General features: G+C 43.0%; 4 protein-coding genes across 5 annotated transcripts; 3 read left to right on the forward strand and 1 right to left on the reverse strand.

Annotated features, from left to right (window-relative positions):
- Positions 1–10,331: 10,331 nt before the first annotated feature.
- On the forward strand, positions 10,332–66,554 carry znf385a (zinc finger protein 385A). Its single transcript, XM_069659956.1, has 8 exons — positions 10,332–10,454; positions 38,868–39,019; positions 45,167–45,277; positions 50,709–50,883; positions 57,871–58,230; positions 62,575–62,759; positions 62,862–62,954; positions 63,270–66,554. Exons 1-8 carry the CDS (start codon positions 10,445–10,447, stop codon positions 63,516–63,518), a joined length of 1,335 nt encoding a protein of 444 aa, XP_069516057.1. The 5' UTR covers positions 10,332–10,444; the 3' UTR covers positions 63,519–66,554.
- Positions 66,555–88,851: 22,297 nt separating this feature from the next.
- Positions 88,852–90,773, forward strand: tac3a (tachykinin precursor 3a). The gene is made up of 7 exons (XM_069659998.1): positions 88,852–88,938; positions 89,302–89,417; positions 89,504–89,609; positions 89,806–89,835; positions 89,930–89,983; positions 90,121–90,187; positions 90,449–90,773. Exons 2-7 carry the CDS (start codon positions 89,316–89,318, stop codon positions 90,465–90,467), a joined length of 378 nt encoding a protein of 125 aa, XP_069516099.1. The 5' UTR covers positions 88,852–88,938; positions 89,302–89,315; the 3' UTR covers positions 90,468–90,773.
- Positions 90,536–96,242, reverse strand: c1galt1la (core 1 synthase, glycoprotein-N-acetylgalactosamine 3-beta-galactosyltransferase 1, like a). The gene is made up of 4 exons (XM_069659997.1): positions 96,078–96,242; positions 94,767–95,021; positions 93,627–94,291; positions 90,536–91,931 (listed from the first exon to the last, which is right to left on the reverse strand). Exons 2-4 carry the CDS (start codon positions 94,975–94,977, stop codon positions 91,590–91,592), a joined length of 1,218 nt encoding a protein of 405 aa, XP_069516098.1. The 5' UTR covers positions 94,978–95,021; positions 96,078–96,242; the 3' UTR covers positions 90,536–91,589.
- Positions 96,243–101,713: 5,471 nt separating this feature from the next.
- b4galnt1a (beta-1,4-N-acetyl-galactosaminyl transferase 1a) lies at positions 101,714–116,004 on the forward strand. Of its 2 annotated transcripts, none has more exons than XM_069660792.1 (11): positions 101,714–101,973; positions 106,061–106,275; positions 106,367–106,549; positions 108,108–108,214; positions 108,368–108,405; positions 108,526–108,706; positions 111,299–111,391; positions 111,489–111,676; positions 111,766–111,906; positions 113,748–113,985; positions 114,134–116,004. In XM_069660792.1, the coding sequence occupies exons 2-11, from the start codon at positions 106,061–106,063 to the stop codon at positions 114,343–114,345; spliced, it is 1,596 nt and encodes a 531-aa protein (XP_069516893.1). In that variant the 5' UTR covers positions 101,714–101,973; the 3' UTR covers positions 114,346–116,004. The 2 variants fall into 2 exon arrangements, with proteins under 2 accessions (XP_069516893.1, XP_069516894.1); XM_069660793.1 differs by lacking the exon at positions 101,714–101,973 and adding an exon at positions 104,851–104,949.
- The last annotated feature ends 2,555 nt before the right edge of the window (positions 116,005–118,559 follow it).

A 118,559-nucleotide genomic window follows, 5' to 3' on the forward strand; every position in this document is an offset into this window, starting at 1 on the left:
TAACTGCAGGAAAGAAGACGTCATTTTTCCAAGTCTAAGACTGGGACGTACAGGACTCGGTGCAACTCTATATATCATTAAAAAGACAGAAAAGTGTGAGACTTGTACTTGTGAGGACAATGTAGAAAATACTGTTAGACTGCAGAAGGTCAGAGGAGAAAGAGACCAATTTAAGGGAAGGGTGATAGAAGTGGGCAGGGAGTGGAGCATTAAAGGACTGCAAAAGATAGTGGACAACAAAGATCAGATACAAAGGGCTTTATTTAAATACTTAAACCAAACTGGTTTAATAAAGAGAATATAATTATTTTCTAAAGACATGATGTTGCACGCTCTGATACATTAGGTGGCGGCATGCACCATAAACATTGGTTTGTAGTCTGCAAATAACACCTAAGCAGAAGAAGTTACTTGATGTTAAATTACTTTATTTGAAGTCTTTGTCCTCTTGTCTTCAGAATGTGTGTGTCCTTGTTCTATTGTATAGTTTTATTACATCAATGACATAAGAAGACTTATGTCGTCCTCATCCTCTACCAAGAGAAAAAGTAGATCCCATCCCACCAGATTAATAAACAATTGAACACTTAAATCTCTGAATATTTATCCCAAATGGCTTCTTTATGATACTTATTTCCACTCTTATTGTAATGTATCATATCATACATTTAGCAAAACTACAAGCATGTGACAAATAAAGACTAATTTCTAAATAAAACCCAAAAAACCAAGATTCACAAAGAGGAAATTGTACTCAAAAGAGTCCATAAAACCACTTATATAAAAATAACCACATGATTTGTGTAACTCAGTCATCTGAAGGCGCATATTAGTTTCAGATGAACTTTGGAATAACGTTTGCACAGAGAGAGGACTGTGGATTCTGGAAATAGGAATTAGGCCCAATCTCGATGTCCACACTCAGGGACTCACGGACTTTGAATCGCGTTCCCGGTAAGTGTGTGAGTGTGCTGTCCCTCTGTCAAATCACCAAGTGTGTAAGGGCTCTAATGCGGACTTTCCAACGCCAATTTAGTGATTTAGGGATTTTCCGTTGAGTCCGCATATCTACTGACTAGCCTGTGGGATTTACCCACAGTCCATAGCTAACTTGGTGACGTATACAAACATGATTGCCCAGTCCCAATTAAATGTAAACAAATGATCGTACATTGAAGTAGTGTTCAATAAAGTTTGAAAAAAAAAAAAGTAAACAATGCGAGCATGGACGGGGACGGGAACCGCAAATACGTTTATCTGTGAGTGACAACAATTAAATACTCGCAAATGATTAACAATAATGCCTTACTGACTTCTGATAGTTTGTGACAATATGTAAACACTGATAAACACACAAATACACGCTGGAGGTCGGCTTTTTTCTTACTAGATTTAATGGCCTATCTGGTTTCCAGGCAACGTATGATGCCATGATAGCGTGTCCCATTCTTCATTTTTATGCAGTTCTCAAACCCTCGTGGACTCACGCACGTGCAGTGTGCGGACTTCCATGGCATCAGGCTGAGTCCGTTCAGTGTTTAGGCTTTTGGTTGGAGATTGGGATTAGGCCTTCGTCCCATCCATTGTCATTTTTCGTCCTCATATAAACCTGGCTCAGTAGAGGAACCTGGCTCCCTCTGTTGGACATTTCAGGATGCTGTTTGTTGTGGTGATGAGTTGCTAGTCCATTATTCCTCTTCTTCTGTCTTATTATGCTATGGAGGTCACAACAGAAAATTACACTTGGCCATGTGACTTCTTCACTTTTTTAATCTGCTTTGGGATAGACAACAACTTCTATTAAGATCTGTGATCACATTTTCAACCAAATAACCGACGTGTATGTGAATACATGACTTCAAACCTACAAAAATAATCAGATGTTCTGATTGAAACCGCTTTTCACTCTTGATTTAACGTTTGCAGCTTAGTAAACAGAGACATAACAGCCATAAAATCGACAGTTTGGTTTAATGGTTTGTGGTGTAATCCTAAGCGGCCTGTTTATGACTGTGAGAGACAGGGACAGTCCTGGTGTGCAGTGTGTCCCTGTAACTCTACCCCTCAGGGCCCCTGGGTGCTGAAATGTGCTTACAACTGTAAACTGCTGTCCTTCTCCCCTTCTAACCTTATCTTCCAGCAGAGCGCCTGGGGGGGCGCTGAGACGCTGCGTGCCTGCTTATAAGGCTGGCAGTGTGTGTGTGATTTTAATACGGTTTGTATCACACTGTAAGAGTCGGCCGTCCTTTAAGGGGTGATGCTGTTTAAAGGCTTATAGAGCCATTTATACCCAGAGTGAATTGGACATCCACTATATATTGGATGTTGCTGCAGCTCCCACTGGCCTGTACAGTGGGTGGCTGCTTGCTGCAGACAGTGCAGAATAACATGGACCTCTGAATTTACGCATGCATGTGTTACTTTTCCATACGTTGAAAGTTTTCGCTGTTTTTCTCGACTTTTCATGCAGCATGAGTGTAAGGTTTGCCTTCCTTCATTCCCACTTTTTTTACTAAAGGTTGTCATCTAGTATGTTGCATTATTAAAATGTAAAAGGCTAATAACAGAGTCTTCCTTTCCTCTACTAGGGTGGTCCGAGATGTGTAGCAATGTGTGAGACCACAAATCCACAGATTGGTATTCATCCTCCCTCAGTGTGCCGTATCTGCTGCTCACGCCTTCACTGACATTTGATTCTTCCTGCCCTCTTACCCTCCTTGCCTCCAACTCTCTGCTGTCTCCTTCTTATGATACAACTGCCCTTCGCTTATTGAGGTCTGCCACGATTAGCTGCAGGAATCTCCTGCTCCGGCTTTGTTTTCACACAGAGCTGAGAGTGACAGAGAGGGGAGGGAGGAGAGAGGATGTAGGGGAGGTGACAGAGGCAATGTTTGTGGTCTCTATTTCTACATGTCCTTTACATTGCCATTGTGGGCGTAAGAGCCAGTTTGTTTTTCTTGGAATCTTTTCAAATTAATGTGAAAAGTTCAGGATCTTTCCGCCGATCTGTCTTCCACCTGAGGGGCCCTGACTGGTTTCATGCTGGGGAGGATTTCACAGAGGAGATAGTTATTTCTCAGCGCGCCTGTAAGAGGTCTCAGATCCACTCAGAAAGAGCAGCAGGAGGACCAGAGGTGCAATCAATGTGGAGCACAGGTAAGAAAGTGGTCTATTACCATCTACTGCTGCTGCATCTGTCTGCTTCCATTTAAAATGAAGCAGCACTGACTCCTTAGGGAGCAGAAAATACAACTTTTTCATAGACATCTAGTGCGTATAAAAGCTGATGGATTCTGGTGCTCGAAATATGCTTTGATGCATTTGTTTCATGTTAATTATGTCAAGTGTGTGTGAGCTATTGATCTTCACACTGAGTCTTGATTCTCAGCTTAAATATAAACATGTCCTCTTGGAGCTAAAATGTCCTGACAGCCCCACCTGTCTCCTGCTGCCCTCACACCCAGATCGTACACCGCACATTTGATCTTATAATGTGTGTGTGTGAGCGCGTGTGCAGGCTTGCATGCAGAATATGTGTGTTTGTAAGAAGGGCTAAGGAATCGCCACTTGTGTGAGATTTGTTTATGATAGTGTGTGCACCATTTGTGCATTGAAAGAGATAAAGATTAGATGTTAAGTCTGATGAGTGTGTGAAGGAGATTGTATTCTGTAGCAGCGATGAAAATGACCTTTGACCTCCAGGGAGATCATCTGCCACATCACTCTCAGCTGAGGAATGTCTGAGCTTCAGAAATAGACTATGATCTGCCAGGAGATAATTACTTCAAAGTGCGTCTTCTAAAGAGCACGTGTAGCATTGCGTAATAACGTCTTGGAATGTGTCGGGCCTTCAGTATTTTGTCTGGACAGAACAACAGAAATGATAGTAAAGTATAGTGAAGTTGCAAAGCATGAGCTGCAACTAGTTGTGGCACAAATGCGTGGTGTGGCTGTGGCTGGAAAGAAAGACGCCCTGTCCTCTGGTGCTGGTGTAAAAATGACATGTGTGTGTGAGAGTGTTACAGTCAACATCAACATTCTCCATCTCTGTAGGCAGGACCGGCACACCCACCTGTGTACACACACACATCCATGAATCTTTTTTTGCCTCTTTGTAAAGCTTTATCGACACAGCAAAGGCAGACATAGACAAAAAAATAAAGCAGATCATACATATTAAATAGACTGTACTTATATAGCAGTCACATTCACCCTTTCACACACACATGACAAAGGCCTAAGAGCCAATTTCCAATCAGGATCTATAGGCATTCATACACCAAAGGCTATGCCTTAGGGAGCAATTTGGGGTTCAGTGTCTTCCCCAAGGACTCTTCAACATGTGACTGTAGCAGTCAGGGATTGCACCCCCAACCTCCCGGTTGAGAGGCGACCGACTCTACCACTGAGCCGAAGCCACAGCCGCCCCATATTATGTAGTGTTGCAACCAAACTATTATTTTCATAATAGATTAAATTGTGAATAATTGTAGTGGTTGGTGGAGTGATGTTTTTGTGAACAAAATATCTATATATTTATGTATGTGTATATACATAATCACTACTACATAAATAGTGATGCATATTTTGTAAGGAAAGAACGAGTATCTGACAAGTAAAGAAATACTGGAGGGAATTTTTTGTTGTAACGAGAAAAGAAAGGAAAGAGAAGTCGTGTCTTTATTTATGACAAGCAGTTATATAATCACCTGCATATTTGGGGCAAGTGTTATTTTTTTCCCTGAAAAAAGTTTTCCTCTCTGTTTCACTCTTTCCACAGCGTTGTTTTTTAAAACAACTGTTTTCCATGCTGACCTGTTTTAAATAGCTAGTTAGTTAGAATTTAGCTGACCTGAAAGTGTCCCTGAATTAAAACCTCTCTTTCAGAAGCACACACGTCAGTAAGAGGTTCACAACAGCTTCAGGCTTATCATTTTATTTGGAAAAGTAAAAACACTTGCATCCTGATTGATTACAGTCGTTCCTGTGAAGAAAAGAATGTACAGTACCGTTCAGCTGGCCACGTTTCCTGCACATATCCACACCTGATCAATAGTCTAAATTTAGTGAGATGATGATCCCTCACAGTTGCAAACTGATATGCTTCACTGTCAGACTTGCAGGCTCGGGCCAGTTCAAGGGGAATGCAGAGGTCCTTTCATTCATGCTCAGCTAGCTCATGCATTATGTGCTATGCATGCTCTTAATGAAGCTAGCACAAAGACAGTGTGTCATGATGGACTCTGTTTTTAGGTATACAGAGAAACTGCTTCCCTTCAGTTACCTAAGACTTAAGGGTCTAACAAGATGTGATTTATTGCCTGCAAGCTTTAGTAAATTCTTTGCCACATTATGCTTGCCTAGACCCCTCACCTTTGACCTTCATAGGCAGCCTCTAAATTCACCACCACCCTGCCAGGAGACACCCGAAAGATGATATACGACCAAGGTGTGAACTCTGTATCAACACAAATCCTTTTCATGACACAAAAAAGCAAACTCCAGAAAAAGAAGGGCAAACTAACATCTCTGGAAAGTCACACAGTGCCTGCAGGCTCAGGCTCATGAAATATGACGAGAATTTATGATCAACAGAAGTCGCATTTTGACACTGCGTTTGAGCTGTTGTGGGGAAGTTAGTAACAGTCCTTTGGACAGATTTCAGGGAGTGTAGATTTACTGGGTTTTTCCACTGCAGGAAAGCAGACAGATCATAGTGTTGTATGAATGGAGGAGTTTGATGTATCTGTTACATTTGACCTTCTGACCTTTGCCTGATTCACCATTCTGCAGATAAAAACAGATCCTCTAAGGACACTTACCTCAGCTGCTTTGTGTAGTGTGTTTTAAAGGTAGTTCTCTGCTTGAGTGAAATACTTCGGATTCAGTTTTACATGCCATGAATTCTGTCCCAGCTGTGCCTCATGTCTGTTTGTTCCCCTTATTTACCTCTGCGTGTGTTGACATGACTCTGGGAACATGTGAGCCTCTCAGTTTACATGGGATCGGTTTCATTGTGGAACTTTTCCACACTGCTGTCTAGTACCAGGGTCACTAACGCAGGAATACTGTGACAGATTCCCAGGCTCTGTTTACAGGGAATTAAGCCTGCGGTGACACGCTCTCACCAGTAGAGGGCAGCATAGGTTAACCACTTATCCCCATCTGGGCTCAGCAATAGTGTCTTGGATATTGAGTCCTCTCTTTTACTCTGTTTTTGTTGTGTGTGTGTGCGTGTGTGTGTGTGTGTGTGTGTGTGTGTGTGTGTGTGTACTTTTATTAATGACATTGTGGGACCACACCTTCAAACATAACAGGTCCCCACAAGGTTAACTATTTATTGCGGGTACGTTTTATGCTTATTAAGGTTATATTTATGTTTGTTGACATGCGGTATATATTTGTCTTTTTATTTTCTATGTACCATATTTATTGTTGCATGTATGCACTAATATACCAATACAAATTCCTTGCCTGTAAAAATCTACTCAACAATAAACTTAGACTCAGTTTAAAGTTAGGGTACAGGTTGGGCATACGGTCTTTGGGCATATGGGTATGAGTCAGTACAACGTTCTCTTAAGCAACAAAAACAAGTAAGTGTGTGTGTGGGTGTGGGTGAAAAGGTTGCTTATAGATATTATCAGTCACACTGAGATGTTAGTTTATTGTGGCTGAATCAACTGATCTCCCTTAACCTCACAATAGTGTGGTACGGTGGCCCCTGAAGTGCAAAAACAACTATTTTAAACATACCACAAAACTAAAACACGACACAACAACATTACAAAAATTACATCAACAAGAAAAGTGCTTTTAATTTTACCCACTGACAATTTTGGCATGAATTTTGTTATTGTGGTTTCTCCAGTGTTTTGTTTTTCACCTCGGGGCCGACGTATATTTATCACCATTTAGATGTTAACACAACACACAGACATTCTTATAGACACACACACCCTCGCTAGAGCTATTTCAACTCTCTCTCTTTCTACTATGACTCACTTTGCCTATTTTCCACAGCAAACTAGAATCATTCCTTTTATTTATTAGATTATTCAGCATCAAGTGTCTGTTGATGCAAAGAAAAAGCTGCGTATTAGCAAGGGTAACCAGAGAAACCTAAGGTGGATCTGTTTTCACTGATTAGAAGAGCATCCTATTCCTTATAATGAAATATCCCCATATAGCTTAAAGAAAATTGTTCCATGGTATCTGGATAGATCCTGATTTCTGAAAGTTTTTCAGTGGGGAAATAGAAACATAGCTCATTGGGTACACTTACTAATTTAAATAAATTTGAAAAAATACATTTTTTATCCACACAATAGAAGTCAGATGAAAAAAAATGTAAAAATAGCCCCCATCAGTTTAACAGGCTAGAATAATAACAAATAAAGGGTTTGAATGGGGAAGTATTTTCAAACAAATCCTTATTTACTTATAATTACTTTACTAGCACCAAAAGAAGCGGTTCATAGATATTTTCCATAGAAATGCATGGGAAGGTACAGGCCTGTAAAATAAAGCACTAAAATGTATTAAATTCCTCCCATTAGAGTGCGATGAGTACCTCTAACAACTCAAGAGGATGGCCAATTAAATAATTCTACTTCATTATTCATTTAAAATGTTCCCCTTGTGGCCACTTAACACATGTCTCATGATGACCGCCCGTCTAAAGGCGTCAGAGGTCAACACATCATCTTCACTATGATTGATCTGTAGCCAAGGGCAACCTAGTGGACCTAATAGCCCAATTTCCTCTCCCTTAATCCTCCTCCCCCTTCTGCTCACTTACCTGTCCCTTACTGCCATCTGTCCTCCTGCTCAGTGGTCCTCATATCCCCGTCTCTTCCTCTCCTCTGCCCTGTCCCGTCCTCCCTCCCTTTTCTTACCTTTGGATGATACAGGATCTCCGTGCTCCGATTTCACCCTCTCATCATGACATCCATTAATGTGGCGCTGGGCCCTGGGCCCCCGTTGGCCCGACAGCACATTAGCACTCGGCCCATTGAACGCCAACAAGGGCCGGCTCTGAATTATTGATACCAACACAACTAATGAGGAAACCCTATCTCAGCTCTTTTTGCTGACACACAAACACACACACACACACACACACACACACACACACACACACACACACACACACACACACACACACACACACAGATGCTCACGGAAGGCAGAGAAGTATTGATGATAACTATTGTTCCAGCTGCTGGTGTCCCATTTTCAAAAGCTAATATTCTCAGTGCTCGGGCCATTTCCTGCAGACACACTGTGTTCCTGCAGACACAATGTGTGTTTGTGTGTGTGATCCAGGCACCCACAGGCTGGAAGTCCTTCTCTAAGATGCCTGTTTGTCCTTTTGCACTATAAAGCTTTAGTGCCACATCTTACGGGGCACTATTTTCTGTGTTTCAATGCTTAGTTTTACTGCTGCTGCAGGTGTTAGATCTTGGAGGCAGTTGCAGAGTGGGATTCTTGTGCACCTTTGCGAAAGCTACCATATGTTTCGTAACACCAGCAGCCTTCAGCCGGTGGATTTTACCCAAACTTACAATCTGTTTGTGTGGGCGTTTGTGGCCCCTCATTCTGCCACTGTTTACATACAACAGCTTAAATGTGTGCGGTGGAGCTGCTGTGCAAAGAGGTATTGGAGGTGTCAGCCACCCTCCTTAGTATTCACTCCAACACCCTGTGACTCACAGCCTTAGCCTGAGAGCGTGAGAAGGGTGGGGTGGGGGGGAGGGGGGGGTGGAGATAGAAAAGAAAAAGAGACAGAAAGAGAAGGAGGACAAGACGAGGCACTATGAACATCAGGCAGCGTTTCCTGTAGCCCCAGGCTCACGTGTTTGTATCTGTGTGTTTGCAAGCATGCCCGCCCAAGGGGATTAATTTTTTGACAGCTTTGTTAAGCCGTCTCTTAAGCACTGAGCTTCTCAATAACACTGTGGCTGTGTGATTTTCAAAAGTCTCTCTCTAGCTATCCGGGAAGAAAGAGAGAAAGAGCGAGGGTGGTACTCGGACGTGGCACCAGGCGCTTGTTTGAGTGGCTTCTTGGTGGAAAGGAAGTAGACCGTAAGAAGCGGGCTGTGAAGCTCCTCTTCAATTAGTGACTGCATTGCTGTGGTGCACAGCTCTAATTCTCCGCAGCCCTTCTCCTGTGTCCGACTGTGTCTGTGTCTGTCTCTGTATTCCATCCTCCCGGTCGTCTCTTCTTGTCACTCCACATCTCTTCATCCCTCTGTCAGTTTCTATTTGGTTTAATCTCTGCCCCTCCTTCTCCTGCTTCCTCCGCTCTGTCGCTTTCTATTTCATCTCTCCTTTTTTGCTTGCCAACCCTACGCCCCCTAACTCCCAGTCGAAATTCCAAACACAGAGTTGATAAAAATGCGTAACCTTGCCTTGGCAGGTTAAGAGATAGAGGGGGTTAAAAACGGGAGGAGGACAGAGCCAAACAGATAAAAGGTTAATCCTTTAACAAGTCCACATACACAGGGAGCCAAAGGACAGAGACAGAAAGGGTAGGCGGGGTGAGGACGGTAATAAACAGATCTGACAATCAAGCCTTCGCTTCAGGGGAGACGGGGGAGAAGAATATGGGAAATGAAAGGGAGAAACAGTAGTTTGGGGGGGGGGAGACGGCATTTTCAGTCAAGCTCTGTCTCTCCTTCATGACTTCCACTCTGCATGATGACAGGCGTCTGCCGCCGTTCCCATTGGCTGAGGCTGCCACCAATCAGAGCAGAGGCATGTAAGGTGCCTTTAGGTTATACCCAACCCCAAAAACAAGAAGCAGAGAGAGAGAGGACGAGCGAGAGAGGGAGGGAGTGTGTGTGTGTTTTACAGAGGGAGCAGAGCAGGTACAGACTTTACACTGAAGACCTCTGAAGCTGCCTTTGATGTCACACAGTTGAGAAGAAACTGCTCGTCAGCTGTTTGCTGGAGACCTCTGCAATTCCTGCTGGCTGCTGTGGAGGAGAAGATCTTAGCCGTGTAGCCTCCCCCTGTGATTGGCTGTCACACTTTAGGCTCCCCCTCCTCTCTCTCTCTCTCTCTCTCTCTCTGACTCCCCTCTTCTCTCTCTCTCCTCTGTGGTACAAACCCCCCTCCATACTGTCCTCAAGCTTACCTGAGCCACAACTGCAGAAACGCTGGACCCCCACCTCCTCCTCCACACACATACACACGCTCTGTCTCTCTCTCTCTCACACACACACTCAGCTTTTCACCTGGAGAGGGCAGGCGTAAGGGACGGCATGTGCAGCAGCAGCAGCAGCAGTCTCTCCTCACATCCAGCGCTGCCTCTCTGAGTTGCCTCTTTCTGGAGAGTGGAGAGGAACTCTGAAAAAGACATTTTGGAGCCATTGTCCCTTAGGCGAAAGCAGGAGAGACGGGGGCAGCAACCCAGGGACACCAAAGGCAACCCCTCAGCATGATTTTGGGTGAGTTGTTTTTTTTGATGCGTGGGGTTTCGGAGAGGTCAGTCATGTTGTTGGAGCAGTAATCCCTACTTAAACTTGGCCACCAGCTTTATTAAAAGTGTGATCTGCTTGGTGTCCATTCCACGCAGACATCTGTCCGCGCTAAGGGACGGGATGGACCTTTAAATCATGCTTAGTGCTTGTAATTATGTTAATAGTGGCAGGTGTGAGTGATGACAGGGAAGGTCAAAGTGTTTGGAGCTGGGATGTATCATTAGGGGCTGTTTGGTCACGTGACCCAAGCTCCACCATGCAGGAAGAGGTGAAAGTGACAAAGATGGTTGGTAAATATTTAGTCTAATTATTTATGCTTTTAGTCGTAGAATTAGTTACTTTACCGCCTTATTTCTACCTTACCAGCCCGTATAAGTGTTCTCACACAAGCAGCATTTTTTGAATAAAACCACATAAGATTGACTTTGCAGCACGGTGTAGCTTTTAGTTATTATACAGGCTTTCTCTGTTCTGAGTCAGCCAGCGTTTTCTTCTTTAGTATTCTGCTCTCATAGTGGCCAATGTCTGAGAGAGGGGCTTCTGTGTGGTCTCTGTGCTCTACATCTACATTCACACAGAGGACGGCTGCTTGCTACTGTAAGTCCACTGACACAGGAAGAACTTGTGTGTGCGTGTGTGTGCGTGTCAGCTTGGTGTGAAGTCATCGTGCGTGCATTTGTTTTAAGTTTGTGTATGTGTGTGTGTGTGTGTGTGTGTGTGTGTGTGTGTGTGTGTTGCTATGTTCTCTGCCGGAGAGGCCACTTTGTTTTAACGCATGCCTGGGCTGATTCAGGCGCAGCTCTGCTCCTCTGCTCTCCCGGCAGGCATGTTTTTCAGGCAGACATCTCTAATGATTATAGGGAGTCATGTAGTCTGAGGTGTGCGGGGTTTGAAGTGTATACACTGAAGAGTGTGCATTCCCGCGAGCTTCAGGCTCGGAGCAAGTCGGTGAAGTTCATGTCTATGAGAATAAATGTTATAAGGGGAACTTTCTTACAAGTTTGTTTTACATGATTCTGCTTTTCTGTGTCTGTTTTTGCTCGGGCCACATTTCTCCCACTGGACAAGGGCGAGCATTTACCTGACTCGTGCCTCATTTAACAGTTAGACAAGCACTGTCTTGATCTGGTTGCAGGTGGTAGCAGCTCCCTCCTGTAAATGATATTTGGCTAGCAGCTTTAACCTCAACTGCAGCTGCCTCGCTGCAAGAAAACAGAAGTCATACAGGCCTAACAGAGCGATGGATTTAGCTACGGGTAGTTATTATATTGAGTTTATTTTAAGTGTTTGGCTGTACAGTTGTGGTCGGGGTAATAAAACATGGAATGCAACTTGTGGTATGCAGCACCATGAATTCTGCCTCTGCAGACACGCTGAATGCTGTCTGTATCCCAGCATGCATGGCAGTTTTACAGCAGAACAAAGCTGCGTTGTACATCGCAGCTCAAAGACACCAAATCTGCATGTTTCATCACATGTAATCACTCAGATAGGTATCTTCCATCATTTCTGAGATTCTGCCGCGCCTAACCTTCTGCTCCATTTGCGCGATGATGTGTCCGCTGAGCGATTTGACATTTCTGGCGTTCCTCCTCTGAAAAGGGTAATGTCATTGTAATGACCTTTGCGATTCTGATGCTGGCTGATGTGGACGACAACCAGCAAGATTCCTGATTCAGCTCCCTGATATAAATATCATAATATCTCCGACAAACATATGTCTTTTTTTTATTTGTTAAAGAAATCTATGCATAATGTGATCTGTGTCAGTACGGTGTGTAAACATGCATCCCCAGCTGTGTGTGTATGTCTACTGTAGTCTTCTCCTATCCTTTGTGTGACCTTGAGCAAACAACCTTTCCCAGTTATGCTTTGTCCTCGACGCTGTGTTCACAAGTCCACGATAACTATCGTCGCAGGCAGTCCGGGGCCCTGGCAGAGGTCTTTGGCCGCCGTGATAGCGATGACAGTCCTGATACTGATAATGGCAATGGATGTGTGCTTGTGCTGTATACAAAGCTGCAGGCAGCCAGCTTAGCTCCCTGCCTGTCATGGGCTCTGCACCAAGTTAGGGGTATGCATGGTGCTGCTGCTGCTGATGCTGTGTGTGTTTGTGTTTTTTAACGTGTGTGTGTTATCTTGGCTGAGAACAGAGCGAGGCAGCGAGGGAACAATGGCAAGCTAATGGAGAACATGATCACGGGGACGCTGTTGACGTAGAGCTTCTCGATTGACTGTGGCGTCATTGCTATCAGCCGCCATGTTGTCTTAAAGAATCTCCTTCGCTTACGGCGCGATGACGCCCGCAGGGAGATAATGGTATGGAATCAGCTCTGAGATAAGAGACGCCTATAAAGTCCGCTCAATGTCACACGAAATGCTGCATGATGGCTATCAGACAAGCTTTCCTGCGACATTCTACTTTGAAAGCTTCATCTTCAGTTTTCCTCCGTCAGATCACTTCCTGTTTGGATGTTACGTCTCATCTGTCCTGTCTGTTTGAGTCAGAGCTGACCTCCCGAGCTCAGGGCCATGCGGTCTATCTGTCTCTTTGTCTTTGTGTTTGTGCGCCCACACTGGCCTCATCTGTCTTCATAAAGTCTGTTTCTATGTTGACCTGTCTGCATAGCTATTGCTCATTCCATTCACCCAGCTCTCCCCCTCCGCTCACACTCACCTGGTGCTCGAGGTCAACTCAAAGAGACTCTGGTCGCTGTGTCTTTGAGCTGATCAGCAGTTTTTTTTATTCTCTATTTTCTCCATGACTGCTCTGCTCTCTTTGTTTATGTCAAAGTGACACAGTAATTATAACTCCTTAATGAGCCTGATATTTGGTATGCATGGCGCAGCGTTTTTCCCCTTAGGCTTCTTTGCATACCCAAGATATGACTGGGGACGCTTTGGTGCGGCTTAAACTTGAAACATGCTGAACAAACTTTGCATGGCTACTTTTTTATGCTTTGGCTATACTGAGATTAAAACTTTCATAAGTCATTAGCAAGTGAGATTAAATCTTGATAAATCAAATTGCAAACTCTCGGCTAAATTGTTATTATGCTAATTTAAAGCTGCATACCTGTGGAGTAGCTTAGCATAATTTACAGTTAAAAAAACTATTTTTTTCTCACCCTGGTGCTCTGTGCAGGCCCTCATACAGCCTCTGCCTGAAACAACTCAGTCAGCTCTGTCCCTTTAAGAAGCCCGCTTTCTTCTGATTGGCCAGCTCTCCAGCACCTGCTGAGGCTGCACTTTGTGACATCACAAAGAAGAATCTGGGGATTACTCCAACGTACTTTAACCTACAGATTTGAAACTTCACCCATTTTTGGTTTGGACATCCAACATTATAACATTATATATATGTGTTAAAATGTGAAACAGCATAATACCCCCTCTTTAAAGGTACTGTGAGGATTTTTAAAAACTGGTTATGAAACAGAATGAAATGAATAAAGATGAGTCTTTGTGACCTATAAACGCAAGGAACAAGCTTGATTATTTCTATACAGTTATTTTTAATACTTGTAACCGGAGGTAGTGATGTAAGTCATGCTGGTGAAAGAGCCTTTGTTTACATGTTCGCCTGCAAAGTTTCACAGCGAGTGGTACGTTAGACAGTCATAAGGAGGTAGGATTTTTTTCTTTAGAGAATACAACACATGCATGGACAGGACAAGAGAAAAGGGCCTCCAAAAAAGTTCCTCACAGTAGCTTTAAAAAAAAACACTAAAGAAGAAAATAGGCTACTGGCTTTAAAATTCCCCATGATGCTTTGCAGAATATCCTGTTTCCATCTGTCTTTTGGCTGTGACATAGTGCTTTGTGATGACATTGTTAACTCCACATTTGAGTAGCTTCCTCCACATTGACAGGACTTTTCCCCATAATCCTAATTAGAATCGGCAGTGTATCAAAGGAGTGACCAAGGATGAAACATTAAAGTGATTATCAGTTGAAGTTGTCTCCAATGTAGTAGCATCACTCTCTCCTCCTCTTCCTCTCAGTCTTGCTCACTCCTGGTCTGCGGGGAGATACTCCTCAGTCAAAAAGCCACTATAACAGGTCTCTTCCTCCTTCCCTCGCTTCCTCTTCTCTATAGCTCCATTTGTTTATGCCGGAGTGACTGTGTGTCAGCAGGTTGTCAATACTGTCTGTAAGAGACTCTAATGAATAGGCCTGTTATTGGACTGGTGGGAAGGCAACCTATTGTGTCTGTGAGTGCATCTGTGTGTGTGTGTGGCCCAGGAGTGTGTGTGTAGCACTGCAGAGGGAGCAGAGGGAGGTGGAGGTGTCTCATTGGCCTCACTGCAGTGCCCTCTGTCAGAGAGCATTCACTACAAGAGAAGGCAACAAAGGCACACGAGCACGCCTGATTTCATCCTGTGAATTACAGTGATGAGGGGTTTTCTTACTCAGAACACACTAAAAGTAAACATGATGCAGTTTTCCGCAACTTCACTTTGGATTAAATGTAAAGTTTAAAGCGTCACACACCAGCGCCGGCACCTGCCATCACCCCGCAGCCTGCTGCTGTTGCTCCGTGAAGCACAAAAATGCACCTGTGCGTGATTATGGTGTCACATTAGTGCATTCACCAAGGCAGCCCGGCTGACTACTTACTGGGAATCCTGGGGCTACAAGACACCTGGGAGTCGAAGCCTGGAAAATGTTCTGTATGCTTCAACAGTCACTCTGATCACAGAGTGGAAAGAGGGAACAGATGATTCCTCACACTGCGGCTCTCTGGTGTTTTCAAAGAGGAAATGCTGCCTTTGTCATGTTGAACATCTTCTCCGTCCCTGATGTTTTTGCCAAACGTATACCCTATTTAAAGTTTTCAGTTTATTAGAATAGTATATTGGTGAAAATATAAGCATATCACTGTTTTTATATTAAGATTTACTTACAGTTAAGAAGCAATCAAACAAACAAAAATGTAAGAATATATAAAAATAAGTGATGCACAATATTATCGGCACGTTATCGGTACCTGCAGATAATAGCTTGAAAATTACTTATCGGTATCAGCAGACATGTCATTTTTCTGCCAATATTTTCCGCCAATAAAACAGCGCTTTAATTATACCTTAATGCTCGATGATTCCCTAAAAAAGCTTTACTCTTACTCTTAACTAGCTAACGGTTAGCGAACATTCTCGTCATTTTACCAGACTTAACAACATCAAACACACCGAAAATACACTTGTGGCCAAAGCTAACAAAGAGTAACACAAACATAAGTGCAAAACTAACTTACAAATTCATGGATGCACACACGAGAAAAAAGAGTCCGCCGGCGATCACTGATGTCTCCGTAGTAGGTGCAGTACACAAGTCCGGGCATGTCTCCCTCACTGGGATGCTGCATTCAGGTGTGCTCAGAAACGTGAGTAATCAGACACGTGACCTTTTGTACAACGCCTCTTCTGTAAAGCGTGAAGAGAGTGATGATATCAATTCCACTACAGGGGAGACTTGCTGTTTGCTGCAATTAGGTGGGAAAAAAACATGTGCCTAATATATCGGTATCGAAATCAGCAAAAAGGGTTGGAAAATATTGCCAAGAAATCCAATATCGTGCATCCCTACATGCTGGTTCAGCTCAGTCGGTAGAGCAGGTGCCCCATACACAGAGGTAAAGTCCCCAATGTATCAGCTGCTGGTTCGACTCCAACCTCGGCCTTTTGGTGCATGTCATCCCAACCCTCACCTCCCCACATTTCCTATCTATCTTTAATGCTTATCAATAAAGGCAAAAGAAAAAAAAATCTTGAAAAGAAAAAAAGTACAGCACTAAAACACGAGTAACGCCCCACCCCGACCCGATCCTCGTGTGTGGTTTGGTGCCTGCCACTTTAGGCCAAACACTCCTGTAAAAGTGTGATATAACAGTTTGAACGTGCGTTGGGAATGCTTCATAAAGTTCACTCCAGATGGAAGCAACAATATCAGTTGAGAAAATTATACAATTTAATTACAATTGATGTCATTTCGGGGGGGCTGTGGCTCAGTGGTAGAGTGGGTCGTCTCCCAATCTGAAGGTTGGCGGTTCGATCCCTGACTGCATGTCGAAGTGTCCTTGAGCAAGACACTGAACCCTAAATTGCTCCGTGTATGAACATAAATAGTTCCTGATTGGAGATTTGCATAGCAGCCTTTGCTGTGTGTGAATGTGAGTGTGAAACTGTGAATGTGACATGTAGCGTTAAAGCACTTAGAGTGGTCAGAAGAATAGAAAAGCGCTGTATAAGTACAGTCCACTGTCAGTCACAGATTGTGCCTTACTTTTCATTCTTTGTGGTTTCCTGTGTGTTTGGATCTTTGGAACTACAAATGAGTTTTAACTATATTTCCCATGTGTACTTGCATGATGCAGCGCAGGTGTTGGATTAGCTGTAAAACATTTGCATGGATGAAAGTCTGCAGATCAAAAATTAATTACTTGCATTGTTACTCATTTTATTGTTTCTGTGACTGTAACAGGAACACAGTGATTATACTGAAACACTGACTCAAATATCCAAAGACCGACGAAGCACACTGACCTAATCCAGTTTAGTATTGCACCGGCGCAGGTTCACTGTAAAGATATTACAAAGATATATCACCTTTCTTCAGCACCCTTAAGTGGCTACTTTGAATTTTTTTACAGTTGCATATAACAGATTTTTATTTAATGCAGTAATCTCCTGCTGCAGGGCTTGAAATAGCTGCATGTTATACAACCTTTCAGGTTTATTTAAACACGAGATCAATGTTCACTCAAAGTATAATCCAGCCCTGTGTGTTCTCTCAGTCTCGCTCATCAAATGTAAAAAGTCAAACTGTTTTATTGATCGACGTCTGTTCTACCTCAGTCGCAGCGTCAGAAGGTGCATGAATAATAATTTCCCAAACAGCAGCCAAGTATAAAAAGGTTTGAGCAAAGCTAACGTTTGGCGGCGATGGATATTGCATTAATCATGCCTGCTCTATTTCTGTGAGCTCACAAGAGAAGCGGTTTAAGGGAGGAGGAGGGAGGGGGGGGGGGGGGGGGGGGGAGAAGGAGACAGATAAAATGGAGTGAAAAGTGTCCTCATGAAAGAGAATTAGCTTCATCCAGCTCGAAGGGAGGGAAGAGGAAATTCCTCTGAGTGCTGTTGAGATAGGGTTTCACACAAAGACCAAAAGAGAAATCAATTCTCCTTGAGATGCAGCAAGGTCAATTCATAGGAGCATGGCTGGAGAGGAGGAAGCTAACGGGGAGGAGGAGGAGGAGGAGGAGGAGGAGGAAGTTGATGAGGCAACCGAAGAATGGGGGAGCGAATGGTGTAGGAGGAGAGCGACTTAAGGGAGCAGTGAATGGATAAAGGCAGGGAGGAAATGAGCGAACTGCAAGATGAGCCACAGACTGGATCGAGGGTGCAGTGACAATTTTTGAGTTAAAAGTCGCCTTTAGGGGGAAAACCGATGCTTCCTTCAGCAGGATGCATCGAGCTGGAGTCTCGTGTATCGTCTGACTCATGCGGGGAGGAGACCTGAGCGCTGTATCTGAAACACTGTTGGGAATCTGCATGAACTTTACTTATTGCCACAAGGACGTCTCCTCTCTGTGACCTCATCCATCCAAAGAGCTCTCTCTTTACAAGCAGAGGGTGAGCCAGGGACGCAGACTGAATGAATAGTGCGAGCTTTGGCTTCCAAGAAGCCCTGAGCTAGCTTTTAATCCTTAATGTTACATGAACGGCTCGAAATAGCCTAAATCTCCACCCCTTATGCCTTTCCCCCCGCCAACCAAAGCTGTCCCAATGTGTTTTAATGGTGTGTATAATAGCTGATTGAGTGAAGAGAGGCCGGGTGATAAAAAGGTAGCTAGCTTGAGCTTAGGCTTGCCTCTCATGGCGTCCTGCCCATCGACAGACACTGTAGCCTCAGCTAGCAGAAGCCTTCTTGTAGGAGGTTTTAGTGCAGCGTTGGATGTGAGCCGGGGAAGACTTGCTAGCAGGTAGTTATGGGATCCGCGTGGCGCAGGGCTTAGTGCAAGCGTCTGGTATGCACACCTGTCTCCACACAAGTTCTTCCCTGAACAAGCAGCCCTGCCCCTCAGAGGGAGAGAGGGAGGGAGGAGACGAGGCTCTGCCAGGACCTGCACCACTGCTCCCTGCCCCTGCCTGGGGGGAGGGGGGGAGGGGGGGAGAAAGGGAGGTTAAGGAGGGTGAGGTGCCAGAGGTGTGGATTAGAAGGCTGTAAGGGACAGACGGGTAAAGTGGTATGTGAGGTCATCCCTTTACAGTGTGTTACTGTGTTGATCGCACGGTGTGTTTACGGCTTCACAGGCAGATATTAAACTCATTTAGTGGGAGGGTTTGTGTGTCTGTGGCTTAAGGAGATCAATGCAGATCTTGGCAGGAAGTGTGGAGACGGGAGCCTGCACTGTTTTTGTTGTTGTTGTCATGTTAGGGGTACGGGAACATAGATTTTGTGTGACAGTGACAATAAACTGATGAACGAATGAATCTAGAAGGAAAAATATAACATAGAAAACATCTTTGTGTCATACTCCAGGATCATAGTCACATGGGTGACTGACACCTACTCAGACCTGTCCTCCGCTTCGATGTAATCCCTGTCTCAGGGAGACACCACTTCCTCCTGATTGTCACTTCCTCTACTAAACATACGCTCTCTAAGATGTTGTTTCCACCTCTGCACCAACCCGTTCTTTCAGTTCTGGAGTTATCTTTCAGTGACTTAAGCTGTTCCTAAAATAAAAACAGAAAATGCACACTAGGACTTAGACCATTTATCATCTTCGATCGTCTCTCCAAAGTCCCTCTGCAGAAGCATCTTTACATGATTAGCGTCATTGCAAAGGAAGGCTACGTAATACAACCATCTTATCTGTAAACATTTCCCAGAAATCCCCTTCCTCCTGATGCATGGATGCATGAACTGCTGCGTATATGTTCCACACCGCCCTCAGCTAACAGTGAAACTCAAACAGTGGCTGTTTTTGTGGTTGAAGGGAGCCCTGATGAAATGTAACAAATGGGAGTGGGGGTTGGGGGGGGGGCGAGAGGAAGGATGGAAACAAGCATTTCCATAAAATTAGCATAGTCAGTGCGGGGATAAACACGAGCGACTTCACATCGCATTCTTCACATCTGAATAATGTCGGTTAATGTTTGGGCTTGTAATGGGATTGCTTATTAATGTAACATCAGGGCTTTGACAGCATGTCGGAGCACAGCCCGCGTGCACTGTAACCGCAGCGTGTCTTAAATTCTCTCATTCGAGCCTGTGATGGCTGGCGTAAATGTGAGAGATTGTATTTACAGTAGCACCCTGCATGGTTTTTGTCTTTGTGCTAGGCCAATAATCACCAGCCAGCCAGCGCCACAAATCTTCATTAGAGGATTAGCCGGCAGGGAGACAGCTTGTGTTCTTTTGCTTTTATTGTCGGCCCTGCGTCCAGCGCTCTCAGCCTGCAGCCTCTCCCCGCCTTGTCTCCTCTGCTTAAACCTGCGAACATATCTGCAGCTCACCTGAGAATCACACGCTCGCAAACGCCGTCTTTCCTCTGCTCTTTTGTTTGTCTCGCCTCCTCGTTCTCTCTCTTTCTATCCCGCATATGCTCAAACCCACATAACACGTAACGCTCACACGTCCTGTCAGTTGGTCCCCTTGAGGTGCATCAGCTGCCCACTGGGCGCTCATACTCAAGACACAACAAATTAAGGTCACAGTGGGGAGAGCCGAGCCAGCAAAGGACAACACGTTCTGCCAACTCTGTGTGTGTGTGTGTGCGTATTTCTTTGTCTCCTCCGACCTCTAAACGGTGGCACGACTCCAGAGGGAGCCGCCGTCCGATGGCTCCCGTCCCACTCGGAGGAAAACTGACCCTCATTGCAGCATTTTCGCAGGATAAAAGGCGCTGCTGTGGCGTCCCTTTGAAGGACTCAAAAACAGGGCGATGAATGCTCTTTTGAAGGCTCTTTGATAACACCTGGTGAAGACTAAGAGATTCAGTTCCCTCTTGTGCCTGCTGGGAGTTTTGTGACTCATCTGTGGCTGTTATTGGCCCGTCAATGCTGCTGATACCTGAGGGTTTCTCTTTACACACTTTGGTGGAGAGCAGCCACAGACGCTGAGTCTGAGCACACTGACGACTGTGTCAGATGTGTAGATACAGAAATGAAGTAGATGAATCAGAGTCATTGAATTCAATGACTTTGACATCTCTATATGTCTGATTTTGCTCCTTTCTAATGACTAAAGGAAGCAACTTTATCAAAAAGACTTGTCCTGGTGGGGTCCCCAAGCTCCATAGGGTTCGCCTCTTGCCTGCCCGGGCCTCAGACCTCCCCCTCAAGGGCAATATCGTATTCTGCCTGACTGTGCGCCTGTGTAATCCATCGCTGCAGGGAGGGTGACCTTCACAGCAGGCAGCCTCACAGCAGGCTGCGACACGGGCACTCAGGGAAGAGGACAGGCGGGGCAGAAAGGGTGCTGGGGGCAGGACACGGCAGCTCTTCAATAATTACACTTAACATGAGGTCGCTCTCTTTGATGAAACGGCTACGATGCATTTTAACGTGGAAAAAATATCATCATGCATCCATTTTATGTCTTTAGGTCATTTTTATTTTGACAAGCAAGGATTTTTCTTATATTTTTTCCGTCAAAACTTCCTCTATATCGATCATTTTGTTCGCACCATGACTCCTGAAGGAGAAGAGCTCACTCCTGCACGCAGCTTCCTGCAGCTCGCTCTCTGCCTCAGAGAGGAAAATCTCTTCCCCGTGTAAAATTTGCTTTGCATCCAGTGCACCCTGCCGTCTGCGTAAAGGTGAAGCCAGAGCCAGAAAAAGTTATTGACAGTTATGTGAGGAGATGACGCAGCCAAATAAGTCCCCGCTCATGAATGATGCATGTCCCCACCGGCCCTGATGGAGAAAGCGAGCGAGGCTGGCTGACAGCTGGGGTGCTGTGTGTGCATGGTGCAGAACAAGGTGAGACTCTTTGTAGTACAGCTCAGCTCTCTCTCTCTCTCCCTCTCTTTCTCTCCTTCCTTTTCACCCACTCGCTCACAAAAAAAACCACACATAATCAGGAGTTCTCAGAGGAGCTGTTACTCTCTACAAGTCTCCCCTGAGCCTGCAAAGCCACACGGTGACCTTAGCAATGCTCTTCCCCTCTAATGCTGTCTGCGCCTCTCCTCCGTTCTGTCTGCCACCCTCGGACTCCCTCTCTCCTTCTTCCTGCTCTCATTCAGCGTCTCCCTCTCGCTAAGCCCCTCTATTTTCGTCTGAAACAATCACTGTATTTTCCGACTCACTGCCCCGCGCTGCCGCAGTCTGAGACTCTGATAGCAGGACGGAGGAGAGGAGAGAGAGGGAGAGAGATGGGAGTACAGGGGGGTGGGCGTGGGACGAGTGCAGCGCGCAGGGCAGAAACAGGAAAGGCTACATAATGGTTTGTTGTCGTCGCAACTGTAGCGTCACATCTGTGTGTCCTTTTAGCAGCAGTGGAGCAGCAGCTAGCGCACCAGCACTGTGTGCACTGCTAAGGCTTTCCACCACAGTGTGCGGTGACATACAGGCACGCAAACGGCACATACATCATGTATCATTACTACTGAGTGGAGGTGCTTAGAGATTCTGCCATGATACCCTTGGTTTATTCACTTCCTGTGCCATGCGTACCCACAGTAAAAACACTGAGAATAAACAACACATTTATATTTTATCCAAGCCATGAGCAAACTTTAACCTTGATGCCAAAGCTGTATGAAGCTGAGGTCACATTTTGAATCACCAAAATAAGAGGGCAGGCCGCCACATACGCACAAAATCTCACAACGTTTCGACACCACTTTGGTCTTTGTGTGTGGATGTTTTGAAAAAGGGACACCACACCCATAAACACGGAAATGCAAACAGCCACATTTTCTACATATAGGAATGTGGTGGCAACCCAGTGTGTGCTGCTGCCGGCAGACGTCATTCTACTTGCTAGTTAGCTCAATCAATTTACAGCTGCATTATATCCTCACAGACACGTAACATTGGTAAATACGTTTTCAGCACGTGTTTTCTGGTCTTGAGCTTTGCCAAAAGAATGAGGTCGCGGATACAAGTGGCCGAAAATGATCTTCCTCCATAGGCTGTCTGGGCTCAGCCTTAGAGATAGGCTACAGAGCTGAGACATCTGGAGTAGAGCCGCTGCTCCTTCGAGGTGGCAGTTGAGGTGGTTCGAGCATCTGATGAGGACATGGGCGCCTCCCGTTGGAGGACTCCTAGGCATGTCCAACTGGCAGGAGATTATTTATCCCACCTGGGTTGGGAACGCCTCAGGATCCCCCCTGGAGGAGCTGGAAAATGTGGCTGAGGAGAGGGACATCCGGGTCACCTTGCTGAAGATGAACAACAAAATGCCATCTACAGATCACTCTCAAAGAACCAAAATTACTGTAGTGATCAGTTATAGTGGTTAAAGTAGAAAATATTACACTTCTTAGGACAGCTTGCATTCAAACACGCAGATGTTGTAGGGAGACGCCACCGCATTAATGCCGGCTTGTCAACTTCCTGTGTATAAAGTTAGATCATACCCATAACTCATGTCACATCATAAGAACAGTAATTAGAAATCTGTCGTCATTTGTAAATAAAGTGTTTTCTCTTTATACATTTCCATGTATGAATTCATAGATGAGAGAAGCCCTTGTGATACAACCTGCAGCATTTGTAATTATTTCACACTCTTTGTTCCGGCCTCTAGGTGTGAGATTATGAAGAGTAGAGACATTAAAACTCTCTCCTTGGAGTGGTTAAATCACCTCCTCTTCTCCGAGGCCACTGCTTGATTGGCCTCTGAAATTAGAATCCCTCCAAGAACTATAATAGCTCGCTCTCATATGCGCATGACATTTAAGCAAAGTACGCATTTCAAAATAAAAGCAACTGAGCATAAACAGGGGACTGAAATTCAAATGATGAGAATAATCTGCTCGTTTCCTCTGGCTGTTTTTTTTTTTCATCACCGCAGATACAAACCACTCCACCAGCTGATCATGTGTGTCCTTTCTCTGGACACACTCACAATACACACACTTTTTCATATGTCAGCATCGGCCTCGGGGGTCGCATCAATATTCAGTGAATGTGAAACTCTGACTCGTCCCGTTCACTCGGTCCGAGAGAGGGTACTATACTCGGAGGATAATTGCTGGTGATAAACTACCTCTTCAGACGCGGCTACATTGATTCGGACAGAGCGTTTGTGTAAGGGAAAGTAACAGTGATAGATCTCAACGCTTTACCAGCCGACCCAGCGTGCATTTGAATAAAACATGGTGCATGGGAACAACATCGTTGGGGAAAGCCATTCAGTCTCCGATTATTAGCGAGTGGCTAATGCAGTCAGTCAGTTTGTAAAGCTGCGCGGCCGCGCACCACTCTAACACACACATCAATCTCACTAACAGTGTGTGTCAACATGCGCCATGATTACCATGCTAATCCTAGACCAACACACAGGAGACCACGGGAGATCATTATAATCAGACAAGTCAAATAGATTCAGTTTTTACACACAAACACTATTTCCCTGTTTTACAGGTTGGTTAAATGATGTATTAACAATCAGTACTGAAGCTCCTGCTATCACACACACACACACACACACATTTAAACAATGCATCACCGCAGTCGCTATTCAGGCTCCAGTTTTATAGCACTTCAGCAGTAATGTCATGTAAATGTGTTGTGAGTGTTAGAGATTTCATGGTGTGTTAGAGGAGGAGAGGAGAGGTGCCTGCAGGGGAGAGTGGAGGACTATGCTGCATGTGTGCGTTTGATTTTCAGCAGGACATACTGTGTAGTGCTTTGTTAGATTGTATCGCAGTAGATAATGGTTATAATGAATGCAAAGAAGAGATGTGCTGTGGGGAGGTGGGTCTGTGCTGAAGATGTTTGCATGTATTAAATGGACCTGGTTGAAATCTTATATTGCTACCAGCCGTTCACAACTGCTGTGACAAAGTGTTAAGAGAAAGATCATTTTTCTTTAGAGAGTTTCTCATTCGTCTTGTCTAAGCGAGTGATGGAATGTGATGAGTCATCCAGAGTTTGTTTTTACTCTGCCATAAAATTAACATCACAAGATATCACACTCCTCAGAATACGGCATAAAACAAATGGCTGTGCTCTCCAGGCGGGGACTTGGTGGGCGCTGGTTTGGCTCAGCTGGTAGAGCAGGCGCTCCATATACAGAGGCTGCAGTCACGGGCTCGACTCCCGGGCTGTGACCATTTGGTGCATGTCATCCCACATTCTAGGCTGTGGCACAGTGGTTGTTCGTCTCTCAATCGGTGGAAGGTTGGGGGTTCGATCCCTGACTGCTACAGTCACATGTTGAAGTGGGCAAGACACTCAACCCCAAATTGCTCCCGGTGGCATGGCCATAATTCGGCTTAAGTCTGATTGGCACTTGGTTTGTGAATGACTGTGTGACATGTAGTGTAAATTTTACCATTTACCATTTACTCTCTACCCCCCACATTTCCCATTACTGTCACATAAAACTCAGCTATACTCTATAAACAGCATACAAGACAGCAATTTATTACACATTAAATTAAACACGTGGTATATTTGCTACCATAGTTGTTCTAATCTCTGGCATGATTCAAATTGCATGGTGGTAAAGGGCTGTGACTAAGTAATGACATTCAATACACATTTTCTTCTTGCTTTGACCAACTTCATAAATGTTTCCTTGTCTGTTAGCACCTTTATTTATTTATTTATTTATTTTTACAACCTGAGCACTTGGCCTATTCACGTCTTTAAGCTTCTTTTTTTGAAGCACTCTTTATGGAACCTCAGCCGACAAACATTTCAAGGGACAAGCACATTTTGATTTTGTCATTGTGCATGCCTTTATGTGCTTCAGGTAACCCCAAAACAACAACAACAACAAAAGAGCTGCAAGAATGCTGTTAATTACAAAAAGGCTGTCTTTGTTTACATGAAAGACAATCTGATTCAGATAAATCTGTGACAGCAGCCTGCAGCTGATGGATTAAGCTGCTTTGTGAGACAGTAAGACCTAAAAAGCATTAACCTGGGACATTCATTATTTCATTAGTAAACCTATCCACTTTATTGGAGGCTGACTTTTCACATAATGTGCTTTGTGCATTTAGCATGGATTAACCCCACAGGTTTTATTCTGCTGTACGCAAAAGTTCACGTAGCACCGATCGTGAACTTCCCTTTTTGGGACATGAGTCCTTTTGTGTGCTTGACATCTTTCAGCGCCACCTGCTCTCTCTAGGATTGGAAATGTGCTGGTGCTGCACATCCCTGTTTCGCACACACACACATGCACACTCACCATGGTAGCATTGGACTGTCCTCCAATATTAATACACAAGCTGACGATGCTGCAGGAGAGCATGCATGTCACACTGTCACAGCAAAGCAAGCAAGGGAGAGGGGAGGGAGGCTAATTTTGGATGCACGGCATGTGGAGTTAGGATAACCATCTTTTCTGCAACTCTCCTCCACCACACTGTTTGTTCAATTACCATTTACTGCAGGGAGAGAGAAGGAAAAAGGGGACGAGGGAGAAGGAGAACAGAGGAAGAGGGCGACGGAGGAAGGGGAGGAGGAGGCGGAGGGGATGAGCAAGTAACTGCGAAAGAGTTGGAGAGAAAAGAGTGAAATCCAGAGGAGAGGGAGGGAGGAGAAAAAGCAAAAACATTGTGCACACAGCGGCAGGGAGAGAGAGCAGAGGACACGGGGTGAGATGTGGTGCAGAGCTGACAAGCCGAGCAAACACACTCTGTCACAGAAAGGTGTCAGGTACAGTGTCGTGTCCTCGCGCAACATGACAAGCTCGGCTCAAAAATGCCAGCAGTGCATACAAGATAATCTCATGTGTGCTTTGCTGAGTCTGGAACATTAACAAACATCAAATCAGGGCGACATCATTTCCTTGTAAAACAGCTCTGTACATGCAGGGCTCCTGCTCTAAAACGCCGCCACTGTTCCTGCTTTGATAAGTGTCGTACGCTGCGAGTGGAGCTTTAAAGAACCTTATTCAAACACACTATTCCCAGCTCTCTGCATGCGGTCCCAACCGTACCAAATTGAGATATACAGAGATGCAGCTCAAACCACCAGCTCCTCAAATCTCCCCCTCTTCCCTGCATCCCCTCTTTTTTTTTAAATCCTAATCCTTCCCTCCCTTATTCCCTTCCTCTACAGTCTCTCTCTCTCTCTTCTTTTCCCTCTCTTTCGAGCTGGCTCCAGTATACCGAGCAATTACAGAGATGATATCCACTGTCAGTCAGCGGCTCACAGATGAAGCCGGGCCTCTTTAACATGCTAATGGAACGCCAGATTCAATCAGGCCTTTGTATGGCAGAGGGGAGGGCAGCGCTGCTCATTAAAAAATAAATCATAATAACAATGAGGGCCGAGCTGCAAAGGCAAGCAGCACCTAAGCTACAGCGTTCAAATCTCTCTCTTGGTCCATCTCCCTTTATTTCTTATGTCTTCCCTTTCCCTTCCGATCTTCAGACACACCAATGACCACCCCCCGATAGTGGCCCTGGTGGTGTGTGGGCGGGTGGGCAATACTGAGGAGGAGGTGCGTGAGGGTGCAGACTCCCTGAATCATCTGACAAACAAAAAGAGATGATGTCAAGTCAGCACTCTGTCCTACCTGCCTTTCTCAATCTTTGTCCCTCTGTTCTCACTCTCCAACACACATGTAAACACACACACGCACACTGAGTTCATTATTGCTCTTTCACTTCACTAATAAAAGCACAAGGTCGTCTTAAGGTCAAATCCATGATGCAGTCCTGCATGAGAATTTAAGTAACGTGATGTAATAACAGGAATTAGTTTAACCTCAGAGACACACTTAAACACTGTGTTTACTGCGTCTGTTAACAGCTGATCACAGGGTTAAGTGGTCGCAGGTTGCTCGAGGTTAAAAGACTTGTTTTGGGGGAAATAGGCTTCTTCGCTGTCTGAGAGTTAGATGAGCTAAGTGCTAAGCTAAGCTAACCAGCTGCTAAACGAGGCCTTATACTCAACCAAGTGACAGGTGAGTTTTATCTTTTCATTCATCTTTCTGCTAGAAAGAAAACAATAAAAACCATGTTTCACTGCAGTGTCTTGTTTGAAATAGAACTCCACATTTAGTATTTTATGTCTATGAACTATGGGGACTCCCACAATGCAACTCAACCATCCTTTCATTACACCATAAGGTTCCAGACACAGGACTCAGATGCAGAGATGAGGTTGCATCAGGTTGAGTTAGCGCACAAATCCAGCAGGGTAAATTCTGTGAAAACCATAGAAATTTCCGGAAAGCGATGCACACACTAGAGTTAACAAAGACAATCTACCTACTGAGGAGGACAAACAAAGGAGTATATGAACCGGCTGGCTAACGAGATAATCAGGGGCAGCTGTGTGATGAGCACAGGTGCAGCTAATCACGGGGTCAGGAGACACGTGAGCTGTGTCTCAATGTAGGGGCTGCATCATTCCAAGGATGTAAGCCTACGAAGGATGTAGCCTGTGTAGACCGCGAAGGCCAGTCTGAAACGGGACAGTCTGGTCTATGGAGGACTTCCTGTTTGCGTCACCAACTGTTCCCGCCCTTACCCTTGCACCACAAAGCGCCATACCTGTCGCCTAGCAGCAGGTAGCTAGCTGGCTAACTAGCTGACATAAGTAATGTAGCGTAACTTAACCTATTATTTTAAACAATTGAAAGTGTTCACTTAAATTTCCTAGCCTCGTTCAGGTTATAAGTGAGAATATTCTTCGACCAAAGTATCCTTAAATTTAAACGGAGGAAAGTTTGACTCTTCCCTTCAGCAGTGTTTTGCTTTACAGGGGTGAACCTCTGATGTAACTCAGCTGTCACATTAAACAAGCATATTGCACCGTGTTCAGCGTCTGATATCCTCATTACTCTCATTACCATGCTGCTTTGGATAGCTTTTCAAAAGCCTGGCGCTCCTTTCATCCATGCTACGCTTTGTTTAAGATCTCTCCACGGGGGTTTGATTCATAGATGCTCACTTCCTTTTTTTTTTTATTCATCTTGCATCAACACCGGAGAATGCAAGTCTGTGTGTGTGTAAGCGTGTGCAGGTTTATGTCCACGAGTCTATAGAGCGGAGATTTATTACAGCCAGGATCAACCACAGCTCGCTGAATAATGCATCACCTGCTATCAGGGAAAATGTGCTGAATACGCCTCGGCTCAACTTGAATGTGTGGGAGGCGGTATGTAAAAGCAAAAAGCTTGCTCTCAACTTAGCTTCATGTATAAGACAAGAGGAGGAAAACATGGCTCTCCTCTTTGACAAATGAGCTCCGGTCTGCTTCAAGGAGGTTCCCCTCTTACATATAATGAGCTGTGCCGGGGGAATTAGCATCCCTGGAGGGACTTTTTCACTTACAAAGTCTCAATTACAAAATGTTGGAGCCCTGCGCTTTAATATCAGATGTTTTTTAACCTTTAAAAACATCTGCCCCGATTCTCCTAGCTGCGTGCGATTCTTTACAGGGGGAGGTGATGGAGGCTGATTTAAACAAAAGTGTCATTTGTGGTCACACCAATGACAAGTGACATTACAGAAGAGACCCCCCCAGCACTTAAAGAGATTGGGCCGTGGCTGGTGTGCCCAGGGATGAACAGAGAGCGCCGTGTTAGAGGACATGCTCGTTTGTTGGCCTGCTCCATATTCATAGACAATAGACTGCAGGGCTGGAATGAAAGCGGTGGCCGTCAACCCCATAAAGTCTCCTCCCCCCTCTCTATTAGGCTGATAGCATATTGCCCTCTACCCTCCTTGGGGAGCTGAAGTCAATGAAAAGGACTGGCAAGCCCTCGAACGCTTGTTGTTTTCTTCAAATAGCTCGGTTATATTTAAAATCCTCACATCCCCCTCTCGCCGACCCATCATCCCTCCTTCTTTTCTCCTCCCTAAAAGCTAGGGGTCTAATCTCAGAGAGAATCTGGCGCCTTTTGTTGCCGTCCTCCGAAGTGTATTTGGGCTGATCCACCTGTTTGTGGCTGAGTGATTGAATTCCATACCTGAGGGCACAGGTTTCTGGGAGGTGCATGGGAATAAAGTCGCTGGCTATTGTTCCACCTGGGTGTGTGACCAGGCCTCGAACAAGAATGGGAGGAGATGGGAGAGACACGCGGGTTTGGGTGGGGGCTGGGTGGCGGGGAAGGGAAGAAGTGGGAGTGAATTTGAACAGGCTGCAGGGAGGAAAACAGGCAGAGGACAGGTGGAGAGAGGATACATGTTCCGGTGTGCTGCCTTCTCTGAATAAGAAAGTCACCTTGTCCTTGTCCCCTTTTTCTACATCCCTCTGTTCCTGTTGCAGTGTACTGACACACACACAATTTCCCTTCCCTTTCTACCACTGCCATAAGTCTAATCTCCCTCTGCAGCACTGGATCACTGTCTTTCAACAGACACAACAAAGAAACCCTCTGGTTCCTCATCCATGGGATTCCAGCAGTCCATCCATCACTGGCTCCGACATCGCCTACAGCCAGCCACATTCAGACACATCTCCAATGGACATCTCTGTGATCATCTTACAAACCTGACTGGCCCTCGGCCAAGGGAGGAGCGTTCATTACAAAAGGAAAATACATAAAAAGATAGAAACCTGAGAAAGAAAGGAGAACAGACAGCAGGGAAGGTGGAGGAACATGGAGTCTCCTGTGGAACTACTTTTTCTGTAGCCGCGGGATGAGACAGTTTATTCCCGGTTGATAGTTAACCTTTACTTACATGACATGTCTACATGTCATATAAGTCAACCTCAAACTGTGACACTCAAGAGTATTTGTTTTTGTGCACCATTCTTTTGAGTTTTAAACACTCCTGACACTTCTTTGCAGACGATGGTCGCTTATATTGTCAGCTAACATTCACAGTTACAGTGTAATCCAACAGTGACTCACAGTAAAAACCATACATGTCAATGAAAGCGTCTCATACCTCTTAGCCTTACAGCGAAATTCCCTTTCCTGCCTCCTGCAGCTGTCACTTCCTGCGCAAAAGTTTCAAAATAAGAGTCCCGGTTTATATTTGAGTAAAGTTAAATTAGGCATAGCTAGGTCAGGGTTAGTGTAAAAGGTTAAAGTATGTAAGCCAGCGCCCTTACAACCACTCAGGGGTGTGTGCATTTTTGTGTGTTTGTTTAGTGCTGTCATTGTGACCCTCTCTCTGTGTGAACACTGCAGCGGTGCTGTATTTCTTGTCTCCACATTGCATTGCCCTGTTCTCTCTGTGTTCCCATCATCCCTGGCTGTCCCCTCCCATTAGCCCTGACAGCTATTTGTCTGTCATTACTGACCTCAAAACAGCACTAACACTCTCAGTCACCATACACACACACACACACACACACGCACAGGCTGCACACTAGCTTAGCCGGGCACTGCAAAATCATTTCGTGCTGTAGTTCAGACTTAATTGCATGGTATGCTTTCATCACGCTAGGTGCTATAGAGATAAGTATCACATTGGAATGTAATGAGGCTGAGGGCAATTCAGGCATATTTTCATTAAGTCCATTAATCCTGTCCTGAATGGGCCGGTGCAGGTTGCAACATGCAGCCCAGCATACGGCTACTCTCCCTGAGCGTCATCATTATCAGAGCTGTCATTGATTTAAGGTGGAACTAGACCCCGACAGGATATCGCTCATGCAGGAAGGAATAGAGCTGTATTACTTTACCGGCCCACCTTTACCGCCCTTGGATGAACAGATAATACAGATCCAGTGCAAAAAAAGACAGGGAAAATTACTGAGTGAAGGGATTTGGCTTTGCAAAGCTGATCGCAGAGCTACAACATATCTACAGTATGAATCAGGAAGGTCGCAACCTACTCTGGAGAGAACAGATCAGCCCACTAGATCCGCGTGCATGCATGTGCATGTCAACACGTCTGTGTGTGTGTGTGTGTGAGCGTGTGTTGCACAAGCACACGATCCCTCACCCCACTAGTAACAAAAGCCAACAACCTCCAAAAGTTGAGTTGCGGCTGGACGCGGAGCCAGCAGGAGATTTATCCGAAGGATTAAAGAGAGAGAGGGGTGTGCATCTGTTTCTGCGGCCCGAGCACGTGCACCGGCCTTGCTGTGTGTTTGATCACTGTGTAGTGTGGATTTGAGGGTCAACAGGCGACGCAGGCAAGGGAATGAGAGTCTTCTTATTCATTCAATTCTATTATTTTTTTGCATCATACACCTCCTCCCTTATTAGCTCCTATCTCTCCTTTTTCTCCGTCTCTCTTGGAATCCCCAGTGAGCTCCTCTGTGTCTACCAAAGAGACAGACTGGCAATTAAATCCTCCCAGCCTTGATTCAACTACTTAGGAGAGATCAAGGTAGGATCTTTCGGGGGGGCTTTTTGGGGCCTGCCACTGTCATATTATCTCACTAGGGTGTCATTACCGCCCCATCCACTCTGTCATTATGCACAATACTCCCACTTGGCAGAGACGGGAGGTTTAGCCTGCCTTATCTGTGTGCAGCGTGAGCATTGTGTTTGACAGCCAGTGTTATTTCTTACATGTGAAATGGACTCAAGTCCTCTGATCAGATCGCAAAGGGCCCGGATTGTGTTTCTGCTGTGTGTGTGTGTTTTCTGTAAAGATGGGAAGATGATGATGAATGCACACTCGGCGGTACTTTCACCCAGGAATGTAAACTATGCGTGACACTTTGATCACTCATTGGAAGCTGCTTTAACTTTGTCTGACCTTCGTGTTGTTGCTGCGCAGGCAACAACATTTTTCATAGTCCAACCACAAAGCATAACAGCACGCACGCTCCAGTCTGTACTTTACTCGTAGCCTACAGTACAATGAAATTAGCCAAATTGCTGTTCTCCAAATTGGTAGGTTGGTTAAAATGCGAAAGCCCTACAATTAGAGGGGAAAGTTTGACACCCTGCTCTTGATGCAGAAAAATGTTGCACCGAGACAAACATGTTGCCTTTGCAATTAAGCCTCACAGACGCTAACAAAATATTCACAAACAAAGCCAGTATTCATTTGGAAGCCATTTTTAACACCCATCATACTTCACTCCTGGCACTGCGCTGTGTAGATCTGTTTGCAGTTTGTCTGTGTGCGTTGTCATGGCTCTCACTGCAGTGCTTATATTTGGATTAAGACATGTTCTGACTGATACCGAACACTGTGCTGAAGTCTTGCATCATTACACTGCAACTTAAGCTACCAAAAGCTTTTCACATTACCTGACGCACACACACACACACACTCACACACGACTTACACTGAAGAAAACTGAGAAGCCAACTCGTATTAAAAGCAATGAAACAAGTTTCAGCTTCCTGAGCCCACCCCCACCCACATAATCCTAACCATTAAAGCGTAGCGTAACACCAGCAGTTCCAGGCAGCAAATCAAATAGATCTTTATCTGCATCCTCCTACCTTTCATGCATGTATTAACCTTCATAGGAAGCTAGAAATTAGCATACCGCGATTATAAAAAGATGGGGAAGATAAAGCGTGATGCATTTTTTAAAAATGTTTTATAATCATTCCAGGCACTAAAATAAGAACTTAGTTAAAAGTGAAGCTTTGAAGTTTGCAGACGGGCTCAGGAGCTCCCTCTTGTGGTCACTTTTAGTCATACCTGCAAAGGTTTTAGATGGGGTTGAATGCTAGGAAGCTTAGCACTATGTGAGCCTGGTTGCACTCTTCTCTCCGGTGATTAGCCTCCCTTCACTGTGAGTCAGAGACTTTGAGTGCAGAGGCTGAGGCAGCTATCGTGGAGAAGCCTAATACTGCCACAGCTGTCTGTTAAGGCAGCATCCAGGAAGCTAAGCAGCACAACACAGAGCCTGCAGACAAAGACTCGGGGCTAATGAACTGTACTGTGTCTGTGCTCTGAATCTAAAGGTGACAGGTGAGGCACCAATCCTGTGCTTGAAATGAGGCAGAGTCAGTACGTTGGACGTGTGAGGGCAAACTTAACACAGACTCACCTGCTCTCTGATGGACACAGGACTAAAGGCAGAGAGACGTGTGAGTCAGAGGAATGCTGCCTTTCATTGGCCTGGATGGATAATCCTCTAAATGTGTAAAACTGGGTGCACTGAGGTGTGCGAGAGGGAAAAGTGAATTACATCTTGCAGAGAGCCGTGCGTGCGTGCACATGTTTGTGTCTTTGATGCGTGTGATCATGCATTTGTCTGTCATGCGTGTGTGTGCGTGTATCTGCCAACCTCAGTCGGTTCTTTGTGCGTCTGAGCGGGGCTTTTTGGCCGGGCGTGTGATCCTGTTGATTGCGCTCGGGGCCAGGTGAAAGGGAGGCATGCTGTCCTGCTGGGCCCGAGAGTGGAAGGGAATACTGAGCAGGAGCTGGGCCAAAATTTTCATTCTCTCTCGGCCACTCGTACACCCCGTGTCCCCTACTCTATCACGCTGACACTGCCGCTGAAATGAATTGGCTATTCCAGTAGGCCCGGGCACAGCTGTGTACAGCGCAGAATAGAGATGATCATGTGGGAGAAAGGAGCGAGGAGATTGTAAGAGACACTGAGACAGACAGATGGTCAGCTGTTTGTCGCACGTATGAAACAGAGGACCAGCAGAGACAGAACAGAAGAGTCTAACAGACCACAAACAGTGCAATAACAACAAGACAGTCATGTTAGGTCGTGAGAACTCCTCCTCAGTGCTTGTGAAATAGTCTGGAACCCCAGTTTATATCTTGAATTAGTCAACGTGCAGACAGCCACCATCCTCTGAACTGTCAGACTGAGTCTGAGGAGCTGCTAATGGTGTTTCTGCTGTGCCCGTCTGGCGTGCTGTGTTGTGTGTGCATGAGAGAGAAAAAGAAAGAGGGGGTAAAAAAAAAAAGAGGTTTGATGAGGGAGACTGTGTTTGGGGTTATGTTGAGGAAGCTCCCAGTGCTGCCCCCGGTCTCCTTAAATCATCTCACTGACTCAGAGTTCTCTCAATAATGCATACATAAGCCGAGGGCAGGTTTTCTCAAGATGTAGAGCCAGCAGTTAGTCTGAAATCTCAAAGCCCCGCACACACCAGCTCGATAAAGTAAATTACCAACGCGGCGCAGATAATCGCTAAAGCTGCTGCGTGGCACAAAACTTTAAGATGCCAAAAAATATTTCTCACTTGTCATCTTATTATATTAATCCCAGTCAGCTCTTGTGTAATCATATGGGTTGAATCTCCTCTAAGTTTCTGTCGGAAATACTCCATCCTTAAACATATCAGCGCTGATTATAAGACGACGTGGTCCTTTAACGTCCCTCCTCTCTGGGCCGTGTGGAGGACAGGTGCCTGCTTCAAGGCCCGGCAGGAAGGCAAGCTGGCAGCCGGACTGTCACCTCCTCCTTCTCCCTGCTTCTGCTGCCAACGTCCCTGGCACATCTGTGCCTGTCCGGCGTGCCCGGTGCCAACTACCCTTCTCCCATTGTTCTCTCCTGAATGCACCGAACGCCCATGGGAAAGAAGGCTGAACGCAGTGTGGCACAACCTACACAGCCTGTTAGATAATCGCAAGACATGAAAAGGTTTCTTAGCCTAGATTCCAGAAACAGCTTTTTGTCTCGCAGCACAGACGAGGAAACACCCGTCGGTGAGCAGGAGAGTCGTCCTCTATCTGCTCCCAGAGTTTAAACATTCACTGGAGGGAACAGAATCCTGCATCTGTCAAAATATACAAACAATATATCACTTTATATGTCACTGTCATTGTGTAAACCTCATTTAAACATCAGATTCTCATGTGATTTATTGATGCTGTTGATTGATCATGTGGTTGTCTCTTATTTGGAATATTGTCTTCATCATTATGACATCATAGATATTGCATATAACCATGTGAAAATGCTAAATCCTGCATTTGCACACATGTAAAATAAGAAAGTTAAATGCATGGAGAAATAGGATAGGGGGAAATTGATTTGTGTGTGTGAGTGTACATGTATATATATATATGTGTGTGTGTGTGTGTGTGTGTGTGTGTGTGTGTTTCCCGTGTGGAGGCGGGGATGTGGCCAATAGCAGATTTATCAGGGCCGCGCAGGCTGGCGAATTATTCCAAATAGGAGAATCAGTCGCTCTTGCCTTTGATCTGTCTTCTGCCTGCTCTCTAATTTTAACCCTCCTTCTTTTTTCTCCCCTTACACTCTCTGTACACTCCTTCTATACTGCACCAGTTTCATCTTTAACTCTTTCCCTTCTGCCTCCATCTGCAGAAAAACCTCTTTTGTCCTTTGTCTTGTTACTGTTGTTTGTGTCTGTGTAAGGACGGAGTGAGCATGGATTTTGTGGACGCTTGCAAATGGATACTTCCTGGCCCACGAAGGTGACCATTATAACTACATGCCAAACCTAAAAACCATTATTCCACCCATAATCTAAACCTTAAATCAAAATCCTAACTAAAAATGTCAACTGAAAACAGTCCTCACAAAGATAGAACCATATAACGCCCACACACGCACACATTACGTGCAACCCCTTGGCTGCTAAAGCAAGCCCTGTGGCGGATTCCCGCAGGCCGTTTAAGAGCTCTGATTATGGCCCCTGCGAGCCTGCGAGGATTCCTGGCATGTCAGAGGGTTTAACAACATCCAAATCACTGTCCGACTCCTCTCAGCTCTTCCAGACTGGGCTGTCTGTCACGCTGCCTGTCTGTCTGCCACACTGTCTGTCTGTCACACTGTCTGATTTAACAAAAGACAGAGGGAACACACAGGATTTGTCCTCTCTTACTTCTGAGGATTTCAGTCCATAATTCTTTTTATGCATGCATGTGTAGTGCTAGCGCTGCTACACTGTAGTAGGGACATTAACCGTGCTTTTATCGTGTCAGTTTGTCGCATTCTCTTGTTGCAATAATGATTTTTTTAAGACACATTTACGACTTAGCATCTAATTAGCTCTGGCTCTTATGTAACGTTATGTCATTGTGCGCAGTAGCTCCTGTTGGGACCACATACAAACATTTACTTATGCACACACGCTGTGCAAACACATGTATGCACAAAACCTCTGCAGGTTGCAGAGACACACTCCTGCACCATACAGTTTGATTTACAGCGTGAGATGATCCCCAAAGACATCTTTAAGTTAATGGGGTAATTATAGAGTGGGAAATAAAGCAGCCACACTTTGATTTATGCACACAGACAACACACACACATGCCTCATCGCACAGACACACACACACACACAAGCAGACACACTGTCCCTGATGGGAAAAGCTGTCTTTACTCCAAGGACGGCTGCTCCCCTCTCTGCTTCCTGCTCCTCGGTTCTTTTCACTCCTTTAGACTTCAGCTCCTCCTGCTGCTGCTGCTGCTGCAGAGACACGTTCTGTTCCCCAGGTCAGCCAATCCCTCCGTTTGTCCTGCTGCCAGAGGCGGCCTGACCCACTGCCAGGAACAGTCTTCATGTTCAAGTGCAGACTCACAGGGGAGCTGCAAACATTACTACTGTGCAGGAGCTCAGGCCATGTATCAACATGCGGTGTAGTGTCATGATAAATGCAGTCAAGAGGCAGAGTATTAGTCATGTTGTTAGTGGCGTAGCCCCAGAGGAGGAGCTGCCGTCATCAGTCATGGAGGTAGAGGTGGAGGAGAGGGCAGCTACAGGACCTCCATCCTCAAACATCACACAGGAGGGGCTCAGCATCATGTACGGACTGTTTGAAATGTGTGACTGTGCATACTTAAAAAAGAGCACAAGGATATTATTTTTCAATATTTAAGAGAAGATTTTTAAGAGAAGAGTTTAGGAGTGCCGAGTCAGCCTGCAAGTCAGCACACTTGCTACAGTGTGTGTGCATGGTTTTGTTCATCATTCATTCGTTTTGTTTGCATGTTTATATTTGTGTTTCCTTCAGTGGAGGAAACTTTTACGCCCAACTAGAGGTAATGATGCAGTCCTCCTCTCCCGCTTGAGGCCCACAGATGCGCGGCAGAAGGCAGCTGGCCTTCAGCTGAGACAGCACTTTCCCTCTGTCTGACAGAGTCAATCTCCCTCCCTCTATCTCTTTCACTCCCACTCTCTCTAATCCAAACTTTGTTCACTGCATCTGCTAACACCCTTTTTTTCCACCATTGCGGCAGCCATAATATTTCCTCTGATCACATTCAGTTGACATAAAGCTTGATGAAAACGCAGAGGTGTCAAATAATGCGCACATTACCATGTGAAAGTGTGGAGGCAGGTGAGGAGGAATTGGAAGCCGAGCGAGGGACGGCGGAGTAACGGAGGGAGAGATTGTAGCTTAGAGCAATCCCGAAAAAAAAGGAGAGCGGCAGAGCTTTAAGTCTCGGGGGAATTTGAAAGCCACAGAAATCCAGTTGCGGATATTAAGAGGCTTAATCTAAGAGCTTGCTGAGGCTGAGTTTTGCTGTGTGGGCCCCATCACTATCATCCTTGACAGAGGTTAAAGAGGAGACGTGGGGGGATAAGGAGGAGAGAAGGAGAAGGCAGGAGGGAGCAGCGACCAGAATAGGGAGCCGTGTATCATTATGACAGCCTTGCTTGCTTTTAAAGGAGAATTAAACATTAACATAGCACAGAGGTGTGTGTGTGTGTAGGGTTTACATAAGTGACTGTATTTTTCAACTTCAGTGCAAATCTACTCAGTAGTGAAAGCCAGGGAAGAAAGGGAATCACAATGTGTGATTCATTCCTTCCATAATTAGACAAAGTGATCCAACTCCAGTGCACGAGTCAGGCTGACATAAAGCAACACACGCTGGGATGAAACTCATTATCATGGAGCTGCAGATGTGTCCCACGAGAGGAGACTGGCAGGCAGGTGGATGAGAGGAATCCCCTCTGCCTCCGTGGCCTTCTTCTCTTCTCTTCTCTTCTTCCTGCTTCATTTCATGTGACTGTTTCACTGAATGAAGCGCTTCAGTGATGTGCAGAAACCTGCAGCATCACAGCGTTCGTGCTGCGCTTCAGTCTTGTCAGCTTTGTCAGGAAAAGCAGTCCAAAGCAATCATTGGAGCGGCCTAAACGGCACAAATGCCGCTTATGTTTCCCTCACTGTTTAGACGTTGCCTGATCCGTTGGGTGCCACACAGCTTTGCTCTATCTGCAGAGGAATAATTGCTTTGCAGTGCAATTATGGCTCATTGTGCTTTTTGGAACTCAGTTGCAGATTCTACGAAACAACAGGGTGCGATCTGTAATAAGCTGAGCAAAACTTTTCTGTCTCGATTCGTACTTTTTGTGCCAATAATTATCTTGATTGTCAAAAAAATTAGTCATATTCATCTATTTGTGTGTTCTCTCCGTGCACAGGAGGCATAAACCGGGCCGGGGCGGCCGTGCCCACGTTCCTACGGACCCCCACGATGATCCAGCCCCACCTGGACCTTAAGCCCTTCCTGCAGTTCCCCATGGAGACCCCCCCTCCTCCACACAGTATGAGCCTCTTCCACAACTTCAACACGGTGAGGGCTGATGCGAACACACACAAACACACGCATACCTTTTAACTCACACGGTGTGACGAGAAAAGCACACGAGAGACTGGCTTTAAAGAGCATCTTTACATTGCTGCTATATAATACATGTCATGTTTAACAGGCTTTACTGTAAGGGAATCGGGGTATTTCTTTCTTAATTCAAAGCACAGACTCACCGAGCAGCTCTGCGGCCCTCTTTACAGCCGTGTACTTCAAACACCGCAGTTTGTTTGATGTGGTATTTATTTTAACGGAGGGATCTTCCTGTTCCCCGGGCCCTGACTAACATCTCATCATTACGACTCAACCATAGAGACATTCAGCATTTCACCAGCTCAGCATAATGTGCACCCTGCTCCTCCAGACACCATTAGGGATTGTCAACACATTTCTCGTCAGCAATATGTAAAATGTATGAACTCTGTATGTCGTGTAAATGGGCCGATGCTATTCTTGGATCGCGTCTGTAAAGGAGGTATTCACTGCATGGGGAAGCCTAATCTGCAAAGGGCCCACATACCGTCTCATGTTACTAATTGGAAATATCTCGCACGTGCTTTGACCTCGTATGGCAGCCTGGTAACATGTGTCCAGCCGCTGTTAAACACTTTTTAATGATACAGTCATTTTAATAGCCCTCCGTGGGCAATGACATAAGTGGAGGTATTCTCAGGGATCTTAAAGCCGCAGTGCACCCTGCAGACGTGGATTAATAGAGATGCAAGCGCTCTCACTCTCTCATCCTTTAACATCCAAATGCTCTCCATCCTCACATTCAGAAGTGCATCTGAAGGTCCACAGGGATAGTATGTTAATAGCTGTTGCTGCTGTGAGTGCGAGCTCGCCCTGAGTGGTGTTTTACAGCCGTGTGGCCAGGAGAGGGGGCCATAGGAGAGGCTTGGAGGACACTCTGACCTCATAGCTCATATCTATACTGTCACACATAGATAAATTCCTTTACTGTGTTGTATTAAACTTAGACTCTGACTCAGACTTACCCTCATAGTACAGTTGGTATATGAATGAAAGGGCAAGGTCAGGCCTACTCCAGTAAGATGCACATTTACATTTCCTATGTCACACCTGTAAAGCTGCAAACTTCAACGTGGTACAATGCTTAAAATAAAGACAGTGCTGCTTTTAACGCCTTTTTTCCAACTAAAAAACATGCAAAGATAAAAGGCACAGCTTTGAACATTCATTCTAGATGTTTTCCTGCAGAGGAAGTCGTCGCCCTCAGCTTTCCCCGAAATGTTTTCATGTTTAATTCAGTATTGAGTAAATTTACACAGGAAGACGGCGAGTATTAGAGTAAGTGTTCGCAGCTCTGTTTACATCACTGACTGTATTCTATGACTTGTTGGGCTGTTAGGCAGAAGAACGTCTAAACAATCACTGAATGACTGTCGGGGACTCCCCTCTTTTACATAACTGCATGAATGAAGGATTATTTCAAATTAAAAGTCTTACTCGCCTCCTGGTGTCTGTCTGCACCGACATACTGTGAAGACACAGTGTTATAGCAGCAATAACACAGAGAAATGTCCCCGCACTAAGCTTGTAGCTAGTTATTCCCTCGTTCTCTCTTAATAAGAGATCAGTGCTGAGTGTGTACAGTCTTAATGAGGCTCATATTAAGGGTTATTAGCTTCATAGTGGAGGAATGGCCTCTCCTAAAGCCATATGCAGCTGTAATGGTCCTCTAATGCGATTTGTCCTCTACCTGCCTGTCCTTACCAATGTGAATGTGGACAGTGACGAGGCTGAATTATTTATCTGCAGCAGCTGGGCCTGAAGCAGCCGCACGCTCTCTCAGCCGGCTGTGGACTCGCTCGGGCTGCAGAGTCAGGAATTTTAGATGAAGGTGTCGAATCATGCAAACCCGCGAGAGGACTTGTTGAATCCTGACTGCTGTCCATCCTCTTTCCATTTCTTTTTTACACCCACATCCTAAAAGACCTCTCTCTCAAACAGCACGGGTCCTTCTTCACAGCAATTTATATTTTTTTATGTACTTATTTTCTTATTTTAAGTTTATGATTTATGCTTATTACATAGGACAGTGGATAGAGTTGGAAACATGGGAAGAGAGAGTGGGGATGATCTGAGGGTCAGGGTTAAACCCGGGACCGCTGCATCAAGGACTGCGTGTCTGTCCATGGGGCACGCATTTTAACTGCTGAGCTAAACCAGCGCCCCTATTTTATTTTATTGACAAAAGAGCATTTTACAACCATAGGGTAAACAGAGGCAGCAAATAAAACTCAAACATAGCTGATGTAAGAAAATATAAGTAGTAAAAGTTAAAATTATTACAGAATAGTTAAAAAAAAAATTTAAATGAAGAAGTATCCTTTATCCTGAACCCCAAATTGTGTGAGTAGATCAGTTGCCTTGTATGGCAATAAATTAGGGCCTGTGCCCACATTGGCATTTTTATGCTGGCAGCGCCTATTTTCCATACAAACCAATGCAGTTGAGCCTTTCCAGTGTTCAGCATCCTCGGCGCAAAAACGCCTTCAGCATCAGCTGTTCTTTGTCACTGAAAGTCGTTCGACGCTCGTCAATGCCACTTCTCCCTCACCGACCAATCAAAATCAAGAAGGGGTGGGACTTCAGATATCAACGTTGTCAACAACTATTGTGGAGGAGAAGCTAATCCTTTTGTTTTTACCTGAGTACAATTTCCAGGTGTAGAGCTGCTGCTAACGTCGGGACACGATTCCTTTCCATCGTTTACTATGTAAAATTTCCTTGAATAAAAGCAAATATTAAGCATACAGAGCGATTTAAAACAGACTCGCCAAGGGAAGCAGAAGTGCCGCTAGACAGCTTTCGTAACCTAGCAACAAGGCGTAACCAAGCGCCAGTGAGAGGCGCTCTGAAATTGAGGTCTTGGGCGCTGCCACTGCAAAAAACAGTGGACACAGGCCTTTAATGTGTGAAAGAGTGAATGTGACATGAAGTTTAAAAGCGCCCTATAAGCACAGTCTGTTTACCATTTACAGTGAAATCCAGACAGACATAATCAGTCAGAAGTTTCAGTGTGTTGGTGTTGATGAATCCAAATAATGAGCACATACTGTCCAGTTCCTCACTGAGCTTTATCAGATCATATGTACTGATCTCTGTCTGACAAGCGTCAAACTACTGGAGCAAGACACCACAGAAGAAGAGCATTGTGTGGGCGTGTGTATTCATGTATGGTTTGTTTGGAGGGGGTTGGTGGGTCGGGCGAAAGCTCCAGTGGCTGATGATGACATTTGATAGATGGTGTGAACTTTGGGAAGAGGGGGGAGAGAGGGACACACAATCCTGGCTGCATCTGGACGGATCAAGTATGCATGAAGAAGGGAGAGAGAGAGGGAGAGAGAGAGAGAGGGGAGGAGAAAGCTGAGGGAGAAGCTCTACAGGGAGGCATGAGGCAGAGGGAGAGAGAGCAGCTGAGGGGAGAGGAGAGGGAGGCTGAAGCAAAGGGACAGACACTTGTTAGGTGATGTGTCAGGGCGAAAAAAAGAGGGAGTAAGGAAGAGATCAGTGACTTTTTCTCTCAGAGTATTTGAGAGAAGCAGGGAGTGTGCTAAAAGAGGACAAACACAGAAATATTTGCTGGCAATGCATCTCTAGACACAAGCCCTACTTCTTTTAGTTTGTATTCAACACTGACAACCAACCAGGAGGCTGAATGAGTGAGGAAGCTGCACCACACACTCTCAGTCTCGCACATGCCGAGACCCAAACACACACCCCGGCCAGCAGCAGCAGCAGCAGCAGCAGCAGCACACACACAGGAGGACCAATGCAGCTCCAAGCGTCTGCAGACTCAGAGGAGAGGAAGGTGAGTACCTAAACACGTGGAGATTGTTTTTCACCCAACTGAGTCTTCATCTGGGCACGACTCAAAAGTACTGCAGAGCTTCAAAGGCTGTTTTTTTTTTATCTGGCACGGTGCAGACTTTACCACAACTGCCAGAGTGGTCCCACAGAGAGACACAGAGCGTTCCTCGCTGCTGGAATTCAACGCTTCCAAATATTTTGTTGCAGGGAATTGATCAAACACATAAGAAGAAGAAGAGACAAAGGAAGGATGAAAGAGGGGAATGAAAAGAGTGTGTGTGTGTGTGTGTGGGGGGGAGACCACAGAGAAGGATGTTGTTAAAATAAGGTGCATGCTTGGGAGCTTCCACAAAAACAGATCTGTGTTTACAAAGGGCATTATGGGGGTTTTGGAGCTGTTGACATGCCTGGTGAGTGATGCTAAAGGCAGCCGCCTGTGTGGTTTACATACCCGCCAGAGTTCACACCACAGCGCCAAAGCTCTTCCAGTTGACTTTTATCAACCACGGTGTCAATGAAGTGTTTTATCTACTGGTTTAAAAGATAACCTATTAAAGCAGGGAACACAGCCAGTTTGAGTCAGTCCAGAGTTTTGGAATTTCCCTCCTCAGTTACATCACAATGCTCCGCTCGTCTTTCATGACATGTTTCACGGAGCATTCGGGTAAGAGGCCGTCCAGAAAAAGGCTCGCTGGCAGCTGGACTGTGTTTTTAACAGCTGAATCAACTGGATGGATCATAGCTGACCCACACCCAGTGCTGCACTGACGAGCCGGGGAGAAACCCATGAATCATGACTTACAGTTACTCCAGCAAGTCTTGTTAAACTTTGTACATACAGGTCACAGTGTGGACACCCACATACAGTGTGCTTCCAATGTGGGAGTGTGGGGTAAAATAGAGCAGGAAGTTGATTGTTTCGCTGAATGCAAATGCTGTTGCTCCGATGTCGTTCCTCACAGCATTTCACGGCAACGCTTACATGAGGCTGTTTCTGGGGAGAGGAGCAGAGGGAGTCGTGGAACGTGGAGTTTGGGAAAGAGAGCCAAATGAGATAAGAATGTGCAATGCGAGGATGTCCGGCCTGGGCCCCTCACTCTCCCTCGCTCTTTCTTTCTCTCTGGGCTCATTCCCATTTTCTCCCTCCCTTCCTCTTTCTATCTCTCCCTATCCATCTTCCTCTCCCAATCTCTCGCTCCTTCACTCCTCCAGATGGTGCGTTTCTGGACCGTCCTGTCACCCAGCTAAATGTTTCAGGCCTCCTCCCCGTCTCTCTCTGTCTGTTTACTCCGTATCTCTGCCGTTGCCGGGTAACAAGTACAATGCAGAAACTCACATTGTGTGTGCTTGAGTTATGAGGATATTCAATCTTGCTGCTCTTTTTCTCTCCTTCTCTCTTCAGGCCGCAGTCCTATTGAGCCATTTGTGTGTTTGATGGGGCTCCACTCTGGGTGTGAGATAGCTTGAGGAAAAATGTGATGATTAGCCAAATTGAGTAATTTAAAGTCCGTCGGGCTCTTGCATCAGACTTGGAGGATCCTCTGGAACTTTCTCTCGCTGCCATTCACGCCAGGACTTTTGTCTCTGCTCATTCCTTTTTGTGTAGAGATACAGGGCCACATCATCTTATATATTTCACCTCGACACATCGCCAGACACTCGTCTGTGGTGGAGCCTTTGAGTCCAGAGTAACGCTAAGGTCAATAAGCAAAGATCGCTGGATAAATTCAGCTTCAAACATAGATAAATAATTGGAACGGAGCCCTTTGAGATCAGCGCAGGCCGGGTCTTTTGTGTCTGGGACAGAGTTTAAGTGGTGGGCTCAGCCACGGACACCCTGCTAAAGCTAGTCAGTTAAATTTATACGAGGTGCTTAACACGTGGATGATGGACGTCCCAGCTGAAACGGTTAGCACAGGGACGGTGTGAAGCGACAACCTGGTGCGGATCAGAAGAGTTTGGGTTGGATGCAACCGGTGGTTCAACATCAGCAACGGATAGTAAACACACTTGAAGCAATGTTTGCAGAGGATAAACACAGACATGTAGTAAACAGTGTAAAACCTCTTGTCTGTGTACTTTATCCACTCTAAAGTTTAGAGTCATGGGCATGAAAACTGGGATCTTCTCCATCCGAGGAGATGGCTTAGCACACTCACCCCCCTGACTTCATTATGACGGACTGGCATGCCGGCTTGTAGCACATCTGGAGCGCAGAACTGTAACGTAGTAGTAACCGAGCATGAGTTATAGCTCACAGTTTTCTTCTATTCTCCCTCTCTTTGTCTCCATCAGATGGACCCGGTGCAGAAGGCTGTGATCAACCACACCTTCGGAGTCCCACTGGTGAAGACCAAGCGGCCCATCATCTCCTGTAACGTCTGCCAGATCCGCTTCAACTCAGAGGTACGGGAGAGAAACAACAACACGCACACAGCATCTTTCATGAAATCCCCAAATCCCACGCTGCATTAAATGTGCTGCATCCTGCTGTTTACACGGCTCTCACCTCGTGCGCAGACTTGAGTTGACACGGGGGATGTGGTGCATTTGTTTTTGCTGTGTTTTGGCAGTAGTGACCCCGTTGGAATTTAATTTATTTCATTTATAGAGTAGAGTTCAGTGAAGCAGTATCTGGAGCACAAAGTCTGAAGAGCTGCTGCAGACAGAGAAATAGGAATTTGCCCTTCACATAAACAGTTTCACAGCTTGATTAAATCTTAAACACGAGTAGAGTTAATTTCACTTTAACATGCAATGAAGAAAGAATCTCTTCATAATTAGAGCAAGTTGTTTTTGCACGCTTTCCTATAATTCTGTCAATTCATTTCAGCAGCAGTTTCATCTGTTTGTCCATATGGTGCAGCTTTATTAAAACTCATAATGGGAGTATAATGAAACATTACACCCATGGGCAACTTGCGCACATGACTGATGACAAATTAACACAAGCAAAAATCATATGGAAGTATTTTATGTTCAGCGCTGCCAACCTTTCTCTTTGGAGACAAAAAGGATGGACACATGACAGCGTCAGCGCCACATGTCATGTGTGCAGTGTATAATTTGGCTGTGACTCTCCCTATTCAGTGGTGCAGGGCGTACATCCATCAGCAGTACACAACATTAAGGAGTGGACCGGTGCTATATATACTTCTCAGGTCTACAATCATGGTCTCCGTGTGGTCTGGGAGCTGCAGGGCTGTAATCTGGAGCCGCCACTTTGCAGAGTCGTCGTCTGTAAATCTTCACAGGCACAGGAAACGTTTACACGGATATGTTTACATGATGAGAAACAGCTAGCGATCAAATGGTCTTCTTTAGTGAATACATGTCTTTTTGGATGATGTTAGGATGTATAGTAAATCTGGGAAGAATTTAAAGAATTTAAACATTTAACTTAATGTTTTAAATGTTGTTTCAAGGATGACAGTTTAAAGGAAATGACGTTAAGCAACGTTATATAAGAAGCTGACAATCTTTCAAGAATTTGCTGTATTTTCGCTTCACATTTTGCCTAAAATTTATCCAAATACAAATAGTGTGTGTTGTCATCCAAGGCAGATGATTTCTGACTGTAAGCATGTATGGAGCATAAGCTGTATAAAAAGATGGGGGACATGGCAGCTCCCTAAAAGTGAAGCCAAAACATCTCTATCGCCCCCTGATGACTGGCTGCATTAGCTCATAAAGCCCGCCTCTCCATGTCATCAGGTGGGACATGAGTCAAAATAAAAAAATCTAAATACACGTCAAATAAATGTTTTCTCAAACATGATGCTGTCAAGATTTACGTCCAAGTGTTCATTTTCCTGACAAGTTCAGTTGTAATTATTTGACGCTGTAATAACGATGATTGACAGCTCTGTTGACAAATACGGCTCCTGCAGCCGATCTGTTCCGGATTAGCAGAGTGGAGGACGAGCGGCGAGAGGAGACGTACCTAAAACAATCACTACAGTCATTGAAGTTTCCGTATCTGTGAACATTAGCTTCAGACCAACACAAAGAAGCTGTTCTTTTCGGTGAGTTAAGTGTATGTTTTGGTTAGCGGAAGCTGCTAAGGCGGCTCCACCAGCCAGGCTAAAAAAAACCCGTCACCGGTAGGTTACAAGGTGGTGTGTATACAATTTTGTACAATGAGAGTGAACGGAGACGTTGTCCATCTTTATATGCAACCATTGGTTCAGAGTGAGAGGATCAATAAGAGTGAAAGTAATATTTATTCTCTCTATGAATCCTTCCTGGTTTTGTCATTTTCTCACCTGAATCTAAAAGATTTCTGAACAAATACTCTGCCCCTCCTGGACTATACTTACAGAGCACAATGAAGCATTGTTATTTATATGACAGGCTCGATTTCAGTTTCAGTTTCCTTAATTTACCACATAAAAACAGTCAAACTTTCTAAATAAGGTTAGGGCAGCCTATTTATAACATTTAACAAAAGCAACATAAACAGACTGAGGTATCGGTCACAAACTAACAAACAAGATTACACGCAAAGTAACCCAGTTAATATGCAATGAAAAGTTTAGATGCATTGTAACAGGCATGGTGTGTTTTTCCACAAGTATTTCAGTGTGCTGGAGTAAGAATAATAAATGTCAAAGCAAAGTTGTGATTTAAGGAGAAACTGATTTCATGTTTATTCTGCACATGTTTGAGAAGTAACAGTAGGTGATACCTAGCAGCTCCGGCTTGTGTCCTAGCTCCTTATTCATACATATAAACTCTACTGTCATTTTGACTTTTACTTCCACATGAAAAGTACATGCTGCAGTGTATCATCAATGTCAACCTCGCAGCAGGCTGTGTGTAGTTGGTGTTGTCCTACTGAGCTTGCCTGGAGAAAAAACAGTTTCCCATATCCCCATAGAATGACTCCCCACACGTTGTAGTCTTTTGCATAAAAGTCAGGATGCACATTTCATCGAGGAAAATAATACAGTGAGAATATTTTGCCCTTAACGTTGACATTTCTTTCTCTTTATCCTCCATCTGTCGGCTGATTGGGTCGCTTATAGATCAAAGAAAGCGAATGTGAGCTTAGCATGTACAGTCATGATCAATGTATCTTCAAAGGATCCCGTCCTGCCCCCCTGCTCCCTCCCTCGTGCTCTTCTCATTTCACGCATCATTTTGCCATCATTCATTCGTCTCATTTGATCTTTTCTGTCCGTGCCTCTCTCTCTCTCTCTCTCTCTCTTTCTCCACCTGTCTCTCGCTCTGCAACCTCCACCCGCCCCGCTCTGCCCGTCTCCCTCTCTGATGCTGCATTATTTACAGTGTGGAAATGCCTAAAATTGCCTGCCACTACTTATTATAAGATGCATTCGTCAAGGGCATGGATTAGTGTCTGGCTCTGACAGCCCCGGTGCATCTTGGGAAAGTGGGAGAGAGGGAGGAGACTTGGAGAGGAGTGGAGGAAAGGATAGGGGGAGGGTTTTTGCCCCCACTGTCCCTGCGTTGTGCGGTGGTGTGAGGTGTTAAACGGTTATGCAGAATAACCTTGGTGGCGTGCTGCATTAGTGACATCATAGACTCCGTCGCCCTGCATTGACCAACGTCACAGCTGCTGCAGCAAGACCACGCTCATATGCATCCTTTATCCTCCTCCTCTTCCCAGCTCTCTCCTCCCCCCCCCTCACTCTATTTCCTCCTTTTTTATCATCCAACTCTATTTGTCATTTTCTCCCAGTTTTAACTCCTTCCTCTTTTTCCTCATCTGGATCTGCAGCTGTAGTTGTGCAGTAACATTACAGCTTCCCCCCTCAGAATGTCTTGCTGGAAAGCACTAGTTCAGTTTGCACCCTCTGCATAATGAAACACAGGCGTCACAGGATCATGTGGTGCAGCTTTTTCTCTCTACTTGTCTCTGTCAAATCATTCCAAATGTCAGTCCAGCTTTTTACATCACCTTCCTTGTCCTGTAACTCCCTCGTGTCACTATTTTTCTTTCATCTTCCTTTCATTCTCTTCCCCTTCTCGCCATCCAGGACCTCACACTGATACTCAGCCGCCTGGCAGTCGATCCCCTCGGCTTGTTTAGAGAGGTTAAGAGAGCCTCTGTGCGCCGCCATCTACCTCTCTATCTCCCTTCATTCCTTTTTTCATCTCAGAGATCACTCCTCTCTCGGCAGCCCCCTTACCCACCCACATCTCCCCGTCCGCCTTGATCTGCTGGCTTTGCTGCAGCAGCTCCTTAAGACCCCTCTGACAGGGTCCAGTTACAGAGGGTCTACTTTATCTCGAGCTCAGGTTGTCATCATGATTTAAAAGAAACACGTGATCTTTTTGATCACTACAGCCAGGTTTACGGTGCCAGCTCACGTCCTGGATGCCACATGGTATAGCAAACATACACTTAAAAACTTCACTCGTCACCCCTCGCCTCCTATGCCAAGCCGATCTGTTCCCACCCCTGAGCCTGTGGTCAGTCCGATGTCGTAAGTGTCAGTCGCATGCTCCCAGCCTTTCAGCACCTACGGCAGCTGTCAGCCGCTCTTCAAGACCATGTCTCTCCCCAGCAACTAACAGTAATCCAGCCACTTAATAATCATCTTCATCATTGGCCCCTTGATACAAACAATATTTGGCCAGCACAGCACATGGCGTGAACATCTGCTCCATCTACTTGTAGAAGTAGCAGGGAGCTATCTGACTCAAGTGCACTACTGAACAGCAAAAAGCCTCTTTATATTTTAATATAGAGACACTTAAACCAAGATAGAGGGAAGATAAAGAACCTGCGAACAGCTGGCAAATAGGGTCACATGAGCACCCCCTACCTATGTGTGCTCGCTCGTGATCACACTGTGAAGCTAGACGGCTGGCGACAGCTCAGTATAGCAACCTTGCATCTCATCCGCCATGTTGTCCCCGCCTCACATATCTCTGCGCAGCCACACAAACACACATCAGCTGCAGACAGACTTCCCTGATGTCACAGTAGTCTGCTGAGGAATGACTCACCTCTGTTTACTCTCCGAGCAAACACATTAGCTAGCAGCTAGCTTTTCATCAGGAGATTAGCCGTACAGGCTTCTGTAATAGATCACTGCACTGTTTTTCATTCTGTGCCGGATGATCTTCTGTCCCTGCATCCCCATTTTTAGCTCTTTATGAGATATTACTTTGCTGCCTGGCAGCTTGTATATTTAGATTTTGACCACTACACAGGCCGGCAATTAAGTCTGGGATTGTGCAGAGGCCTGACCCTGCTCAGTGAGCAGCTGAGGGCGATCACATTATTTATGTTGTAGGCTCCCACCTATGCCAGCCTCCCATTGATAATATGTACTGTAATGATGTGTGCATGTTTAGCAGGGAGGGTAGTGTCTTTGTAGGACTTATGGGCCCTCTAGGTCGATGGTGTGGCATCCCACTGACCCCGAGTTCAACCCCTCTCAGCATGTCTGTCAGCGTGGCTGTACTAATGAAAGCTGGAGCCAAGTGCTGTCAGGGCCTGGGTCCAGGTTTAGACTGCAGAGGATGTATGTAAAGTTATGTTCACTGCAGAGAAACAGATGAACTGTATGTTTGGATATATTTAATGATACATTTATTGTTAATTTGAAAACCTGGAACACACAGGTTGTAAAGTATTCATCACAACAACACTGCATTCTTATTCTTGTAATCCATCTATGTGCTGTAAACCTGCCTGCTGTCTCCAGTCCCCTGAGTATATTGAATAACACGCCATTATAATGACATGCATGCAAGCGTATGCAGGAGTAACAGTAAGTCGAATCCAGCCTGCAATGTTTTATTCACCTGTTGGGAGTTTTCTTACGAAATTAACGTGTTTTTTCTGTGTGTTTGTCTTCTACAGAGCCAGGCAGAAGCCCATTACAAAGGAAACCGCCATGCCAGGAGAGTCAAAGGCATCGAGACCTCAAAGAGTCGTCCTCAAGATGGGGACAAGCCTCAAACTGTGCCCCCGACCTCCTCCCCGTCTCCCCCCGGAGCCGCTGGCACCGGCCCAGACAGCGAAGCGAGCAAAGCCGGTGAGAGAGCAGAAATAACAAACAGGAGTGAAAATAGGGGGAAAAAAGTGGTTGAGTTTTTGTGTTAGCAATAATGTTTTCAGTCCGTGCTGGATGTTTGGAGCGTTATCGTTTTTGCTGGAAAATTAGATGGAAAATATGCAAGAATAACAAAAGGCCTGTAATCACAGCGGCTTTGCAGTGTGTTGTTGTTCTTGGGAGCATCTCGGCTTTCTGTGTGGTCTGATGTGGTTCCAGCAGAGCTTATGACCAACAACAAACCCCCAGCTAGACACTACTTGTGGTATTTTTGGACATATTCACATATATGAACACTGAGAAAGTTACTTTGAAAGTGGGACACAGATGAAGCAATAAGTTATTTTCTGCTGCCCGGGACACGTGAAATTGCACTGAGAAATTAGATTGAGCCTTCAAAGGAGTCGTTCCAAGTCAGTCTGAATTTAGCTATGGTTAACTTCTGGCAAACGCTTGATGAAAACAGACGATGATCAGTTGAATGACATGAGGCAGGTTTATAGGAAAACTTTACTAACGCTGAAGACTCTGACCCCATTTTCCAATAAGTTTAAATTGACATCCTGGCGCAAACTGAAAATTCAATATGTATTCATTGCATCTACTTTTAACCGAGTTCATTAAAACCAAACGTTTCTTTTTCCACTGGAAATATGGCCTGCCTGGATAAAACAATTATGAGGATAGTGCATAGTTCAAACAAATAACTCAATTTCATAAAAGCAATTCTTGTTGAATGGCAGAGAGAGCAGAAGACTAAACAAACGTCTGGTGACCTGCTTTGTGACTGACGGGCTGATCAAAGTAGAAGCATCACTATTGAACCACAGACAAGCCTCGGTATAAGCCCGGGCTAATCACACAAATGCTTTGTTTAGCTGAGCGATGTCAAACTGTCAAACTGTGAGCAGGTGAGTTGGCACACAGCACTCATGGCATGGCCTGGTGGCAGGTTCTTGGCATATTTTCCAGGAGCCTACTGTGGTCTGCATATGTTTGTGTGTGTATTTGCACACGCCTAAGAAGTGCCACACCTATAGCCACAACGTCAGATAGACAAAAAAAGAGAGATATAATTATATCAAATTGAAATGCATGTAACTACGCTGTGCTGTACAGAAGCACAATTATGTCTGTATGTTACCATTAAATTCATTCAAAAACTACACTACAACAACTATAAACAATCACAAATTCATAGTCACCACAGAAAGCATTTGAGGATGTACAAATCTTTCAACAGGGAGTAAGAAGACAGTAGCCCTGTCCTGAGTTGAATATTTTATGGTAAAGCAGTTGCATATAAGATCTTTATGGAAACAGCAACTCCTGCTAGCTAGCAGCTGCCTGCCAGCTGTAGCTAATGTTAGCCCAAAGCTAACAGCACAGGACAGAACTAGCTTACTTTCAACTTCACACGCTCACTTACAGTATAAATACAGTTTGTTCAGACAGTACTTTTCTTCACCGTCCTCTTCATGCTCCTCATTATCCTCCACGTTTGGTATCGTAAAGTGTCCATCGTGTTAGCAGTTAGCATCCTCATGGCTGGAATCTCATCGGTAACAAAAGTCACGCCGTCCATAACAGCTGATTAGCAAGAACTTATTTAATTTATCTGACATTTGTAGAAACTGTTAAACTAGAAACTGCTTGAGTAACTTTATGTTTATTTTTTCCAACACATTCAATTGCATTTGCAACCATACGAACCCCCCAATTTAACTGCATGACAAGCAGCAAAGTTCAAGGGTTGTCCTCACTTGACATCAGTAGGTAAATAAAAAATATGATTTAATTATTACAGCTAATTATGTAAATATAAAAATAATATTTAAATAATATGACCTTTTTCAGTGAGGGCTTAAGACCCTTTTAGCCCTCACTCCTGCTATGGTCTGAGCCCAGGCTGGTGCTGAGGATTTACTGAGAAAATTAAAGATGATGCCATTGTGTTAAAGTCTGATTGACCAGAGTCGAAGCCAGCATGTGAGAGGACCGAGACAGCAGCTGATCTTATTCTAATGAAAAATAATTAACTGTTGCTGGATTAATGTATTAGTTGGTGAGGATGCGAGGCATTGTTGAGGCGTCGCAGGCTCTTTCTTTAGCAGTGCCTCTTTGGCCCCGTCTGTGTTGTCTCAGTTGTATTCCTCTCTCCACGTCTTGCTCATCCTCCTATTTCAAGCTTTAATTCACAGGCCGGGCCTCTGCGCCTCTGCCCTTCTCCTGTCCCCGCCCAGCATTTTCCATTCCCTCAGTGTCACCACTCTGTCCTTGGATCGCACATGAGGCAATGAATAGACCGGCCATGTTTTGTTGACATTTACAAAAAATGTTGTAGCTGACTGTTTACCAGACATTTCAAGCTTATTGGCGGGAGGGCGCAGAGCAAACACGATGAATGAAAAGATGAAACTCTAATAAAGGCCACAAGGCAGCAACATAGCAGAGGCCTTAGCAAATCTGTGTCTTTGGCTCTTCTGTGCAATCCATAAAAACAACACTAAAGTTTTTCTTTTTAGCTGATCCCGGAGTAGTAAGAGGGCCAGTCCTTTTCACTCTCCTTCCCTCATTGGAGACGTGAGATCAGCTCCAGGCTGGTCGCCATTAGGGAGCCTTCAATCCAGAGCTCGAGGAGCCTGCCATGATCGAGATCTGAAAGTAGCAACATGTGAAAGAATGCCTTTTTCCATCCAAGGCTCTGTCTCGTGACCCTGGAACCTTGTGTCTTCCTGGCCTGCCTGCATGCTTACGAGTGTGTGTGTGTGTGTGTGTGTGTGTGTGTGTGTGTGTGTGCCCTCAGCGTGATCCTGTCCCTCTGCTCCATGGTGAAGGGGGACAGACCTCTGGGAGCAGGCAGCTGTGCGTGGCCTTAACTGGGAAAGTAGCGTCTTGAGGACGGATGCTGCAGTTTGGCCTGTGGAGAATGACCCGGGTCACTCTGTAGTAGTTACCCTTCAACTGACATAAACACATAAGATATGCACGTAGTTCATGCACACACACACATACATAAACAAATTGGTCAGGTCCACGCACGCACACAGATAAGAGGACAAGGAGAAGATTTCCCACAGTGCACTTCCTCCTCCTATAACACAGAGCAGCATTTGTTGATGAGTGTTTTTTCCCGTCAATGGTCTATTTGTTGATCTGGGATTTTGCGCAATATCACATTCTCTCGAGACGTTTGGATGTGATACAGAAGTTTAGCATTGTTTTTATCCTCTCTTTTATATTGCATCACGTCACATTAACTAACCAAATGCAGTCGACAGTGATGGCCGTAAACAGGACACGTCAGGACCTTGCTGAAGGCTCCAACAACAAAGGGTCAGTGATGTCGTCCCATTTGAATGCTGTTGGTTCCTTAACCTTTCGGCTATCAGAGCAGGTCACATGTTTTATAGTCCTCAAAGGGTTTGCGGTCAGAGTTGCCCTCAAAGAGGAGGCCCTTGGCTTAGAGGGATTTGGCTGGGTGAGCTGAGGGTTTGGCAGGGCCTTTGGGTGATGGAGAGGCAGCTGTTTACTTGGAGAGAAGCTCAGCTCTCTCTCCCCCCCCCCTCTCCCCCTTTTGCTTTATCCCTCTGCTGTCTGACACTCCCACTCTAATGAAGGGCCCGGTTAAAACCACCCTGATATTATAGCACTCTTTTATCCACACAAACACTCACAGGCACACACACACACACACACACACCCAAGGTCAATTAAACAGACGACTTTCATGTGAGTGCTAGAGTTGCACGGCTGTGAGGTGACTGTAGTATCCAGTTACACAGAGCTGATAGTGTTTTCATGCTCAGTCTGTTGTAGTTGTTGGCCTGGGAGTTTAATTTTCATGTCTCCAAAGTGGGCTGTTTGATGAAATATCCCCAGAACAATCAACATAAGTAGGCCTGTCTAATAAAACTAATGTGTGTACAACTTGGAAACTAGTTCTGGGTGTGTGTTCGAGATGCAGGCCAGACTGGGAAAAATGCACCCAACTGCATTATGAATGAGGCTCGGCTACCTAAGCCAGCATTGGGTTTCGTAGCTTGTTAATCATTAAACATGGGTATTTGGTGGGGGCTGTAGTGCACTGGTGTTAGACGAAGAAGTATCCCTGAGTAACCTCTGATCTCTCACACATAGAAACATACCCACCTACACACCACACACACACAGTCAGTAGGCCAGACCTGTGCCAAACAAGTCAGCCTCTGTAATATGTTTCCCTTGGTTTAAACCGAGCATTATTTATCAGTCAATACATAATATTCCACCTACACATAGCCCTCATAACATTGCACACATAAGAACTCCTTAATATACTGTCTTGTATGCTAATTCTACATCAGATATTTTTGTACTGGGTAAGATTTAGGGGGATCTATTGGCAGGAATTGCATATTATATTCATAAGTAAGGGCTGCACAGTGATGCAGTGGTTAGCGCTGTCGCCTCACAGCTAGAAGGTTCCTAGTGGGCCTCCGGGTTCCCTCCGGGTACTCCGGCTTCCTTCCACAGTCCAAAGACATGTTCGTTAGGTTCATTGGTGACACCTGTAAGTGTGAATGTGATTCCCCTTTCCCACCGAAAATTAGCGCGTTGATGCGGGCCACAGCTGCCCCAGAATTCAGTATATCAGAACAGATAAAAGAATCACTGGGCCTTTTGTGTTTTTGCTAGCTTTGCTGGACAGTAGGTTCTCCTACTGGCATGGAGGGGTTGTGGTTGCTTCTGCATCCTCACTGCTTGATGCAACTAAATCCCACAAACTGCTCCTTCAAAGAATCGCGCTGAACTTTGACTTTTGGAGCAAACACCACCAGTTCTCTTGCATGGAATTTGAACGAGTCTGTATCAAATCCCACGGCCTCAGCAACAATACCTCCTCCCATGGACCGCATGCTATCCATAGCTTTAATTTCCTGACGTGGATTAAGGCAATGCAGACGCACCAGTCTATAGTGTCCAGCATCTGGACTGAGTTATCTGCCTCTGCTGACCTCTCCCAGAGAATGCTGCCTTCTTCTGTTTGGCTGTGAGGCCAGCTCTCAGGAGAGACTGTCAGCTAACTGACTTATCAATGTTTAATTAGACTTACAGCATATCCCTGTTTCTGGAGGATCAAGTAACTCTGACAGTGGAATTTCTCAGGGCAAGAAAAACATACCAATTTGTCTCTGCTACCACTCTAAGAGAATAAGTAATCTTTCATGCTTTTCATTTGAGCCTGTAAATATGAAAAAAAAGGAACACTTTGCAGCTCAGAGAAGTCATAGTTTCGGGTGGTGAGGGCCTGAGGGTTTAGCCTCAAGCTGAACTTGTTGTAAGGGGGATGAGTGTATGAGACGTTCACTGTGGTATGAGGTGAAACAGCGACTGGATGTGAAGGTTCGGTATGGCAGACCTCCAGGCCATCATGGATCACGAAATCCCTCATTACTATTTTGGCCAGCCCTCTCTACTCCTCAGCTCTGGATTCTAACTAAAACCACATGTTAAGGACGCTGTGGATTCTTGGGTTTGTTTTCAGCATTGAATTAAAGTCATGTGTATGTGTGTCTGTGTGTGTGTCTGTGTGTGGGCAACACGTCTTCAGCTTCTCTGCCTTCCTGAACCTGCGGGTACAATCTTTGCAATCACCTTAACCAGCGGCGTTAGAAATCTGGCAGTGTAAGCACATTATGAGCGCTTACCCTCACACTGCACCTTAATCCAAGCCTGCTTTAAGGACTCCTCTGTGCCGTAAAGAAAAGAAATAGTCCCTTTTTTTTTAACTTTATAACAAAACATCTGTTTGACAAACGCTCCGAGCAGCCAGCAGCTCTGCAGCTGGAAACTTCCAATACGGAAAGAGAAGGAAATTTTGATCTTGGACAGCCGTGGAATGGAAAGCACTCGCATTGGCATCTTCATTAGAAATGACGCAACGCAAAAGCTGCACTTAAGGTCTACAGTACAAAAATAATCATATACTAACAGAGCGCACGACTTAAGGAAAACATGGATACATATCACGGCCCGGTGGAGAGTGCAATGTGACACGATGACAAAGCACGGAGGAATCCCTCAAAGGAAATTGAGCATTTAAAGTCAATATTTGTTTTCTCCCCACAAATACTCCCTGTTATCCCTGAAATACCATAATCCAGTGGGGCTTTTCCACGGCCTGTCCTTGGCGCTACATCCTGTGGAGTTTGGAGAAGGGCCTTCTGATTGGGGGGGAGTTCTGAATACCCCACCCAAAATTAGGGGGGCCTTCTTTATCCAGCCAACACCCACTGCTTAGTGAATACCGACGGCATTACGTGTCGGAGCGGCTGACCAGAAACATGTGCCTGGAAATGTATATATAAACATGTTCTGTTAGGGAAAAACAAAAGAGGGCGTCATACAATCAAAAACAAAAGCAAAAACAGAACGCACTAAATAATATCTTTGGACTTTCTTGCCCTTTGACCAAGCATGTGCCTTTTTGCTTCAACCTCATCCAAAAACAACAGGTGTGTGTGCAGCCAAAACACGCAGAGGGAGAAAATATCTGTTTCCTGTTTCTCCCTGTGGAAACGCTTCAATAAGACGAGGCCACATCAGTGAGCGGTCGGCTCGAGAACTTCAAAAAGCCGAGAAACATATTAAACATGTTCCCCTCTCTTTACACACATGGGACATACATTGTGCTCCTCTGATCTGCTTTATGTGAAAGTTAATTAAAAGGGAGACTTTTGAACAGTTATGGCGTATACAGTGGGAAATATAAAGCGCTTCCGTCTGCGTGCGCTTTGTGTTGGTTTGTCTGATCTACGCAGCAGACTGGTCTGCACATGCGACAGGGAGTGTCTATAAATGTGGTTTAACTAGTTTATTTCAGTCTTTACGGTTTGAGTTATGTAATGTTTTAACTACAAAAACAGTTTTTTGATTTTCTCCACATTGTATCTGACGTTCTTTCTTTGTCCTGTTTTTGTTTTGCAGATGAAACGCGGCCTCTGTCACAGTTAAACGTGCCCCTGCTGGCCCCGGGGCCCCTCCCACCTCTTACCACCCCGCCTACTCCGCCCATGGACTCCCCCGTGCCCTCAGTGTGCCCCCTCCTGCCCATCCCCACTCCTCCCTTGATCCCTCCTTCCTCCTCCTCTCCAGGCTGCAGCAATGGCAGCGCCAGTTCAGAGCAGCCGGGGACTGGACCCCCTGTTTCAGGAGCCGCCGGGACCCCGGCCTCCAGCAGCCCGTCCAATCCGGAGACAGAGGAGGATAAGGCCAAGAAGCTGCTGTACTGCTCGCTGTGCAAGGTGGCCGTCAACTCCTTGTCACAGCTGGAGGCTCACAACAAAGGTGGGTTATACTTTGAGCTCTGATAGGTAGAAATTGTAAAGCTTGTGCACTTTGCAGCAATTAGCTGCAAATCCTGAGGGGTTAGCTGTGACTGGACTTTTCAGAGAAGGAACTTCAGCTTTGGTTGGGTTCCTTTCTGTTTACTCAAACCACACACAGCTTTAACTGGAAACAAACCCTGTCTGGCAGATGAATTTTGCCAGGAAAACCCTCAGAGCAACTTCTAAATATGTCTTTATGACCTTCTGAAATGAAAACAAAAAACAATGTTTTTAAAAGAGTGCAATGGTTGTTAATGTTACTATTTTGGAAGGCATAAAAATTATTATTATTAGGCTGAGAGAAGATTTCAGAGTAGAAAAATACTTTGCACATCTATTTCATAAGACAGGTGCGTAACAGAAGCCAACTCCCACACATTGTCGACTTGCAAAAATAAATTTATTGGCAACGTTTCGGTACTAGACCTTCAACAGGCAAACACTTTAAAGGCAGGCCAGCGAGTGGCTACAGGCCTGCAAACAATCAGCATCATCATATCTGATCTGAATAAGTAAATGAATAACCATAAAGTTACATAAAAAGCTGAAGAAGTAATCCATGATAAATTGTAAGGTGACACTAAAGGTCACAAAGGATAAATTAAAACAGAAATGTACTTTGGGCAAGGGCGGTCGTGCTGCAACGGCTACAACGGTTTCCAATAGAAGAAACAGGCTGCAAATTCAGAAACGATTGCAATTCAAAAACGCGCTGCAAGTTTTAAAAAAACATGCAACAAAAAGCTGAAACAAATGCATTTACATCAAAGACACTGCAAATACGGAAACAATGCAAAGTCAAAAACACACAAGCCCAAAAAACACATGCAAATGGAGGTGCTCCAGGCCTGTAGGGGGCGCTTGGTGTAACAGGATTATTTATAATGGCCAGGCCACTACCATACAGTCAGAGAACATCAGAGTTTGATTTGAGGACAGGGATGACAGGAGCTTGGTGGTTTTCTTGCTGTGTTTGGCTCCTGGTATCCCGAGGCTTCCCTAAACGAACCCCTGCTCAGGCCTCTGGAGATGCCTGACATCCCTCTCACTCATCTCCCCCATCGTGTCTTAATCACTCCCAGTGTCAGAGTCAAGTTTAGCTTCGCTGTAAATATGCTGGCTAGCGTAATGCTAACGCTGTCAAATTCATCATTCCCCACTGATGTTAATGCATTTGTTTCAGCCTTTTGCAGCACGTTTATTTCATGTGCAGTTCGTTTCCGTCGTTGCATTTGTTTTGGACTTACGCATGTGTTTCTGAATTTGCGTCCAAAATAGTGAATCAATATTTCAGTTTTGTAGATATAATCCCTCCAGTGATGCCATGAAAATATTGAGAGATATTTACTTATTAATAAATCACATATTATCACGTACTGCCAGTGTAACCATCTCAGTTGTTGACTTGACTGTGACCCAGCAGAGGGCACTGAAAGCAACACGGCTCAGCAGACAACTGATCTGTTTGACACCGACGAGCTCGACCGATGTAACCCAGCACTCGTCTCCTGGTTTCATGAGCTCCGTCAAAGTGCCTCACTAGTGCATCTCACTCAGCTAACACTCTCCACTTTCTCACCCACACATTTTCTGATTATCTAAAACAAAACTCTCCCCATCTCAAACATTCATGATTTGTCTTTTCATTTGCAGCGCGCAGCATAAAAACGGTTTCCTATAGCCCGGAGCCTTCCACTTGAAAAAGTTGCAGAGGAGGACGGTAACCGCTGCATGAGGGATTTAAGCTGGGGAATAAGAGAAAAATAGGATGTTATGTGGGTGAGCTCACTACACAATAGCAGCTTGAACATTGTGTCAGGCAGCTTTCACACATGACGACACTTTCTCAGGGCTGCAAACAGCCCTCAGGTTCCCGCTGCCTGCTTTCATCCTCCATGCCCTGACAGCACCGCTCTCCTTCTGACCTTGTTTCCCTCTGAGGACATTTTGTTTCTGCTGACCTCCAGTCTTTATTTTGGGCTGTTACACACTCTCCTACACATGAAGAATAACACAACAGACAAAGAGGGACTGACTCTGTGTAACTGTATCCTACATGCCTTAAGTCATGTTTGGCAAAGCTCAGCCCGACTTGAAAGCAGACAAATACCACAAGGATGAAGCTGAAGCTGATAGAGGGGAAATCATTGAAACAATTGTGGTTAATTGATTGACACAACAATACATTTGTGTTACATCCGCACATGTTTACAATATACAAACACATGTAAGTATAAAAGAGATCACACCCAGAGGCAGCAGCCTGCTGTCAGCTCACTGGCTGCAAAGTTCAACCCCTGGATGACTGCGAGTTGAAACGGCTGAAACTCGATGAGGGGAATGATCTGGAAGCAATCACCCCAACTCATTCTCAAAATCAAAACTGTGCCTGTTAGAAGGGGCCAAAACTAAATGCACATGTGCAGACATGGAGATACGAGCAGCGAGCGTTGCTTAGAGAGAAAAAGACAAAATAAAGATAAAGTATGATGTGTATGTTGTGTTATTCCAACATTTACACAACTGTTTCCTGTCAACCCGTTTGTGTTTTCAAATGTGCCTTGTCTGCTTGTGTGTGGGTTGACACTGAGTCAACCTTATAAAGACAAAAAAAAAATCCACTGGGCCATCCATTGTCAGACCGAAATAGAACAAAGCGAAAAGAAACACCCCAAGAGCACATTTCTGGCCACGAGCGAAATCTGTCATTCCAGCCCCTTCTTCCCCAGTGGAGCCCACAGCCTCCATGTTCCCCTCCACCCACCCCCCCCCTGATGCATTCTCTCCCTCTCTGTAACCTTAACTCTGTTCAAAGGGGGTTGAGAGAGTGGCTCAAAGTCAGAGCCAATGACAGCGGGATGCTTTGCTATGAGTGTAGAGAGGCATAGCAGGAAACGGGGGCGGGAGATTGGGGTGTTTATGATCGGGTCATGACTAAAAATGTGATTACTTAATGAGAAACTTTTCTTGCTCACTTCCTGCTGTTGTCCACTTTGAAGGGAAATGCAGTCTCTAAATTCAGCCACCAGGAGTTGGACATGTTTAAATAAAAAAAACAGTGCACGTAAATGCGTAAAACTAGCATCACCACTGTTTACAACTTATTTTCTAAGCAGGTGCACGTCTTTAATCTGACAGAAGCTAGAAGGTTCCTTGTTCAAATCCCGGTTTGGACCTGGTGGGTCTTTCTGTGAGGAGTTTGCATGTTCTCCCCGTGCATGAGTGGGTTCCCTGCGAGTACTCCGGCTTCCTCCCACAGTCCGAAGACATGCTCGTTAGGTTCTCTAGTTACTATAAAATTGCCTGTAGGTGTGACTGTGAGCATGAAGTGTTGTCTGTCTCTACATGTCAGCCCTGTGATTTAGTGCCGATCAGTCCAGGGTGTAATCCCGCCTCTCGCCCAATGACAGCTGGGATAGGCTCCAGCTCCCTGTGACCCTGAACAGCATAAGCCGTATAGATAATGGATGGATGACATTAGACCTCTTACAATTTTTTGCTTTGACTTTTATATGTCTGGTCTGACTAAAACATGCCCATATCAGCACTATATATGAAACACGGCCCTATCAAATTGTACAGCATACAGCATAAAGCTTATTCCCCAGCTATTATAGCTTGTTAAAATAGTGCGTTTTCATCACATAAATATTTAGTGCTATCGTAAAAAGTACAGGTGTCATGATCACAAGCTGACTGCGATTCCATCCTCAGAGCAGACCGTCCTGCTCCTCATAATAACTCGCCCCTAAATTTCCAAACTTTGACATTTACAGTGAAAATTATTGATCGTGACAGAGAGGGTTCAGTGGTTCAGCTCTGTCATTGATGTTGGCACTTGTACTGATATAATTTACTGCAGTGCACACTTTATGACCTTACCTCACCCACTCCTCCGAATCAAATGTTATCAACCAATTAATATTATATGGACAACAGAGAGGGCTTTGAGTTCATCTCACAGAGCACAGCTGTCTCGATGCCGCCCTCTAGTGGTAGAAACATAGCACTGCAACTTTATCCAGGAGCGTGCTCTGTGTGTTGTGCACATGTGGTGAGTTATTGGAGAAGCAAGCCAGTGGTACATTTATTTTATGCCTGATGTTCATCACTGTCACAGTTTCTCCATTAGTGAGTTGCATTGCAAAGAAACACTCTTCCAGATTTGTTTTATTTCAGACAGATGGAAACAGCATGACTCATACGTATGTTTTCAATCTATTCTACCAGCTTGTAAATAATCATTCCAGCTTGGTTCATAGCAATTCTGACCTGTGCTTTGTGTGTGTCTGTCTGTCTGCAGGAACCAAACACAAAACTATCCTGGAAGCACGGAGCGGGCTGGGCCCCATCAAGGCGTATCCTCGTCTGGGCCCCAAGCCCAGTGGAGAGCAGGGAGGGGGGCCGGTGGACCCCAACACTCAGGAACGAACCTTCCACTGTGAGATCTGCAATGTGCGGGTCAACTCTGAACTGCAACTCAAACAGGTACGAGAAAGAAACTGTGTGTCCAGAAACTGTCCTTTGCTTATTCAGAATTGATCCTTGAAAATGAGGATAACTTTCCTGTTCCTGTGTTCTTTCCTCCAGCACATATCAAGTCGAAGGCACCGGGACGGCATGGCGGGCAAGCCTAACCCCCTCCTCAGCCGACACAAGAAGCACAGGGGAGCTGATCTGACGGTAACCTTTCAAGTTTTAATCTTGAATTCTGACTGTGACTCGGGCAGCAAACCTGAGACCCACAAATCAGACGGACAGTGATAATGGAGAACAGAAGGTCTGCAGGGCCTTAGAGTTAGAGCGCTTTGATTTGATCCCTACAAATGCTCGCCAGTTCTGTTTTTGACTTAACCCTTCTTCTGAAAATCTCATCTGAGAAGAAACATCTGCATTACAGCATTATGGTCTATATCTGTTTCCCCTCCATGTGCTGACCTTCTGGAACTAATAATTCTCGCGCCTCTCTCTTTTGTCTCCTCTCTCTTCTGTCTGCAGTCCTCTTTGACCTTCTCCAAGGATCTCACCAAAGCTTTGGGTGCAGGGCTCTTGCCGAACCCCTTGGCTGTTGCTGCAGCAATGGCCGCCGCAGCGTCTTCGAACCAGCTGGCTCTCCGTGCGGCAGCTCCCCAACCCCATCCGCACCATCACTTATTGCAAGGCCCGCCTCTCAGCCACGCCATCCTGAGACCCGCCCCCGGGCCCATCCGCACCACCCACGGACCGATCCTCTTCTCCCCCTACTGACACATCACCTTCTGACCTCGGCCAGTCAGGAACAGCCACTCCAAAAGCACACTGTGAAGATACAAACAGCAATTGATAGGGGACAAAAAAAATCCAACCATTTAGATATCAAACTGAGAGAAAAACAAGGGAAAGGAGCAGCGGACTGCACTAGAAGTTTATGTTCTTCCCTTTACCTGAAACTCTCCCTTCATTTCAAAGACTTCTGAGTGATCCGTACATGGAATGAGGAGAGGAGAGATTTTCATTATGCATTGAACTCCCTTGTACATCTCTCGCCCTCCCTGGTCTCTCTCCCTTGCACTGTGGCCCCGTCATGGCCGCCTCATAGCTACAGAAGAAACACACGCAGACCTTTCTAGAAACATTAATCCACATGTAGTGTTACATAGTTATTCTGGGCCAGGTTGGGGTTTCTCCTGTCATCACAGCTCAACGTGTTCTTCTCATCCTATGCACCTCAAAAACCAAGACAATAATGTTATGTCAGTAGGGTAGCTGCTTCCATCGGTCTCTGCTGTTAGCGCCACATGTAGCTGTGGCGGCCTCCTCGGTACTGTACATGTCCCTTTCTGCGCTGGAGGCCAGCAACTCTTCCGTTTGTGACACTAGGTCCTCGCTTGGAACAACATGACTTCAGCTGACAGGCAGGTGGGAGCCGCATCTGAACACGTCTGATGGTTGTAGGGGGGGTTCAGAGAGCAGAAAAGTGACTGTGGGGGATTGCGCTCTCCTGTCATTTCCTGAGAGGGTGAGGTGAAAGGAGGGCTGGCATGGGTCAGCGGATGGATTCACCCCGGGCAGCATGCAGACACACACAAGCCCAAACGAATCTGTGTTTTAAAATAGACTGTACCAACAAAAACTGCTACAGGGCACATCTGCCAACCTCCATCACAGTCAGAGAAGGGCCTCACTAAAGGGTGAAGCTGCAGAAGTCACATACTGTACTGCTGCATTTGATCTTTAGCTTTCATTGTGTTGGATGGCAATAATCTGTAATGAGAAATACTCCACTGATGAGAGCACAGTTCAAACCTATTCAGCGACACATCTGTTCGCACTTAGCTTTCAAAAAGAAGCAATTTGACGCCTCACGTCATCCTGCTCTTTATTCACTGTGTGGGTGAGGAGGTATGAATAAGGTGTGACCCTGTGTACTGATGTATTTATCTAGTTACAGCATGTGGCCTCGCAATAATATCCTGCAGGGTCAGGCCTCTGCATCATCGGGGTTGAACTCTTCCACTCCTGCCCTATCCTCCTCCTCTTCACCTCCCCCGTCTCCAAAGGGTTATATGAGTGTATAGCAGAGGGCACATCGACACTGGCAACCATAAACGCTCAAAGGGAACAAATTATAGAGAGGAAGATGAAAGCCAAACACATTCTTGGAGAAATGATCTTGAGCTGGAGTGACAACCGAGCCAGTAGCCCAGCGAGGGCCGCCAAGAGCGGGAGCCAAGACGTCCAGCTCGAGGCATCCATCGATAACTTCCTGTCTTACAACTGAAAGCCATGAAACGCACCATGATTTGTTTTCTCTTACAAAGACTGGTGAGCACTTTGTTTTGTTTGGTTTGGACTGTTGGTTTTTGCATTTATATCACACATAAAAAAGAGGAAAATAGAAAAGACAATAAAAATATTTTTGTAGGTAGGAAATGTTAATACCTGAGAGATGAAGGGAAAAGAAGAGAAGGGTGGGATGATTGATGGTATAATATATGAGTGTTGAGGCAGGCCGACTGTCTCAGCGGGGAGCTACAAAAGCTAGCTCAGCAGCAGCAAACGATCACCCTTTTCTGAACGAGATGTACACTGTGCCCTTTCATTGAGAAGCAATGAGCTCTAATGTCTTACCTTTGTCTGAATATTGCAATGCAATGAGCAATTTTTATCAGAGTGACTTGTTATCATTGTGACATGTTGTGACATGTTGTCTGGAGTCATGTGTAACCTGGGAGCAGCCAGCTGATAGACTTTTCTGTTCTTCCATGTGGAGTAGAAGCCCTCGCAGGGACTGAGAGATGCACAGAGAGATGCAGAGGTGTAGCTGGGCTTAGGGACCGACCCTTCATATTAAAGGGCCTTCTTACTATGGTAATCTCTGCTTGGGGAACAGGGTACAACGCCAGGTATCAAGGGATTAAAGCTAGATGTATGAGTTGGACTCACTGAGTTGCATTTTTTTTTTCTGTGTGTGAGAAATGTGTTTAAGTGAAAATCATGAGGAACATTATCTTTGCCATTACTTAAAGAAGAAGCTGGCTTCACGTCAGCTTCCACCGTCGTGCTCTTTTTGTTGCTGAACGAAAACCTTCTTTACAGAGTTTAATTAACGAGTGAGAAACTACTCCAGGGTCTGTGCTCTCCTTCCTGTTGGTGTGTGTACCATATGTATTCTAGTGTGTGTTGGGACCTGCTCTCTCCCCACTTCCCACCAATCAGAGACAGAGGCAACCTGGACTTTTAAAGTGGCCTAACACAATAATGGGAAGATTGATCAATCATTCTGGATTAAATCAGAGATTTGATCAATGACTGAACCTAATTAAAGTATTGCAATCTTGTCCCTGGTCAGCCAAGTAGCAGCACCACGGATATGTTCATATTGTCCTTGATATGTTCATGATGTGGTAATTCCTACTGATTCATCCTCATTATTCACATATGGGAAATAAATGTTAGATTTTCTGGGCAGGTATTTCATGTTAGCTGTGTTTAGGCTACTAGCCTTAGCCTTATTCTGCCCTCGGCCTCTCCCACAGCAGAGAGAGAGATGGAGAGGCTACGGTGTAATTTTGTCTTGCCAATAAAGTTATTTTTGAATTTCATTGTCAGAGGGGGACAAAGAGTTTGTATGGCGAATTGTAGCAATATCTGACTCATTCTGGCTACTCTTGTTTATTGCAATAAGAAAATTAAACAATAAATGTGTATGTGAGTAAAACATTATAAATGTAATTTAATGAAAAATAAACTTTATGGTCAATACTCTTGGTATTGAGAGAAACCATGGTGGGAAAAAAAGTAAATGTCAATAAATCATTAAATGAACAAAATGTCTTCTGGGTTTCTTTTATGAATCACTTATTGTGTGGTCCAACCTTGAATGTCATGGGTCATGGAGAAAATAGAAATGTCTCATGCAGTGTCTCTTATACATGTATAGGCAGGATCTCTCAGAGTAAAATGCACCCCGAAATAGCTTGAATCACTTTCATTCACTGATATGATATCATCAGGGGAATATATATCCCGAGAGTTTATTGACAAGAACAGGGTGACTTGCTCATTGACTTTAGTTATAATAGTAAACTATTATAAATACTGTAAATGCAGGGCTTTTAGTGGATTTCAAAACCAATACTAAATTGTCCATGGAGACAATTTGTCCCATGATGACATAATTGCTGGAACCTGTATGAAAACATGAAGAATACTATTCTAATCCTCAATTTTACAAACTTTTTTCAGACTTTTCTTACATCACTTTTAAAATAATGGACAGATTTACCTTCTAAGGCCTCTGAAAATTATATGAAGCTCTCAGCTCAAGACAAAAATGGGGGCGGAAGGTGGAGGACTAACAGGGTCGTAAGCCCCGCCCCCTCCCATTCTCCTTGAAGTAATTCTTTTGATGAAAAAAAAATTATGGATTAAAAACTGTAGACTTCGCTCTGGAGTTTATATATGTATATTTATGAATATAAAAAACCTAAATAAAATCTTTTTTTTAAATTTTTTTTTACGTAATGACGTTTCAGTGACGGAAGTGATGATGACCGTGGACCTTTGCCGCTTGTTTGTGTTGCAGATTGGATGGTTGGTTATAAACGTGTAGGAGAAAAAATCTTACGTTGGTCTAAAAGTTTCTATTTTAGGAGTTACTACAAGTGTTAAATCTCTTCAGAGAAATACAATAAGTCCGTGCTAATCAGCTGGTTATGGAAAGTTACCTTTGTTATCGCTAATAAACGAGGGAAAGTAGGTGTTGGTGGTGACGATCATAGAAGGCTAATTCCAACAATGTGGATACTGACTGCAAACATAGCGTTGCGACAAATGGACGATATTGAGGACGATGAAGAGGTTGGTGAAGAAGAGGACTGTCTAACTGAGCTGCAATAAAAGTAAGTTAGCGTGTTGAGATATACGTTAGGTACTTCTGTCCTGTGCTGTGCGACTCTGGCTAACGCTAGCTACAGCTGGCAGGCAGCTGCTAGCTAGCAGGAGTTGTGTACTGCTGTTTCCATAGTAACATTAGATTATCTGCTTTTCGCTCGCAGCATGTTTTGTAAACCCACAGATACTTTTTGTGGTGACTTTGATTTGGATCTTGATTGTTTTAAATTGTTTGATATATTTCTATGTTTTCTTGTTCAGAAGTAATGTACATAATTGAGGTTGTGTTGTATATTTAATTTCAATCGTATACCCTAGGGTTAAGTGAATCTCGATCTTATTATTTGTTCTTTAAAAACTATTAGCACCTGCTACCAACAATCCCGCTTCTGATACCAAAAAGATTCTGTTTTCATATATACATTCTAGTTTATCTGTTGTTGTTAACAAATCAATAATGTTTCCATTTTTGGTGACATTGTTAGAAATGTGTTACTTAAGTTAAATATTTATTATTGAGGCTAGAGTTAAAGTTGTTGTTCTGCCAAACTATATAGAGGTGTTTCACTTTTCTTCTGCCCTTTTTACATACATTTGGGACGCAGATTATAAGAAACATCTCTTATTATAATGCAGTCCAGTCACTACCTACACCACTTTGTACAGTTGCTCCTATAGTAATATAGTGGACACACTGTGTATTTAATATGTAGTCTTCTTCTTTGGAATCTTTAATACTGTTAGAGACAATTTTTTATAAGCTTGAACAATCGAGCGTTTGTTTCATCTGATTACGTGACCATGAAGCATTCGTTTGTAATATGTAAAGCTGAAACATGAGCATATAACTGGAACTCGTAATTTATTAGTCTCATCTCAGCTGGAATCAGTCATTTCTGGATCTCCTCTGTGCACAGCAGATGGAGCTAGCAGGACTAGTAGCTGACTGGTGCTGCATTGTACTGTCTGATGAAGAGCAGCATTGTTCTGTCTGCAGAGCGTTGCTGATTTCCCGTAAAATCCCCCTCGTGTCATTCCCTCAGGACTTTTTTCAAACGCTCCCAAACTGAAGGACAGTTCTCTGCATCCTGAAACAACACACGACTCAGCCACTAGATGGCCCTGCTGCCATGACTGGGAAGCACACCTAAATTATTCACACATCAAGTGTGAGTAACATGCAGTGAGTGATAAAAATGACTGATGATCAAGGACATTCAGTATGTTTAATGCTGTGTATATATACAGTACATTATAAAGAGCTGTCCTTTCAGCTCAATGAATATGCTTAAAGGAACAATTCATAGGCATATTGCAGACCAAAAGGCCATGGGCAGATTGGACAGCTGGTTGCTATGCTGTAAGTTCTTTATTGCCATGCTTGACAAAGACATTGTAAAAGCAAATGACCCATAAGACTCTGCAGCACCGCCGAGTAGGAGAAATCAAATGTCACCAATCAGAGGGATGGTGTGTTGCTATCTGAAGCGCTGCAGCATCAAGTGTGTCTCTGGTGGGCTTTGTATTCAAAGGCAAGTCTGGAATATTTGCATACTTACTGAAGTATTTTAATTCAATTTGCAGCGTGTAAATAATATTGTTTTCACATAAACACTTTTATTTGACCATAAAAAATTGTAAAGTATAAAAATCTTTTTAGTAGAAGGTTTAATACCATAATAAACTCTCCAACTATACGGTGAGATAGATACATTTGTGGATTGCCTTGTGTACAAAAATAATCTCTATTTTCAATGTTGAATTCATAATGCATTGATCAAGGCTAGTTTTTATACTATTAATACATTTATTTCTGTCGGAACAAGATGGAAAGAAGACAAAGGAGACCTCACACTGAATGTTCCTCTTTTTGGCAATACTTGTACGTGTTTTTCCCGTCTATAGATCACGATTCATGTGAGAAAAAGCTTAATGGCATGCAGCTACTTTTGCACTAGACAACTATAAGAGGCAGAACCAGCAGCTCTTTTCTTGAGAGCTCCATGCATTGAGATGTGGCAATAACACAGTGAGATGGTCGGACGGGGATCTTCAAATGGAAGCTGAAGAGGTAGCTGAGTTACCTGCACTTTTCTCTAAATGGAAGTCTGCACCTGAGACGAGAGGGCATGTTCTTTGCTCTCCCTTTCTTTTCCTCCTCCCACGCTGGCTCTTTTTCTTTTTGAAGAGTTTTGCATCACGTATGTGCTATTTCATGGGAAGGTACAGTATGATATCGATCACTGGTATTGATGTGAAGGGAAGGATGTCTCTCTGAGCTTGGTAGAGTTTAATAAGCTTTCTACATTTGTTTCTAGACAAATTAATTCAGACAATTGTGTAGCCACAAGGAAAGGATGTGATCAGTTCAAAACAACCAAAGCGTTAAAATAATTGCAAGCTGTATCCACATCTCCTGTGCAATTAAGATGACAATTTACCTGCCGAGGAACTGCTAATGGAATATGTTTTATTATTTGTGACTTTTAAGATTATTTTCCTCTAACAAAAGAAACTCTCTACTACTTTTACAACACACTTAGTTCAGAGAATCTGACACCCGCATGAGAAAGTAGAGAGAGTTGCATGATCATTTGTATATCAAATAAATACAAATTAACTTGTTGGCTACAGTTCCGTTACGTATACCGTATGTTATCTATTACTTCTTTCCCACCAAAATTAGCTTGTTGACGCAGGTTTTTCAGACCCAGGAAGACCCGCTTATAGATGCTGATTGTCTGTTTTCCCATTGCCAGTGGAGAATACTCCTCCTGTTGGTCTCTTTTCTGCTGCATCTGACGTCACAAAGACAGAGACAGGGTTAGCAAACAGTGAAGATGTTACGGTGGTAAGGTCTTTATTGTATCTATTACTCATTTAGTCTGTTTATTAAACTTTGAACAGACAAATTTGGAATGATGTCCCAGCGCTGCTTGGACGAAGACGGGAGGAATTTGTAGTTGAGTTGCAGAAGTTACCGACGGAGCATAGCATCGTGCCGGGAAGGGGCCAGAGCGTGTCGACACAGGTTTTGTGTTCCCATCAATGCTGATCGTAGCCAAGGCGATATTTACCCGAGTCATTTGATCTGGGTCTGAATGCCGATTGTAACCTTTCCCACTAAGAAAAAAGCCAGGTGTTAGCGGGTGTTAGTAGGGTTTTTTAGACCAGTGAGAAAAGGGCTTTAGATTTCTAATGGTGTTCTAATGTATGTTTTATCAGCGTGACCAGCCCAGTGACTGTGACTTAGGGTGACTTTCACTTAATATTTATTTTGTTTATAGCACGATGTCTCCCCTGAACCCCCCCAAATTTAAAGGAGCAGTGCTGTCCTTTTTCACCAAAAGGTCTGTGAGAGACTTTTTTGTATAACAAGCAAATTGTAGAATTTATAAGCCGGCGACTTAAATATCTTCATGTTTTTTTGTGACTTTAAATCGTTGATGAACTGAATGTTAAAGAATATTTAATATTAACTTTTGATTATCGAGCCAGTAACAGCGTGTGTGACTGTGTGTGAATGGTTAGATTGGCACATAACATAGCAGCCTCTGCCATCAGTGTGTGAATGTGTGTGTGTGAAAGCGCTATATAAGTGCATTTACCATTTAACTAAACAGGTGCACAGTTTGAATTGTAGGCGTTCAACTATTAAAAGATTGACACTCGCAATACAAAACCATGTGCCTAAGCAGAATGAATCATATCATATAGATATTAGTCTATAATCTGATACAGGAAATGGCAGACGGGTCGGCGTTTAAATGGAAGAGGTGAGTTGTTCTCATCATGATGCATTAATTCGAGCAGAAAAAAGTTTTAAAAGCTTTTAAGGAAGAAAAAAAAAAAAAAGTCATGACAGCCATTAATTTTTATGAGATGCCTTCTGAGCAAATAACAGTCACTGAGTGGAAGTGTGTACACACTCCGGGCTGCATTTCAAATACAAAGTGAACAAGCTCAAACATTTCTTTGCAATGCAAATCGTCTAAACCAGAAGATGACTCTCTATCTGATGCAGAGTGAGATGGACCAGGACATGATTACCATGAAAAAGACCTCTCTCTGTGTTGGAGCGCAGATTAATCCAGGCGTGTGCTCTCTGTCTGTCTGTCTGTCTCCACAAACATGAGTTGGCAGGTTCAGGTGCATCAGTGAGGACATAATGAGTGCAGGCTCTGCAGACAGTCTGGGAAGAGAGAGAGGAGGCACAGCGGGGTAATCTGCTCTGTAATCTCATTACTGTAACAGGTTGCAAAATTGTGTTGAGACCGACTGCGGAGCTCGCTCTTTCCAATTCAGCTTGTTCGATGTTATTATCATTGTCTTTGCAGATACGGGGGCGTTACACCTGTGTGCGCTCTCCAAAATTACACAACAGTGCAAGCTCATCATCTCAGAATAAAGCGTCTTCTGCTTATTAACATGTCAGATAATAGCAACATGCTGCTTTTGAAGTGTTTATCAATCCTCCCTCGATGGTAGCATCTCTGCAGAAAGCTCGAGGCGTCCAAGGAAGACAAAAGAGCAATCAAACCTCCGACTAATATCCCGCCCCCTTCTGGGAAATAAAGTCAATTCTCAACAATCCAAATAAAAAACAAATTCCCACTCTGGGTTTCTACTCAGGTAATCTCTGAAAACAAGGAGACCATGTGATACAACATTAATTACAGTGTGGGCATGTAAACCTTGAGCCTACTCAGATGTCATTAAAGACACAGTAAACCTGATATGTGTCTCTAACAGGGCTTAACATCTGAGCAGTTTGAGGGCTGAGCTGACAGCGGCTGGGTGGCTCACTTGTGTTGGCATGGCAGCAGCTTGAGACAAAAGAACTGATTGTGTCAGAACGGTCTGCAGTCCTTCATGTCGGAGGAGGTGGTCAAGGCAAATTGCCATGCAGCAGTGCTGCAGCGCAGGGCCATGGCCAGCCTGAATCTAATTAACTGTATTCAAGCAATGAAGAGACCCTTCAATAACAAAGTGTGGCAGAAGAAAATGTCCACAGTGTGCTGACACTCATTTTTGTCCTTGAGCAAATACATGACTGAAGAACTATTGTCCAAAGTAATCGTATGATTATTTCTTATTGGCTGGCTGGCAGATGGCTTACCAGCTAGTTGCCCAGTTGTGATAAGGCTCCTTAGTAGAGGATGATATGGTTGCTGAATAACCGAGTAGCAACACAATAGTTGCTGAGAAACCTGAATGCCTTACCTCTACCTTTGTTTTACGTCTTGGATCACTACCAACAGAACTAGAACAAGAACCTGCTAGCTGCTCGTGGTTAGAGCTCATCTCGATTTACAAATTACTACTGCATAAACGCATTATCTGTGGAAGCTTGTAGAAGATGGATTTTAGTATCTAAAGTGTTCTGGTTTCGGTTTGTAGTGCGTATGTAGTCTGAGTAGTGGAGACGCGCGGGGTACAGGTACGGCAACACCACTTAGAGAAAAGATACACAGAACTACACGAACACAGTTTATGTCTTTCGAAATTTTAGAAAATTAATCGGCTGACTTCGGAGCAAAAGTGGCAAGTAACGAGAACATTCATAGAAATGTAGTGGAGTCAAAAGTACGATGTTTGTCGTACATGTGGTGGAGTAAAAGTAATAGGTTTCCCCCAAAAATGATACTCAAGTAAAGTACAGATACTCAAAAAATTTACTTAAGTACAGAACTCAAGTAAACTTACTTTGTAACTGTCCACCCCTGCAGTGTAGAGCGGAAAAGGGGCGGAACCCAATCCGCCGCAATGCCATCCCATCCATCATCATTGGAGGACAATTTAGCTTTAATTAATCTCTATAACAGATACCTGCATGCATGCGCAGCTAACAATCCGCTCTAAGTCGTCGTGTCTCAACTCCAACTCCATTGTCGCTTCTCAAATTGCTAGTCGGGCCGTAAACAATGCAGCGCAAGGAAAATTAAGTCTTGGCCTGAAGACATTTATCACTAACCAGTAGGGATGGGTCATGAATTTCGAAATATTCGGATCGTCATTAATTTATAAAAAATTTCAAAAGCTCACGCGATTATCTCGTCTTAAAATAATTTTTTCCGTTGTTTTTTTACTGCCGCCTGGATGTAACGCAGTACTACCACCAGACAGTGGCTGTATCGCATCGGAAAGCTGTTTGCTAACCGCCGTTAAATAACAAAAGAAGAACAAAGCATTGGGTAGTGCCAAGTGACGGTTAAATGGGTGTGGTGCTGTGAGTTTCGGAAGTTTCTGTAGCCATCAAAGAGTTCTGTGGATCTATGCACAGTATGACAGGCTTAGAATGATTTTCAAATAGTCCCCAGTGAATATCGAATAGTATTCCTGCTTTAAATGCCAATCCCTACTAAATGCATGCTTCTGCGATTGGGCTGGAGCTATCCATTTTTGCTGACCAAAGGTAAACTGGCTCAAACCATTGTAAGCCAACCTTTTCTTCTTTCTGTTAAGGTAGCAAAAAACACAAGGAGACAGTATCACTTTTACTCATTTTCTCATTCAAGCCCCTAACCAGCTGATCTACTACTTTCCGTACTGTACAGCTCCTCGCTAATGTGGTTAGCCAAAAGGCAGTGACTCACAGATGTCATTCCAGGAATGTTCTATTAAAATCCCCCACCATACATGCAATATAGACCCCCGAGCATTTCAGGAAATGATGGTGATGAAACCGATTGTGGGTAAGAAGGAGACAGGGGAAACATTGTCACTGCAGCCTGACGGTCAGACACTGGATGTAATGTGAAAGATCGGGTGCCACTTTTAATTAGATGATGAGTTACTCGCGGAAGGAAACAAATAATGTTGTCATTCAGCAGTATCCTGTTGTGACAGCTGCACGCTAATTATCCTTCTGTTCTCTGACGCCTTTGCCTCCCGTTCCTTTAGTCGAAAGCTATATTTCACTTTAACGCTTTGTTGAATTAAATATCAGACTTAATATTGTAATTGGGGAAATAACTGAGTCTTGATGGCGACAAAATACTGACACGAATACAAGGGATTATCTTTGAGATAAAGGTCAAGTAGGTTACCAGGATGTGCCTAAAAATGTAAGTAGGGATGCACCACTTTTTTACAAGTACAAGTACATTTGGGTACTTGGCGATACCAAGTACCGATATGAGTACTTATAATATCATTACAGTTCTCTTAATGACTGTAACAAAGTAAATCGACAGAATGATGCAACTGACATTTTAACACTCAACTTTGTTTTACTTATAAAACATGACACTGCCACACATTTTACTTTTATGTAACCTAATACATTCAGTAAATTTCAATATAACACAACATACCACATACAGTGTAAAAAGGTCACGTGATGAGCACTCCCAATTCTGAGCGCACCTGAATGCAGCACTACACAGCGCATCTCCCAGAAACACAGCAGTGAGGGAGACATGCCCGGACTTGTTTACTGCAGCTACTACGAGACATCAGTGATCGCCGACGGACTCTTTTTATCCCTTATTTTTAACCCTTTTTCTGAAAAGTAACATTGCTCCTTCTCCGCCTACCTGCTTAACTAACAGGAAGCTAATGTCAAGCCGTAAAGTGGTATCGGGTGTGGTTGTATCGGCGTAGTTTTATGAGTGCGAGGACTTAAGCTCCAATACCACCTGATACCCAATACTGGTATCGGTGCATCCCTAAATGTAAGAGAAAGAGAATAATATGTACAATACGGCTTTAGTCACAGCATGCAAACATCAGCCTCTTTTTCTCAACTGACATTTTGACTTTTGGTTTAGTTTATAGTGTTAGTCACACCTTCTACGACTTAGGTAGGTCAAGTCTTATATTTTGCAACTCAGAGATTCGTCTGTTTCAACCAGGGAGTCCATTAGCCTTGGCCCTGTATTTCTAGATGCTGTATTATCAAAAGCCAATCACTGTTCATTTGTTAAAATCAGGACATGGCACTGTCAGATAAAAATCTCATTATACAGTCATTTCGGATTTATAATGAATTATAATGACAGTAATGATCAGATAGTGATGTATAATGTGCTCCCAATGCTCACAATAGACCTTAAGTGTCCTTCTCTTGGTATCTTATCAGTCGTTATCATACTTGGCCGTCTGTGACATCCTCTGGCTCAGACAAATACAGTTTCTACGGTAAGTGAGGTGGAATAAAGGTGTAGTCCATCCATCTGCCATGTCGATGACAACCCTCTGTTAAGACCAACCTGGAACACAATCCATAATTTTACATGGACTGAGCAATTTGCCCTCATGTCTGCCGTGACAGCCGTGGTGCCAGCTGTGTTTACCAGGACGCCGTGTGTTATGAGTGTAATCACTTTACCAGCCCCTGCCTGCCTGTTATGGATGGCACTTGTCATCTACAGAGGAGAGCCCAGGGCCATCAGTCGTCTGTATGTGCGAGTGTGTCAGTGGGGATTTTTGTCACAAAATCGTGACAAAACTTATTATAAATTACTACATTCTACACATAAGTGGGTGGGGCTGCACAAGTATGGCCAAAATAATAATCACATTATTTGGATCAATATTGAGATAACGATTATTATACGCTTTCAGTTGCATTTTGTGCGACATTCTGGCTTATGTAATCATCAAAATAAGACTAAAAATCAGATTCTTACCTGAATTTGGTGCATCTTTGCATTGGTGCATCATGGGTAATTAGTGTCTTTGGGAGTTGGGTGGATAGGGTGTCGCGCTGTACAGCGTCTCTGTTAGGACGGGGAGTAGCGATGTTTATCCTCTTGGCCTTCATACACTCATCATACTGCCTTTGTGGTGTTTTTTAAGCTGGTTGAACAGGTTTCATGCACTATTTGTATATTATTTTTTCTTACTTAACATCACCTGCCCTAAACTTGAAATACCTCCAAACAGCCGATGATGAGCAGTTTTGGGGGACCATCTCTTTGTCTTCTGTTCCAGACATTTGACTGTTGTATCTGTACTCTTCCACTCTAAACTGCTGCTGCAAGTTAGGCACTCATGACATGACATGCCAGCTCCCCCAAAAGTGAAGCCAAAACCGCTCGATCGTCCCCTGAGGGAGTGGCTGTTAGTTTAGGGAGTGCTTGAATTGATATGTAGCAGAGTTTTCTACGGGCGGAGCATGCATTAAAAACCTCAATATTGCTGTCAATCATGTTTATTTTATCATGGGATGCCAAAAATGTGATGGAAGAATACAAAAGGAAATAATCACAAATCATACTGTACATTATTGTATATATGATTTTTCAAATGTATTCACACTTTTCTTTTAATTTTTATTCACGAGGATAAATCCCTTGTACCCCATGTACCATCTTGTTTTCAAGGGGGTCCCAACAGAAAAGTTCACAACATAACATCAACATTGACAACACATTGGGAAGCTGGTTTAGCTCAGTTGGTAGAGCGGACACGAACATGTACAGATGCTACAGTCCTTGACACACTGATCGCAGGTTTGCCTCCCGGTCTGCTGATCATTTGGTGCATGTCTTTCCCCACTCTCTACTCCCCGCATTTCTTGTCTCTCTTCAGCTGTCCTGTATATTGAAAGCAACATCTTTTTTATTTTGCTTGACATTTAAAAAAAAAAAAAAAAAGTATAATAAATTAACAAGAAAAAGTTGAGGCCAATAACATTAAAAGAAAAGGGTATGAGCGGATACCCAAATTATCAGGTATAAATAAAAATAGAAATTGTGACAGCATTAGTTATAGCAAGCATTCCGGCTCAAAGTAATAAGACAAAGCATTTATTAACATAGTAAATGATGAAATGGACCTAATATGAACAGGTAAATTGTTCCAATCCACAGGAGCTTCAAAACTAAAAGCTTTTTTGCTGGTTGTTTTCTTGACATGAGGGACAGAAAAATAAACCTGAGTGGAGTTCCTAGTGCGATAATTTGAGGTAAAGGGTAAAAAATGCTGTTGTTAATAAGGAGGATAATTGAAATGAATACATTTAAATAAAAACTGAATCCAGTGCATGTGTCTTCTTAGACTAAGAGATGGCCATTAAAGTGCGTCACACATTGTACAATGATGAGTTAGAAAAGAACAACCAAGGACAAATCTGGAGAGTCTGTATGCTGCATTAAGAAGAAAGGTCTGATTTAAATGCATTTGATAAAAAACATCACCATAGTCCAGAATTGGAAGTATCAGTTGAGATGCCAGTTTCTTGCAAACACTGCGAGTAAAAGAGTTACGAGAACGGTAAAAAAGATTGATACCAAAGTTGACTTTGCATAAGACATATTTAAAAATAATAAGAGTGATAAATCGGGTCTGGATGTAAGATAGCATAAAGTTGAACATGACAGTCATTGAAGATTGATGGTAAATTATTAACATAAATAGAAAAAAGAAGTGGATCCAACGTTGAGCCCTGTTGCACACCTCAAATTATTCCCATGTAAGACTACACACAATTTTCTGTTGTGGAGGTACAATTTGAACCACAGTACTGCATTATCAGAAAGGCCGATAGCATGGAGTTTATCTAAGAGCAGATAATGGTCAACAAAATCAAAAGCCTTGGTTATAGCAATAAAGATTACTCCTGTGAGTTCACCATTATTAGTAGCACAGATGACAAAACTGGTTAATTTAAGTAAAGTAGTAGTTGTGGAATGGTTCAGCCTGAACGCAGATTGGGATATTGGAAGAATATTGTTGGCACTGAGATGACGATTGATTATAAATTAACTTTTCAAAGACTTTGGCAATAGAGCAGATATTAGCTATCGGTCGACAATTATTCCAATCAAGCAGATCCCCCAGATACAATAAATGATTGAATGATCACTGAAGCTGTCAGACAAAACACCAGCCCTTAAGACTCGATTTGGGTGTCAGACAAGTATCCAGTCAAGCAGAGTTTGGGTCCCAGGAGTAATCTGAGTTGGCTCACTAATTACTTGAGAGAGATTCAGACTACTAAGGCCCCGTGTCCACATAGCGTCCTTTTCTGGCAGAAAAGCGCTGGCAGGGCACTGGGGAGCGCTGGGATGAAGCGTTTGTGCGGTGAGAGAAAAAACGCTACACCCAGGGAGAGAAAAAACGCTGCACACGGGTTTCGTTTCTATGACAACAATAAGTTAACTACACAGCTCACAACAAGCTTACAATGCGTAGGGCATTAAAAGCATAACACTTACCAGCAACATTTAGTGTCCGGCCGATCTGCGTCCACGGCTTTTCGATCTCTATTGTGATTACTACTGTTTGTTTGTCATATGTACAGCTCTGGTAGACAGAAACAGCCAAAATAAGTTGCTCCTCCGTGATTGGTGGTAACCAGGGTAACAAATGGCACCCCATCTGATTGGTTATCTGAAAAAAGCGGCGGTGACAGCGCCTTTCTAAAAAGTTCAGAGATTTTCAATATGAAGCGCTCAGAGCAGCCGCACAGAAAAGGTGGAGCACTCTGCTGGGTGCAGCACTTTTTCTCGAGGCAGCTGCATACACTCTGTCCTCATTGGGAACAATTGGAAAAAGACGCTGGCGCTCAAAAAAGGGGGCTACGTGGACACAGAGCCAAAGTAATCTTTTCTCTTTGTCAGATGTCTTGTGTAACCAATCTGCTGAAATCACCCAGTAAGATTAGCTGATTTCTACTACTACTCTAAAGTGAGTTAGTGGTGGAGACAATGGAATCAAAATATAGTGGCTCGACTGTCAGTACGATTAATTCAGATACAAGATCAGACGAAACATATATGACCACACCTCAACCCCTGGAGGACCTATTTATACATCTCTTATTTTAAGTTATTTTAAGGTATCTATTACTATCTCAAATCAAACCTACAAAATTTCAGGCTAATCTGACATCACTCAGCCTGAGCAATGAGTCTGTGTTGGCTCTTTCAACATCTGCTCTAGCTTTGCCTTAAAGACAAACCCAACTGTCTTGCTGTGTCAGAATTGATCAATGGCTGACCACTCATAACACAAAAGCAATAACTGCTGTTTCTTGCAAGTAATGCAAACAGCAAATTAGGTGAGTGGCCCATGAATAATGTGTTTCATTGACTTGGTCTCCTGTGAAAAGAGGCAAAGTCGAGTGAAAAATGCCAGCGGCCATTTGCCAGCTATTGTCTTTGAAATTACCTTTATGCAGGACTATCCTATGGTCCAGTCTTATCATTTGGGTAATATATATTCTGTTCATGAGCATATCAAGTTATACATTGAACATACTGACCATATTTCCATATAAAGAAGAAAGGACTCTTCCAACACCCTCAAGAAATGTCTGAGGATATTGCTATACAAAAGTGCCCTGATCAATGAGGACTATTGTATTTCCAGCACTGTCATGGGAAATTTCCCACTTTGTCTCATGGGGATCTGTCACATCACAGCTAAATAAAACATGAGCAGATGGTGTGTTTTTTGTATGTTGGTCTATGCTCTCTTAAAATATTTATAGTCTTTACTGCATCTATACTGTGCGTGTAAATATGCTCACATACATACCTGCAGAAAGAGAACACACGCGGCAGGAAGTGGTGTCTTAGAAAAGTCCTTATATCAAATGTTCAAATTCAATCAGAGGGTGAATAATGCAGCCCGGAGCATTTCATGCTTTCCAATTTCTCTCAGTCACTATGTTGCAAACTTTGATCTCATGATTCCATAATTTCCCTTGACAGAATTTTATGAGCAGGCAGGACGGAACGAAATAAGCAGCATAGAGAGGTCACGATCAGGCACAGTCAGCCAGTCTAATAGCCAGATGGGATGGATGCTCATTGGTAATAGTGCAGACCCTAATTTTCACCATTGTAATGAGCTCTAAGCCCTATCTAACATTTGCATCATCTGCAGACAACTCCACAACCTTCAACATAGATTCAACACAAAATTTTGAGCCTCGTCTCTAGGGATGCACGATATTATCGGCACGTTATCGTTATCGGACGATATTGTCTTAAAAATGAACTATCGGATATCGGCCAACACGCCAATATCTGCCGATATAATTAACCGATAAAATAATGGGCTGCTGCATACTTGATTAAATGCCCGATCTTGGCGCAATGTCCCCGGCGCGAAGAAGAGCTGCGCGGCGCAGCGTGATGATGTCACATGTGTCTACCTGCAGCATGAGAGAGTTAGAAGCCAAAATGTCCGTGGTGTGGAAGTTTTTCAAAGTGTCCGAAATAGAAAGCAAAACTGCTATTTGCAATGACTGCTCAGCTTCGGTGATGCGAGGAGCAGCCAAGGCAAAGTCTGTCAACACTACAAACTTGATTAACCATCTCAAGACCCGTCACCCCGACCGTTGTAACAAATGCGATAAGAGTATCACCATTATACTGAATGCTAATTCCAATACAGAAGAGAGTTGATGATCTCTGCAATTAGGTGAAAATAAAAAAATATCGGTATCGGTTATCGGCTAAATGAGTTGTAAAATATCGGCATATCGGATATCGGCAAAAAATCCAATATCGTGCATCCCTACTCGTCTCCTGTTCTCAAAGTGGTTAAGAGGAACATTTTTTTCATAGACTATTTGAAATTTAAAGCTAAATGGGAAATGGCAGATGGTCAAGTTGCAATTCTAAAGCTATTTAAAAGAGACAAGAAAAAGTACAACCGGCCGAGAAAATAGAGGTGGAAATCATTTTCATTCAAAACATCTTGTTCAGTTTAGCTCCGATTTACTTAAACAAACTAAAAAACTGATGTTAGGTCATTTTTTTTTAAAGCTAAGCTTTCACATTTATTGTTCATAACATGGTTATATAAGCTGCTGATTCTGACTATTGAGTTGTAAGTTAGACATGTTTCTGGTTAATGGATGTTGTGTTCAGAAAGGTTAAATAGGTCCGTACAAGCACTGTTTACATGGTTATTAGCGAAAGAACTTCATGTTTGGTTTGAGTAAGCCTTTAACCACAAAGTAAATGTGGCTTAGTTGACAACTGACTTTATTCTGAAGCCATGATGATACAGTAGGGTGAGAACAGTTTTAAGAAGTGTGAAAGATTTGTCATGACAAGACAAAAGAGACTTGCACTTGGCAGAAGAGCCAGGGCTGAATCTCCATGCAGGTAGCCTTAAGAGAGATGAGGATAGCAAGTGTTGAATGAGGGTCAAAATGTATTACAAGATTTTGACTTTGACAGGGTGCTTTCCTGTCCAACCAGTCTCTCTCACTGTTGTCCCATTACATGACTCGCCTGTAGGGTTGCCAAAGGAATTACCGGGTTAGGTTTGCCTGCTACCTGACATACATGACTCAGCCACAGAAGCCTTTATACCAGGCCAAAAGAAGTGTTTGAGGATTTGATTGTAGGTCTTGTAATCCCCAAGTTACAGAAGAAGCATTATCATCATCATCAACTTAGTCTCAGCACACATAGGGAACAACAACTTGGTAAGTTGCGATCCAATCAGACCCATCAGGAACAGCAGTCCTCTGGCACATGTGTATATCACCTTTCTCATAAAAGCCATAAGCAACAGACAGCCGTTCCTCCTCTTCCTAGTTCTCTCGAGTTTTCTGCCTGTCAAAAGGATTTTTTTCCTTGCCACTGTTGCCAAATGTTGCTAAGTACTGCTCATGGTGAACTCATGTTGGGTCTCTCTCCAAATAATATAAAAGAAGTAAAGTGTCAAGACTCTTGAGATAACTTTAGTTGTGATTTGGCACTTTTTAAATTAAAATTTATTTGATTCATTGACTTGGCTAAGCCTTCGATAAATGGTTAAAAACCTGAGCATTCAGAAGCATCTTACTCAGGGTTAAATGCAGAGAGTTGGCCGACTACTGAGCCAGTGAAAGCCATGTATTTAGGCTTCTGCTCTTGCGTCTTACAAGTGGCAAAGTCAACAAAGTGATGTGACCTAGCTTCTGGCAGTAAAAAACAAACCCTATTTGAATGAAGAACACACTGCAACAGCTATGTCTTGTTATGTTTTGGCCACTTCAAAGAGGTTGCCGCCCGCTCAAAGTGAGAAAAATAATTTTCAACATCATTCACATTAAAAGGATTGAGAATACATAAATAATTCAGAGTCAAGGTTACGGGTAAATGGGCTTACAATCTTACATCTTGAAGGCTTGATACACTGGCTGCTAAAAATAATTCAAAGATTTCGCATATCTTTTGTCTGGGCCAGTTTTATTGGTCCCAACTACAACCTTTTAAGAATCAGTGGCTCCAAGGTATTCACAACAGGGACCCTGATCGGGTAGAACAGAAAGGGTTTATCCTTTTAGGTAATAGAGAAAGCCTCAAAGGGAATGTGGTTAGCCACTGATTTTAAGATATTAAGCTTGATCAATGATCCACATGACTTGGATACATTTACCAGCACAGTGCAGCATAATATGCAAAACGTCTCAATATCAGCAGGTCACATCATTTATCCCCAGAAAAGTCTTTATAAAGCATAAAGTACGTCTTCACACACTGTGATTGAGATGAGCAGGAGGTAATCCACACGTATTTTATCAGAGTTATCATGCCGCGCGGGGAGGAGACAGATGTTAGGAGAGGAGCAGATATGAAGCAGACCTGTGTGTGTTTTGATGCTCAAACCTGAATCAATAACGTTGTGATCCGTCCGTATTTCTGCACAGTTAAAGTATACATTTCGTCATATGTCCATATGCTGTGTAGTTCATATATTTTACTCATAAACACAGAGCTTGAGATGGGTATCAGCCTTCATGATCAAAGTTTCATGGGATGTGAAGCCAGGGTTGCCAGGTCCGTGCTTTTTCCAGCTGAATTGGGTGACTTTTGCAGTATCTTTAGAGGCGTGAGGCCCTGTGTGGTTGCCAACTTCACACAGCCCATGCGACGGTTCTGACTCCGCGTATGTTTGGAATGTCACAGACATCTGTTGGGTTTGGTAGTAAACGACCTACGGCCCATTACCGGTACGCGGACCAGGGGGTTGGGAACCCCTGCTTTACCGAGTCAAAAAGGATCCGGCTGAGGTGGTTTGGGCATATGATTAGAATGCCTCCTGGGCATCCCCTTCGGATGTTTTCCAGGCACATTCAACTAGAAGGAGAACCCGGGGTAGACTTAAACCCTACTGGAGGCATTATACATTTCATTTGGCTATTTAGCATGCTACCAATGTGACCTCACAATGGATAGATTTATCTGCATTTTGTTCATGTTTGTAGACTGGATCAACCAACATGTATATGGCTTAATATATTACAAATCTAGTGGGTTTAAGCAGGAATACAGTGGGTTGGATACCAGCAAAATACATTCAAACTGAATGCAAAACAAAGCTGTGAGTGGTAAAAGTGCCTGAAGCACCCATCACGTCTCACCATCGCAGAAATGGCAGCATTCAACACCCTTCTACAATTAAAAAGTCTAATCATATCTCACATAAGGACTTGTTTATTAATAGATTGTGACATTACAAAGTAAAAACCTTTGGCCACAAAACAAAAAATCTTCAAACAAACTCACCCGAAGTTTGTCTGATGTAAAGCACTGCACCTCTTCAGGACAGAAAACACATTACAAGGCTAGAGAACACAACTCAAGCACATGATTGCACACGTTTTATCAACTTTAGTGCAAATAAAAGGATGTAGTCACAACACAGTGTGAGGGAAACCGATTGTCTCTGTGATGAACAGGATGCGAATGTATCTTCCAGAGTATTTTCACTGCATGATGAGCAGAAAATAGGCAATACTGAAACAAGAAGACCAGAACAATTCCCAATCCATCACAAAGAGAGATTCAAGAGCCTAAACCGCGTCAGAGAGTCTTATTTTCTCCCATGCGCCTCACTGCCAACCATCGTCACTGAGAGAAGATTAAAGAGGACAAAACCCTTTAGACAAGAAGGGAGCAGAAAAGAACTTTCAGGAGCTCTTTGGACAACACTGAAAAAACAGAATGTGTTTTGGTGTAGCGAGAAAACAGCTCACAGTTTCACACCCAACGTGTTTTAATGCAAATGGACTTTCAGAGCATATCAGCATCCACGCCAGTCTTAAAGAAACAGCCTTCAAATTAACATTTAGATGGAAGTGACACTTCAGGACCTCGCGAGTCAGAGATCGGGGAGGAGCGGGTGGAATAAAAAAACTGCTTCCATCAAAATCATTTTGCATGCCCTAAGGACAAGCATAGAGTGGGCTCTGGGTTAAATCCCCCCCGACTAGATTAGAGCCCATTAACTCAATTATTGACAGGTGTGTCGTATGATCTACCGTGGAGCAGCCTAGAATCATCTAAATCGGATTATTTTAGTCTTCATGTCGCCACAAGCAAGAGCGAACAGCAGGGATGTCCACCGAGAGTGTGAGGGACTGTTAGTGTGTTCACACATGCAGAATCCCCTTTGGACTTATTGGCCAGAGATTACAAGCTGTGTATCCGACCCCTGGTAGATTTAGCTTTATTTGTATACAAATAGAGCGAAATCTACACACTGATATTTCTCATGGATCATTGCATTCTCCCTCTCTCTTCTCATCCCCGCACACTTCTCTGTCCCCCACCGGTTGCTCATTCTTTCATAACATCTCTCCCATATAAGGGCTGTCACGTCATTGTCCCCTCTCAAGTCCAGGGTGGAACTTAGTTTAGCTTCTCCCTCTCAGGCCATGAAAGCCTTCACAAAAGGATGATTGGCAGCTCCATTAGAGAGACGGCAGAGGAATAGAAGTGTGGCTGTACTCCAGGCTGTATCTGATGCTCTTCTCCAACAGCTATACAGTAGAATTAATCTCTATTCACATATCCCTACATGTGTTTTCAGGCTTTCAAAGTCTACTCTTTTTTTTGGCCTTCTACGATCTCTGTTATGTTGGAGACTTAATAAAGCACACATAGACAAAGTTATGATCTATCCACAGAGACACACAAAAATTTTTATTTTTTCTTCTGACTCAGTCTTGGTCCCTTTTTTTTCTTCTAGATATTTTACTTCTGTACTTCTTTCATATGTATCCAACAGCAAGGTTATCTCAGTCTATTCAGCCTGTTAATTGAATGAGCGAGTAGGAAAAAGGAGGATAAATGGGCACATTTTTTTAATGAAACGTGGTTATAGATGGAGCCAGGAGAAATTTGTTTTATATTAACAAGGATGCTGTCATTCAGTCAGCCTGCTCTGAATGCACATCCAGATACATGTGAGAAGCATTTTAATAGGAGAATGTTGAGGCCAGACAACATTAAGCATACCAACATTAACATTAATCTGTTATCTGTTATTTACGTTTTCATAAAAGTAATCCGGTACTGAAAAAAAAAAAAGGTCGTATTTCCCTTTTTACTTTCGTCACCATAAAACAAGAAAATCCCAGAAGCACTGTTTCTGTTTCTAGCTAATTGGCTAGCTAATTCAGCTAGCAAGATGAAAGAGAGGACAACATTTACTTCCTAGAAGATGTCCCCATTATTTGGAATTTGTGGGGCGAAAAGGAGAGGAACAGCATCACGGTGAATTGTGTCTGTAGGAGAAGTGCTTCTCAGCTGCGAAGAGCTCTACTTCAAATTTGAAGCAGCTAAACACAGCTCCGCAACACTGGTTGGGGACTAAGATCTTGTGTCGTTTTCATTGAAACAGCAGTACCTAATACTGTATGCCTCTGCCCAGTTCACTGTCAGATTGTTAGCATAATAAAGAGCTGTAAAGGTGCGTCTGTTTCTGTTATAAGGCTACAGAGTTATAGATTATGGGCAGTAAACTATAGGCCGTGCAATGACGGTAGAGTCAATGCATTCAAAGGTAGATGTACAGTAGGGTACACACTGTGCTGACAATCTAACTGACGTGTAATAAGTTTTTTGGTAACGCAGAAGTAATTTCATGTGATACTTTTCTCAGTAGGTAACGCAATAATGTAACAAGTTACTTTTTAATGGCAGTAATCTAAGTTACCGAACACTGCATTTGACTCATGCAAGATTTAGATGATTTCAAGTGGCCAATTGGCAGATCATCATATTAATAAGTCTTATACATAACACAAACACACACACTCACTCTGTCATGCAAATTCATAGTAAAAGATCTTAGCATTAGCTGAGCTTTTCTCTTTTTACTTGTGTTACCTCTTATGCTGTACCACATATAGCCACCAGAGGCTACCTGCTGTTCGCAAGCCAACTGTGAGCGTCCAGCTGACCTGTCAGGACAGGGACCTGTCAACCCCCTTCACAGCTGTCCGCAGCTCTAAGGGGATTTCATGCGTAGTGAGAATCCAAAGTTTCTTCTGGGAATGAATCACATCCACATGTAATACAGCTGAGCTTTCATGTCATAATGTTCAGGAGTGCACAGGGCATGTGACTACCTGTGATGTATAGCAGGGCGTACATCCAGCCCTGCAGCACATCAAACCTAATATCCATTTGCCTCTCGGTCTGATGAGAAAAATCCCCCATCCCGTTGTGGATAAACAGCCCCTGGCACTCTTTCCCTATGCTCTCTGTTAGTCCAAAAAGAGGATTGCTTTGATTACCAAGGGGGATAATAGAACACTCATCAATAATGAAAAATGCAGTTAATGACTTCCCCACTTGTGTCAGATCTCCCATCCCAAACCCCTGCCTGCACGGTGCACTCCCCTCACCTCACCCACACGCTACTACATAGAGGAACAGGACAAATATGGAAATGGGAAGTCATTATTAAAACATGGCGGTGTTAACCTTCTGTGAAGTTCTTGCCTGGTGCTTTGTTGTTGGTATCATAAGCTCCATCGGGCCTCGGTCTCCAGAGGCCACAGCCATTGATAGTTCCCCCCTGGCTTTTCTTTGCTACAGCTACGATGGCCAAACTTTGCTTTGCTGAAATATTCATACTTGTTTGCATCCTGAATGTGTGCGCAAACACCGACACTAGTGTAATTGCTTGTATAATTGCAAGACAAATGATAGGTTAGTTATGAGCACTAAATTTGAGTGGCTCAGCTGTTGATGGAGGAGGAGGACAGAATGTTCTCATGAAACACATAAATATCGTTTCAGGATTAACATTAATGCTAATTGTTATTTCACAGCTAATTTAGATTTAATGGCAAAGGAGAGGAACGTATGAGCAGTTCATCTTTCACTCCTGATCTTTAATTATGTTTTATTACTCTGTAAAGCAATTTGAATTGCCCAAATGTTATACAAATGAAGCTGCCTCGCCAGAGCAACTTAATCATGCAGTGCTTTTGGTTAAAAAAAACAAAACATAGTGCCACACAGTCTGTACTTTTTCAAGTTACCAGTCAGACGTGTCGTCCACCACCTGTCAGAGCCGTTTAAGAGATTTTAGAAGCCATGAACAGTGAGTGTCTGAATCCATTGTTACTCATCGTGTCAATACTGGTGTGAAAAAGTGTCTGTCAAAACAATACGTCTCCATTTCAGTCTGCCTGTTTATGCAGCGTCTGTAATGACACTATTCACTGATCACAGAAAGTACCTTTAGTAATCACATGTTGTATTAAGTCATGCTCTTATTTCCCTAAATTCATATTTAACATGCTGGGAAATGTTCTCATTTAAGTAATGAAAACCGGCCCGGATTGAGGTTGACGAATGTTTTCTTTTCACATTTTCTGTTCGGGTGGCTTCATTGGGCAGTCAATTAGAAATACACCAATGTGTGGCCCATCTATCTTCTATAGTGACAGGCAGAGGCAGCTGCTATCCATATAATTACTTCCTAAAAAGATTAGTATGTTGACTGTGATCATGTCCACAAGTCAATGGGGTGGAAAGGCACCCAGAGGAGCATGTGAGCACGGTGGGATCAATCAGACTGGTGCACTTTGTAACACAGTCTGGTTTTAACTCAAACATAATGATCATCTGCAAATAAAAAATAATCTGTCGTGTTTATTTGTTCCCCTATTAGCCAAAGCAAGCTGCAGTTAGTGCCTAATTGAAATTCCCAAATATGTTCAGGGATGGACTGGATTCAACGAACTTATGTCCTCGTGACGTTGCATAGACGTTTTTGGATGATGAGTGTGCGTGCGTGTTTGATGGTGATGGTGATGGTGGTGGCGGGGGGGCACGCTCTCAGCAGCATCATGACCATCAATGAGTTGGCTACGTAGCCTTTAATACAACGTGATATAAGCCCCGAGACCCCACCTACGCCTCAGTTGCTGATTGGCGTTACGCAGGTATCCAGCTATTATTTATTACACCAAAGCTTGGACGCCTCATTTATTCAGACCGGATCTCACTGCAGGATCTATTCGGTGCAGCTTTACTCACCGGGGCACGCGCAGCTGATTCTTTTACCAAAGTATCTGCTTGAAAGAAAACAGGTAAAGAAAAAATACTTTACATGCTTAAAGTTAAATGTAAACATATTCAATCTGTTTCTTTTTCCTGTTATAAAGTCGTGGGTTTGCGGTTCACAGTGACTTTTTGCAGAGGAAACACCAGCAGACAGCGTTACATTTTTGTCGTGTATACAATAAAATCACAACAATAATTTACTTCTTAAATCAGAAATCTGTTTCATGAGTTATATATTTGTCAACAGCGCGCTGCGCGCTTTTACGCACCCATTACGCAGCGGGTTTAGAGCGACAAGTACAGTGTGCTCCTTAATGAAAAGGCGATACTCTGCAATGTTTGTAAGGAAACTATTTAACTATATATGACTGTGTTTATTTTTCGCACAGGTCGCGATAAGAAAATGAGGAGAAGTTTGCTGCTGGTGTCTCTCTTCCTCGTCTTGAAACTTCGATACTGTCAGTCCAGATGCGAGGAGCCGGGAACGCGCAGATCAACCTCAGATGTAGGTATCCTGACGCGTAACGACGAAAGTGATTTTCATATCAATAAACTTTTAACAACAGCTGTGTTTTTTTGTCCCTCTCGTAGTTGCAGCAGACTACAGGTTTGGACAACCTCAAGCGGAATATTCTGAAGAGGTATAGCGATTTGGATTACGACAGCTTTGTGGGTCTGATGGGCAGAAGAAGTGCCGGTGAGGAAGATTCTGATTACGTTAGTTCGTTTATAGCAGGAATAATATCAGTTTTAATTTATACAATAATACATTTTCAAGATCTACGTCAAAGATTTTCTCATTTACTTATCTTTATTTTCATAAATTGTCCTGTTACTTCAATTTTACCAACCTGTTTTTCTTTCCTTTTTTTCTTTGATCTTATTTTCTGCAGATGAAAATGCTCTACCGCCACAACAAAAGAGTAAGTACTTTTTATTTAGTAATGATTGCCTTGTTTAGATTCTTTTAAATCTTCATTAAACAATGTATTAAATGGTTGTCTTTCTTCTCCTCAGGGGAAATGCACGACATCTTTGTTGGTCTGATGGGCAGGAGAAACTCAGAGCCTGGTGAGTGTGGAAATTCATGAGATTAAAATATCTTAAATTGCCATGTCGGAGTGTGTGGGGATTCAGACTAAGATGCTAACCATACAGACAATACCGTGTATCTTGGTGGGACTATATTTTAATCTCTGCCCTCACAGATAATGGTCCCTGGAGGAGAGAGTATCCAGAGAGGAGAAACATCTTTCTCAACAAGTGCAGGCTGAGGTGAGTGCCTCTTATTTTTCACATCACACCGTCTCCAATAGTTGGTAAAAATTAAGTTAGCACTTGACCTGGCTGGTGTAAAACTATTCGACATGGGAGGTTCTGAAGATTTCTGCTGAAGTGAAGTCTCAAATCACTTCTTCTGTTTCCTTTCATTTCTAAAAAAAAAAAACATCTTCGGTCTGCCTTTTTGTGTGTGTGTTATCTAATAAATTCATGTGTAGAAATAAAAGTAACATCTATGCATTATGTGTTTTGCAGGTTTCTCCAGGGGCTGTAGGTATTCATACTGGAGCAACCTTCTCATCTGACAAAGGATCACAAAGAAAACAAACAATGACGTAAATATCTGATGGAAACCACTTTAAAGACATGATTCACACTGTAAACCTGCCAGCCGGCTCATGAAAGCATCATAATCTACACAGATTGTATTTGTTTTATCTGATGAAAGAAAAAAAATGATTAGAAGTGATACATGCTGTTTCTTTATCATGTAATTCATTTTCTTCAAGTTCAAAATAAACATAATTTTTATACATAATTTATTCATTTCAGCTCATTTTCCTGCAGCTGTCCATGAATATTCTCTGAGCTCAGCCCCAGTGCAGACAGTAATGTTCACTCACACCTGCTACAGTGTTTACTGCTGGGATTTAAAAAATGACTTGACAAGAGGGATTCAGTGGAGAATACTGTGTTCATCAGAAGTTAGTGTTTTTTAACAGAAGCACAAGGGGGTTTCAAATGCACTCTCACTAGAGCTGCTTGTGTCATTTCAAAAGGTAAAAAAAATATGTTCTCGCAACACATCTGTTGCGTCTCGTACCTGAAACAAACATCACGTCCCTGCTGGCTGTGGATTTAGAGTCAGTGTCGACTATTTAATAGGACTTGAAGGAAATTAACAAAAACAATCTTTTAAAAAAATTATTTCGAAGTCATCTAGAAAAATAAAAGTTAAACATATTTAAAACCAGAAAAAGGACAGAGGCTGAACTGTGACAAAAAGCCATTTTGACCAGGAGTAGAAGACATATTGTATCTCAATGGGACCTTATAAATAAAGGATTAACAAATGGGTTTCTGCTCTCTGTTCAAGAAAACAATAATGGCAAAATAAAAAAGGAATTAAAAAAAAATCAGACCTCTGCTATTGTATTATTGGCTCAGATCAGGAACTTGTAAAATACATAAAATAATATTCTTCTTCCTGCATCACTTCAATCTGTGACTGCATAATGTCATTAATTTCTGCTTATGTCAAACATAATCAAGTCAAACCAAATGTGTTTCTTCGTTAAGCCGTACAAATTATGTGGAATATACTGTGATCAATGAAGCCCTGACAGGAAAACCCTCATGACTCAATCACACACAGTCTACCCCAGCTGAAACACAATCAGCCTTGTGTAACTGAAGTCCTGTTCTCAGTAATAAGGCGAGATTTGGGATTGTCCTTCTCCTCTTTCTCTGACTTTGTCTCTGCTTTAGTTTGGTTTCCTCTAACAGAGAGGGCTGGTGTCTGATTCCTTCCATCAGTCACCTCCTGAACTCCTTTAAGTCGTGCCGTCGCGGCCGTCTGTGAGTGCGGGCGTAGGCTCTGATAGTGCCCAAAGGAGGGCCGGTAGCGCGGCCTGTACCCTTGTGCTCTCAGGTGGTAGGTAAAGTACTCCAGAGTGTACATCAGCTCCGGTTCTACATAATGGAAAGATACGGCCAGGTCAGAGCAGCACTGCGGACCCTGAGGAGGAAGAATAACACACACAGCACATTAGCACATTGGATGACACACACACATAAAAAGATACAAGTTGGAGAAAGAGATTAAAACACATATTACAATGACATGAAAAAATGGCAGCCTTTATTATCCACCACACTGAAATCTGATTTTGCAACCAAATGACGCTAATCTTACAAGCTGTTCACTCCTAATAATCTCTTAATACAGACATACAACGCAAGGGGGGATTGTAGTGGGAACATTTTGTATGCAAATGTGATTACAAGCAAATAAAGTCTCAATTTTACGAAGTACTAACTAATTTGTTCAAAGGACATTTATTCTACAAATCCAAATGAAACAAACAAAATCAATATTTTCTATGTCTGTTCCCTTTCCTGTTTGTGACATTCAGCTCCAGGCCTGCATAAATATGTCTGCAAAAAGCCTATGTAACTCCTGAACTTGCCTCGGGATCTATAGAGTTCAAGTAAACAGGTAGGCACTGAGATTTATGAGAAGCGTTACTCCTACAGAAGTAAATACTGCATTTTTGGGGGGACTATTTTCAGCTGCGGATGAATACGGCTGTTGCGCAAAAAAGGGTATATTCGACAGCGTTTGATTTTGTGTCAAGATTAAGTCTACATTTTTATCTTGATGGAAGCTGAAACCCGGCTTAGCTCAAATGTATTTGGAAAACGGAGATCAAGAAAATACTTGTAAGTGGGAACAAGTCTTAGTTGGCTTTGCTCCTTTGTTTTTAATCACTACAGAAGGTAATAGAACATCACCTGCCTTTTCAGTTCTTATCAATCGGCACATGCTGACAGTTCTGTAACCACCAATTTCACTCCCTAATATTGAGGAACATTTCTTTTGTTGTTTCCCTTGCAAACACAAGAGGACAAAGCAGCTCAGAGCGCTGACAGACAGGGTGTGACGGGATCAGTAATAGACCTGTCTCATTTTAATTGCAAAGTACAATGAATTAGTTGCATCATCGGCCACAAATTGACCAATTTTCCCTTTGTTGACAGGACATTGTCTCTGCTGCAATCATCTACTTTAAAATGAACTCATTTCTTTTTTAATTCACTTGTTTTATGCAGGGGTCATGTGCTGGATATAAAAGTGCCCGATAATCACATTTCATTTATTAAGTAATTATCCCCAGGATGAGCTATAGCTACGCCTACATTTTCTTTAGTTCAACCCATAGAAGAATAACATTATGTTGCACTACTCCCTTTCAGTTACAAAACAGATCTGTTCTGTACATTTCAAAACAAAAGAATAAATCTATCACTTGAGGAGCAGATGTAAACTAATGATATAAAAGGATTCAGCTAATAGATTTACCCCCTTTAATAGCATGTCTTTCCACCTGATGTGTCCCTTTCTAATAAGGCTAATCCTCTCCATCCGTCTGTCTCATCAGAGAGCTAACGGTAAAGTGATTGTGCCATTTTAGGCACCTTTTTTTGGCATTTAGCATCTATTAAGTGTAGAGTTAGGCAAGAAACATGGGGGGAAACTACAAAGGCCCCCAGCATGCATCAAGTTGAGGATGTTGCCATTATATGGTGTGCATCTTAACCACTAGTCCACTGGTTTGCGTGGCTTTTTAGGCGTTTTAAGCAGTTTTGATGAACATTTGTTTGCTTTAACTATTTTTCTAACCAATAGTAAAACACAAGTAAAGAGACTTGCCTCAACAATCGGGTAGTAACAGTAGCTCCAGTACCAGAAGCTCTTGGAGAACTTGCCAGTTAGATGGTGCTCTGGCACAAACGGGTGAAAAGTTTCTCGATGTAAAGTATCTCTGGAATCCCCCGCCACGACGTTCATCTTCTCCAAACACTGCCCCAGCGCCAGGTCCTCCACGGGGGTGGTGTGAGTGCAAACTTTAGTACGAAAACCTTCCACGAACCTCTTGAGGGCCTCTTTGCTGAGCACATACCCCGCCCCTCCGCTCATGTAGCCTTGCTTGGTGTAGGGCTTGAAGCGCTTGCCGAAGTAGATGGGCTCCTCAGGGGTGTGGTTGGATAGGATCCAGCGCAGGTTGTCCACCACTACATAGGTGTCATCGTCTGCCTTTAGGAACCAGTCTGCTTCATTGGCGTGGTGCTCGTACACGTAATGGAAGGCTCGAATGGTCTTCCAGTAGAGCTGGTCACGGCCCTCTTTAGTGCCCAGGCCCACTGTGGGGAAGTCTGGGTCATCCACTGAGCTCATGAACACTACCACGTTGCAGTGGCGACTCCAGGTGGCCTTGACATGACGGGCCCTGCTCTCGAGGTTATACGGCCCTGTCATCACCCAACAGAGGACGCGTACCTTCTTGTACAACAGGTCTGCAACGCGGCTGTCTTCATCTAGAGGGACACAACAAACAGCACAACATAGTTAACTCCACATTCTTATTTTACAATTTCCTTAGCAGCCTGTAGCGCGTAATTGGATTATTGTTGCCTTTGGGATGTCTACAAAAGATTTAAAAGACATGCATGATAGCTCAATAAATGTGCAAGTCTTCCCCTGTGCAGAGGATTGTGGAAATAATAGCCAAAAAACAGCATGCTAGCTTGCATACAGCAAAATGCAACCAATGGTTAAAGGACTTCCTGCCTTTTCTTGCTTGCTACATTTGACATACATGGATCGAGATGTACTAATTCATTTCTTGGCTTACTAAATCGTATAGAAGTGAAGGTATATATAAATGCGAACTAATATGGAATATGGAGACAAAGAATTCAAAATAATTGCAGAGACTGTTCTCTATTTGGCACCCCACACACACTTAATAATTGTCTCAGCAGAAGACCAACGTGGCAGAGTGTAAAGCACCTGTGTGGTGAGGGTGGAGCAGGTTGAAGAGAGCACCTCCTTCCTTCCTCCAGCTGGTTGGTGTCGCCCCCACTGTGCTGGCTTTTTCCTGAGCCTCTGACAGCACGGGGTAGCTCCTCTCAAACCACACCTGGTGCAGGAAGAAGTAGAAGCTGCAGGCTCCCACCAGGAAGCCCAGGGAGAAGCCCCATCTGGAGCTGCAGCTCTTCATGGTGACACCGTCTCCAGCGCTGTGATGTCCCCGTTACAGCATGTCTACATGGGGACACATGAGGAAGGATTTGATGGGCTGACAAACCTAAAATGTGTGTATAATATCCCTCAGTTTGAGCGGGGATGGTAGGGAGTTGCACATGAAGGTTTTAAAAGATGAATGTTGTTTATGCACATTCAATATTTTGCAAATCGTAGTGTGAGAAAGGCAATAAACTGAGATGGTGTTTACATTGCAAGATCTGTTTGCATTCAAAATGAAAAGACGCACCTCAGTGCAGTGCGTTTGCTTTAAATCTTATTGGATGCACTTTTCAGACCCAGACCTAATCTCCTTTTAGGCATACCCCCCCTGGAGTCTATTATTTTGCTTTCAAATACTCTTAAGTTTGTTTCTGCAATGAATGTGGACAGGAAAATATAACATTAACATCCGTCTCTCTAAGCAGGAGATCAAAGTGTATGGACTACAAGAAAGTGTGCTCCAGTTATTCCTCCCACTTATCACTGTCTGTAGAGAAAGCCAGGCTCTGCGTGATGACATCACCACACATGCCTCCTTTTGTTGAGCATTAAACCGGACTCATTTTAAAACGTACATCTAAACTAAGCTGTAATATAACACATATTGTGCAATATATTCTTGCATGGTGGCTTTGGAAAGGTCCTCTGTGCACTGAGCTCTCGACATCGTGTCAGTGTGTCTCTGCCAAAAGAGTTCTCGTGTTGCCTCACAAATAAGGTTAAAGACCCCAAATCTGACACAGATGTTGACGATTAACATGACGAGAGTTGTTTTAGCCTAAATGTACCCTTCATTCTTGATTTTTTTCCCCTCCATTGTCCTGACGCTAAATAAAATTAGACGACAATTCAGTTCCCCTAATCGAGGCATTGCATCCATTTATACAAAAAACACATGACTAGGATTGCTGTGACAGCGAAACAAGGCCATGTGGAACCCAGACAAAGCTATACTTGTGCTAATATGGTAACATTGTACATTTCCGCCATGGTGTAATCACCCCCAGTCTGCGAACATGTTTTATTTACACCCGTGAGTGTGTGTGTGTGTGTGTGTGTGTGTGTGTTCTTTACCTTTGCTGTGGGGTCTGTCATTTACAAGCACGATATGCTCGCGACTCCTTAAGCAGCGAAATATTCCCTGTTTCTGAAAAAAGCACACGTCTGCGACACCTGTCAGTCACATCGTCACGCGCTGGTCACATTCATCCGACGTGCTGTTTTTGATTGAGGCCGCCCCCATTTTCAGTCGCAATTTTAGGTGCTTAGTAAGAGGAAAGCCACTGCACAAGATTTACATTCTTCAGCATGAGAGGCTTAGCTGTGAAAATGCGGCATCTCATTGGCTGGCTGTCGATGACGTGTAGAGGAAGAAGCAGACTTTCAAGTCCTGAAGAGCATGTACGGAAATTAACCAAAAGTTGTTTTTTTCTTTTACCTTATTTATCTATTATTGTCTAATTGTGTCACTTAAAGCTGCTGGGAAAGAAAACAAAAGAAAGATGGGTAAAATGTTGTATTATCAAACTAGTCCACTAGATGTCACCCTAACAAAGGTCACAAATGTAACATCTTAACATCCTCTCGGAATAAGTAATCAACCGTGCAAGTAAGTAAGTAAATATTCTGAATTACTGTACTTCAGTAAAAAGTCTGAGACACTTACCCAATTCATGCAGCTTTTTGCTTCAATCCCACTTACTTTCAAAGGGAAATTTGTACTTTACACTACATTTTACTGTAATAGTTACAAACTAACATGGTTTTACATACAAAGCATATTGTCGTGTTAGCTGTCTTGCAGTTAGCCCGTCTGGGTGTGCGTGGGTGAAAACCACTTCACACAACAAGCAATCTTCCGTTTCTGCACTCAACTTCGGCAGGTAAGTAGCCTACTGAATATACAACCATTTACAGAAGGAGATAACGGGTCTGTGGGCTCAGAACACCAAGCTAGCATTGTCCACGCGATGAGCTGTGAGCACCAATTATCTGTTTTCAGACTACTCTCGTGGAATCTCGCAATATCTCATTAACTTTACACTCCTTCATTAACCAATCATCATGCAGCAACAAGCAACACATTTGTAAGGGAACAGGGGGGAAACAAACTGAGCTAGTATGAACTGCCTTATACTATGATCCCCTTATGAAACATATGATCCCCTTAAGTGTTATAAATCAAAGGTCTTACATACCCTCACAAATTCACCTGCTGATTTGACCCAATCCTGTTGGAGTTATGCAAAGCTGGATGGGATTTACTTGTAAATAATGCGTATTATAATGAATGAACAAATACATATAACGATGGTGCCTGAGCTCCAGAAAAAAAAAATCTTACTTGACATGTTAATAACTATGAGACACTGAAACTACAGAATTAAAAAAAAACCTCGAAGGGACTATTTTCAAAGCATAATCGTGCTTTTAATGGGTTACATCTAATGAGTCGATAAGTAATGATTGAAATTTTACTCTCATGTTGATCTATATTTTGGTGAGGGGTAAATCACCCTCTGTCAATGTTTTGTCACAGAATGTATTTATTAACAATACTTGTACCAGGAAACAGACCCATTACATGTACACTATCCAATCAATGCAATAAGAAAATGAAAGTCAGGATAACACAATGAGAGAAATCCAAAATATACTTACATAAGCGTGAACAATTCACATAAATCAATACAACACAAACAGGTCAATATAGTGATGTAGGAAGGATAATACCAGGATTGTTACCATTAGCATACAACCCCATAGTTAAGTCCCGCTTAAGCTAAAATGAAAATACAATGATCACACTTGATTTAGAAGTTACATAGTACACTCAAATATTGACTATAATAACTCCTAAAACCTTAACACAATTAAACATCATTAGTGTCCCTTAAAATCCCCCTTAAAAGTACATTCATGAGGCCCCAATACAAATAAAGATATCAAAAAAAGAATCAGACTTTTAATGTAACCCATGAAATATAACCAATGATTTGTGCATTTACAGTATATTATAGGAGGAAAGTTTTCTTTCTGCTCATGGAAAATTAGTTTGCCTAATCACCACAACGTTAGAAGCCTATGTAACACATCCATTAACAGCAGAGACACATGCACATAAAAGCATCAGTGGGCTTTTCTTATTATCACAACCACAAATGTAAGACAGAGGACACCAAAGGCTCCAATAATCCCATTTGGTCACTTATTGGATCAAATTACCATCAGCTGCAGCTCACTCTAGAACTGCTATTGTTTCCAAAGTTTGCAGTATTGAATTATGCATTTACACTAAATCGATAATCACCATAATAAATGCATATCTAGCTTTGAAACAGAGCTGGATAGTGTCTTACTTTATCGAAGGTTCCCTCAGACTACACTTTTACTTCACATTTATCTGGTTATTTTCTAACATTAAGAGAAGCATAGAATCAAGAACGTGTATGTCTTATTGTCTTATGTATCTCAGCATTATTTAAATGTTAATGATTAACCTGTGATGAAGTCAACTTTGCATGCGGGCCTCTCTGATTACAGCCTCTTAATTGTACCCAGGAGGATAAAGGTCACTTCACCTGCACCGTGGAGGAGGAGGAGGAGAAAGGCTGAAAGTAGTGATGTGTCCCTTTCTAATAAGGCTAATCCACTCCATCCATCTGTCTCATCAGAGAGCTAACGGTAAAGTGATTGTGCCATTTTAGGCACCTTTTTTTGGCATTTAGCATCTATTAAGTGTAGAGTTAGGCAAGAAACATGGGGGGAAACTACAAAGGCCCCCAGCATGCATCAAACTGAGGATGTTGCCATTATATGGTGTGCATCTTAACCACTAGTCCACTGGTTTGCGTGGCTTTTTAGGCGTTTTAAGCAGTTTTGATGAACATTTGTTTGCTTTAACTATTTTTCTAACCAATAGTAAAACACAAGTAAAGAGACTTGCCTCAACAATCGGGTAGTAACAGTAGCTCCAGTACCAGAAGCTCTTGGAGAACTTGCCGGTTAGATGGTGCTCTGGCACAAACGGGTGAAAAGTTTCTCGATGTAAAGTATCTCTGGAATCCCCCGCCACAACGTTCATCTTCTCCAAACACTGCCCCAGCGCCAGGTCCTCCACGGGGGTGGTGTGAGTGCAAACTTTAGTACGAAAACCCCACACACTGTGATGAAGTCAACTTTGCATGCGGGCCTCTCTGATTACAGCCTCTTAATTGTACCCAGGAAGATAAAGGTCACTTCACCTGCACCGTGGAGGAGGAGGAGGAGAAAGGCTGAAAGTAGAATTCTAACACCATACAGTATGTAGCAATGACAGGATAACCTGAAAGACACATAAATATACACATGGCTGAACCATCCCAAAAGAAAATAAGGACTGAATTTGGAATGCCAAAAAAATTTGTACAAAACTGTAAATTAACCCCCCAAAAAATGCAGTTTAGGCTTATAAAATAGTACCTTAGTAAGTGAAAGTCTATGACCTCAAGTAAACCAACATCTCAAGAGGAGAATAGAGTCTGTTTACATGCTTCCTCAGAGGCAATGTGCTTCCACCAGGTCAACAAGGTCTCTCTGTAATGGCATTAACTTCTCTTTGCTTTGGAACAAAGTGCCATTCTCCAGGTCTGTTTGCTTTCAGAGCAGAAATATAAATGCACCTTTTTTTCCCCTTCCGCCTTCTCTAAAAGAGGCGGGTTTTAGAGAACATGTAAGAAGTTCAAGAAATGTCTGAAATAAGTCAGGGGCTGACAGAATCAACATCCATTCTGACAAGTCTCTGACAAGTTATGTAAATCAACCTACATGGGAAGCACAGTGTGTGTATGCAAAAGCAAAGTAGACACAAACAACAGTCAGAGAGCAACCTGCTGCAAAACCTGTTGTGAACACTGCAGTGTATAAATGGAAAACAACAATGAGCAGGTTAAAATATTTCCTTTAAATAAGGAGTCAAAAGGTCAAGCTTAAGCTTAAGACAATGTGTTTGCACACCAAACTAGCAGTTGACAGTTTACAACCTGTGGACCAAAGTCTATATGCTTAATAACTATCCTCACATTATGCCCCACAAGATAGACAGACATAAGTAGCTTTAGAACCCATTTAAATCCTGAAACCACTGGTCCTTCATTTGAAAGTGGAAATGTTTCATAAAGGCTAGACTGGATTAGTCGATAGCCTTGCCTTTGATTTTCCCCTCCTGTGTATTTATCTTACTTTATGCTGGAAGTGTTCAAATCTTTTTACACCTTTTTATATTCTTGCTGCCTATTTATTTTACAATTACAAATTTCTTGTTCAAAGTGCCACTCTGGAAATCTTTTTGCGAAGGTTGTGTCCCTTTAAAAGTATTGTAGTCTGGTATCCTCTGATGATTTGGTCTGAACAGCATAACTGCAGTATGATCACTCTTTACGCAAAGTAGTCGAGCAGGTGATGTTATAAAACCAGGAAATAGGGGTGTATGGAAGCCCAGAGGAGATGTTAAAGAAATGCTAATGTAAACTTTATTATAAAAAATGTAGTTCCACAATAGCATTGTATTTGTTTCTCATTTTTATTTGAGCAAAAATTTAAATGAAAATACAAAAACTGATGTTGCTGTAATACTCACTTTGGCCACAAGAGGGTGAAGTTCAGTGCTACCCCATGTTGTGTATAGGACTGATGCTTTTTCTTTCTTTCAGGTTACTATTATCTTTCCATGCACACAAAACACAAGGTAGCTCATACTGTATTGTGTGTTAGCAAGTTAACTAACATTACTGACATGAATCTGAATGTTTAAAGTTGTTGCTAGTTTGGTAAAGTAAAAAATATGCCACATTTTTATTATAAATAAAATACAATTTATTTCCATAAGGAAGACATGGCAGTAATGTTGGATTACTTTCCGCATGAAGAACTTAAAACTCACCTTGAAACAACCAAAAAAATATCATCTTCCAACATTTTTTAAAAATTCATCAGACTAAAAGAATAGATCACCCGATTTTTTTAAAATCTCATTTGCCTCCGTAGCTTTTTAACAATATTTCAATGAAATGGTAAAGCTGACATTTAATTTTAAAAGTTGCTAAAACTAACATTTTCCAACTTTACATGCTTGTCATACCGTTCTGCATTCACTCTGGACTCCACAGGGGGATCTTCTCTCATCGTGAAGCTCCACAATCATCTTTTATAATACTTTTCTTTACTTCATTTACTTCATTCTCCCTTCTGACTGAAATTAGATTACAATTTTAACAGGTTAGCAGGTGAACTCTTTGAAATATATTTATATATATTTATATTTAAATGTCGTTTTTATTTTCATTTAGTGGTTGGGAAACAGAAACCGTCCCCGATAGGCTTCCATAGTTTGAAAGTTAATTTGAATTTGAAATGAACACACATTGGGGCAAGTTAATGAAAACCAGTTCAGTTAAAATAGGACCATAGAAAAGTTAAAAGTGGAGGGGGACTGTAGCCTAAACACGTTGTCATTTCCCTAAAACGTCTGCAGATGGCCCATGTTGTCGTCTAAACATTTTCCCTCTTACGTCAGCCAAGATCCAGGACGCTTTCTAAAAATCTGTATTTTTTGCATCCGCATAACTTCCAAACATGTTTCAACATGAAGTGCAGGGAGAGTGTGCGCGTTTATAAGAGCACATCGAGAATAAAGCCTCGCGTTTCAACTGGTTAAACCGACTAAACTATAAAGCAATGTTTTCAAAAGCGAATTTAAATACAACTCGGAAACACAATTGCTCTTTAACGCCGCCCATGCAAAGCCGACTATACGTGCCCTACAACAACCCTTGTTACAAGAGGAGTGGCATCGAGTCGCCGCACCCAGCCACCGAATCCAACCCAGCGAGCGCACGAATACGCCTGTGCCAAGTTCTACTTGACTCATGAAAGTTCTTCAGATATGACCTGAGGTTGATTCCGAAGGCGCAGCAACAGGAACACGACAACAGTAAGAAACATTTCCATCTATTTTTTTCCCATCTACTGTTAATAGAAATATTTCACGCATATGGCAGTGAAACACTGGTTTTGTCGTTTTCTCCTTGATGTTTTCGACAAATATTTACTAAGGACTATTTAGAAAATGTAATTTACGTGTGCGAACACTGGATTGGTTAATCTCGTTTTTTTAAAGAACGTACAAGACTTTTTCAAAGACACACCCGGCGCACAGCGCTGCGCAAATGTCATTGCTTGCTCACCACTCACGCGTGTGGCTTTTCCCCAATCGTCCAGTTTGTTTAATGTATGTTCTTGCGCCCATTTGTGCGCCCATGTGTTGGTTTTAAATAAGGTGTGGCCAGGTGTAGTGTTGACGCATCGCTGTTTTGAGGATGCGTTTGTGCAAAGAACCAACAAAAATGTGCCCTCAAGTCATTGGCGCAAGAGTGTCCTGCTAAGGATGCATCGTTCAGATGGTAAGATGCTTTCACTCTGCTCAGAGACGCAGCAGCGGGTAACTATCGGTGCCTTTGCTCATAAGTAAAGCTATAGACTTAATGATGGGCACGAGGACTGGGAGACCTTTTGTTTCCCCCGACTCTTGACATCATCATACTGATCGATTAAGTGTCCGGAGATAGAAATAATTAATGAAGTTACTGCTGTGCATTATGACTCACTGTTTCTCTCGCGATAGGAGGGAGCATTTATCACAATCATTCATTATGTGACCTGAGTGTGCGCTTGTAATTATTAATTAGGCCCAATTTAAAAGTCAGTTGTGTAATGAGCACGCATCTTAAAAATCACTCTAATGTAATACGACTGATGGTAAAGCTGCGTTCCTCTATATTTATAGAATATTTGTTATTTTTCATAACAATTTCTGTAGGACTACTAAAACATCCAACACACTCTTTCTAAATACTAAAGAGAATAAACTTACGTACAGATTTTGATTACAGATTTTAAATGTATATAAAACATATTGGAAAAACCTGGGATGACCTCGGACATGTGATTTTGTCTTATCTTTTGGCTTCTACAGCTGTGTAGTCAGCTACTTTTTGTTTTGTCAGGGTTAAGATAAGATTGAACTTTATTAATCCCAAAGGAAATCATTGAGCCTGATAGCTGCGAAAATACAGTCAAATATAGATACAAAAAACCAACTCAAATATAAGTGAAAATATAAAGTGTATTGGCTAATACAAAAGAGACAGTACCTAAAAGAAAAACAATGTTACAGTTGGTGCATGATATAGAATGTAACTGATTATATTGCTCCTGATACTGCACATGGTACTAATAAATAAGCGGAAGTATTGCACATGATTATGCATTCTATAAGCATCAACATGAATACAAATATAAATGTGGCCAGAAAAGTATTATTGCAAATAATGAACATAATGAAGCCAGATATAGAAATTAATATTGCACACTTGTACATAGTGAACATAACATAACCTGTCATTAAAAGTATTATTGCACATGATATCAGAAGTTGCACATGGTGATAAAAAAGTCCCATCATACTCCATTTTTCCTCCTGCTGAATGGGGAGGAGTTATACAGTCTTATGGCCACAGATAAGCTTGTGGTCTGGTAGGATTCCAGTGTGGCGTGCAGGGGGTGAGCGGTGTCGTCCATGATACTGAGGAGTTTCCTAAGCATCCTCCTCTGAGACACTTCCATCAGAGACTCTAGTTCCACTCCCAGGACAGAGCCAGCCTTCCTGATGAGCTTACTGGGTCTGTTAACATCCTGTGTCTTTAGCCTGCCGACCCGGCACACTACAGCGTAGAAGATGATGCTGGCCACCACTGAGTGATGGTACATCTGCAGCATGGTTCTGCAGATGTTCTGAGTCTCCTGAGGAAATACAAGCGGTTCTGACTTTTTCTCGTAAACCGCAACCAGTTTATTGTCTATGTGGACGCCCAGGTACACAATGTCCACCTCCGCTTCGTTGATGGTGACTGGATTATGGTCCTTCGTCTCCTAAAGTCCACCATCAACTCCTTTGTCTTTATGATATTGAGTTGAAGGTGGTTTAGTCCACACCGCTCCACAAACCTGTCCACCATACTCCTGTACTCGGCCTCCTGATCCCTGCAGGTACAGCCCACGATGGCAGAGATGTCCGAAAACTTCTGCAGGTGACAGGACTGTGACTGGAAACTGAACTCCGAGGTGTAGAATGTGAACAGGAAGGTAGATAGGACCGTTCCCTGTGGTGCCCCTGTGCTGCTGCCTGCCTCCTCCAGGTGAGAATAAGCCCTGGGCAGCAGAAAGATGGCATCCTCCACTCCAATATGGGGCTGGTAGGCAAACTGCAGGGGGTCCTCCAATGATGGCTCGACGACTGTACAGAGGTGCAAAAAAAATTGCGGGGCCCCATCTTTTTTAAAGCCAAAAAGTTAACAAACTACTTACATAAAAATGAAAATTGAAAATGGTAAATAATATCAAATACAATAAATAAAAGACACAAGACGACGAGGAGCGACTCTAGCAAGCTGCTGTCCGGGACAGTGCCAGAAGTGATGTTATCTGCTCCATACCTTTTAGCATGCAAATGTAAATATTGCACATTTTGTGGTGAGATCAAATCATATTTTGCATGCAGAGTGCAGAGTGCAAACAGGAAAATATGAACTACGTCACAGAAGTTTATACAAGACATAATATAGCCTACAGGAACTCAGAGAAAGCTCAACAAATAGGTCTAACAGCATTTCACATGTAAACTGCATGCTTATAATTTTGCCTTTTTTTATATTGCTTTTATTTTGTTAATTCCCGTGAGCCCGGAAGTTTATTTTGAAACGACACTCTGCATGTAATGAACGTGACTTGACAATAATATGGGCGTAAACGCCGCACGGTAACTCATCACCGGGAGAGAAACAACTGTGATAAGGATGGACGGAGAGAGAAGGCTATAATGGGAGTTTAGCTCAAGCTGAGTGGAAACAAGGTGTGTGAAGTTTATGTGTGTCAAATAATTTAACTTTATTTATGTTTTTGCTAACTTTCTAAGGCTAACAGAGTTTAGTGTACTCTTGCCTTGTGTTTGTTTTATTCCTGTGAAGTTTTTACGTTGGTCTATAAACTGCAACAAAACAGATTAATAGCATTAGGCTATAAGTCCAGGCCTTTATGCTTCGACTTGAACGCTACACACGGAAATATTTCAAATGTTAACAGCATACATGTATTAAACTAAGGCGGCAATTCAATTATTAGAGAAAGAAATGCCTTGTCAACATCGTTGTAAGGTCAATGCGAGGTCACAGACTAGCTGGAAACCGAGGGGAACAGGCAGGCTACAACAGGAGCCTGTGTTCGTCCGTTTATTCAACTTGCATTATAAACCGCACCGAGCAACTCATATGAAGGAGCAACAATGAGGACAGGAAATGCCTGTGAGAAACGGACGCCACGGTGCACACAGGAATTAAATGCAGAAGTACATGTAATGTGGTGAAAATTCTAGCTCTATTCTAGGTTAAACAATAATTCTAATTTTGAAAGCAAACATTTTGTGTTATTTTAAATTTCTCTACAACAATTGCTGACATGGCCAAACAGTCTGAAACTGCTGTGTGTGATACTGATAAGGACTACTAATCACTCAGCCTGTACTTTGAGAGCAGCAATACAGCAATTGTTTTGTTGCCAAATCTCCCACGTATCCCCCAACACAGATCAGTGAGAAAGTGTTAACGTGATCAGAACAAGAAGAGGAAGCAGTTGCCATGCACGAGTCAACAGTTGTTCACGTGGTTCATTACAGTGTGTTGATCAGACACACACACATTTTACCGGAATAATAAAGGTTGTGAGGTTGTGTGAGCAGGGAAACAAAAAGATAAGAACTAGAACTAAACATCTAGTTGACGATCTTGGAACCGTTTGAACAACATTTTGTGGTGAGTGATTTAAGCTTCAATCCGAAAGAAGCTGTTAGACCTCACAAGAACACCTGCTTCCTGAACTCTTTCGACGACAGTCCACAGCCTCATCGAGTGTCATGATTTGTGCCTACATGTAATCTATTCTGACATTGCCTTTAATCTTCATTCTAGATGCGTGCCACCTTAAAGAGATGTGTTGGACTGATCGTGGTCAGTGGACTCCTGATGTTCGCCCTGTTTCATACTTGGAGCCCAGGCAGCAGCTCAGAAGTTGACATTGGGCCAAGAAAGTGGAGTGCAATAAATACCCTCCTCCATGGGAAAATACAAGGCATTGCAAAAGGATATCAGGACATTCCCTACCATATAAAGCCGGATGTGGCACGGTACTCTTAGTATTCAGCATGCTATTATTATGTAATTTCTGCATTTTATTCCCATCAACTCACTTAGTATCGTTTTTATTTCCTGATACAGTGGTGTGGCTCAAAATACATGTGTGTGTCTGGCTGATAAGGAGACTGTTCATCTGCCGTTTTCCAATCTGCTGTGGCCGCGTGCGTGGGCCCACGACATCAGTCTGGCCTTCTTAGAGTCCCACCCTGACCCGGAGGGTGTGAAGCGTCTCAGAGCTCAGGAGTACAGCAGCTTTCAAAGGAGGTAAAGTCAAACTGTTGACACATATGGCCAGTAAAAACACCCTTGTGTAATCATTTGAAGTTTAAAAAAATGTGAACTCAGTTTGCAAAGACTCTTTTGAGGCATGCTGTATTATATCAGTGGACCGCTATCTTTCAGCTCTCAACATCTCAATACGCTGATAGTGCATCTATTTAAAGGCCTCACTCACGTTCTGACCACACACTGATATGCGCTTTGCTGTTATTCTCCAGCTGCACTCGTTTATTTGCATTGCTTTTTGCATGGCAGCGATAATGCAAGAGAATTGAATGTACAAAGGAACCTGATTTTTGAGAACTTTCTGCAGTGATCTTCTTTAATGTAATGTAAACATGAAACCAGAGCTCCCAATTTAGGAAAGAGGATTATGCATGCTGAAGCTCATGCTTAAACAAGTTTCTGAACTGTTCCTTTTCTGGTGACTCATAGTCGTCAGACTGGATTTTGGCTGACAAACTAAACCCACATCCTGTTGAAAAAACAGGTAGGACTGGAAGTAGCTTGGTGGGGTTGTATGAAATGTGTTACCATGATAGTGACACAATAGCGTAGTTCACTATTGTATCAGGCGCTTTGTCCTCAGTCGACCCTTTTCCTTTCTCTCTCTGCTGCCCAGCAGCATTTCTCCTTCTCTGCTGCTTGTGTTTTAGCTAAGCAATGACATAAACAAGCAAAGTAACTCAGGAGAGGACCTAATTATGTTGTTCATATTGCTGTATCATTGTATCACAATGTGTCTTGCAGTATATGGTCTAACTATTAACGTGAGCATTTCCTTACATAAATGATCCTCTCCTGAGGTGCAGATAGATAGATAGACAGATAGTTAGATAGATGGGCTCCTCCGCTCTCTGCTACTCACAGCTGCTCTCTCATGTTGACCGAGACCGCTAATTCTTTTTCCACATGGAGACGATGAGCTCGAAGGGGATTGGCAGCTTTTCCACTTATGCAACATCGATTCTTTCCTGGACAAAACCAGGAAGAGCAGCTTTTCCAGTAAAAAACACATCCGTCGCTCAATTTTTTCCACATTAAACCCGCGACTATAATAATTTAAAACCTTAGTCTCCATTGTGAAGCACACTTTTCCATTTCCATAATACTGTATTTTCTTTTATTTGTTGTCTCTTCTATAAACCGCTGACCCAAACAGCTGATCCCATATTGTGCACCGGAGTAACTGGAGTAAGACATAGTGCCGGGGGGAAGGGTTGTCTGATGCCAAGGTGTTTACAAAAGACTAAAATACAGCGTACACTAAAACTGAAATGTTTGTTTATATGTAGGACTCTTAAGTTGCTAAAGTGCGTGGTACTCCTGACTCCGGCTGGCTTCTCCAAACAGGGGCCCTGCTGACTGCTCTCTCCTGTACTTAGTACAATTACTATTCATAAGTACCTCATATAACCCCACAAAATCAGAACTAGCCCTTTAAGTGGCAGCAGAGAACCCCTGTGGAAGTTATGAAAAAGGACTGTGGTATTTAAGTCATGAAGCAATGCATGTACTTACCTAATATGTTCTGTTTGTAAAGGTCGTACGATCCTGCAGATGAGCTCATTATAACTGAGGCCCAGAGTCCTCTTCAGTATCCAACCCAGGGCGTGAAGGTGCGACCGCTCAAAACCATCATCATACCTGGTAACAGCATGTTGAACATGACACATTATATCAAAGATACAAACTGCTTAAACATTACATCCTAACCTACTTTTGGTGCTGTTGTTGTTGAAGTTAATACTTTACCATCATGCCATGGTGCTCCTCTCAGTTGTAATGTCTTTCTTCCCACAGGTCTGGGTCTAAAAGAAGAAAAAAGATCAAACCACACGGTAATATCTGCATTTTGGAGTTTTCATTGTGGTTGACATACCCACTATTATCCAAACGTTCAACGTTTTGGTTTATTTTCCTTTTTTTTCCCCTCCAAAAACATGCAAATTGTTTAACAGGTATCTTTAACAGCAACACTGGGGACTTTTGATGTTGCTGCTACAGTTGACAGGGTCTCTTTGAAGGGAGCGGGAGAGAAGCACATCGTTCTGTCGAGTCCTCTCCTCTCCGCTCTGAACAGGCAGCTGCAGTTTGTCACCTACACAAACACCGTGTTTCATCCAAAGACAGCCGATACAAGTAAGGAAAGAACTAATAGACATTTTTCTAAATGGGTTACAGAAGTTTTGATCTCTACATACACTACACATAGATAGTAACCTCATTTCTATTAGATACACAGACAGGAAAACACTTCTCTCACAAAGTGAAACTGAACAGGCAGGGTGTTGGCGACCTTCACTTGCTCATTATACATTCAGACTGAGTGGGTGTAGAAATACTCACACCAATGTCCAGATAAGTGCTGTACTGTTATTTTTCTTAAAATTGTTAAGTTAATCAAATCTGCCTGCAGCTCAACAAGGTCTGTTGGAGGCCTTCTTTAATAAAGTAATACATTGGCTAGATATCGTAGCAGAAGCTTGCTGTTGCCCTTACATATGACTAGTATTATAGAATGAATGCTGAACTATGTTAGCCAGCCTCTGACAAATTGTGACTTAAACAGGCCCTGCTCTCAGAAAAGCCACTCACACTGTTCTCCGGAAGACCACAGAGCTACTTGTTGTTGAAAAACGAAGCTATATACGTCAGTGGTGACCTTATTTACACAGTCCATTGAGAGAACAGGAGGAAAAACAACCCAAAGTGTCATGCTGTTTTTAATAGTTTTCTTCTTATCTCCATTTTTTATGTTCCTGAAAAGATTAAGCAGTCAAGTTTTCCTGAAAACAACAAGCTTTGATTCAATCCTGTTAGGGATTAACCGTGCAGGCCAAATGCCGAAGACAGAGACGAGAAAGTCCAACTGCTTTTCACCGCTAGTCCAACAGCTCTGCAAGGTGGCTACACCAAGCTAACTCATGCACTGGCTAATAGATTGAGCTAGCTAATGCTCGATAAGAGGTGCATATAAATATGACAAAAGGAAAGTTAAGTTGTTTGATTAATAATATGTTTAATTTTGTGATATTTGCACTTTTTTATATGTTTTCTAATACGCAAAGCCAGGGTGCGAAATACACCCCCCGAGACCCCTTGATTGACACTTGAGAGCCCCGGAAAGCCTCAACAGACAACTTTTGGGGGGTCTCTAGAAAATCTTTAAAAAATAATGTCACTTGCAATTGTCACTAAAAATGTTTTTTTTTAATTTTACCATGTCCAGTGTCTATTATTCAAATTGCAAAACATTTATTCACCAATATGAATAGCCTACAGAACAATATTGTTGTGGTGTTTCCTAGTATAGCATATTGTCATTGAATACACAGTTGTTTCTAGTAAGGCCTTCCTCCAAATGTGGCGCTGTTGCAAATGGTCCGCAATCCATGTGTAGTTTAGAGAACCCAACTTTACCCCGTACAAACTGAAAAGCTGTGGATTTGTTTCTGCTTACACTTCATGGTTGCACAAATACATACATAAAGTCGGGAAAATATGTCAAAGAGAAGGTGATGTGCATGCAACACGTGTATAGCCTAGTTGATTGGAATGGCTTGCGTCCATGAAATCTTTTATATTCCGTATTGAGCCTGTTTAAGACTTCAGCATGACGCTGGAGGTTGGGGGACCCCCCGATTGCCACTGGGTATTTCGCACACTGTTTAAAGCTCCTGTGAGGAGGTTATGAAATAGAATGAAATTAATTCTACATACTCAATATGACCTACAAAAGCAAACCAGACCATCAGCGACAAGATTGTTTTTAATGCCTGAAACTGCTGGCAGGGGGTAGGTGTCAGACGAAGCGATTAACTGCACGCTGCCTTTGTTTACATTTTGTAGGGCAAAAATATAAAGTGAGTGGTACATGTGACTGCTAAAGAAAGCAGGATGAGATTTTTTGTTTAAAAAACAACACTTAAGCACGTACAGGTCAAAATCAGCAAAGAGATAAGAGGTACGGGTTTGTCCACAGGGGGCGCCAACACAAACAGAAAGTTCCTCACAGGAGCTTTTAGGCTCGTTTGTCACACTACCACACGAAAGCACTGTAATAGCATCATTGGGGCAACACAATGTCAATATTGTAGCATTCCTTGTAGCATTATTTTGACTGATCACAGACTTAAATGAAAAATTAGGTAATTAAATTGATATTTCATAATGATTTTTTTCTTTACTCTTAAAAAGTACAGAAGACGCAACCTCCTCTGCCTCTATGCTCCAGCCTCCTCTCATATAAGTCATTAAGGTTATTTCTGCACAATAGATAACATAATGTCCACCAACATAACAGCTATAAACTGTGGCTTTAGTAGCAATGGTGCGCAAAAACAGAGCACCCATATCTCCAAAACAGTTGCCCTGAAGTTGACTCCACCTCCATCAGAGCTGTCCTTACAGTTAAAGAGAAAGTAGTACAAGAGGAAGTAACAAGGGGAGGGAACAGCTGCAGCAGATCATTGGGAAATCAGAGAGAATTCCTTGTGAAAACTTTGTAGTTCTCTGTGTGAGGATGTTTTACGCAGACGCCCTTCCTCAGCATGCAGACATGCAACAATGAAGCCAAATTATCTCTATTTCCTGACTATTTCCTGCTGACTTCAGGAGGGAAAAGAAGAGGAGGCTGTGTGTGTTTTTAATATTGCAGTTTCACATGACATTTTTCATTTACTCTCCTGAATGAGTGCAACCTTAATTAACAGTTTCTGTTTTGTTCTGCAGTTCAGTTTGCGACAGGAAGTCACCAGGCTTTTTTCAACATTAAAGTTGGACACGGAACAATCCCGAGACTTTACAACTTTGGACACCAACAAGGTTTGTGAGCGTTTATTTCTTATGACTTTTATTTTGAAGTGTTGAATTTAACAGGTGATAATTTAACTTTTTTACCCCATCTTTGGTTTCTACACAGAGTACAATATAAGTGCCCTTGTTACCATCGCCACCAAGACCTTTCTGCGCTATGACAAACTCAAAGAGCTCATCGACAGCATACGACAGTTTTATCCCACCGTCACCATAGTGATAGCAGACGATAATGAACACCCTCAGCCAGTGACCGGGCCTCACATTGAGCATTACATCATGCCGTTTGGAAAGGTAAAGAAGTGAATGTCTCTCTGAAATGTCTTGCATTTTGATCTTTATAAAGAAGCTTCATGAGTTGTGATCCCTCTTTATCTTCGCAGGGTTGGTTTGCGGGGAGAAACCTGGCTGTATCTCAAGTGACCACCAAATATGTGCTGTGGGCAGATGATGATTTCATCTTCACTGCGAACACCAAGTTGGAAATGATGGTGGACATACTGGAGAAGACCACTTTGGATATGGTGAGATACAGGAAACTATTGCTATTTAACTTAACCCGAGTTGTATAATTTATAGACATCTGGAGATGCTTAACTTCCCTTGCGATGCTCTGCTAGAGCTCAGCTGCAGCCGTCTGCTTGTTGTGAGAACTTTTTGCTTTCAGTCTCTGACAATAACACTCAGCAGATGAAACAGGGGCTCAAGAGAATTGAGTTCAAGTCTCAATAACGTCTTGAGCTCTCTTTTCTGTATCGTTTAGAATCAATTTCCTGCTGCACCCTCATGCTAATTTATGGCTAATTATGTGCATTAAAAGGACTAAATTGAAATGGGATTGTGTCCTGCTTTTTACGGACTACAATCTCTTCAGTAGATCTGCTCAGACGCAGGCCGTTTGGGCAAATTCAAGTTGATTTCATCTGATAATAAGCACAGTTTATATTTTCTCCCTATACTCCACATGGCTACTTTCATAATGTTTTATTAATGTAAATGATTTAGTTTAAAGCTGTAGTAGGTAACATTATTAAAACTAACCATTTGTCATATTTGCTCAAACTGTCACTTTAAACATGCAGTCGTACATGAGAGAGATAATCTGTAAAATAAATCATGTTCCTCTGGCTCCTCCTACTGCTCCTAATGGCATTTGTAAGATTCTAACGCTCCCAAAACACACAACCAATCAGAGCCGAGCAGTCTCTCAGGCTGCTGTCAATCACACGCTGCGCAGTCCATGCATGCTCCCGTGGTCGAGCTCAATTTCCGAGACTGAAACGAAACGAGGGTAAACATTGGAGTGGCATTTCTGAGGGGGAGAGAGCTACGGGACCTGAAAGGATAATAAAGTGATGCTGAGTTAGACAGTTCTGCTTGACAGGTAATTACCCCAGCTTAGTTTCTGCTGTATTTGTTTTCAAAAAATATCTCCACATTGCTAAGATGTCTGCGTTTACTGTGATGTTAGGGTTAGGGTTAGTGGTTACTGGTCAAAAAACCTACTTACACCTGGCTTTTTTTGCTTAATGGGAAAGGTTACAATCGACACTCAGACCCGGTAGTAAACCCGAGTAATTATCACCTCGGCTCCGTCGGTAACTTCTGCGACTCTTCGTCATCTCAGCTACAAATTCCGCCCGTCTCCGTCCGAGCAGCGCTTGAACATCGTTCGAAATTAGTCGGCGCCGAGTTTGATAAATAGACTGAATGAGTAATAGATACAATAAAGACCTAACCATCGTAGCATCTTCGCTGTTTACTAACCCTGTCTCCTGCGCGCTTGTGACGTCAGACAGTGACGCAGCAGAAAAGAGACCAAAAGCAGTATACTTCACTGGCAAAGGGAAAAGAGATAATCAGCATTTATAAGCGGGTCTTCCCGGGTCTGAAAAACCTCCTTCAGCGCGCTAATTCTGGTGGGAAAGAGGTATAATAGTTTCTCAGGTCGGGAAGTGCCAATCCACCAACAGATCTATGCCTCTGTAAAAACTGGTGGGAGGGTGTGAAAGGGTGGTTTTAGTTGTAACGGTTCAGTTGAAACTGCTTCTAGACCTCCTAAAGGGGAAGTACTCATCAGGTGTTTGAGGGGCTAGCTTGTTTACAGGAAAGCATTCACCTTTGAAAAAGTTCCATTTACAACCTGAAAAAGCTCCAAATCTGTTCCGAGGTTCAGTTGTTTAGAGGATGTTTGATTTTGGGTCAGAAATAAACAATAATAAATCATGGGACTTTGGACTTCATCCCTGTGTTACTTAAAAAAAAAACCCATCCTTACCCAGTGTTGGACTCTGTGTGTGTCTACACACGATTATATGTTGCATCATTAATTTCTTAGTTGACATTTCTGTCTTACTGTCGTCAGGTTGGTGGTGCAGTCAGAGAGGTGACAGGTTACACTGCCACATACCGTCACACCATTTCAGTGGAGGAAGGGGGAGAGGAGGGCGACTGTTTACACATCAGACAGGGCTACCACCACGTCATCGAGGGATTTCCCAACTGTGTGGTCGCTGATGCAGTTATTAACTTCTTCATGGGGAGGACGGACAAGATGCAGGAAGTGGGCTTCAATCCCCGCCTGGCACGGCAGGGTCATCTAGGTGAGTCTGTCTTTAATATCTACTATCTCTTGGTATTACAGCTTTGATGACATGTTTGATTAGGTTCACATTGGACAAATGTAAAAGAAACAAACCGAGGGGAATCCAAGCGAGGGCTGTTAAACTAAATCTTCTTTAACTACTGCAGAGTTCTTCATCGACGCTCTGGGCTCTCTCCACATCGGCTCCTGCAGTGACATCATTGTAAGCCACGCTTCAAAGATCAAACTGCCCTGGACTAAAACAGACATACAAAAGGCCTACGACAAATTCCGCTACACAAACTCCAACTCTGATCAGAAGCTCCATACCGAAATCTACTACTTCAAGAACAGGTTCAAGTGCATGACCAGCCACTGAAACCTGGAGTCCCACGAGTCTCTGTGCTGCTAATGTGAGGAACATTTGGAGTTTCTGTTGTTTTCAGGTAAAGTGGAAACTTCAGGAAATATTATTGTTATTTTTGACAGTTTTATTTCAATGCTTTAGCAATTGCTGTTAAAAGATTGTGTGGATGGATTATGTTCTGTGAACAGATTACGTTTTGAACAGAAAAGCCACATTATAAATCTTTATTGAGAGAATGAACCCTCTGCAAAGTGCACTCTCTGCAAAGTGCGGTCAAGTGCGCCTCTATTGAGAGAATTAACTCTGCAAAGTGCACTCAAAGTATCTTGTTTTTTTAGTCAATTTCTTATTTGATTTTCTAAACATTAAAGGCTCTAGTTTCATCCAGGCTCCAGCCTACCATGACGTTATCTACATCACTGGTTCACAACCTTTTATGTCTGACTTACATTTCCTCAAATTGTTAAACAGCAACTCACTGCAGTTACATCTAAATTCATATAATAAGTACTAACTGGTAACTAGTAATCTAGGAACTGTTAATGTTTAGGCTTGGTCTGTTTTTTTCAGTGTGTTAAAGGTTGTAATTACACAACAGCTCAGAGTAGCAGCAGCATTTTAACTTTAAAGCTCTTGTAAACTTGTTGCAACACTTGTGTCTTGGGGCAACACCTAGCTTGAGTTGCTGTTTCCTTTCCTGTCTGTGGTGAAAAAAATTCCTAAACTCAACATGAACAAGAGACATTTAACCCTTTATTGAGTGAGGGAACGAGCAGAGGAATGGATAAATGGATGATTTCTATTATCATTGCACCAACGTAGTTTAAAAGGAATCTTTAAAACCTTCATGAGACAACAAGAGTCAGAAACAAATGATTTAAACACATCCAGTTGTTATATTCACCTGCTCTACTGCCCCCTTGTGGCCTGAGAGTGAATCTCTCCACTCACTCCAGGTCTCACAGAACACAGTCAGATAAACATTGTTGAAAGTGTTGCTACAATGTATTTAGTAAAGATCATCATGGTATTATGTTTTATTATTTTCTGTCTAAACATACAGTACACTCAGTACATCATAATTTCTATCACCTCTCCTACCACCTGTTTGAATCACCGCCAATGAGAGTCAATCACTGACTGTATTCACAAGTAAACTTTCAGCTCTTATTTAAAACACACAATTAAACTCTACCAGTGCCTTATTATATACACTCCTTGTCCAAATCTGAATGACTGAATGAATGAATTATTTTCATTATTTTGATACTATATTTATTTTCATCAGCAGTTTTATGTTATACACACATTTGACTCCAAAAATTAAGATTAATAGATTATTTTTTATTGGTTTGAATTATTTATTTATTTTTATAAATAAATAGATTGTGCGTGATGCTATTAACAATCTAAACCTTCATGTGTGTGCCCTTTTCTTTGTCTTTCTTCTGTAATAATCAGGTTAACTCTGAAGAACAGTATCGCCCACACATTCATTTGTTACGTTTGTAACTCAGGGAACATTTGTGTCTATTCAAAAGGTTTTTGATTCATTGTGCCACATTCATCATTAGTGGTTAGTGTGTCTTTCTGTGTATTTTCAGTCTTTTTGTTACACTGTTGAACAGTGTTTGGCATTATTGAGCTTTTGACAAGCTTATCATCATTGTACTTTGCTCTTTAAATAAAAAAAAAGTACAGAAAGAAATTGTAAAGCTTTCAATGCATTGTGATTATATTCCTTAAAATGTGCAGTAACTAAAACTCAAATGTTTTAATACAGTTAAAGCTCCTCTGATGGTTTTATAATCATCATATGTATACAGTTTTACAATTCACTGTATTCTCCATGTCTCTCTCTTAAGCCTATGTGGACATTACTGGTGACTGCTGCAGCCCTTCCTCATTTTTGTAACTCGTCTTTCATGACTTTGGCTGCGTCAACATCCTGTTTTCCTCAGAACAGTGCTGCAACACCCAACAAACTCATCACCAATCCTTGCAGCCCTGTCTAAAAGAGATATGAACAAGCATTCAGCAGTAACTGTTTCCTTTACATATAAAGGTTATACAAGAAAACATGATACCCTTATATAATACAATACAGCGTAATAGATTGAACCAGTGTTTCCAAATCATTTGACCTGTGACCCCTCAGTTAGACGAGAGGTCACAAGCCAAATAACGCGTCTGTTATTTAAATATTAGCACGTTTAACTTCTTATGTGCTTATGCGTGTCACTATTTTCTATGTGGGAGAATGCGTTGAAAGTGCTTTTGCTGACTTTATATGTAATCCAAATGAGGCTGTCTTGACACTGACCGAGAGGATGGCCTTCAACGTTCATTCATGCTGCCTTTGAACCTGCCAAAACAACTGGAGGTAAAGATTTGCTCCACAAAAGGACCAATAAACCATTTTGTCACTGATTTTGCATTAATAGAAACATAGTGAAGAAACATTGACAGCAAGCGCTTCATGAGTTCTCAAAACAACCTCCTCTGTTCTCTTGCAGAAAGCCACCGTCTTGTTGAGACTATTTGGTGTAATATTTATACTAATACAGGTGTGACCAATCAAAGTGGATCGTTTTTCTAAAAGAGGACTTGAGATGTTTGTGTTCGTAATGCAATATATATCTGTAAGAGCCTTTTAAACAGTAAATAAAAGGTTTGCTATTCTTCAGTTTATTAACTGTAACTCTACAGTCAGTATGTCGATCCTTGCAGAAAACGGGCCTCCTGCATTAAAGAAAAGACAAACTAAAAAAGCATTTTACGTCAGAAACTTCTGTCAGATCAGTGCATGGACTGCTTCACTCACTTTCTATCTATCGACAGAGACTACATCACTTTCGGTGGTGGTCTGCTCCACACCTGTGTTGAATTGCTTTAAGTGGTTTGCTTTGAATGCTCTGCGGAAGGCCTATGATATTTGGATCCAATGTAAAGTGCTGCAGGTGTTGTTTACTTCCAAGGTGTGTCAACTTTAGCACCCGCAGGAGTGCACACCTGGGTATAAAAAAATAGTTGCCATAGCGTGGTTACTGTCATGCTGCAGGTGCAGTTACACTTAAAGAGACATCTCCCCAAACAACTTCTCAGGAAAAATAACTTGAAACAAGAAACACAGAACAAGTTTGTTTTTTATCTTTGATACTAAAAGATCTGAGTATTTCTTCTGCTACTTATTTACAGGTATTAAAATGTCTTTTCCATGATGTCTGCATGTGTTTGCTTCCAAGAAGCGTAAATGAACAGGCTGATAAGCCACTTCCTTTTTTTTGTTACTGTGGTCAGCGATGTACTGAGTCATAACTGACTCTCTCTCTGACAGTAGTCATGTGACCCTTCATCCAGGAGACCTGCTGAGAGTCATTCCAACATTTCACCACAAGATGGAAACAAAAGACCAGAGAAGACGTGGAGCTCATCTCCTTTGTCATAATAAAACTCAAAATTATAAAATTCAAAAAATCTATATTAGAATGATCTTTATTCATATTATTATAATCAGTAGTATTAATAAAAGTTTCACTAACAGTGATCATACTTGGAGTAGTAATCATCGTCTCATTTTATATTAAATTATGAGCACTTTTTACTGGATAAGAGGCTCTATATTTTCAAAACAACAATGCTTATTGTTTCTGCTGTTAATGTACGAATTGCAAGTAATATAAGAAATGATTTAATGTATTTCTTATTGTTTTGTTTTTTGTGGTAATTGTTATTTTACCCGTTTTGTGTTTTTCTTTTGCATTATTTTTGGGTAGTGTTATCTTCTTCCTTTGGCTATGGATCAAAGGACGTAACTGTACACGTTACCTGTAAGTATTTTAAAGCCTTGTTATTAAATAGTTTACCTTCCTGATAGCGTTTGCAAGGCTATGTGTGTGTGTGTGTGTGTGTGTGTGTGTGTGTGTGTGTGTGTCTTAGCAGGTCCTCTGGTAGAATCTGGCTTTGTAAACATTTGGCCAGAGCCGCGTGTACCATGTTCTAATTGAAGTGGACTACTTCCTGCCAATTAGTGAAACACTCCTTTAGCTTTAAAGGGAAAACCCAAAGGGTAAGGTGTCTGGAGGCCTCTTTGAAATATGCACTGGAAAAAATTAATAACTTGGCTGTCCAACATCAAGCAAGGAAATAATTAGTATTTTTTTCTGGGGTTTTTTGTCCTGGTTTTGAACTCACACTACGTTTAGTTTTATCAGGTCAAGGTAACA

The sequence above is a fragment of the Semicossyphus pulcher genome, unplaced genomic scaffold, assembly GCF_022749685.1.
Source record: "Semicossyphus pulcher isolate SPU_LCO1_2020_fin unplaced genomic scaffold, fSemPul1.0.p SCAF_13, whole genome shotgun sequence".
NCBI classification, from domain to species: domain Eukaryota; kingdom Metazoa; phylum Chordata; class Actinopteri; order Labriformes; family Labridae; genus Semicossyphus; species Semicossyphus pulcher.

What these genes read in the sequence shown, in the direction of transcription:
- znf385a (XM_069659956.1), top strand. An exon ending in AGATCCGCTTCAACTCAGAG is followed by an intron (nt 45,278 to 50,708) that starts GTACGGGAGAGA and finishes TGTCTTCTACAG; the next exon opens with AGCCAGGCAGAAGCCCATTA. An exon ending in CAGCGAAGCGAGCAAAGCCG is followed by an intron (nt 50,884 to 57,870) that starts GTGAGAGAGCAG and finishes TTTGTTTTGCAG; the next exon opens with ATGAAACGCGGCCTCTGTCA.
- c1galt1la (XM_069659997.1), bottom strand. Translation starts at nt 94,977, where the DNA reads ATGAAGAGCTGCAGCTCCAGATGGGGCTTCTCCCTGGGCTTCCTGGTG. An exon ending in GCTCCACCCTCACCACACAG is followed by an intron (nt 94,292 to 94,766) that starts GTGCTTTACACT and finishes GTGTCCCTCTAG; the next exon opens with ATGAAGACAGCCGCGTTGCA. An exon ending in GTTACTACCCGATTGTTGAG is followed by an intron (nt 91,932 to 93,626) that starts GCAAGTCTCTTT and finishes CTTCCTCCTCAG; the next exon opens with GGTCCGCAGTGCTGCTCTGA.
- b4galnt1a (XM_069660792.1), top strand. Translation starts at nt 106,061, where the DNA reads ATGCGTGCCACCTTAAAGAGATGTGTTGGACTGATCGTGGTCAGTGGA. An exon ending in AAAAAAGATCAAACCACACG is followed by an intron (nt 108,406 to 108,525) that starts GTAATATCTGCA and finishes ATTGTTTAACAG; the next exon opens with GTATCTTTAACAGCAACACT. An exon ending in CAACTTTGGACACCAACAAG is followed by an intron (nt 111,392 to 111,488) that starts GTTTGTGAGCGT and finishes GTTTCTACACAG; the next exon opens with AGTACAATATAAGTGCCCTT.
- tac3a (XM_069659998.1), top strand. Translation starts at nt 89,316, where the DNA reads ATGAGGAGAAGTTTGCTGCTGGTGTCTCTCTTCCTCGTCTTGAAACTT. An exon ending in GATGGGCAGAAGAAGTGCCG is followed by an intron (nt 89,610 to 89,805) that starts GTGAGGAAGATT and finishes TATTTTCTGCAG; the next exon opens with ATGAAAATGCTCTACCGCCA. An exon ending in CAGGAGAAACTCAGAGCCTG is followed by an intron (nt 89,984 to 90,120) that starts GTGAGTGTGGAA and finishes CTGCCCTCACAG; the next exon opens with ATAATGGTCCCTGGAGGAGA.